Source organism: Dipodomys spectabilis, unplaced genomic scaffold (genome assembly GCF_019054845.1).
Source record: "Dipodomys spectabilis isolate Male_0828 unplaced genomic scaffold, ASM1905484v1 ptg000669l, whole genome shotgun sequence".
Classification (NCBI taxonomy): Eukaryota; Metazoa; Chordata; class Mammalia; order Rodentia; family Heteromyidae; genus Dipodomys; species Dipodomys spectabilis.
The window spans coordinates 3,305,613-3,449,791 of record NW_024871346.1 but is presented as its reverse complement, the minus strand read 5'-3'; the positions used below and the strand labels follow the sequence as shown (position 1 = coordinate 3,449,791).

The following is a 144,179-nucleotide window of genomic DNA, read 5'->3' as shown; positions in this document are numbered from 1 at the left end:
TGCCACCACTGCTGGCTTTTTTTCTGGTTAATTGGAGATGAGTCTCTTGGATTTGTCCACTGGGCTGGCTTCAAACCTTGTTCCTCAGAACTTAGCCTCTTGAGTAGCTAGGATCACAGGCATGAGGCACCTGCATCCAGAAAGTACCAGTTTTTCTAGGCACCAGGAAGAAGCAGAAAATGAGTTCAAGAAAAGGAGAAGAGAATTTGTGTCATAGATTTCCTGGTAAGGTAAGAGTGATACCATGAGACATAATTGAAACAGTAAAATAACCACCTTCAACTCCACCTGATGGGTAAGTTCCAATAAAAGAGACATGGGTGTGGACAGGAGTAATCATGAAGAACAGGAAGGCATAATAGTGTGTAAATACTGGTTGGAGTGCCTATCTTTTTTTTTTCTTTTTTGTCGGTCATGGGGCTTGAACTCTGGGCCTGGGCGCTGTCCCTCAGCTCTTCAGCTCAAAGGTAGGGCTCTACCACTTTAGCCACAGCGCCACTTCTGCTCCTAAATAGGCTGTATTTAAAACACAGGCTTCAAATCTCAGCTTTCTGAGGAGCTAGAATTACAGGTGTGAGCCACCAGTGCCTGGTTATTTTAATTCTATAATGCTTAAAAAAAGTTAGCATGCACTTTACATGTTGCTTTGAGTGAGCCATATTGCAAGCAACTTTTAGTCATAGTAGCTAGGTACCTACCCTCCACAGCACTGTGCTAACACAGCACAATTCTAGGCTCACCACTGTTATGATGCATGTCTGGTATTCTTGTTTGCTGGCCTTCTCCCTCCGGATGACAAGCCCATAAAAGACAGAGTCTATCTCTGCTCGTGTCTAGTCATGCCATCTAGCATAGAACCTAAGATATATATGCTTATGAACATTGAGACATTTGCTTTTGCGGTCTTATTCCCTTCAAAGGTATTTAGAAAATGAACCAGAATGCCCTTCTGTGAAGAAATATCCCCTGCCTCTTCTCTCATTAACATTAATAATCATTGCTATTCTCAGTCAGTTTTTTAAAAAATTCCCATTATGTTGTTTGATGACAAATTTATGTGAAATGGAATTTATTTTGTTCTCCCTCATTTAAAGTTGAAGAAATGAGACTCAGAGATACTAACTGACCAGTTCAACATCATACATTATGATGTTTGCTTATTTCTATTTATTTGTATTCATCGAACCATCCTTGCATCACTAGAATAAAATCAACTTATTATGTGTGATTTTTCCCCCAGTCAAACATACATATGCGGGGAGCTGGGGCGAACGCCATTACAAGATGGCGCCCACTTCCTTGCAGCTTTGAGGTAAACAACTCCATATTAGGCAGTGCTTGGCGGGACTGTGGGTCCCCGGCTTCGCGCATGCGCGAGCCACGTAGAGTCCCCAGCCAATCCCGTGGCACCTGGTGACGGTGAAAGGCAGACGACCTACCCGTGTTCCTATTCCCTATATAAGCGGCTGCATTTTCCTGTACGGGGTCTCTCGCTCAAGCTCTCCCATCAAAGCAAAGGCTCTCCAATAAAGTGTGATCTGAGAAGACTCCTGGTGTGGTGGTCGTTCTTCCTCGCTGGCCGAGAAGGCGTTCGCCGCATACATACTTTTTTTTTTATTTTACAAGTATTTTACTGAGAAGTTTTGCATCTATATTTATTAAGGAAGTTGGTGTATAATTTTTTCTTCTGTTGCTATTATGTCTTCATGTGGTTTTGGTATCAGGCTAAAACCAACTTCCTAGAATGGGTTTAGTAGTAATGCTTTCCTTCCTATTTTTAAAAATAAATTTCAATGTTTTTGTACTCACAGGTTTTTTTTATAAATTCATTAAGTAAAATTATTTAGTTTAAAAGCCTCAAGCCTGGGCTGGGAAGGTGGCTCAGTGGTAGAGTGCTTGCCTCGCATGCATGAGGCCCTGCGTTTGATTCCTCAGCACCATATAAGCAGAAAAGCCAAAAGTGGCACTGTGGCTCAAGTGGAAGAGCACTAGCCTTGAGCTGAAGAGCTGAGAGACAGTGCCCAGGCCCAGAGTTCAGGACCCATGATCTACAAAACAAACAAACAAACAAATAAAAGCCTCAAACTCTGCACTTTGTCAGAGCATATGGCAAGGCACTGACAATGGTCTTAAAAGTGAATACAATCAATCATTTTCCATGCTCCTTTTAATGCTTTTTCCTTTTATGTTTCACTCCCCTATCCGTAGACCTTTTTTCCTCCCCCACCTACTGTCAGGCACATCTCCCTCCAAATAGTCCTCCTTTTACAGTAGTGACCTTTGGAGTCTATTCTAATTTGTATTTGAAAACTGATCTTCTAGGTATGAGTATGGGTACTTCTGCTTGTTTTCAGGATCCATTTCAATCCATTCATTTTAAACCTCTATTTGCTCTTTACCAATGGAGGTAGTTTCCTGTAGGCAACAATGATTAGGTCTTACTTTTAATCCAGTGAAGAGTACTGTTTCTTTTTTTATTGGAGAATGGAGACCATCAACATTCTCATTTGCTTATCGACTCATGTATGGATAATCGTCTTCCTTATATTCTCATGCTTGTGCTTACCTTCCTCTTCTCCCTGTAGGATTTCTTTACATATATCCTGCTGTTCTGTATTCATGGTCTTGAACGCCTTTCATTTTTGTTTACAATAAATGTTTTTTTTTTCTTCAGTTATGAAGAGTAGCTTCACTGACAAAGTAATTGAGGTAGACAGACAGGTTTTTTTTTTTTCTTTTCAGGAATTGCTCTCCTTGCTTTTAGAGTTTCTGTTGAGAAAGTTGCTATTATTCAAATGAGTTTTATATGATTTCATGCTTTTTTATTGTAGCTTTCAATAGTTTCTCCTTTCTCTGTATAGTTACTGCCTTACTATAGTAAGATTTGGAGCTCTTTTCTAATCATATTTATTTAGATTCCCTAAAAGCATTCAATACCTGCATGACCATCTCTATGAAGATTTGGAAAACTTTCTGCTATTTCTTTGTTAAGTATTATCTCTATGCCCATGATTTGTAAGTTTGGTCTTTTAACAGTGTGTGAAAGGGAGGTTTTCAATGTTATTTCTGTGCCCATCATTTATAGGTCTAGTCTTTTATTGGTGTCCCAAGAGTCTTTAGATAGATAGATAGATAGATAGATAGATAGATAGATAGACAGACAGACAGATAGATAGATAGATAGACAGATAGATATAGATAGATATGTCTATATACACATATACATATATATATGTGTGTATATATATATATATATATATATATAAAAATGTTTTAACTCATCGGCTCTGTTTTCAAATTCTGATATTGTGACTTCAATTTAACCAAACCAATTGGTGAGGCTTTCATCTGTCATCTGTGTTTTTCTCTTTGATTTATTTAGCTTTTTATTTCCAGAATTTCAGTTTGATTTGTGTGTGTGTGTGCATGCGCATATGAGTGTGTGGTGTTTGTGTGTGTGCATGTGTGTACATGAGCACTCCTCAGTCCTAGGACTTGAATTCAGAGCCTCCATTTCTGCCTTTTTCCCCATGCTCAATTAGAAGAGCCTCAAGGACTTTTCTGCCCAGGCTGGCTTGGAACCAAGATCCTCAGATCCCAGCCTCCTGAGTTGTTAAGGAATATAGGTGTGAGCAATAGGCACCTGACAATCAGTTTGATTTTTCTATTTTAAAGAATTTCTGCAAACAAAGGAGGAGGCAACAATGTTTAATAAGAAATATACTCATTACCTTGCCCGTGTAATTGTAACCCCTCTGTATGGTATTTTCACAATAAAAAAATTTAAAAAAAAAATTTCTGCATCTTCATTGAATTCCTCTTTTATATCTTGCATTATCTGCCTTCTTTCAATCACCTGTTAATTTTTACTCTCATTGACTTATTTTTAAGCCCTTCAGATTTATTGGTTAGTCTTATATCATTCTTTTTTTCTCTTTTTTTTTATTGTGAAAATACGATACAGAGGGGTTACAATTACATAGGCAAGATGAGTACATTTCTTATCAAGCATTGTAGCCTCCTCCTTTGTTTCCCCTTCCCATCCCATCCCTCCCCCCATCACTAACACTCCTCCCCCCCACCACCAAAGTTGTAAAGTTCATTTTCAACATAACGACTTGTACGTCTCATTATTGCGATGGGTCCACCAGTCTTATATCATTCTTTTGAATTCTTTCTCTGGGATTTCATCCACCTCATGATCATCAGTGACCATTATTGTGGATTTGGTTTACCTTGCTTTTTTACGTAGTGGGTTTGTTTTTTTGCATTTCTTTGGCTTCTGCATTGTAATTTTCCCATCTAAAACCAAGTCATTGGTTCAAAGCTTCCATCATGTGCAATCTTTCAGTTGAAGTATTTTGAGTGTCCTGGCAGGACTGTGTAGAAGTAGTGCTGCGGTGTAATTTCTAGCCACTGAGCTAAGTATAGAGCTCAATTATAAAACATACATGTGCTCAGGACATCATACCTGATCCCCAGCACCATTCAAATAGAAGAAAACTATCTGCAGTCTCATATGCTTCCTACTGTTCAGGATGGTGTTATGTGTGTGTTGGGGTAGGGCTGATCAAGTCTCATATGCTTCCTACTGTTCAGGTTGGTGTTATGTGTGTGTTGGGTTGGGGCTGATCAAGGGTCAGGCTTTTCACTTCTAGCCTTCATCTACTCTTGAAACGTTTCTTCTGTGTGTACTAGGAATCCTTGCTGATAAGATGGAGTTCACATCCATGCGTACCTGTAAGTTACCACTTGCTCCATGAGGCCCCCACTTTGTACCCCCAGGGGCAAAGCCCAAACCTAGGAGTATCCCTCGAATGCATCCGGAAGTGGAGAAAGCAAACAGAACATGAGTTCTGCACAACTACAGGAAACCTGAGGGACATGGGCACTCTTCCTATCAATCTCAGTGCCTTCAGACTCTGCCCTGCAGTTTCTCAGTCTCCAGGTAAGGAAGAGCTGGCGAAACTGTATGATTCACACACAGCCAAGTGCTGTGCCATCTGCAAGTCTTGGGCTCACGGCTGTGCTTCCCAATGACCCTCAGGTGAGGGATCTCAGAACTGGCCAGGAAGGACAGGAACACCAACTGCCATGGCCTTAGCTGTCTGAGTTCCTCACTGCTTATAAACTTCCCACCCAGCAGATTCATGTCAAGCCCTCTTCTCTCCAGCACCACTCCTTGTGGTCCTCTCTCCCCCAGCCAGCATGTCAGGGTATCCCAAAGTTCTCTGAGCAGTGATTAGTTTCAAGTCCCCAGAATGGCTCTGTCTCAAGCAGCAGGCCCTCTCTCAAGATGGTGCTTTGTGATAGCTCTCTGAGGTAAGAGAATAACGAAATGTCCTTCCTCTTTGAAGCCAGCCCGCCATGCGTGAGCAGTCATCTCAGGAAGGCTACCCACTGGGTGTAAGAGTTATGGGAAGTGTGGGGTTACCCTCAGGACTGCACTGCATGGCTTCCCTTGTGTTTGTGTTTTTGTTCTTCCCACTTGAGGAGTCAGGAGCTGTGGACTGCTACTTTTTTTTTTTTTTTTTTGGGTCCGGTCGTAGGGCCTGAACTCTGGGCCTGGGTGCTGTCCCTCAGCTCTTCAGCTCAAGGCAAGCGCTCTACCACTTGAGCCACAGCACCACTTCTGGCTTTTTTTTCTGCTTATGTGGTGCTGAGGAAGCGAACCCAGGGCCTCAGGCATGCAAGGCAAGCACTCTACCACTGAGCCACCTTCCCAGCCCTGGACTGCTACTTTTATCTGTTATTTTTCAGGTTGTCTATACTTTTTGGGTTGTCATTCCATCTAAAAATACCTATTTATTTGTTTATTAATGATTTTCTTTTATGGAAAAAATGAAAAGTGATGACTTTCTCCTCTCTGTCTATAATAGCAGTGAATGAGCTTCATCCTTTTCCTCCCCTGTGTCAGAAACAATAACTCCTACCAGTTTTCAAGAGGTATAATGAGGCATGTAATTTGCATAGGTGTCTCAAATTCTTATAATCATCCTAAAAGGTTTGTATGATTATCCCCATTTAAATCAAGGAAACAGGGATGAAGCATTTAAGTGATTTACAAAAAGAGCCTCAGCTGATACTTAGTAAAACTGGGATGTGAACCTGAATCTACTTCGCCTCCAAGTACATTGTGTCTGTACCACGCCTTCCTGAACCAGACAGCTTGCTTAGACAGCAGCCTCTCTCGGTGCCTTTTCTCCAACCCTCCGTTCCACATTTCCTTGTTTGCTTGGACCATTGATGCCAATCTCAGTCTGATCATTGAGTGAGCAGCACCTGGCATGTGGGCAGATAGGTAATTAAGACCTTTCCACCCCCTGCCCTCTTTGGTTAGACAAACAGCAGCTAATGAAGCTATGCTGACGTCAGACCTACAGTCCTGTGGGAAGGTGTGGTGCTCACACACCCATTTTACAGATCAGCTGGGCAAACAGAGGACTAAAGACCAGACCTATTCAAAACAAATAAGAAGAAAGCCTAATACTTGGTCCTTCGGCCTCAATACAAATGCCTGTTCATCTGGATTGCCTCGGAGATAGTGTTAATATTCCACAGCTTTACATAGAGAGGTGCATTTCAGTATTTTTCCACAAAGACAAGTGATTTCAAGGGTGAAGAAGGTGCTTTCTCTCTCTGCAGACTTTTTGAGATGACTTGATCCAATTCAGCATTTCCCTTCATGACAAATAATGCATTCTTCACCACAAAAGAAGTTTAGAGGACTGGGAATGTAGCTTAGAGGTAGCACGCTTGCCTAGCATACATGAAGCCCTGGGTTCAATTCCTCAGCACCACATAAACAGAAAAAGCCAGAAGTGGTAATGTGGCTCAAGTGTTGGAGTGCTAGCCTTGAGCATGGAGAGGTTCAGGGACAGTGCCAAGGCCCTGAATTCAAATTCAAGCCCCAGGACTGGCAAAAAAAAAAAAAAAAGGAGTTTAGATATGTACTTTTTTTTTTTTTTTTTTTGAAAAAAAACAACCCTGCAGTGGCATTGAAGAACTTATAAAGATGGATACAGAAGGCTTAACTGAAGGTGGCTCAGTGGTAGAGCGCTTGCCTTGCATGTATGAGGCCCTGGGTTCAATTCCTCAGCACCACATAAGCAGAAAAGGCTGGGAGTGGTACTGTGGCTCAAGTGGTAGAGTGCTAGCCTTGAGCTGAAGAGCTGGGCGCTATGCCCAGGCCCAGAGTTCAGGCCACGAACGACCTCCCCCCCACTCCCCCATTTTTTTTTTAAAGCAGGCCTTCTTGACAAAAGAAACCACCACAACCTGTCATGGATCCCTGGGGACACACGGTAAAGTTTCAAAGCCAGCATGATAGACAAAGTATGGCGTAGAAGCAGGGTTTGGGCTGACCTCTGACTGCTGTGTGAAGGGCAGGCCTGAGCGTCTGTATCAATGAGGCCAAAGTCCTGTTTCCACCCATCTGTAGGGCCTAAACCATCGTTTTTACCACCTCCTGAAGAGTATGAGCTATGCGTGGATCATTTGTTTAGTGACTTGACAACTGTTTACTGAGCCTCTGCAAGGTACAATAAAACTCGCTCCAATGTGAGAAGTCACAGGCAGACAATCTCAGCCCTTCTGGAACCGGTAATCCAATGGTGAAAAAGGATATTATTCAAGGAACCACGAGAGCACTGAGCGTGCTGGAGATAACCGCACCCAAGCTCTGTGAGGAAGGGGAAGTTGAAGTCACTCCAAGCATGGAAAAACCAAGACTTTAACTTTTTTTGGAGGGCTGGGAAGGTGGCTCAGTGGTAGAGCGCTTGCCTTGCATGCATGAGGCCCTGGGTTCGATTCTTCAACACCACATAAGCAGAAAAAAAAAAGCGGGAAGTGGAGCTATGGCTCAAGTGGTAGGGCTTTAGCCTTGAGCTGAAGAGCTGAGGGACAGCGCCCAGGCCCAGAGTTCAGGCCCAACAAATGACCCAAAAATAATAAATAAAAAATAAATAAGATTTTTTTTTTTTGGAGCTACGAATGTAGAAAGTCTATTTGACTTGGACTTGACTCAGATCTACAGACCCCTGCATCCAGTGCTGTATCCAAACGTGGAAAAATCAGATTCCATTTGTATCATTGGTGGGCTAGACCAGGGGAATCCCTGCCGTGATAAATGCATAGCTATGCCATTCATTTCCCGGGGAATCCCACGGGCCTTCTCAAGAGTGGCAGAGCACAGACCTGAAGAGACTGAAACACACTACCTAGTCTGACTGCAGACTGCAGTCCTGTTTTTGTCCCTCTTGTTTCCGAATGGATGAGGTAATTAGCGGTGCCCATCTGCCACCATACAGGCATTCCAACTGGGATGGGGAAACTGAAAATGAGGGCCACAGCTCCACCCAGACCTGCTTCCTGTGGTTTCAACCAACGCCCTAAGTGAGCCTCCCAGCTAAGACACAGCCTGCTGAGCCAGGCACTTGATGGTGAAGGGGAATGTCCCAGATCATGGACCTCCATGGAACTAGAAAGCTCTCCTCAGTGCCCTTTCTCTCTAACACTGTCACAGGGTTTCAACCACTCCGAGAGCAATAGAAATGGAAAAGAAATGCACCTGTGTGAGAATGGTACGTGTACTCCTTCCTGGAGCGCCCCAAAGCTCCCCCCACCAGCTGCATTCCTTGTCATCAGTGATTCACTGGTGATAGGTCTTGAAACTCAACTGTTTGCTAGATAATCCATACTATTTTCTTTTTACTTCTAAATCTGGAAGTTACAGAGCTAAGGAAAGCAAGCTATCTGCTCTCACTGATTGAGCTTCCCTACTCACCAGAAATCATATTATGTTGTAGACAAGAAGTTAAAAAAAAAAAGATCTCTCTTACTATTCTTCCTCCTGAGTTTTCTGGTTGGGGTCTTGTAAATTGGAAATGGGGAAAACAGCCTGAAGTTGATCAGCCTGTGCACTGTGCTCACATGAAGAAGTACCTAGAGCTGAGTAACTGGAAGGATTGGCTTGAACTTGGGCCTGTGTAGCATCTTAGCAAAACAAGGATAAAATGGTCCATACACAGTGAGATCAAAGAAAAGAGAGCAACTTGATCAGGTCTGGGAGCAGTTCCAGCAGAAGGTGTGGGGCACAGTCTTCCATGCCATTTATCCTTACTGCAGATCAGACGGCAGGAAAACAGTGATGAGCCTCTGGAAGAAGAGAGTTCTGGAATGCAGAGGATGAAGGCAGTGCAGCGATCGGCATGTCAACCACCAGAACAGGGACGAGAACCGAGGGGAGTGGACAGGAGGTGCAGAGTTCTATGCCGTGGAATGTTTTAGGCTGTAGTAGGAGCCCTTCAAGAGTCCTGGAACACCAGGAGCTGTGTGCTTCAGGTTTATCATTCCCTTGCATTTCCCTTCCAGTGGTTTGGAGACTCAACCTAGGAGCAGATGAACAGAGGTTAGGAACCTGGAACCTTGCCTCCCATTAGAGGAGTTAATTACAAGGGCATTGCCAGAGCAGTTGATTGTGAAGTACCTGTTATTATCTTCTCCTCCTCCCCATTTTCTTATCTGCCAGAGGCAGATGCCACCTTCGGGAGCTTTACTTCTTCTCAGAACACACCCACTTCTCAGGAGGAAATCATATTAAGGTATGCCCTTATCATGGATGTATGATGTTCCTATGTGCAAGGAAAGAAAAGCTTCACAAAGGTTATTTACTGTACCAAGTGCCACTCAACAAGACTGGAAAAAGAGGCATTGCTACGCAGTACCCTGTGTCCCAGTGTAGGAGCTCTGGGCAACACTCCAAGACACGTGGCTTGGAGATACAAGGAGCCAAGTGTGCACCAAGGAAGCAGAGGCTGGCCGAGAGTATTTCTTCAGGAAACATTAGTAACACACTAGCTCCCACGACAAAACACACCGCAAGGATCTGAGAAAAGAACCTTATGTTTTTTTCCCCCTCCTTGTCTCTTTTCTCTGAGTTTTTACTTCCTCAAACCCGACCACCACATTATTAAATATATTTTATGATGTCCTTTCACTGTCCTGAAATCCGAAGATGGTACTACCTCGGCCTGCTTGTAAAACCGAGCAACATTCCAGGCTCAGATAACCGCACACAGGTTTGTAGCCTACATGAAAGCCTTCAGAGTCCCGCACACGTGGAGGACAGCTTTGAGAAGCTGTGCAGACAGTGGCACGTGAAGTGGGGCACTCCGCCAGCCAAGCTTGGCACTGTTGCATCACCCCAAAGCCCTAAGGTCCTTCGGGCGGACTCATCAGTAAGTGATAGAACTGGCATTACCCAAGCTAGCCCCTCGTGGCCGGCAGGATTTTGCTGGTCCATCTGTGCACATCGATTGACCACCAAGAAGGAAACAGAGACTCAGTAAGAGTCATTATGCAAGGTCATCATGGCAGACTGCTCTCCTTCATCTCAGGCCCCAATATGCAGGGACCCAGCATCTAGTATATGCAATGTATGAAGGGACAAATAAAAGATGGGGTACGCTGTGACTCTTAAAGGGAAATAAAAATCCCCAGACACCAAAAGGCAAGCTTTGTGCTATTTGAGTTAGATTTTGACATCTGAGGCTGGGAATGTGGCTTAGTGGTAAAGTGTTTGCTTAGCATGCATAAAGCCCTGGGTTCGATTCTCAGCACCACATCGACAGAAAAAGCCGTAAATGATGCTGAGGCTCAAGTGGTAGAGTGCTAGCCTTGAGCACAGAGAGATTCAAGGACAGTGTCCAGGGCCTGACTTCAAGCCCCAGGACTGGCAAAGAAAAAAAGAAAAGAAAAAGAAAGAAATTTGGAAATCTGAGGTTCCTAAAACCACGGCCATAAAGAAAACTGGAAAATCAATGATGATAATGATGATGATGGAGTAGTGTTTGGAGTAGGCCTTCCTCTGTGGGTCCCTGCAGGGGATTCCCTAGACTACCTTTCCCTAGAAAACATCAGCAGGAAGTGTTCAGTTACCAGCCTGGGTACCCACTGGCTCTCTCTTGGGATCTCTGCAGTTTCTGTTCTCATGGGTGTGATGGTGGGTGGAGAATGGCCACTCAGAAGGCTTCGTCCTCATTTAATCTAGAAAACATGTCTCCAAGTACATTATACAGGAGTATTAAATGTCAAAATGAAACCCATTCTATTGAACAACTAATATACACAAATCAAAATTTTAAGATAAAAATAAAACAAAGGCAAAAAATTTAAAAGATGAACACAATCACTGTGATTAAGATTAAATGAAACAAAGACAAAAAATGAACACAATCATTCACTGATTTCTGTAGACAGCAGCTTCCCACATGGCTATCCACCTAAGTTATTGTTGGGGTGTGCGTGTGCGTGCGTGTGTGTGTGTGTGTGTGTGTGTGTGTGTGTGTGTGTGTGTGTGTGTGGTTCCAGTACTGGAACTTGGGGTTTTGAGCTCTGGCTTTTTTACTCAAGGCTGATGCCCTACCACTTGAGCCACATCTCCACTTCCAGCTTTTTGCTGGTTAATTGGAGATAAGAGTCTAACAGACTTTCCTGCCCAAGCTGGCTTCAAACTGCAATCTTCAAACCTCAGCCTTCTGAGTAGAGAGGATTACAGGCGTGAGCTGTCAGCTCCCAGCCTCTGCCTAAATTTAACAAAAGTGAATTTCAGATGGGAGCATGGCTCAAGTGGCAAAGCACCGGCCTAGCAAGCTCAAGGCTCCAAGTTCAAAACCCTGAATAGAAAAGAAAAGGAGAAGAAAGATGAGTTCCAGAAAAACGGGGGGGAGAGTAAGATGTGTAGGAGTGAGAATGGAGTATTCCATCCATACTGGGTGTTTAGGTTGTTAATGAAATGCCAGAAAGGCTATTTCCTGTTCAGCTCTGTATGAAACTGAAGGTTCTTTCACATTAGGAAAACACTTAGGGTTTGGTTAAACTTCTGTAGCAACAGAAATCCTTTGCTGTGGATGTGGTTTGCTTGAATTCAGAACTTTGGCATATATAAAATGAATCTACAACTAACTATAAAAATAGGTAATTTCATTAACTGTACTAAGTCAAAGGACAGAAACAAATATTTCTTCTTTTCCTCACTCATTTTCATGACATTCTTACGATTCCAAATCACTTTACCTTCCTCTTTATTTCTCCTGTATGCCAAAGAAAAATTCCCAATCAGCTGAATACTCAGGGTCTTGTCTTTTTAGCACTCAGCAATATGGAGGGTTTTTAATTTTTTTTTTAAAAAAATGGTTGTTTCCTCTTTTCATTTCAGGGAGTAAAGATTATGTGAAAATACCGCTTTACTTTTTTTTTTTTTTTTTTGCTGTGAACAATCCCTGAATTTAGAGTTTCAAAAGAGCTAAGTGTGGAATTGGGAGTTGGGACGTGGCTCAAGCATCTGCCTAGCAAGAACAAGGTCCCCAGTTCAAACCCTAGGACCACCAAAAAAAGAATAGAGAAAGAGAAGTACCAGGCCCCGAGTTCAAGCTCTAGTACCACCAAAAAAGAAAACAGAAAAGAAAAGGCTATATGATTTATATTGGGTTAAATCATCACTTTGTATCAGAGAGTAAGTTTAGGGAGAAATATTTTTTTAAATGAGACATCAAAGAAAGGATTTAGCAAGTTGAATGCAAACCCACGCCTTGAGGTCTTTTAAGACCTGAGACTTAATATATTTTAGGTATAAAAACAGATCACCTCAAATGTGTCTGCCACAAATGAGAAGAGATGTATCTACCATAGACAAAAACATCAAATATTGTATTTGCTGAATTTTTTTCCAGTTCTAGGACTTGAACTCTGTGCCTGAGCCTCTTTGTGCTCAAAGCTACCACTTGAGCCACAGCACCACTTCTGGCTTTTTCTGAGTAGTTTATTAGAGATAAGGGACTCACGGACTTTCCTGCCCAGGCTGACTTCTAACCGAGAGCCTCAGTTCTCAGCCTCCTGAGTAGTAGCTAAAATTAAGGCATGAGCCCCTGATGTCTGGCTGAAACTGTTTTTAATTGTAGAAATTTTATGCGTGGAAAATATATTTTAAAGCCTAGTTTCTAGTGATCTCAAACCATACTACAGAAGAATGCTTCTCATGTTTTTTTTTTCCTTGTCTCTATTTATTCTTAAGTCCTAAGTCTTTCCAAGACAAAAACTGCAGGGAAATGTACTGGCTCCAAGAGCCCCATTTCTCCTGGAAACTCACTGATATGGAAAGTATGAATATTGAATGCAGGGAAAGAAGTTGGGCGAGGTGGATTCCCAGGAGACTTGAACAAATAAACAAACTTTGTGATGTTTGGGAAATGAAATAGGCAATATTAATAAATTATATATAAAACAGCAACTTGAAAAAATACAGAGATAGGCAAGTAGAAGAAACTACTTCTATCTACTGATTTTTTTTCAAATAATGGGAGAGAAGATGAGAAGATAAATAATAGATTGGATGTTCTTAAGAGCCTTTAGTAGCAATCAAAGTACATAGTGACAAATCTTATTTTCTTTCTTTTTCTTCCTTCCTTCCTTCCTTTCCCTCCCTCTCTCCCTCCCTCACCTTCCTTGCTTTCTTCCTTCCATTCTCTCTCTTCCTTCCTTCCTTCCTTCCATTCTCCTTCCTTCCTTCCATTCTCCTTCCTTCCTTCCTTCCTTCCTTCCATTCTCCTTCCTTCCTTCCTTCCTTCCTTCCTTCCTTCCTTCCTTCCTTCCTTCCTTCCTTCCTTTCTTTCTTCCTTTCTTTCTTCCTTTCTTTCTTCCTTTCTTTCTTTCTTTCTTTCTTTCTTTCTTTCTTTCTTTCTTTCTTTCTTTCTTTCTTTCTTTCTTCTCTCTTCTTTCTCTCTTTCTTTCTTTCTCTTTTGTGCTATCCTTAGGAGTAAAATTGAGACCTCACACTTGCTAAAAATGTTCTACCACTAGAGTCAAGCTCCTCCTCCTTTTAGTTTCTTTTTTTTTCCAGGTTGGGTTGCCTGCTAATTTTACCTGTGCTAGCCTCGGACCCCAATCCTCCTACTTCTCCCTTCTCAAGTAGCTGAGATAAGCTACCACCATGTCCATCCAGAGTTCTCAATCTTTACTACAAAGGAACATGTTTCTGTTGTCTTGACCAAGCTTCTTCAACCCAGTTGGCAGCCAGAAACTCCCATTATGAGCAATTCACGCTTATTTTTGCTTCTTCTTCTCCATATTTTAGAACCAGCATCCTCTGCACACATTTGTCCCTCTCTGAAAGCATGTCCAAACCCCTCTCTCTGGTGGAAGGATGTATGAGTGGACAGAACTCAGTGTCTTCCCTGGAGGGGGAGCAAGGTAGACTCTGGTAATGCTTATGACTCCACCGCAGCTTGATGGGAAATGGTCCCATCTAGCCAAATCACCCAACCACTGGAGGAATCTCTTGAGAGCTTTCATAACTTTCTTACCACCCCTCCCCGCCTTCCCCCCTGCCCCCCCCCATTCCTAAAACCCTTGAACCCAGTAATTGCTGGCTCATGAGCTAATAGTCCATTTTTCATGACTGTGGTCAATAGGGAGAACTTTCCTCCAGAATTCTCTGCAAGACTGGGGGCCTTTGTACCTCGCTGGTAGTGAGATTAAGCCCTGGGGAGCTGTGGAAGAAAGTAAGCCTGTCTCAAATGTCATGTTTCAGAATCTCAATTATGAAAATCCATGATTGGCTGCCCAGCCCCCTTAAGAACAGCAAGAAAGATGACTTGTCCACTCCAAGAGGGAGGTCGAGGAGGAAAACAAGCGAAGAACTGTTGCTGTTAGGGAAATGAGATTTTTTTTAAGTGATCTAAGGACAATGGATGACGGAGTTCAAGGAGTAAGTGTGCACACATGAGTGCCCAATCCTTGGCACATTGTCCTCAGGAGAAGATTTCTAAACCAACGCTGGGCTGCCCTGGCCTGGGCAGGGAGTTTGAAGGTAGCCTGCTGGGACACTCAGGTTTGGAGACACAGTTTTGAACAACTGACCTTATTTTTGAGCTGAGTGAATGCCAACGTTGAATTTGTGCTCCACTGGAACCAAATTCTTTCCTAGCTGTCTGGCTCACGAGTCGGCAGCACTTGGCTGAAATTCTGTGTCACTTATGCAGAATTAATTTGAGGTCATTGTGAAGTCTTTCTTCTCGGGCCTGGATGGGCGGTGCAGGGCAGGAAGCAGTGAGGAGTATTTGGGTCTCAGGTGACACCTTGTGGTGGGAAGCTTTTCAGCTTCCTTAGCTGGCCACGAGTAGTGGATTACCCAAACATACATGTATGTATGTATGTATGAATGTATGTATGTATGTATGTATGTATGTATGTATGCATGCATGCATGCATGCATGGTACTCTGGGCCTGGGACCTGACCCTTAGCTTTATCACTCAAGGCTAGCATTCAACAACACAAACCAGAGTTCTACTTTGAGCTCTCTGCTGGTTAATTGGAGATAAGGGTCTTGTGGATTTCCCTGCTGAGCTGGCTTTGAACCCCGATTCTCAGATCTCAGCCTCTTGAATTGCTAGGATTACAGCAAGAGCCACAAACATCTGGTCCATAAATATTTATTAAGTAATCACCACAGGTTGAATCTTCTATTGAATGCAGGGAGGAGAAGTATGGAGGGGGCAGGGGAAGAGAGAGGAAAAATGTCCAGGCCCTGTCATCTGCACTGGCCTTCAATCTGGGCCTCACAAGGGGTCAGCAATGAGAACAGTGTAAGAGCTGTCAGCCTTGGACTCCCAAACTGTAAAATTATGTTGGTGACCTCAAATCTGAAGCAAATATATTTGTAAACAGATTCAAATCGTCTCTATTTCATGAGTAGCATCAAATATAATGGTAAATGTCCTGAAACACAGCCCGGCAGAAGAAAACTCTCCACTCTACTCTAAAAGCTGGCAACTGACAAAGGGAAATATCTAAGTAAACAGTAGCACATGGCAAATCAACTCAGACAAATCACGTGGCCTGTCTGGGAAGCGGCAGAAGGAAAGAAGTCAAAACTTCAATACACATATTAAGGCAAAGCAGCTTTCAGACCAAAGAGAAAACACATGGCAATTTCCGCATTTTTTTTTCTTATCATCATCTATAGCCAAGATGAAGTGGTAAGCGTGTCTCATTTAAATTCTATTATATCTCAAATCATTAGAAACCCACGCATAAACTAAAAGCGGTTTGGATCTCTAAGATGAAGTACAGCTTTCAAGTTTTCTAGCTGAGGAAACAGTCTCTTTTGTCACTTGACTGAAAAAAGCAAAAGAGAAAGGTTTTCCCCGCACTCGTGGACCATGAAACTGGAAAGGTAGGGAAGCCAGACTCTGGCGTGCAGGCCTGAAATCTCGCTGCTCAGGAGCCTGAGGTACGGGGACTGCAAGTTCAGGGACAGCCTGGGTCACCTAGCAAAAGAGAAAAGGAGGCAGGGACCGATCGCCCACCTCTATACCCCCAGCCACTCAGGAGGCTGAGATCTGAGACTCAGTTCACAGCCTGCCTGGGCAGGAAAGTCTGAGAGACTCTTGCTTCCAATTAACCAGCAGATAAGTGCTGGACATAGAACGCTAGCCTCTAGCAGAAAAGCCAAGCACAAAGCACTGAGTTCAAGCCCAGTACTAACAGAAAAAAAAAAAAAGAAAGAAAAGCAGAGGGAGAGGCGGGGAGAGAGTCATGTTTGGCTGAGGAATACTCTGATTTATTAAGAAAAATACCATGTGCAGCCGGGCGCTGGTGGCTCACGCCTGTAATCCTAACCTACTCAGGAGGTTGAGATCTGAGGATCGTGGTTCAAAGCCAGCCCGGGCAGGAAAGACCGTGAGATTCCTATCTCCAATGACCCACTAGAAAACCGGAAGTGGCGCTGTGGCTCAAGTGGTAGAGCGCTAGCCTTGAGCTGAAGAGCTGAGGGACAGTGCCCAGGCCCAGAGTTCAAGCCCCATGATCGACAAAAAAAAAGAAAAATACCATGCGCTGTTATAATAATGTATGTATATATGTAATAATACATATTACATGTACATAGTATAATGGTATAATATAATAGTACATATATAATACATTGTACTATATTATAATATGTACTATAATATAATATATATTATACTATGATTATTTTATATATAATTATATAATATTTGAAATATAATAACATTATATACTATATGTAATATAATATATACTATAGTATAATAGAACATATTATATTATAGTAGTATAATAGAACATATTATATTGTACATAGAATTTGTACACACATGTAATAATAACATTATATCTATTGTAATAGATGTAATAGTAACATATATGTGTAGCAATGCATATATGTATCTAACATATATGCACATAAATGTGTGGACATGTTTCAATATGTATAATACATATGTATTATGCAATGTAGTCATAGAGCAATTGACATCAATGGCCAAGCTATCTAATCTTTACATGGCAACTTTTGGCACACAGGAGCTCTCTTAAGGTCTCCACCCTCTAAATACAAAAATAGCACAGGTGAAGCCACGCCTCTGGCTGTCCAGGGCTCCAGGAAACAGCTGGCATGTGAGTGAAATCCAGATATTTAAGGCACCAGCTGCTCTCCACAAAGGGAACATTTGGGGCCTCCTAACTTGAGAGGTGGATATTTCCAGAACTTTAATTCTAGGCTGCCTTGTTCTTGTGTGTGCAGCACACACCCTCCGTATGAGGAAGAACTGTCCCAGCCAGGAAAAGCAGTGGTGACCATCCACTCCCGCCTACCTTCACTGGGCTGGCTAGCTGGCCTGCCCTGAACTCACACCAGCACACTGAAATGCCAATCCGTGGTTCACTTTACTGTCACTCCTAAAATGTACACTAAAAAAGTTGAAGCTGGCTGTGCACCAGTGGCTCACGCCTGCCATCCTAGCTACTAAGGAGGCTGAGACCTGAGGATCGCGGTTCAAAGCCAGACCAGGCAGGAAAGGCCGTGAGACTCCTATCTCTAAATAACCACCAGAAAACCAGAAGTGACACTGTGGCTCAAGTGGTAGAGCGTTTGCCTTGAGCTGAAGAGCTAAAGGACAGCACCCAGCCCCAGAGTTCAAGCCCCACAACTGACTTAATTAATTAATTAATTAATTAATTTAAAAAATTGAAGCTGTGTAATGGTGGGGCTCACCTGTAATCCCAGCACTTGGGAAAGGGAAGCTGAGACAGAAAAATCACTACTGTGAGGTCAGCTTGAGGGAGGAAGGAGGGGAGGGGAGGGGAGGGGAGAGGAGAGGAGGGGAGGAGAAGAGAGGAAAGAAAAGAAGAAAGGAAGAAAGGAGAGAAAAGAAAAGCCAAGGAACCTAAAATAATCCCAATCCAATTTCAGCAGCTTCACCAGAAGTAATCTGTCTTTCAAAGGCAATTTGTGAGGCCAGACACTAGCGGTCCATGTCTAAAATGTGAGGACTGCCATTCGAAGCCAGTCCAGGCAGGAAAGAAAGTTCATGAGATTGGTATTTATGTTTGTTTGCTTTCCTGTTTATGCTTTTGTAATTGTTATTGTAAAGGTGATATACGGGGGGGGGGGGGGGGGGTTAATTATATAAGTCAGATAAAGAGTACGTGTCTTATCTCCAACTAACCACCAGAAAGCCACAAGTGATGCTGTGGCTCAAGTACTGGATGCCAGCCTTGAACAAAAAGCTCAGGGACAGCGCCCAGGCCCTGATTTCAAGTCACAGGACTGCCATACACACACACACACACACACACACACACACACACACACACACACACACACACACACACACACACACACACAGTTTCCAGCCAATGAGATGCTTAAGTCCTAAGACTGTACAATCATTCTTTCTACATCCTGCACACTTGACCTGGGGATTTAAATGAATGCTAGTTGTGATATTATTATTATTATTATTATTATTTTGACAGTCACGAAGCCTGAACTCTGGGCCTGGGCGCTGTCCCTGAGCGACTCAGGTCAAGGCTAGTGCTCCAGCACTTGAGCCACAGCGCTACTTCTGGCTTTTTCTGCTTATGTGGTGCTGAGGAATTGAACCCAGGGCCTCATGCATCTAAGGCAAGCACTCTACCACTGAGCCACCTTCCCAGCCCCGTGGTGACTCTTGCACGCAGGCAAGCTTTCTCTTTCTGAGAGCATTGACAATACCACAACTTCAAACAGAAATGGTCCCTGCTTGGTCAGCCACACGCTGTCTGGGGTCTCAGAGCTGATAGTGTGTTCTTTTTTTTCTGAGGAAGCAAATTAACTGAAGGCAGGGAGGGTGTGGGTGCATGCAGGAGAAAACACCCCTTCAATACAATTATTGAGTAATTCAGAAGGCAGTGTCGACTTCACCTAGATCAGAAGTGAATAAATGGGGGGATGGATGGAATTCTGGTTTTTTGTTCGTTTTTGCCAGTCCTGGGGACTGAACTCAGGGCCTGGGCACTGTCCCTGAGCTGCTTCTGCTCAGGGCTAGCTCTCTACCACTTGAGCCACAGCGCTACTTCCTGCGTTTTCTGTGTATGTGGTGCCGAGGAATCAAACCCAGGGCTTCATGCGTGCTAGGCAAGCACTCTACCACTAGGCTATCTTCCCAGCCCATGTGAGAATGCTTTTATACACAATCCTCAGAAGGTTAAGGTAGGAAGATGGTAAGTTCAAGGCCATCCTAGGCTACGTATCAAGACCCTTCCTTCATGTAAGGAACTCCAGCTTTCTAGATTGTCTTACCTCCCAACAGGAAGCACAAATTCACACACACACACATACACACACACACACACACACACACACACACACACACACACACACACAACTCATGTGCATAGAAGTGGTTGTGTTTGTCAGGAAGCTGTCATTTCTGTAGCCAGGGCGATTCTTTCCCTTCATTGTCTCAATCACTTCACATATCTGACTCAATCTAGGGTGAGGGACAGATGGAGAGATGACCGCCATGATGGTGTGGGCAAGAATGAGGGCATCAGGAAGCAGAGAGCCCGTGTGGATTCCTGGTAGCAAGCCCCAGGTAGGAGCTTCTGGCATATTCCGAGTCCCATGTGTACAGCAGGTCATACCGGCAGGTTCCAGAATTTCTGTAAATCTGTTAGGCAGAAATCCATAATGATACTAATAATGATTCTTTTTTAAAAAAACAATTTTATGAAACCCTGGGGACAGTTTAGTTACTATTTTAAATTTCCCTTTGTTTTGTTTCTCTTAAACTGAAGTAGCCTGGAGCTATTTAAGATCTGGTCTGTTGAGATTTTCCAAGCTTGTTGTCAACTCTCAAACAAATATTTTGATTTACTAAGGAGCTCAAATCAGATAAGGCTTTCTGGGGGATGGAGAATCATCTCAAAATTGTTATTTTAAGAGATTCAGCTCTTTTCTTAGGCATCTGCCACAAAGAACATGCCTTAAAAAGCTAGCTTTCTGCTAGTTTTACTTCTGAGGGTGTAGTAGCCCCGAGGTCTGACATCTGGATGAATTGCTGATAAGAAACTCCTCTAAATAGAATCATACAGCCTGCTTAAAAACTGCTCAAAGTTTTGAACTCTACGAACTTCAACAAACCTCTGCATATCACACACTGGTCTAAGATGGTTTTAGAAGTGATTTCTAACATAAATAAACATGGTTAACTTTGAATTAGAAGAGTGGCTGAAGTGGTAGAGCATCGGCTGTGGAAGAATAAAAACAGGACTTGGAGTTATCTTTGTGGTAAGTTATTCTACCTAAAATGAGATGCCGATTCTTTTCGTATTGCTTGTATTGTGCTTCAAGTATTTCCCACGTATCAACCCATGCAGCTAACCCGATGAAAAGAGAACTGCCTATTATTAGCCCCACTTTTCAGACGAGGGAACTGAGACAATTTGCCAAGGATTAAACAGATAGTGAATGTAGTATTTGGAGTCAATCTCCCAAGCTGTGCACTTGTCTCCTGCCATCTTGGTGTCAAAACAAATCACATCTGTGCCTTGGCCTCCTACATCAGAATCACTTAAGGAGTATGTCAGCCGGGTTTCCATTGCTGGGGTGAAATATCTGAGAGAACCATCTTGGCGAGGGAGAAGGGACTTGGCTGCAGAAGAGCTCTACGCATGGAGGCCAGGCCAGGAAGCAGCGAAAGACAGCAAGGCTGGGCCAGCCGTGAGGCCAGCGCCCTCGTGATCCAACCGCTTTCCACAAGTTCCACCTCTGAATGCATGCACATTCAACGGAAGCATCCACGCAGGACCTTTTGCCAAACCTTTATCTCACCCGTAACAGAGGGCTTATTGAAGACGTCCTACCTTCATATTGGCCACCAAGAGCCCACATCTGTAACCCGAGATAGTCAGGAGGCTGAGATCTGAGATCAGTTGGTTCGAAGTCAACCCTGGGTAGAAAAGTCTGTGAGACTCTTCTCTCCAATTAAGCAGCAAAAAGCCAGGAGTGGAGGTGTGGCTCAAGTGGTAGAGCCCTAGTCTTGAACAACATAGCCAAGCAAGAACTAGAGCCTCTTGAGTTCAAGCCCCAGTACCAGCATGCGCACGCGTGCGTGCGTGCGCGCACACACACACACACACACACACACACACACACACAGCTTCAGTTTCCTGAAAAACCATCCTTGTGGGCTGCTTCACAGGGTAAAGTCATCTTCCTTTCAACCTTTTTTGTTTAAAGATATCCTCGCTATGTAACTTGGACTGAACCTGAACTCATCACCTTCCTGCTTTGGCGTCCCAAATGCTGGTATTACAGACATGTACTGCCTCATCCAGCTCTTTTCATTTTCTGAAGCCTGAGATTATGAAATGTTGTTGAATTCCAGAAAAACTGTGAAAATAGGGTACAGGGTTTCTATATATCTCATACCGATTTCCTTCTATTAACATCTCACACTACTGACAATGGGTAAACCACCACGGAAGTCCGTGGCTCGCTTTGATTGTCTTAGGATTTACACAGGTCTGTCCTCTTGCATCCTGCTTTTCCATTCATGATACTATATTCAATTTAGAAGCATGCCTCCTTTAGCTATCAAACTGTTTCATAGTTGGTTTTTGAAGAGTTCGGTAGTTTTGAGAAGTATTGGTAAGGTATTTTGAAGAATGCTCCCCAAGTTAGATTTACCTGACGTTTCTCTCATGAGCAGACTGGGATTGTGAGTTTGGGCATGAAAAGCAGAGAGGTAAATGTCATCTTCTTGTGTCACGGAAGTGCACACGGCACCACTATTTCTGTTCACGCTGACCCCGTGGCTCAGATTGGTCAGGTTTCCCCACGGTAGTGCGACCCTTCCTCATGTTTCCACGCTGTTCGTAGCTTAATTGTAAACACATGCTACGGCATGTGTGGACTTGAAATGTGTCATGCGAAGAGAAAGAGGCCAAGTGTGAAAGATCTCACAGTGCCTGATTCCATTCATGAGGTGAGCGGAAAAGACCAACGGATGGAGGCAGGAAGTGAACACAGGGCTGTCTGGCGCTGATGTTGGAAACGGGGAGTTGACCGCGAAGGAAGGAGAGCCGGATTTCCTTTGGGTTGATGGAAAGGCCCTAAAATTAGACTGCAGAGGTGGTTGTATAATTTTGTAAGTCTGCTTTCTAAAAATTTCACTGAATTGTGTGCTTGACCTGTGTGGATTTTGTAATTCAGACACGTTGCTTTAAAAGAAAAACCCTATCTGCAGAGACGTCTGTCTCTTCCGCTGCTGCCCTCAACACGTCATCTTTACGAAATCAATTTTGTCAGCTGCTGTTCACCCAACTGGTTTTCCTTCATCAGACACATAAAATGTATCAAATGATGTTTGAATCACTCTGATCTTACTTTAAATGTTAGTGTGGGGAAGGAGGTTGAGAAACCTCCCTTGGAGATTTGTAGAAATTCTAAAGAAAGACAACCATGCCATGCCACAAAAGTTTTGATGTAGCCGGGCACAGCGGCTCACGCCTGTAATCCGATACTCAGGAGACTGAAATCTGAGGATGGCAGTTCAAAGCCAGCCTGGGCAGGAAAGTCTGTGAGACTCTCATCTCCAATTAACCATCAGAAAACCGGAAGTGGCCCTGTGGCTCAAGTGGTAGAGTGCCAGCCTTGAGCTAAAGAGCTCAAGGACAGCGCCCAAGACCCATCACTGACAAGGAAAAAAGCAGTTTTAATGTTTTATGCTGTTCATGGTGACACATGCCTATAATCCCAGAACCTAGGAGGTAAAGGCAAGAGAATCAATCCATAGTTCCAAGCTAGGCTACACTAAGGAGTGGTGCACCCATTACTAGACAGACAGATGATTAGATATATAGTAAAGAATAGTTATCATACTGATTTCACTGTGTTTAATTACATTTGAAAACATGAATTTCACTCATTTGAATGAGGGGCTCACAAACGGAGAAGAGAAAAAGTGAAAATGAAAATAAAAAGGCTTTGTAGGAAAACAATTTAGTAATGATGCAAAAGACAAAAGGTGAGTGAGTGTGTGTGTGTGTGCATGTGTGTGTGTGTGTGTGCGTGTGCGCGTGTGTTGGCATGTGTGGTGTCTGAGTGTGTTCAAATGCAGGATGGCTTTTGCTAGGCTGTGCAAAGGCACCAACAATTGTGCAGCTCCTAGAGGAAAAAGCCATTCTGTTGCCAGCCTCACATCTTGACCACAAGATGGCAGCATTGGTCTTAGCTGGTCCTGCTAAAACAGTAAAACAGGTGTTTGAACATCCATCACTGTGAACCTGGTCCTGTGCACTGTAAGCACCTGTGATGGACATGAGCCAGGCAGTAGACAGAGATGCAAAAGTTTCCCCAGGGTTGTTATCTCCCATCTATTCCTCCCCCACCCCCAGGTTTTTAAAACACGTACATTCCAGGAAACAAACACCCGAGCAAGCAGAGTACTGAAGTCTCCCCAGGCCACAGGCGGTCAGCGGACAGGGGCGGCATTCACTTCACCTTCCATCTGAGGGCTTTCCGGACACGAAGTTGACTCTCTTCAGTCATCCTTTCCTTGGCCGCGCTTCAAGCCTTGACTGGCACGCTCCCATGCTAGCTAGCATGTGACCATCTTCCTGGGAAGGTTTCCTTTCCTGTCAAAACTGCCTTCTTGTCTGCCACTCCACCGCCCCCTGCACCCCACCTCGGGAGTTGGGGTACAGAGTGAGGCGAGGAATGGCCAGGATGAAGGGGGTGCTGTGCCTCGCTCTTCTTCCCGTCTGGCCAGGGCGGGACCAGCAGCTCCCATTTTCAGTGGTGTTTCCGTGAGGAAGTTTGTCCTCTCCAGCACCCCATACACAAGAAAAGTTTTTCAACTCCATCACCATCTGAATTCAAACCACATTCCAAGGTTTTGTTTGGTTAGGTTTAACTTTACCAATATTAAAGACAACAGGAAACCAAACGCAAACTAAACTGTAAAAAAATAATCAAAGAGCAAGATACTGAGTGAGAGGAGGGTGACACTGTCTGAAAAGAAATGTGGCCAGAGCCCCTGCATTTCACCTTCATAATAATAATAAAAATTACCTGAGAAGAACAAGAGCAGGCATGGGTGGCTCACGCCTGCAATCCCAGCTACAGAGGAGGCTTAGGTCTGAGGAGAACGGTTCAAAGACAGCCCAGGCGGGAAACTCTGTGAGACTCTTATCTCCAATTAGCCACCAGAAAACTGGAAGTGGCGCTGTGGCTCAGCTGGTAGAACACCTGCCTTGAGCTGTAGAGCTGAGGGACAGTGCTCAGGCCCAGACTTCAAGCTCCATGCCTGATAAAAAAGAAACAGAGGGAAAGCAAAATGAAAAGGAAAAGGGAAAGGGAAAGGGCAGGGCAGGAAAGGAAAGGAAAGGAAAAGAAAGGAAAGGAAGCAAGATATAAAGCTTCAGAGTCCCTGGTGAGGGGCCTCATAAAAGGAGTGGTCCCTGGGGTGCACTGGACTGTGAAGGAATGCTTTGATCATTTTCCTTCATCTCCAGACATTCTACATCTTTCGACTTTTTTTGCCAGCCTTGGGGCTTGAACTCAGGGCCTGGGCACTGTCCCTGAGCTTCTTTTGTTCAGGGCTAGCACACTACCACTTGAGCCACAACACAGCAGCACCTTTGGCCTTTTCTGTGTATGTGGTATGAGGAATCCAACTCAGGGCTTCATGCATGCTACACCAGAACTCTAGCACTAAGCCACATTCCCAGCCCCCATAGCTTTCTTCTTGGGAGCTCTGCCAACCTTGGGATCTTCGGTCCTGGAGGTGATCACGTTGACTGGCCTCCCAGAGATTTCCCCACCACCCCAGCCTCTCTTCCTCCCTCTGCTGTCTTTCACTGCACTCACAGAAACCTGTTTCCCATGGGCTACGACAAACTACAGATGCAGGAGGAATGACATGAGCTTTGATTACCTTCAGAAGAAACAACAAGATTCCCTGCCTACTTTTCTTCTTCAGGAAGGGAGTTGTTTTTTAAAAAAATCCAAACTAGGGGCTGGGAAGGCGGCTCAGTGGTAGAGCACTTGCCTTGCATGCATGAGGCCCTGGGTTCGATCCCCCAGCACCACATAAGTAAAAAGAAAAAAAGCCGGAAGTGGCGCTGTGGCTCAAGTAGTAGAGCGCTAGCCTTGAGCTGAAGAGCTGAGGGACAGCGCCCAAGCCCAGAGTTCAGGCCCCACGACCGGACCCCCAAAAATATCCAAAGTAAACCTGTAATAAATAATAGAAGTTGGAGCCAGGTACCTGTGGCTCATGCCTGTCATCCTAGTGCTCAGGAGCTGAGATCTGAGGATCATAGCTCAAAGCCAGCATGGACACAAAAGTCCCTGTGAGACTCTTTTCTCCAATAAGTCACTCAAAAACTGGAAGGGGAGCTGTGGCTCAAGTGGTAGAGAGCTCGCCTTGAGCACTAAGAGGTTCAGAGATAGCGCCCAGGCCCCGACTTCAAGCCTCACAATGGACAAAACACAAAAATGAAACACAAGAAAAGTAATGGAAGTTGGAAATGATTTCTAGGGAAACAGCGCCCGAGTCCCACTCTGCAGGCCCTCGTCCCTCTGTCCTGCCAGCTCCCCCACTGAGCTGTCTGCGGAGTCCCATGCCAGCTTCTGGTTAAGCCCTCTCTTCCTAATTGGCTCTATACCTCCATCTACCTCCCGGTTCTCTAGCCAACAGTGCATTTGCTGGTGCTGTTTGGGTGGACTCCACATTTTGCCTGTTTGGATTTACAGTCACCACCACCGCCAATCTGCATGTGTTGCGAGTCATACGTGCCATGAGTGGGAGCCAAGATGGCGTGGGGCGTGAGTCCCCCCGCAAACCCCTGGGCTTTGCTACAGCAGCCCCAGTCTGAGGGTCTGTAGCTCAGGCTGGCCTGGAACTTGCTATGCAGCTCAGGCTTGTTTGGAACCCATGGTGGATTCTCCTGCTGGGATTGCAGGTGTGAACCCCACAACCAGCACACAAGTTTTCCAATGGAAGGAACAGCTGGTCACTCAAAATGAAAAGACCAAGGGTGGCTGTGCCATAGGCATGCGCTCAGTGCCTAATTAAGACCCATCAAGCATTACAGGACAGCCGGTCACCCGAGTGCCAGAGAAGACTGATGTGCAAGGCCTATGCAGTGTACAGGGCTGGGCCAGAGCCTCGATCCCGGACACACTGGACATCACTTGGATGTGACTGGAGCAGATTGCTCACCTAACAGACTGGTTTTCAGTCATCAGCCAGTTATATTACTTCTCTCAATGATGGTGCAGATTTGACCCCCTCCAGCGAGATTGGTGTTCTGATTAGTGTTCATCCAGACACCTCTCCCTGTGTCATGATTGTTCCTGATCTGCACTGTGACTTGATCCTGGAGCCATACTCCTGCCAGGATCGTGTGTCTGAATCCTCTGAGGTCACCACACAGACTGGGTGGCACATGTGCTGCTTGAAATGCATACAGAAGATGGATTTCCACTGCCTCAAATACCCATTGTCCATGTGTGGCCTAGGTGTGCAATGCGGAGGATATTCATACAGAGAGCCCTGGACCCGTGCTATCCCAGAGCAGCTGGAAGAGCAGGTAATGTGGAGGATGAACTTCAGAGGCTCCCTGATCAGCCAATGCTATCAAAACAATAGGACGAAATCTGCATGAGGGGAAGACAAGAAGACATGCATGTGGGCAGAGCTGTGTTTTTTGGCATCACTTCCTGAAGGGCCATTTGAAATGTGGGGGAAACTCTGGTGACCATAGTCGTGTGATGGAAGCCAGGAAAGGTGACTTGGAAAGGTTATGCACCTATCCAGCTAAAGCAGGTCCGACCCTCCCCCCAACCAAACCGGTCAGGGGGGCATGGGGGAGGGGCTACAGGAGCAGCTCTCGATGTGACTCCACCCATCCTGCCTGGATCACAATCGCCTGGCCACGCCCCCTAGCTTTCGTGTTTCTCTCTGACCAATGGGAGGTCAGAATGGAGGCCACGCCCACACTCCATGCAGCCCAGAAGCCCTGGCGTTCTCCTCTCTCGGCTCACACCGCTAGGAGCAGTCGAGAGAGGTGGAGGTGCTAGCGGTGCTTTGGCGAATCGAGGTGGTTTTGGCGACACATAGGAAGGAGACGGAGTTGGAGGTGATTGATTGGAGAGTAGAGGAGGTGATCGGAGAGTAGAGGGGATTGCAGACAGCCTGGGAATGTGGCCCCCACATCTTCCCCGTCCCAGCGCTGGCATGTCCGAACAAACCAGACGAGAAAAGGTAGCAGCAGGAAAGAAACTACTGCAGAAATACCAGCAGAGGAAGGGTCCGGCCGGACCTGGAGAATCCAAGAAAAGGAAGAAGACCAAAAAGGGAGGGAACCCCAAGACGAACACCACTGGGGACGGTCATCCAACCGAGGGTCCGACCAGAGACATCGCTGACCACCAGCCTCCCTGGCCTTTGGGCACGGGCGGAGCAGCCCTGGGTAAGAGTGGCACCGGCCCCAGTCACACCGGGGACATGGACGGAGGTGACCAACACCCGGAGCTGGCCCTGGACTCCGCCAAATTCCTGCGGCTCTGCAGTGAGATCCAACAACTAAAGCAGGAGAAGGAAGCCCTCCAGGATCGGCAGGGGAAGGAGCTGGAGACGCTGGCCTGTGCCCACGAGGCCCTGCGAGCAGAGCTGCAGCAGCACCAGCTGTCGGCACAGAGGTGGGTGGAGGAAAAGTTAGATCTGCAGGCCGCCCTGGCCCACCTGCAGCAGGGGGCCCAGGAAACGGCGCTGGAGCAGGAGGGGCTCACCAGCCGCCTGCAGGCCGCGCAGCAGCGCGTGGAAGAGCTGGAGACGAAGCTGTCTGCTGTCTCCACCACGCAGAGTGAGACGGAGCTCAACAACCTGGAGCTCACGAAAGCGCTGAACCGCGTGACGCTGCAGCTCCAGCAGAAGAGCAGAAGCAGTGAAGACCTGGAGGACGAGAACACCGAGCTGCGGGACAGGCTGGACGCGCTCCTGGCGCAGAAGGCCAACATGAAGATCCAAATCAACAAGTGCCAGCGGGCGCTGGTGGAGCGCGCAGAGTTGGAAAGACAACTCAAGAGCATGAGAGAGCTGGCCACCACCTTCAAGCTGGAGAGAGACTCTCTGGAGGAGGACCTGAGGGTGGAGAGCTCTATGGGGAAGGAGAAGGCCCAGCAGCTCTTGGAGGAGGTGGGCAGGCTGAGAGAGGAGAAAGAGCAAGGGGCCAGGCAGGTGTTGGCGCTGGAGGGCGAGCTGGTGGAGCTGAGAGTGCAGCTGGCAGAGCTGCAGCGCCCTGCGGGGCCATCTCAGGCTGAGCAGCAGCTGCAGGCTCAGGCCCTGCAGTTGCAGAAGGAGCTCGAGACCTTGGAGGAGCAACTTCACCTCCAGGTGGAGGAGAACCAGAGCCTTCGTGTTCAGAGCCTGGAGCAGCAGCAGCGGCTATGGCTATTGGAGAAGAAAGCAGAAGAATGGGATCAGCATGCCGAGGACCGGCGCAAGATCCTGGAGACCATGGAGAAGGAGCAGGAGACCAAGAGACGCACGCTGGAGTGCAACCGCGAGCTGAAGGAGCAGCTGGCCCAGCTGCAGGACGCCTGGCAGAGGCTGAGCACTGAGAGGGAGTCGCTCGCCGGACTCCTGCACGCCGAGCAGCAGGAGAAGAAACATCTGCAGGAGAAGCTGGAGCAGCAGGAGGAGACGTTCAAAGAATGGAAGGAGATGGCTGAGTTCAAGCGCCAAGAGGCCCAGGAGCTGCAGGACCGGTCCCTGGCCCAGCTGCAGGAGCTCAGAGCCACCCGTGAGCAGCACCTGGCCGCCCATCAGCAGCTGAGCATGGAGAAGGAGGCCCTGCAGCAGCACCTGTGGAGGCAGACCCAGCGGCTGGAGCAGCTGCAGCAGAGGCAGGTGCAGGGCACATTGGAGGACCGGACGGTGCCTCCAAAGTTCCAGGACACACTGACGTGCCTGGAAGCCACGAGGCAGGAGAATGCGCAGCTGCGGGCCCAGCTGAGTCTCCTGGCTCTCCCTAGAGAAGGCGAAGGAGTGAGCAGAGGGGACAAGGGGGAGGAGGCGGCTCCCCCTGCTGTGACCGTCCCAGAGGACGTGGACAACCCACATATCATGTGGGATTTTTACTGTGCAGCACTGTCCATCGCTGAATCTAAGAAGGCGCAGCTCAGCCGTGAGCTGCAGGAGCAGCAGGCCCGCTGCGAGGGCCTGGCCCACCTGGCAGCCCAGTGCCAGACAGAGCTGGCGCGCCAGGCCCTCTACCCCAAGAGCTGGCACCACGGCGCACCTGGGGAGGGAGAGCAGGACAGCCAGGGGCCCAGGAAGCGGCTGAAGATCTGCTTCACCTACGACCTATCTGGCCAGGTGGACCAGCAGAGTCCAGCGGACGACCTCTCCCGTCGCTGCAGCCTGCTGTCAGAACGCATCGGTGCCATGGAGGAGGAGATGGCATCCTGTGAACAGCAGATGGCCGTCCTGGATGAGCTGCAGCGCGAGAAGGAAGAGCGCATCCGCCGGCTGATGCAGGAGAAGAGGGAGAAGAAGAAGGAGCTGCAGGAGCTGCTGCTGCGCCTGGCAGGGCAGGGCACAGAGGCCGGGGACACGAGGCCGGCCGCCGCCCTCACCCCTGCTGCGGAGACACCTGCAGACCCGCCGGGCCCCGAGGAGAGGGTTGCGGAGGAGCAGCTAGGCTTTGAGGAGGAGCAGCCTGAAGACAACATGGAGGCTGAGCAAGGAGAAGCGGGGGCGTGTGGCCCCTCTGTGGTGGACAACCCCACCCTAGAGCAGAGGGTGCCACCGCCGCCCGACCTGCAGCAGCCCCCAGAGCCTGCAGCCCCGGGCAGCAAGCGCCCCCTCCCCTTCTTCTATAGACTCACTCAAATGATGAGTTTGACATAGTTGCCGTCGGCAGACCTGGCGGGGTCGCCTGCAGCAGCAGGCCGCTGCCCACCGACGTGAGCTTGGGGACAGGGGACACAGCAGCGGGGGGCTGAGTAGAGGCAGACAGGGCAGAGGCTGCGGGGAGCCGCTCCGTCCTCTAGGCCCAGCTCAGCGTTCGTTCACCGGTTTCCAGGGGAGGGGGGCATGGGGTGGTTACTGCAAACAATAAATCCTTCACAAAGATGATGAGAGTGGCGGCGTGGCTTTCTATTAGCACAGTGTGGTAGTGATGATATTTTACAAATGACCTCCATAGTAGCATACTCATTATTTTTCTGGTATATTTTTTTAGCAATTTTTGATTGTGATTAAGTGATCACAAATTTCATTCTGTATGGCGAGATAGTGATACATAAAGTCACACACACATTCTCACCTTCATGGGGCAAATTGTCTTTATCGTGGTCTATGAAGTTTGAGTTCTATATTTTGTCATATCATTGCTAATTGCCTCCATGTTCTTGATCGTACATATGGTATATACAAGCATGCAATGGAGGGAAGCCAGGAGGACGACACAGAGTAAGTGGGAAAGGGAAGAACATACAACCAAGAGGCCCATCAGCTGCACTGGACCTAGAAGAAACAGAACTAAGCAACCCAAAGACAAGAGATGTGAAGGGAAGAATGAGGGAAAGAGGGAACAGCTTACACTAAGCAAAAGGAAAGAAACGTGAACATCACCTGATGTGGAAGAAATAATTTGTAGAATAGAAACTTCTTTGTACAGCTACTTAAAGATAATAAATTTAAAAAACTAAAAAAATTGAAACCTTGAATTAAAACCTTGGTAAGGGAAATAAATGTAACTTAGATAACCCCCCAAAGAAGTTTATGAGCTTTGACAATACAGTTATTGCTTCCACATTTCTTTCCTTTTGCTTGGTGTCAGCTGTGTGCGCTTTCCCGCTCATTCCCTCCTCCCATGCTGCCCTTGAGTTGCTTAGGTCAATTTGATCAACGTCCAGTGCAGCCGCTGGGTCCCCCTGTTGTATGTTTTCCCACTTCCCTCTACTTCGTGTCCTCCTCCTAGTTTCCCTCATGTATACCATATATGTGGTCAGCAGCATGGGGTCATTTAGTAATCATTTGACCAGATGACTGGGGGTCTTTTCTTCCTCGAGTCTTGTTTACTTTGTTGTATCTCCTTATGTTTTGGATTTAACATTCAAATATCAAATGATGTTTGAATCACTTTGATTTTTCTTTAAATGTTAATGTAGGGAAGGCAGATGGAGTTGGGAGGTTGAGAAACCTCCCTTGGAGATCTGTAAATATTCTCAAGAAATACAACCATGCCATACCACAAACATTTTGATGTCACCAGGAGCCACGGCTTTCGCCTGTAATCCAAGATACTCAAGAGACTGAGATCTGAGGATGGCAGTTCAAAGCCAGTCTGGGCAGGAAATTCTGTGAGAATCTCATCTCCAGTTAACCACCAGAAACCTAGAAGTGGCACTGTGGCTCAAGTGGTAGAGTGCCAGCCTTGAGCTGAAGAGCTCAGGGACAGCGCCCAGGCCCCACAAGTAACAAAATAAAAAGTTTCGATGTTTTATGGTGGTCATGGTGACACATGGCTGTAATCCTAGAACCCAGGAGGTAGAGGTGGGAGAATCCATAGTGCCAAGTTGGCTATGCTACAGATTGGGATTCCTGTTAATAGACAGACAGACCGATGATTAGATACATAGGAAACAATAGCTATATTAGTTTCTTTCTCTGTGTTTAATTACATTTGAAAACGAATTTCACTCATTTGAATGAGGGGCTCACAAGCGGAGAAGAGAAAAAGTGAAAAATGAAAAATATGGTTTGTAGGAAATCAAAACTAATAAAGCCAAAGAGGAAAGGTGTGTGAGTGTGTGCGTGCGTGCGTGTGTGTGCGTGTGTGTGTGCGTGCGCGTGTGTGCGTGTGTGTGAGTGCGTGTGTGTGTGAGTGCACATGTGTTGGCACGTGTGGTGTCTGAGTGTGTTCAAATGTAGGATGGCTTTTGCTAAGTTGTGCAAAGGCACCAACAATTCTGCAGTTCGGTGAGGACCAAGCCATTCTCTTCCCCGTTTCACATCTTGACCACAAGATGGCAGCATAGGTCTTAGCCCATCCTGCTCTTGCACACCGTAAAACAGCTGTTTGAACATCAATCACCGTAAACCAAGCACTCTTACCCTGGTCCTGTGCACTTTAACCACCTACGATTGGACACAAGCCAGGCAGTAAACAGAGATGCAAAAGTTCCCCAGGGTTGTTATCACCTATCTATTTCCCCCCAGGTTTTTAAAACAACTAATTTTTTTCAGGTTAACACATACATTCCAGTAAACAAACACCCAAGCAAGCAAAGAGTACTAAAGTCTTCCCTGGCCACAGGCGGTCAGCTGGGCAGTGGGAGCATTCACTTCATTCTTAAATCTGAGGGCTTTCCTGACCTAAACAAGATGGGAGAGATGGGGTTGTTTTCTTGAGTTCCCTCTCTGCTTTTACACTGTTGGTGTATAGAAAGGTAACTGGTTTTTGTGGGTTGATTTTCGTTTTGTTTTTTGTTTTTGGGTCCAGTCATGGGGCCTGAACTCTGGGCCTGGGTGCTGTCCCTCAGCTCTTCAGCTCAAGGCTAGCGCTCTACCACTTGAGCCACAGTGCCACTTCCGGCTTTTTTCTTTTTGCTTATGTGGTGCTGAGGAATTGAACCCAGGGCCTCAGGCATGCAAGGCAAGTGCTCTACCACTGAGCCACCTTCCCAGCCCTGTGGGTTGATTTTCTATCCTTTGCCGAAGCGGTTTCTAAGTTCTAAGAGTTTGGAGGTGGAGTTTTTGGGATTATGGAGATATAGTTTTGTGACATCTGCAAAAAGGGATAGTTTAACTTCTTCCTTCCCTATGTGGATCCCTTTCATGTCTTTTTCTTGCATTAATGCCTTGGCTAAGGGTTCCAGAACTATATTGAAGAGGAGTGGAGACGGGGCATCTTTGCCTTGTTCCTGATTTTAGGAGAATTGGTTGTAGTTTTTCTCCAGTAAGTATAATATTAGATGTTAGTCTGTCATATATGGCTTTTATTGTTTAAGGAATGTTCCTTCTATTCCTATTTTTTCCAGAGCTTTTAGCATGAATGAATGTTGTATCTTATCAAAGGCCTTTTCTTCATCAATAGAGATAATCATGTGATTCTTGCCCTTGGATCTGTTGATGTGATGGATTATATTTATTGATTTACATATGTTTAAACCATCCCTGCATCTCTGGGATGAAGCCTACTTGGTGGTAATGTATGATTTTCTTTATGTGTTTCTGGGTTCTGTTGGCTAGAATATTGTTAAGGATCTTTGCATCTGTGTTCATCAAGGAGATTGGTCTGTAGTTCTCTTTTTTGGAATCCATCTGGGCCTGGGCTTTTCCTTGTTGGAAGACTTCTGATTGCTTCCTCTTTCTCCTTGTAAGATATTGGCTTATTTAATTGATTCATATCTTCTTGGTTCAGTTGGGGTCTTTGTATTTCTCTAAAAGTTCGTCCATTTCGGCTAGGTTTTCTTTCCTTAGTGAGTATAGATTCTGGAAATAATTTTTTAAAATTGTTTGGATGTCTTGGGTATTTGTTGTAATTTTTCCTGTGGCATCCCTGATCATATTGATTTGGGCTTCCTCTCTTCTTTTTTAGTTAATCTTGCCAAGGTCCATCAATTTTATTGATTTTGTTTAAAAAACAGCTTTTTGTTTTATTAATTTTGTTAGTTTCTATCTTGTTCATTTCAGCTCTTATTCTGATTATCTCACTTTGTCTAGTAACTTTAGGTTCAATTTTTTCATGCTTTTCTAGCAGTTTGAGTTGCAACATGAAATTATTTACTTGGTCTGCCCCTATTTTCTTGATGTGGACACTGATGGCAATAAATTTGCCCTTCTGGACTGCTTTTTCTGTGTCCCACGGGTTTCTTTGTGATGTATCTTCATTTTCATTGAATTGTAGGAACTTTTTAATTTCTTCTATTACCCAGGTGTTGCTCAGAAGTGTGCTGTTTAATTTCCAAGTATTTGAGTAATTTCTGAGGTATGCTTTGTTATTGAGAACTTGCTTGATTCCACTGTGGTCAGATAGGATACTGGGCATTATGTCAATCTCCTTGTATTTGCTTAAGTTCCTTGCATGAACTATGATATGGTCTATTTTGGAGAAAGTTCCATGAGCTGCTGAGAAGAATGTGTACTGGGTCATTTTAGGGTGGAAAACTCGGTAGATGTCAATTAGTTCTGTTTGAAGTATGGCCTCACTTAATTCGGTAGCTTCTTTGCCAATCCTCTGGTTGGTAGACCTGTCCTTTGGTGAGAGTGGAGTGTTAAAGTCTCCTAGTATTATAGTATTAGGATCTATTTTATTCTGTAAGTTTGAGAGTATTTGCTTCACATATTTGGGTGCTCCAATGTTTGGAGAGTATAAGTTGATAATAGTCATATCCTCTTCTTGGATTATTCCCCGTATTAATATTTAGTGTCCTCCTTTGTCTTTTTGTGTTGATTTTAATGAAAAGTTTATTTTGTCAGACATCAGAATGGCAATCCTGCTTTCTTGCTGGGAGCATTTGCATGGTAGATCTTCCTCCATCCCTTCACTCAGAGTTTTTTGTTTGGTTGTGAGATGGGTCTCCTGAAGGCAACAGATGGATGGGTCATGTTTTCTGATCCAATCTGCAGTTCTTTTTCTTTTGATTGGTGAGTTGGGCCCATTAATAATTATGGTTATTATAGGGAGATGCATTATGTTTCCTGTCACTTCCTGTTTTCTTAAGTTTTTCTTCTTTCCTTTCCTCCTCTGCTTACTAAGTTGGACATCTAGTAATACCTGTCTGACGAGAATCTCTGTTCCTGATTGCTTTCTTAAAGTTTTGTTCCCCTTCTTAATATTCTTTGTAATGCTGGCTTATTATTTATAAATTCATTTAGTTTTTCTTTACTATTAAAATTTTTAGTTTCTCCATTGAATGTAAATGCTAGCTTTGCTGGGTATATCAGTGTGGGCTGGCAGTTATTGGTTCTCAGGCCTTGGATCATACTTTACCAGGCTTTCCTTGCATTCAATGTCTATGTGGAGAGCTCTGCAGTAATTCTGATTTTTTTCCCATTATAGCTCCTTCTTTGTTTTTGCTGCATGCAAGATTGTTTATTATTCAGATCTATCATTTTTACTATAATATGCCTAGAAGTCTTTCTCCTGGGATCCTGCTTGTTAGGTGTTCTATATCTTCTGTTATGGAGGTAAGATGTTTTCTTTAAGATGGGGGAACTTTTCATTGATAATCTTATGGCATAGGTGTTGCATTCCCTTACTTTGATATTCCTCACCTTCATCCACTCCAATTATACAAAGTTTCTTGGCACTGTCTGCTTGCTCTTGGATTTCTCTTTGGCATAATTTAAGTGATTTTTTTTTCCATATCCATGACTTTTTTTTCCAGTTGCTGCATTTTGTCTTCCATATCTGATTTTTTTTTTTTTTTTTTTTTTGGTCGGTCATGGGGCCTGAGCACTGTCCCTCAGCTCTTCAGCTCAAGGCTAGCGCTCTACCGCTTGAGCACCACTTCCGGTTTTCTGGTGATTTATTGGAGATAAGAGTTTCACGGACTTTCCTGCCAGGGCTGGCTTTGAACTGTGATCTTCAGATCTCAGCCTCCTGAGTAGCTAGGATTACAGGCATGAGCCACAGGCGCCCAGCACCATATCTGATATTCTAATTTCCCTTTTATTCACTCTGTTAACTATGGCCTCCACTATGGTTTGCATGGAGGAAATTGATCCATGTATGGATTCTATGTTGGTTCTCAGGGTACTTATCTCAGCTCTTGGTGAGGTGTGTGCTGCCTCTATTTTTGCATGCATCTCCTGCTTGAAATCCTGCATTGCTTCTGATGTTTCATTTCTCTGTTCTTTAAATTTCTGATCTACTCTTCACTTTAATTCTTGAGTCATTGCCTCCAGCATCTCTTGGATGTAGCATTTGTCTTCCATTCCTGCTTTGCCCCCACTGGGGTTCTCCCCCTGGGTGGCTGCTAGCTTTTGGGGGTATCTTGCTATCCTAGGTCTTATAATTTTTCTCTGTGATTTTCACATGGGGATTCAGGGATTATTAGAGCCTAATCGGAAACTGACTGTTTTGGTCAATAGGTGGCTGTCTTTGCTTGGTTCTCAGTTGGTTCCTGGATCAATTGATGACGCTTGGCCCTGGGTTGGCTGAGAGTCTGTACCTGGTCTCAGTTCTGTTGGGGGAGAGGCTGACCTCCAGCTGCTAGTCTGACCCATGTAGGGCTCTCAGCTGTCTGCTGGAGTTCCCGCCTCTAGCCTAGGACTGAGCAGCCTACACTGCTCCTGCTACTCCTCTGGGTGCTCCTGGCGAGACTGGGTCAGCTGGATGTACTCTCCCAGTTGCTGGAGTGCACTGTGAGTTCCTGACTATAATCAGGTGCTGGTGGCCTGGGCTGTCCAATCCCTGGCCTGGGATACACAGGTCAGGCTCTGGTGGGGTTTGGGCTTCTGGTTCTCCTGCCCTGCTGTCACCCATGCGATTCCCGGGGGGTGTGGTTCCCCACTTTCTCCCCCTCTGCTGAGGCCTGTGCTCAGCTTCTGACTTCAATCGGGAGGAGCTGGTTGTGTTGCTCAGGCGCCTGATCCCCAGGCCTGGCCCTGGCTTCTGGTTCCCTATCTGGGGCATGCCGCCTGGGGTGCACAGCCTGGGGTACACAGTTCAGGTTCCTTCCACTGCTGGCTGCTGTGGCCCCTGGGTGCTGTTCTCGGGTTGGGCGTTTAAGCTCCCTTCCAGGGGTGCTCTTGATCTAGCCTGGCGGGATGGAGGTGTTCCACGGCCTGGTGGAACGCTCCAACAGTTCCCAGTTTTAGTGAGACCTGTAGTCCAGGTGTTGGAGCGGGGGTCTCGGTCAAGACCTGGGGGTTCCCGCCAGCTCTGGTCTCCCTTGGGGGGGTACAGTGTCCCCTGTGGGGTACTCACCCTGGAGCTAGTTGGGACCTCTCCGGCGGTGCTGTGGCAGGTCGCTGTGCAACGCAGGTCACTGGCTGCCCCTGCGCTCTGCATTGGGTTGAGATGCTTGTGGGCTGGGCGGGAGGTGGCCGCTTGGTCCTCTGTTGAAGCTGTTGGGGTTGTGGGTGGTTTTTGCGCCGGCCGCCAGCCGAGGAGCTGGGAAGTGGTCTTCACGCAGGTTCTGAGCTCTGGGCTTTCTGTCTCTACGCTCTCCAGGTCAGCACCGGCCCTGTGGGGGTCTTCTGCACTGGTGCTAGTCTGTTTTGTTTTGTTTTTTTTTTTTTGAAAAATAGTTAGCACTCACCTTCACAGATATAAGGGTATATCTCATTTTGGTTGGTTTTCTTTTGCATTTTCTGAACTGTTAGGATTCGGTATCTTTCTGTGTATTTCTTTGTACTTCGTCAAGTCCTTGGTCAATTTTTTAAATTAGATTATGTGGGTTCTGGCAATTGTCAGAGTTCTTAAGATAGCCTGTACATTAACCCCTTGTTCTATATGTGCTTGGCACATGCACTTTTCCCTCTGTGGGATGGCTTTCCACTGCCTTGATCCTGCCTTTAATCCACAGAAATTTTAATTCTGATGGGACCCAATCGATCTCTTTGCTTTTGCCGTCTTGTTTTGATGTCAAATTCAAACTAACAAAGTTTCTCCATACAATTTTCTCTGGAGACTTTCATAGTTTGTTTTCTGTTTAATATTATTATTATTTTTACTTAGGCATTGGGTTCATTATTTTGAGTCCATTTCTAAAACTCTGAGGTGGTGAAGTGTCCAGCTTGGATTTTCTTTCATATGGGAAATAAATGAACCTTAAAATCAAGACATCTCTGGTTACTATATTATGATAACCTAGTCGATGGCTTATTGTTTGTAATATTCCTCTCAAACTCTCATTTGCATTGTGATTTCTGGTCACTTAGCTATGACATCATGAAAACGCTCATACGTGCAGGTCACTAATGGCTGTGACCTCAGTAGGATAAAGGAGGACCCAAGACCACATGAGCAGCTCCACCGTTAGTGTGACTTCTACTGTCTCTTCATTTCTTTCTTTCTCTCTCTCTCTTTTATTTTTCTGGTACTGGGTTTTCTTTTTTCTTTTTTTTGGCGGGGGGGGGGGGGGGGGGGGGGCGGGGGGAGGTCCGGTCGTGGGGCCTGAACTCTGGGCCTGGGCGCTGTCCCTCAGCTCTTCAGCTCAAGGCTAGCGCTCTACCACTTGAGCCACAGAGCCACTTCCGGCTTTTTTCTTTTTGCTTATGTGGTGCTGAGGAATCGAACCCAGGGCCTCAGGCATGCAAGGCAAGCACTCTACCACTGAGCCATCTTCCCAGCCCCTGGTACTGGGGTTTTCAACCCAGGGCCTTGAGCTTTGAGATACTCACTCTTCCACTGGATCAATGATGCACACAGCCCTTGTTGGTGTAATTTCTTTTTTATAGAAGACCTCAGGTTTTCCTCATGCCTAGCCTTACAGTGTGATCCTCCTTTATTGCCGGGATTATGGGCATGGCCCATTCTACCCAATCACCTTCCTGGCTTTTGAGGAGCAAACTGACTCAAGTATTTACACTGTAGTGATATATTCTCTAAGAAATACAAGTAATCATCAATTAGATCAGATGAGTTCCCAGGTTAAACTGACAATAGCAGCTTGAGATTAAACACAGTCATGCATTGATATAACCTATCGTATTACACTACATTCAAATGGGTCTACTTTTATCCTAAATTCAACTTCTACAGCTATCAACAAAACTATTTTCATTATCTGTGTTATGCCAAAAAATCCCAGTATTTGGAAACATAAGCAATGTAGGAAAGGGAAAGTTTCACAGTAACTAGTTGTCACTAAACTTTAAACTATTTATAACTTTGAGTCATTGTGTCATTATGAGAAATCTAAGGGAACAAATGTAACTTTTTAGAACTATGGGGAAAGGGGCTTTGAAAATGAGTTTAACTTTTTTAATCTATAAAGAACACAAACAGAGCACAGAAAAAAAAATCGGCCTTTCTGCAGATTTAACTCTGTAATGCATTATGGAGTTAAACATTCAACTCTGTATGTTATCCTAGGACATGTTAATAGTACAATGTGTCATTAGGAGAGGGTAACAACTTTTTCAAATAAAAAATCAGTAGTAAACATGCATTTCAGAACTGCCATTTTCGGTTTTGACCAGAGTTCACTTGACATTTAAAAACAATATGGTTAGGGGCTGGGAAGGTGGCTTAGTGGTAGAGTGCTTGCCTAGCATGCATGAAGCCCTGGGTTTGATTCCTCAGCACCACATACACAGAAAACGCAGGAAGTGGTGCTGTGGTTCAAGTGGTAGAATGCTAGCCTTGAGCAAAAGAAGCTCAGGGACAGTGTCCAGGCCCTGAGTTCAATCCCCAGGACTGGCCAAAAAACAAAAACAAAAAAAAACCAATATGGTGTGGTAAGGCACAGCTATAGTCAGAACTGGGAAGGCTGGCTTTGAAGGGTGAGAGTTCAAAGCCAAAGTTCATAGCCAAACTGAGTCGCCCCACAAAAGGAAGGAAAAAAACCCCACCTTCCAATGGGGGCAAGTAGTGGAGCAATCCACTTTCCAAGGGACTCTCCTGCCTCAGGTGTACCGAGGCCTTCCATCCCACTGTTGAGGAGCAGCAATTCCAGTCCCTCACTGGTGGTCTGGGATTTGGCTATAATCATTTCCTGTCTACAAATGCTTTGGGTCTGAGGAGATGGACACACCCTCTTTCCCCTCACATAACCAGTTTATCAAATCTCACTCATTTGCAATTAGAGTCAACATGTTGACTCTCCTTTCTTACATCTTACACTAACAGGAAAAAAAATTTAAAAAACAAGTTGAAAGTTCGCTTGGTTGTTTAGAATTGGACAACTTTGTCTCTCATTTTGCAGCCCAGCTGATCCCATCATTCAACTATTATGTTCTTTTTTTTTTTTTAATAAGGAGTTTCCTTTAGAAAACTTCTCCCACAAAGGAATCACAAGTTGTTGAAAGGCAGGAAAGCAAAACAAAAGGCACACACACACACACACACACACACACACACACACACACACACACACACACACACACTTGGATTTATTACATAGTCCATGCTTAGGAATCTTGCCAAACTGTGGTATTTTGTTAGCTGCATTAGGCTTCGTGCTTGCTCTGCAGGGCTGAACTTCAACATCTGCTTTGATCCTGGCAGATACGTTGGCTGCAAATCTCTGCTCTGTGGATGTCCTCCTCAGGCCTACAAAACTTCCAGCAGACACAACCCACGCTCCGTGCGTGCCTCTCCCCGGCTCTGGAGCTGGTGCTGGGGCCTTGAGGATCCAGTAGAGTTCTGAACTAATCAACAAGTCTTAGCAGCAGACTTGCAATATTTAGATGCCTGGAAAATAGCTGCAGGTTACTAAAGCACCCACCTTTGGAATTCTGAGTCATCTTCCTGGAATGCAAAGTGGGGTAAATAGGTTTCCACCCAGCCTTCTATCTCCACCTCCTGGAAAAGATCTTGAACGAAGTACACATTTCACAGTATTGGCCCTCAGGCTGCGCTTCCTGGAAGTAACTCTCCCAGCCTTTGGGGAGAAATACACTTCCTTACTAAGAATCATGGGAAGCCTGGAAGCTAGGCCTTGGCCAGGCCTTGCTGCCCCATGGCTGCGGCCGCAGCTGACCTCCCACTGAGGGCCTTCATCAGCCCATCCAGCCGTGTGGCATCCTGGAGGCCTATTTCTTAGTGAGGAGTGCAGGCCCTGATCAGGTACACTCTATTTCTGCCTGTAACCCACACCAAACTTCCCATGTTGCTCTTCTGATGCCATCGCTCTGCCATCTTGTTTGTAGACTCTCTTCCCATAGCATAACACGTGCTCAAGGAATAAGATGCATTATGATATTAATAAGGGTGAGCAAGGTAACTGAGCAGTGAGAGTCCTATGGAAAGCAATGTATTTCCATTTTTGTTATCATGCTAACATTGCCTCTGATTTTGCTGGTCAGTTAACACACATGCACACACACACATACACACACACACACACACAGAGCTTCATTTTTATTAGTTATTATCTTTAGCGTAATGGTCTCAGTCCTAAGAAATATTAGGAAAGAAAATGAAAAGAATGCCCCCATGCAATGATACATAACTGTAATCCTGGTCCTTTATTTAGGAGGCAGAAGCAGAAAAATTGGGAGTTCAAGGCCAGGCTAGGCAATATAGCTAGATTCCATCTAAAAAAAGACAAAGGAAAAGGAACTAGTCATTTTCACAGACAATTATGGGCACAACAATGACAAGGGGACATTCTCGTGCCTCAGTTTACTTCCTAACACGAGCCAATCTGGGGAACTCATTACCCAAAGTAAAACAACACCAGACACCCCCATTCCTTCAAGCAGCATTTTTCTGTTCCTCACTGGTGGTATTTCTTTTCCAGAATGCAATATTACCTTTTTTTTTTTTCCAGCAGAATCATTTCTTTGCCTTTGGTAAGTGGATCTAACCTGCTTCTCACATAGAGAAGTTTCTACTTGAGTCTATACAACATCACTGTAGAGAAAAATCCTTGTCTGCATTCATATTCAAACCACACTAAAACTGCTTCTCCAGAGCAGGTTCCATTGGGTACAAGGCCGAGGTAATGTTTGTTGGAAGAGCTCAGTTCCACCCATGAAGTTTTCTCTAGCACAAGTCCCAAAAGTCAACATGAAAAGAAGAGGCCCTGGAAATACCTACCCTATTGTCAGAACTGGAAATTAAATCTCACTTTCTTCTGACCACATTGTGGTCCAAGTTAAAGCGGCCTTGTACATCTCCTAGGGAAGCCGGGCGTTTCCACCACTGGCACCTTGTGAAATGTTTTAAGATTTTTGCCATCACAGACATAACATGTCTAACAAATTCATTTTACAGTTTTGTTTTTAATGAGATTTCTCCCCCATAAGAAGAGCTTCCTGTTTTCCATATCCCAACCTTATTATCCAACAGGGCTCCAAGATGGTTCTATATTAAGTATATTCCATAGAACAGTTCATTTCTCTTCAAATGAAAGCATGAGCCCAGACCCAGCAGTTCACATACCATTCCCCAAGTCTCTGAAAAAGTTGGGGTACAGTCCAAAGTAGCCAGCAAGTTCCAGACCCAATATTAAATTTCCTGGTCTTCTTTGGAACCAGCTCTCCCACACAACCATTTTTCCCCTTCTTTATTTAGTGACTAAGAAAAACTCTCCTGGGCTGGTCATTTACATTTCTAGTCAGATAAAAAGCACAGGAATTATGTCAGAATGAGTTGGACTGTGTTTGCTGACAGAAAAATAGTTTCAAAGTAGGAGTGTGAGGAAATAGCAAAGAAACAAAAGCTACCCAAGCTTTCTGGGCAGCTTTCAATCTCATAGGAGGAACAGAGATAAAACACTCTTTTCTTTATCTAAACGTCCACAGTAGCACAGTCGCCAATAACATTGCACAAATTAACACCGTCTGGTTGAATGAGATTATTAGAGAAAATAAAGCTTTGTTGGGGTGAGAACAGGGAAAAGAAATCTTTGAATAGAGTGAGGTTATTGTTGTCATTTTACTTACTCATTTATTTATTTTATTATCTTTAAGCCTTTGTCCTATAATAAAAACAGACAGAAATACTGGTGAGGAAGAGGGGAAGGAAGAATCTTGTTTACAGCCTGGGTGGGATGTTAATTAATCCAGCCACTCACTGTGGAGTTTCCTCAATAAATCAAAACTAACAACTACCATATGACTGAACCACCTTGCAGTAGAAAGTCGTAGATGTCTGTGTTTACTGCCATGCTGTTCATAGTTGGTGAGTCATGGAATCGGCCTACGCGCCCATGAGTTGGTGAATTGGAAAAAGATGTGTGGGATATATACAGTGAAGTATTTTGCAGCCACAAAAAAAGGAATGAAATCCTGTCCTTCCTATGAAAATGGATGAGATGGGAAATCATCATGTTAGTGAAATAAACCAGACTCTGAGGATCAGTATCAATTGGGTATACTACTTAAGTCACATCTCCACTTTCTTTTTATTTTTTTTGTCAGTCATGGGGCTTGAACTCAGGGCTTGGGCGCTGTCCTTGAGCTCTTCAGCTCAAGGCAAGCGCTCTACCGCTTGAACTACAGCGCCACTTCCAGTTTTCTAGTGCTTTATTGGAGATGAGAGTCTCACGGAGTTTCCTGCTCGGGCTGGCTTTGAACCGTGATCCTCAGATCTCAGCTTCCTGAGTAGCTAGGATTACAGGTGTGAGCCACCGGCGCCCGGCCTTCACATATCCACTTTCACAAATGGTTTTTGACATCTGTGAATACAAGGAGAAAAAAAATATCAGCTGCTAAGGAGGCAGGGATAGGGAGGATGGAGGTTTAAGGCTAGCCTAGGCACAAAGTTACTATCACCCAATTTCAATGACAAAGCAAAGCATGGTGGTCTCTACCTGTAATCTCAGCTGTGCGAGGCAGAGACAGAAAGATTGCAGTCCAGTGTCTATTGTGGGGGCAAAAAAACACCAAAGTAGTTACTGAAAAAGTAACTGAAACAATAAAGGGCTAGAGGTGTGGTTCAAGTGGTAGAGCACCAGCCTAGTAGGCACTGAGTTCAAACATCAGTATCACCAAAAAAATAAAAGTCAGAGTGATAGGAGGTCATTATAATCCAAGGACATACTGCATACAGAAATCTGTGCCCGTGAAACCTAGTATTTTTACAATTATTACATATTGTACAAAATATCTTAAAAGCCAGGCACTTAGGGCTCACACTTGTCAACCTAGCTACGGAGAAGGCTGAGATCTGAGGATCAAGGGTCAGAGCCAGCTTGGCAGAAAAGCCCATGAGATCCTTGTTTCCGATGAGCTAGCAAAAAGCCAGAGGAAGAGTTGTGGCTCAAGTGGTAGAGCACTAGCCTTCTTCTGAGAACATAAATTAAAGACCCAGTACTGGTGCGCACGTGTACACACAAACACACACTCACTCACTTTTAAAAATATTTTATAAACAGAAAAGTTCTGCTTTCTTCTGTGGACTCCCCGGCATGTGCCATCGGTGATTCTGAAGCCATATCTACTACAGGACTGACTAGGAGGACTAGTAAGTGCGCTTAGTCCCAACAAGGAGGTCTGAAAGAGGTAAGAACAACCTGGGAGTGGTCTGTCTCCAGGGACAGAGCCTCTGGAAGGTGCCCATTCCATCTCTGCTGCTAACGTCTTGCTCTTCCGTGTGCCAAAAGCCTGTTTCGTTCCAGCCCAAAGCTACAGTTTAGAAAAAGCATTTTTGCTCCCTTAGGCCTTTATGAAAAGGAGGGAGACTCATGGGTTGGGGGCGGAACCAGCCTTCCCTTTCCCCTTGGACACACAACCACTCAATAAATAGAACAGGTGCCCCTCTTAATCCCTTCCCTTAGTCTGGCTCTCGGTCAGTAGTTCTTGGTCCCCATCAGTTTTCCTATTTTATTATTGGCACTATTCAATCACTACCCTCCACAGCTCAGGTGCACTGCAGTACCTGCTCCACATGGTTCCCTAGAGACAACAGGCCGGACCATAAATCGCCACCTACCCAAGATGGCCTGGAACTCATGAGCCTACTACCTCCATCTCTGGAATTCTGGGATTGCAGGCAGATGCCACCACACCACACTTGCCTGTTTTCTTTTCATATCTCTTTTATCTGTTCTGTTCCCTTTGGAACCAGCCTAGGTCAGATTCTCACTGACTTCTTGCCTCTGTTTCTCTCTCTCTTTAAACACTTTTTATTGTTATTATAAAGGTGATCTGTAGAGAGGGGTGACAGTTACGTAAGTCAGGCCAAGAGTACATTTCTTTTTGGACAATGTCATCCCATCCCTCATTCTCTCCCAGTTTTTCCTTTCTTGTTTTTGTTGTTGTTGTTGTTGTTTGTTGGTCGTGGGGCTTGAACTCTGGGCCTGAGCATTGTCCCTGAGCTCTTCAGCTCAAGGCTAGCACTCTACTACTTGAACCACAGTGCCACTTCTGATTTTCTGGTGGTTCATTGCAGATAATAGTCACAGCCTTTTCTGCCCGGGCTGTCCTTGAACTGTGATCCTCAGATCTCAGCCTCCTGAGTAGCTAGGATGACAGGCGTGAGCCACCGGCTCCTGGCTTCCAGTTTCTCCTCTGTAACCCCGTCTCTCCTTTCTAATTCATTACATTTGGATCATTTGCTAAACCATTATAGCAAGCAAACACTGTCCATGCAGAGGAGACCGTCCAGCCCTCCAAAAGAAAAAGAAAACAGTTGGGATAGAATTATTTTTAAAATGCACATAATATATAACAAAGAAGAGACAGAGAAAAAGAAAGAGAGAGAAAAAAAACATGCAGAAGGATACAACCTTAGCCTGCCCGAGTTCCTGAGTTTGAGTCCCACCATCAATAAGTAAATACCTTTTAAATGCACATATACCTTAGATACTTCATTTAACTATTTGCTAGACTTTTCACGGAGGTGGAAGAAGACTTGGAGGCTGCTGCCACTAAAGGCATTGGCTCTTCCCTTGAGCTTACAGCTCTCCCTTGGGGCACTCAAGGCCGGATCCTTTGGTTCCATATCTTTGCCTTCAAATTGCATCTTTCTCTTAAACTTTGGGTCAGATTCCTGCTCAACTCTGCACGTAGATACGCTAATCACTGAAGGAGGCTTTGTCTGAAACTTAAGACAACGTCATAATCCACAGAGGAGCAAGCACAAGCTTTGACAACTTGCAGTCATAACCCACCAGAAGAGCCTGGACTCTATGCCATCTCCCAAACCTGAAGGAAGTCTGAGTGTCCTTCCTAACTAACTCTGTCCAGCCTTTCCGACTTGTCCTTCATCTCAAGCATTCCCCGCAGCAGCTAAGTCAGATTCCAGGAACAAGAGATCCGACTGACAAGCCTCAGCAGCAGCTAAGTCAGAGTCCAGGAACAAGAGATCCGACTGACAAGCCTCGGGAGACAAGAGTTCAAACTAGCCCACAGGCAACAGGAACTTCTTTTTCCTTTGTTCCTTTTTATTTTTGTGGAGAGCGTGGGAGAGGTGAGGCTAGGCCTCCACCTAAAGCCCAGGCTAGCCTCAAACCTGTAGGCCTCGGCCCTCAGCCTCCTGATGTTGGATTTAGGGACACGCTTGACAGTTAGCAAGACTGGCTTCTTATTCTAGCAAGGCTCTGTATGTCCAGTCCTGAGAGATAATGATCAAGCAGAGCTCAGCCCTAATCAACATCACCAGTTCTGGAATTCTCTGGCCCTTGCTATTTTGCCTCCTCCTTATAATTCCAAACTAATTGTTAGCCCCACCAGGACTGGGACCAGGGTGGTGTTGCTCTGATTTCTTCTCATCCTGAGGATAAGTTCCCTTTCTGCATCTACCACCACTGACCTCTGACTTGCTCAGCTGAGGCAAGGAGCCAAGTCTAGTCTATTGAAACACTCAAAATCAGGTCCCTGCCTAGGACTCTGATAACACAGGTCCAAGACGATTCTACTTGGCTGAATGGATATAGTCCTAAAAATAAGTTTAAGGAAAGAATGGTTGGCCTGTCATCAAAACAAAAATACATCAATTGCCAAAAGCCTATGTAAAGATACTGAATGAATACCTTTAGCCACTAGTGAACTAAAAATTAAACCTCGATGGCCCAGCACTGGTGGTTCGTGCCTATAATCCGAAATACTCAGGAGACGGGGATCTGAGGATCACAATTCAATGCCAGCGCAGGCAGGCAAGTCCTTGAGACTCTTTTCTCCAGTTAGCACCAATAAGCCTGAAATGGAGCTGTGGCTCAAGTGAAGTGGCCAAGTGTCAGCCTTGAGCACAAGAGCTCAGGGGCAGAACCTAAGCCCTGAGTTCAAGCCCTAGGACTACCACAAAATAAGACAGAACAACAACAACAACAAATAATGTGATGGAATGCTACCTTAGTCTTTAAAAAATACTGACAATTCCAAGTGTAACAAGAATGTGGTACAACTGGAAATCTCTTCCAGTGCCTCTGGGAGCGCAAAATGGGACCGCTTCTCTGGAAATCAGAACTGCAATTACTTAGCAAGTTAAGCACACGCTGACCATATGACCCTATAATCCATTTCTGGGGTCTTCATCCTAGACTAATAGAAACATATTCATTCCAAAATCCATGTCAGACTGCTACAGAAGTTCTATTTGTAACAGCCATAAACTAGAACCCAACCATTCTTTCGCAGGTGAATAGATGAACAAACTGTTATACATCCGTACAATAAAATACACAATGGAACAAAAGAATATACCTCCTACTTGTTTGGGTGAATCACAAAAGCTTCATGCTAAATGAGAAGAAACTCGTCTGACGAGATCATATCATGCATTATATCTTCATTTGCAAGGTTCTTGGGAGGCCAAAACTGTAGGGTTAAGGAACAGCTCAGAGCTTGCCTGGGCTGAGATAAAGGGAGTGAATGACTACAAAAAGATAACTGGGTGTTAATGGCTGACCTTGCAATCCTACAGGAGGCTGAGATCTGGACAGTCAAGATTCAACGCCAGGCTGGGCAGAAAAGACGACGAGGTTCCATCTTCCAATGGCCAGCAAAAAAAGAAGGCTGGAGGCATGGCTCAAGTAGCAGATGGCCAGTCATGAAGTCCAGTGACAGATTGAGATCTCTGAGTTTGAGCCCCAGAACTGGCACGCACATACACGCAAGCACGCACGCATGCACACACACACACACACACACACACACACACAAAGCATATAGTGTTCAAATCTTTCTTCTAATCCTCATGCTTTGCCTGAAGTCTTGCTAAGCATTGCTCTAGCTTTCACATAAGCCAGCAGGTGAACTGCAGGAGCTCAACGCCCTGACGGCCAATAACTGTGGGTGGGTGTGAAATGGAGAAACATAGCCTAAGACTTCTGCCACTTCATGGTCTCCCACACTGTGTCTCCTACCCCAGCAATAATGTGAGGTTCCCTTCAGTCAGGCTGAGGACAGCTGAAGATCAGTGAGAGTGCACCTTTCTCAAGGTCTCTTTCTATGTCCTCAGCCCAAGATGTTGTTCCTGTAGCTTCCTCTCGTCACATTGAACTCACAAACGATACAAAGTTGAGCAAATATCTTTAGCTGACCCCATCTACCTATCCCAGAATTTCTCTAGCCATTGTGAGGTAGCTTAATGTTCATGCAAATAAATACAGAGGGTTACATGGTTTAGGAGCATAGGAAAATGTACTCCACCGAACAAGAGATTTTAGGAGTGGGTAATTTTCACTGCAAAGAAGTTGTGGAATTCGAAATACATAGGATTATTACAGCTTTAAAAGGGTTCACCTTCCTTCCTTCCTTCCTCTTTCTCTCTTTCTCTTTCCCTCCCTCCTTCCCTCCCTCCCTACCTTCCTTCTTTCCTTTCAGAAGGCAAAGATGGTAGACTCTGGACACTCTCAGGTGGAGCTTTAGATAACTGTGGGCCTAAGCTGTCTCAAAAGGAATGTTCTCCAAGTATGGCCTGAAGGAAACCTGCATTCAAAGTGATGCTTTGCATACATGTGAATATTCATGGGAGACTAGGGAGCCACCTCCACACTGGCCTGTGTCAATCCTTTGGGGGAAGGGAGGGAGAAGCAGTCTGGGCAGCCAGGCGTGTTAGTGGCCTTGCTCATCAGAATACCATTTGAGCTGCTGACCACAGGAAGGTGGCTGAGGTCACCACCTCTAATGAGGGTGCTGAGGAGGAACCAAAAACAGTGGACTGGGAAAGAATCTGAAACTGCCCGTGTGGGAGGAGCGTCTGGGAACTCCCGTGTGCTGAGGAAGTGCTGCAGACTGCCCGTAATCCTCAACTGGAAAAGGCTGAGCAAGAGCAAGAGGCCCCGAGTTCAAGCCCCAGGATCAGCACAAGAGAAATATGGACATTTATATGGAGATGTTTAAATCTAGAGGGTTTTTTTAAGGAAGTGTGTGTGTTTTAAAAGAAGAGGAGGGGTGGAATTATGGAAGCACAACTGTGCTCCCCCAGAACTCTGTGTAATGGTGGGGGACCCAGTCCGTGCCAGGCCCAAGAAAGGATTCTGACAGGTGCCCGGGCAGTGCTCTCCTGAAAAGTGCTCCCGCCTGCTCAGTCCTGCCTGCTTGCCTCTACTTCCATCACATGATGTTCATAATAAGCGCACTTGTGATTACAATGCTACCTTTTCTCTTTGCATTCCTCCAAAATGATTACGAATCGACATTACTTTTCTACTGCACAATTTTACGAATGTCCATACACATACAGATTAATGGGAGCACAGTGTCCAGCAAGGTACAGAAAACTCCTGTTAAACCCAAAGTCCTCCATGCTAGCTATCCGTCTGTCTGTCTCTATTTGTTTGCCTATCTAGCTACTCATCTACCATTCATCTATGTCTGTCATCTATCTATAGATCTTCTATTATTTACCTACCAACCATCTATCTACTGTCGTCTATTTATCAATATCTTTTATTATCTATCTACCTGCCTACATACCTATCTTCTGTTATCTATTGTGCCTACATCATTTATTTATGTATTTATTATACCAGTATATATTTTTAAAAACTTAATGTAAAGGTGATCTATAGAGGGGCCCAGCAACGTCACCTCTTCTCTTTTTTCCTCCCAATGTTGTACCAGTATATATTCTCTAGGGAGTATTTTCCCCACCACAGCTTCACTCATTTTCTGCTTGTCTGTCTGTTTTCCTGTATGGACACTGCATCCTAGACCCCACTTGCTAGGCAGGCATGCCCCCATCCCTAAAGTCCACCCCCTGAAGGGTGCTGCATGGTGTCTTTTGCTTGTGCTATTGCCATCTGAAATCTGGCTACGCTTTGAGATTTTCATGCCATAGATACAGTTTACCTGTTTATGCATTGTGTTCATCTGTGCTTCACACGGAGAAAGGATAGTTTCTCTCTCTGTTTCTCTCTCTCTCTCTCTCTCTCTCACAAACACACACACACACACACACACACACACAAACACACACACACACCCAAGAACGAACTTTCACACAGATTGAAGCAGTAGTACAACTCATACTCTAAGGGAAAAAAGTCAATAAGAGAAATAACTGTGACAAATAAAGTGATACAGGGGACTAAGAACAAATAAACATCCTCTTCCTTTTCGTTTTATTTATTTTTTTTTTGGGTCCGGTCGTGGGGCCTGAACTCCGGGCCTGGGTGCTGTCCCTCAGCTCTTCAGTTCAAGGCTAGCGCTCTACCACTTGAGCCACAGTGCTACTTCTGGCTTTTTTGTTTTTGCTTATGTGGTGTTGAGGAATTGAACCCAGGGCCTCTGGCATGCAAGGCAAGTGCTCTACCACTGAGCCACCTTCCCAGCCCTTTTTTTTTTTTTTTCTATTGTGGGGCTTGAACTCTGCCTAGACACTGTCCTTGAGCTCTTCAGCTCAAGGCTAGCACTCTACCACTTAGAGCCACAATGCCATTTCCTGTTTTTCTGGTGGTTAACTGGAGATGAGTCTCATGGACTTTCCTGCAGGGGATGGCTTTGAACGAGATCCTCAGATCTCAGCCTCCAGACTAGCTAGGATTACAGGCGTGAGCCACAGGCACCAGGCTGTAGCCTCTTCTTATCTCGACTTCTCCACACTAGTGGGTTCCTTTATCTGGCAGGCTCAAAGGTGAGCTTTGGGGAAGACTACCCATAACCCCCCTGGGGCCTCTTTCCCTTGGATTTCAGTCACTTTGTTCTTACATCTGAAACTTGAAAGGAAAAGAAAGTAAAAATGTAATCTGTGCGTTGCAAATCATCCCCCACCTTTCTTCCTGTTTTTCCTACAAACTCACATTAACCCATGCTCCTCCCTTTAAACAAGCTCCACACCTCAAACAGCAGAGCTGCCAAGATCTGGGCCTTAGAGGAATATGGTTCACTTGGTCATTTATTGCTGAACAGTTCTGAATGAGTCATTGTCCCGCAGTAAGGGGTGGTGAAGTTATCAAAGATAAATTTAACTTGCCTGGTTGAGAAGGAACAAAGTGTTCATAGCTGCACTGGCTCTTTCCAAGTAGTTGTGTTCTGACAGAATAGTGAAGGCAGCATAAAGAAACGCTGAAATGCACTGGTGCATGCTTTTAGTGCTAAGGTTAAGAGGATGAACTTCAGAGCCCTGCCTGCTGTTTGGAAGTGTGTAGCTTACTCAAACACTCTGACTCAGCTTGTTCAAATGTAAAATAAGAATCGTGGTTCTGTCCTGTTGGGTTGTTACAAGAATGATGAAAAAGATAGATTGATAGATAAGATTGAAGGTGATTAGAGAGAAACTGAGAGAGAGAGAGAGAGAGAGAGAGAGATACTGATGGGTGGATTAAGAGATGCGTAGGTGGATGGATTGATGGTTGGATGGATTGAGGGTAGAATGATACTACAGTATGGTAAATGCTAAATGGTTTCAGGATAATTTTTTCTTTGAGTCACTCATGTTTGTTTTGTAAATAGTTATTTTTTAGAGTGACTGCATTAAAGTTTAGTTGATATCAAAGCTGGAACCCTAGTACTTAGTCATCAGTGACATTTTGCTAATATGCATATTTATTACACTATCCTTTCAATTGAATTTGTTGATTTTTTTCCAAAACAATTGGCTCATTTTATTCCTATTTACTGATACATCATATTTCATTTTTGGCAGTAGTAGTGTTTGAACTTAGGACCTCGTATTTGTTAGGCAGGTACTCTAGCTTAGCTTTCTTCTTCCCTTAACAGAATCTTCTTGGTGGGGGCAGGGACAGCTTGGACATCAATCCTCTTATTTATTCATCTCCCATAGCTGAGATAACAGGCCCCATGACTGGGCTTAGCTTTTCATTAGTTGAGATGTGGGCCTGGTAAACTTTTGATGCCTGGTCTGACCTTGAACCTCCATGCCTTCCCAATAGTTGGGAAGTATCACTGCAGTGTGTTTCTTTGGAAAATGTTATGAAGGGCTTTTTCTGGGCTGTGGAGGGAGTCTGTGTACGAGTGAATCCTTCCAGATTGAGATTAGCCGCTTCGTGGTGTCTCCATCGCTGCTTCATTTTAGGCTTCATCAGTTGAGTCATCACCTTAGGTAAGAGTCAGGAGCCTTGCGATGGACCACAAAGGTTTCCACAGGGGCAGCACCAGCCCCTCTGGAGCACCTGTGTTGGCTGTGCTAGCACTGAAGTCTCCAGAGCCAGGGGCAGCATGCCTCACACTATCATGTGACCTCTCACTATCACGTGACCCAGGTCCTGGCTGCAGATCCCCTGAAATCCCAATCATTCTTATTATGTTCACATTATGTTTCCACCTACATGAGATTGAGTGCAGCCCTGAGTCCTGTCTGAGAAACGAGGGAGTGGATGTGACAGGCTCCCTGGAGGAAATCATCATCGAAGGATAGAAAAGTAAATGAAAGCAGAGTGTGTGGGAGAACATGTAGTGTGCACTGTCCAAACTGTGAGGATGAAGGGCAGCTCTGTGGACCCAGTCCAAGCAGACACCTAAGAGGAATGAGAGGAAATGAAAGCCGGAGAGACAGAAAAAAGCCAGAGAAAGACCAAGACTGCATTTGACACGCTTCATGCCTCTCATCCTAGCTCCTCAGGAATCCGAGATCTGGGAACCATGGTTCAGAGCTAGCCACCGAAGACAAATCCAAGAAACTCTTGTCTCCAACTAACCAGCAAAAAAAAGATGGATATGGAGGCATGGCCCAAGTGGTAGAGCATTAGCCTTGAGGAAAAAGGCTGAGCAAGAGCATGAGGCCTTGTGTTAAAGGCCTAGTCCCAACTGCCTCACAACCTCCCCTCAACCAAAAAAGAAAAAAAAGAAAAGAAAAAAAAAAAGACTGCATTTGTGCACTTGATAGGCCAGATTTTAGGCGCAGTGTTGGAGAGCTGAACAGCTTTAAAGATAAGCTAAGGAGGGCTAGGCCATGCTCCCACGCCTTCTAGCCTTGTCCCGCCATGTCTGCTGCCTGGTCTAATGCTCTTTGCACGAAGGCTCATTTGGAGATTTTCCCATCGCCCCACTTAAATCACCTGGGGCTCCCCACGGCCCCCAGGACACTGCAGAACTCATTAGCCTGGCATTGCTGACTGTCTCTCATGCAGACGCCGTCTCTTCAGCGTTTTCCTCCTTCATCTGCTGTCATGTACACTCTGCCTAGGATGATCTCCGTGTCCCTCTCAGCACATCCAAATCACTAGTTGCCAAGCCAAACCCAGTTCCAATGCCACCCCTTCCCGGAGGACAGCATTTCCCATCCTGAAACACAGTGACTTCTCTTCCTCCTCCTCCTTTACCTTCTTCTCCATCATCTATATTGCATTATAAATGTTCAGGCATAGATTTTAATTTTCTATAAGAAGGGAGAAGTGCCAGGTGCCAGTGGCTCACACTGTAATCCTAGCTACGCAGGAGGCTGAGATCTGAGGATGGAGGTTCTAAGCCAGTCCAGGCAGGAAAGTCTGTGAGACTCTTATCTCCAATTAACTACCAGAAAACTGGAAGTGGCACTGTGGTTCAAGTGGTAGAGCACTAGCCTTGAGCTGAAGAGCTGAGGGACAGCGCCCAGGCCCAGAGTTCAAGCCCCAGGACCAAAATAAATAAATAAATAAATAAAAGAATGCTGCAGAAGTTCACTTTGGGCAGAATATTTGGCATAGTGCCTTGTATATTATAGGAGTCCAGAATGGTACTAAATAAATACAGAGTGGAATAAAACAACTATAAACACAAGTTTCTGCAGGCCTAGAGCAGGTGAAGGTAGGAGGGTGTGGCAGGAAATGTGCAGGTATCAGATTAGATAAGTAGGATCTGGAATTGCCTTGTCCCTCACTGAGAACTTTGAACCCCTTGCCACATGGAACCACGTGTCCTGCAGACCTAATAATACTTGCAGCACAGGGATCTGGGGAGAATTCAGCAAGGTTCTCAAAAGCATCTGGTAGGATTCCTGACCCAGAGGATGCCACTTGAATGATACCAACTTCTTCACACTTAGCATCTCTAAATCCATGTATTCCTTCCTCAAACAAAAGTATTATGTGATTTCACCTATTGCAGAATATGGTTTTCTTTTTCTTTTTCTTTTTTTTTTTTTGGTGGGTCATGGGGCTTGAACTCTGGTCTTGGGCACTGTCCCTGTGCTCTTCAGCTCAAGGCAAGGGCTCTACTGCTTGAGCCACAGCGCCATTTCCAGTTTTCTAGTGGTTTATTGGAGATAAGTCTCATGGACTTTCCTGCCCTGGCTGGCTTTGAACCGCAATCCTCAGATCTCAGTCTCCTGAGTAGCTAGGATTACAGATGTGAGCCACTGGCACCCACTAGAATATAGTTTTCTATGAGCAAGATATAGTCTGCTCATAGATATCATTTTGCCAACATTGCTCCTAACATTTTAAATATTAAGATATCTCAACTGTGACCCAACCAGCTCACAAAATATTATTTGGCATGATCTTGATACAATACTCTTTTTCTCTTTTTTTTGGTGAGTTGTGGGACTTGAACTCAGGGACTGGGCCCTGTCCTTGAGCTTTTTTGCTCAAAGCTAGTGCTTTACCACTTTGAGCCACAGCCCTACTTTTGGTTTTCTGGGCTAATTGGAGCTAAGAGTCTTATGGACTTTCCTGCCTGGGCTGGCTTTGAACCCTGATCCTTAGAACTCAGCCTCTTGAGTAGCTAGGATGACACATTTGAGCCCAGCCAATACAATACTTTTACTTTGCAATATGTTATTTTATACTTTGACTTATCTTCATTCTGTGGTTAATTAAAACTTTGGGGGCTTTTTTAAAAATAGCAGTGTCCCTCCAAGTCACCTGTTCATTTTATACCTCCCTCCCAACTACAAATATTTCCACTTATCTACCATAAGTTTCCACTCATTTATTGAAATGCACCATTTCACTTGGTCAATTATCTCTTTTAGCTTTGATTTGAAGACTCCTCTTGAAGCAGGGAGTGGAGGATAAAGGGGGAGAGGGAAGTAATAACTTGAGACATTCTCCTTATCCTTCCTTAATTGCAAAATAAACATCTCCCACAGTGATCTGACTTCAGGGCAGCATCTGTGTCTAGGAAGGGGAAAAGGACAGGGGCTGCACTTTGCCTCTGCCAGACAAAGCACATGAGTAATTAAACTTCAACACACTTAGTAACTGAGTAATAGAATTATATTGTACCGAGATCAACCTAAGGGAAAAGGAAAAGGGGGAACATAGCAACCTTTCACATCCTCAAAATGAAATGCGCTCTTGTGATTTAATTCAATATTGCATTCTCCCACAAGCAGCATTGCTGAAAAACAAAACTAGCAATAAATACTTGTGCTCTATTGCAAAACTTCTCTTAATAAATGTAGGTTTCTCAGATTCTATGCAGATAGAGTTACATCTGTTTTTTTAAGAGGAGAGAGAAACCTATAATATAATCAATGCAATATAAATTTAAAATCTCTTGCTAAGGATTATGAACAACTTCTTCCTAAAGAAGGAACACTGGGACATCATACGTCATCTAGAAATGATGGAGAGGAAGTATTCTCAAAGCCTCCTGTTTTCCTTTATGAAATGGATTAAATATACACAATATGTTTCTCTGTGCCAAAAAAATGTATGTGTTGAAAAATCCACAGCAATCAATGTGTATACAATTAGAAGATTAGTAGGCTAGTAGAGGTGGGGATTGGGAGATAAATCATTTTTCTATTTACGTAAGACTCAGAAAATCCTATTTTCCCTTCTGTAGTGGGAGATTCAGTTATTTAGTTCACAGAGGATAGCTAAAAATAAATCATTTTAACATCTTAATTTTTATTGGGGGTCTGGGAAGGTGGCTCAGTGGTAGAGCGCTTGCCTTGCATGCCTGAGGCCCTGGGTTCGATTCCTCAGGACTACATAAGCAAAAAGAAAAAAGCCAGAAGTGGTGCTGTGGCTCAAGTGGTAGAGCGCTAGCCTTGAGCTGAAGAGCTGAGGGACAGTTCCCAGGCCCAGAGTTCAGGCCCTACGACCGGACCCAAAACAAACAAAAAAAAGTCATTTAAATTTTATTGGGTGTTGGAATATTTTTAGATTCACTGTACATTTCTCACAGGAGGGGGAAAATGGGGAAGAACAAAATAGGGATGATACTGACCAGGAAGCATTGTACTCGCAACCTGAACTACAGAATTGTAACCCCCTTTACAACTATATAATAATAATAATAGGAATAGGAAGAAGAAGAAGAGGAGGAGGAAGGAGAAGAGGAAGACGAGGAAGAGGAGGAAGAGGAAGAAGAGGAAGAAGAAAGGAAAAGAACTATGTAGCTGGTTGGGCATGCTGGTACCTGCCTATAATCCCAGCACTTAGCAGGCTGATGTTGGGAAATTATTAGTTCAAGGCCAGCATGGGATGTATGTATGTATATCTATCTATCTATCTATCTATCTATCTATCTATCTATCTATCTATCTATCTATCTATCTATCTATCTATCTATATCTAAAGAGAGAGAGAGCAAGAGAGAGAGAGAGAGAGAGAGAGAGAGAGAGAGAGAGCGCACGCAAGATCATGTCTCAAAAAAACAAGTGTGAGGACTGAAGATGCAGGTCAGTGATATCACATATCACTGACACGTATCACAGAGCACTCCAAGTTCCTGGTTTGATCCCCAGCGCCACAAAAGAAAAAAAAAGATGAAGGAAGGAAGGAAGGAGGGAGGGAGGGAAGGAAGGAAGGAAAGAGACTATGCAATATATTATGAAGCTTTTCTATCGGTCAAGATGTCATTGCCATAGTTATTGAATTAAAAAAGAAATGTGTGTAAGAGCCAGTAGACTCAAAGTCAATTTTATTTCTGAGATACCTTCTTTTGAAAAATAATTTTTCAGTTACGTCTAGGTAATGGGACACCGGGGTTTCGGTTCGCCGTGTTGGTGTGTGATACAATGTGTCTTGACAATGTCAGCCCATGGTTCCCCACCACCTCTCCTAACTCAGGGTATCCAACTACCGCTTTTGGACAGGGGTTTAAGCTGAAACTGACCCCCAAATAACGTGTCCTTTGTGCAAAGTGTAACTAGCAAGGGTCAAAAGCTGAGCCACTTAGTGGCTGACCAGCTGTATATATATATTTTCTTCGGCTCAGTGCTCATATACCAAAATAAATTTAATCTCATGGCTAAGGTTTGTGAACTACCTGGGGGAGGAGGTGGAGGCAGCTCTTTTCGATCTCTGTGTTCTAAGAACTATGGTCACGGAACCATTTCTGTATTAATTCTACTGGGAGCAAGGTAGCTTAGGTTTTAAACCACCGAGGAGACTTGGATAAACTACCGCTGTGATTGTTCCCTTGAGGTAATGATTTTTCTGACCAAACCATTTCTGTCACTTTGAAGTGGTGAAATCAAGCAAGGTAAATGAGACCCTGACCATGTAAGTGGCATTTGGGGCATCAGAAATATTTGAAAGTGAATCTAAAGTTTCTCATGAGTCCTGAGACTTAAATTCCCTTTCAATATATTGTGTGTATGTGAGTATGTGTGTGTGTGTCCAAGAATATCACACATACACACACACACACACACACACACACACGTTAGGGCTACGGCCAAGGTTTAAGTGGTCAAGTGCCTTCCTCACTAGCCCAACATACTGAATTTCAATTCCACTTTCATCAAGAAAAAAAATGTTTAAAATCCTACCAGGCACCATTGGCTCACACCTGTTATCCTGGCTACTCAAAAGGCTGAGATCTAAGAATCACAGTTCAAAGTCAGCCAAGGCAGAAAACTACATGAGGCCCTATTTCCAACTAACCAGCAAAAAGTCAGAAGTGGAAGTGTAACTCAAGTAGTAGAATACCAGTCTGAGCAAAACAAAGGACAAGTGAACATGTGTGTCCCTTTACAGGAAGTCTTCCCCGGTGGCTGTAGATTTGGGCTTGAGTTACCACGCCGGCAGTGGCTGGCCAGGTCTTGTAACTCACTCACTAAACACTTGATGTCTTCTGGGAGCCCAGATGGGTGGACGCAAACCTGCCCTGCCTGCTGACTGTGTTCTGGAGTTCCAAATGTACCTGCCACCCACTCATTGGTAAGAAACGATCTCATTGCAGCTTCTAAGCAAATGCTTGTTATTGATGCGAGGCTACTTTGACAAAGGCAAGGAAGGGACAAACCTCCACATGTAGTCAGAATATTTTCCCTCACCCATGAACCCCCGGGGCGCTACTCATGGGGCCGGTGCTGGGGCTCAGTCCTCTCTGGAGACCAGATAATCCACCTAACAGTGTCGTTTCTAAAACATCAACAGAATAACTTTTTTATTATTTCCTATACTGCTTAGATATCTGTACATTTTACTATGCATTTTAGGTACACATTACTATTAAAATATTTTTTTTCTTTTTGTATAAATTATTTTGAAAAGCATCTCTCTCTTTCTTTACTGACTTTATCATCCTTCTAATCGTTAGAATTCATTTAAGTACTCAAAATAGTTGTCTGATGTCAGAATGTCAGAACAGAAAAAAGACCTATGGTTTTACGTGTCTTGAAATGGTGTTATAAACACCTAGGATTTTTAAAAAATGAATTTGAAGTCATGGCTCTGCCACTGTATAAATGGAGGCACATTTATAATTCCCGAGCCTCCAATTCATCAATTGTGACATGGGGGCTTGCTTTAACAATGCACTTTTCTTTTCTTTTCTTTTGAGGTGCCAAGCACTGAACCCTGGGCTCTCCCACATGCTAAGCAAGTGCTCTACCTCTGAGATCCAGCCCCTTGCCAGGCACAGACTTACATCTTGAGAAGTTCAATGCTAGGATTGATGTCCTTTCCATATAGCAAATGTGCAAGGATGATTTTCAGTCATGGTGGGCTCTCAACCCAACTCCCAGGCCTAAACTAGGTCACCGGCTGGGTGCTAGTGGCATATGCCTGTAATCCTAGCCACCGGGGAGGAAGGACTGAGGTTCAAGACAGGCTTGGGCAGAAAAGTACAAAAGACCTCCTTGTCAGGGGAGAGCTGGGTGTGTGTACATACACCTGTTATTCTAGCTCGGATGACAAGGCTAGTTGATGGATACCCAGGCAAGCACCTGGGCAGGAAGTGAGACCCCATTTTAAATATGACCAGCTGAAAATGGCTGAAAGTATGGCCCAGAAGCCCTTAATTTCAAACTCCAGTACTACATGCCACCCCCCCCCCAAGGAGGTCATATAAATAATGTTGAATCAATTTATTCAGCCTTGCCCTGAAGACATGTGGTTCTTTCATTTACTAATATGCGAAACTTCCTGCAGAGAGCATAGCAGCCCGAACTCAAAGTCAAATTGGAGCTATACACAATTCTTTCTCAACAGGAAGTGTCCTCTGGTACTTTTCTGCTAGCTTTTTCTTGTCACCTGACATTTCTACACCCATTAAAAAAAATTCACCTCTGTTTATCGACAACCACAGCTTTCAGACCTTCACGAAACTCAAATAATGTTTCATTGGGCTGTGTGTTTTGAGGTAGGAGACAGGTGGGTTTAGAGTAATACTGAGTTGTTGATTGTGACAGATCATATTTTCCAGGTGCTTCTGCAGTCCAGAGTCTAACATGAAACAGAAAAATAGGAATTGTCTATCGAGATGATATGGGGCATGAGTTTGGTGCCTTCTCATTTTCCCATGTACTTTGCCCATTCATATAAGAAGATATAGCTGCCAGCTTTGGAAAGGGTCTTGCAGTTCTTTGTGAGTGCACACCAAATCGTCTGGGAAACTTGTTCCAACAATATCCCCAGGTGGTTTGAGTGCACTGTACAGTCTAACCAGCAAGCAAAGTAAAAACTTTCCTGTTTTATTTTTTCAGTGATGGAGATCAAACCTTTGACCTTGAATATGCTAGGGAAGCACGTTCTAGGTGCTTCGTCCTCAGCTCTTGTTCCTTCCTTCCTTTCTTTCTTTCTTTTTCTTTCTTTCTTTCTTTCTTTCTCTCTCTCTCTCTTTCTTTCTTTCTTTCTTTCTTTCTTTCTTTCTTTCTTTCTTTCTTTCTTTCTTTCTTTATCAGTCATGGGGCTTGAACTCAGGGCCTGGGAGCTGTCTCTCAGCTCTTCAGCTCAAGGCTATCACTCTACCAGTTGAGCCACAGCACCACTTCCGCCTTTTTTGGCTTATGTGGTGTTGAGGAATCGAACCCAGGGCCTCATGCATGCAAGGCAAGCACTCTACCACTGAGCCACCTTCCCAGCCCACCAGCTGTTTTTTTTGTTTTATTTTTTAATTATTATTATAAAGGTAATGCACAGAGGGGTTACAGTTACATAAGTCAGTTAATGAGTACATTTCTTTTTGGACAATGTCACCCCTTCTTTTGTTCTTTTCCAATTTTTTTTTCCCTCCTGGGTTTTTGGAATAGAGTCTCATATAGCTTAGAACACACAATCCTCCCACCTTAGCTCCTCTTGTGTGCTGGGATTACAGGTGTACACCACAATGGCCAGCAGGAGTTTATCTTCACATTTTCAGAGCAGTCGGTGAAGAAGGACTAGATTTTTGCTGTCACACTGGAAAAGGACAAAGTACAAGCCTGAGGAACACTCACATCCTGAGCTGTCTGTAGATAGGATTCTTGGCCTCCAGAAGTAGCTAACTGCCAACTAAAGGTAGAGTTGAGGCATAGACCGAACTTGGCAAAAGATGGCTTCAAGTAGAAAATGTGCTTTGGCTAAGTGTCTGTGGCCTGTCTCAGCAGCAAAATCCTGTAATTCCACACTTTTTGCTACAGAATCACTGTGAAGGGGTAGTAAGAGGCTTCCCTCAGCATGTGTCTCTAAGTCTTAGGTAAATTCCTCAAGTTCTTTCATAGTATTCTGAAGGTTTCTTTTTTTAATCCGTTCTGTTGTTTTTCTGCTTCGAGTTTCTGAATGAAATATGTGCTTCAACTTGACAAGTAGCCACATGGTCATTTCTTGCACTCAGTTTTTTGTTGTTGTTGTTGTTGGCATACTGTTGCATTGACATGGGAGAAAAGGCTTTGCTTTCCTATGTGAAAAAAATTTCATTTGGGAAAATAGGATAATAATAATTGCATATTGTAATATGCAAGGTCCAGTGAACTTGCTTCCTGTTTTTTTTTTTTCCCATCCTCCTTCATCTAACACATACTATCCTCTCCATAAGGAAGCAGCTGGAGACAATGGGCTTCAGGATTTGAACTCAAGAACTCATTGGCACTCAACCACTAGAGCCACACCCCCAGCCTGTGGGAAAGTAATGTAGAGCAGAGGCCTTGAGCCTTTCATCAGAGTGAAACCCTCCTACCACAGTGGCTATATCAAGATCTTTCTGCTTGATACTTGGTGCCAACAGCCTGCTTTCCTGTCATGCCAACTGCAAACAGGCTTTCCTGACAGAGCACAATTTTATACCAACCATTACAGGAACAGGAAAATCCCCACCAGCGTTTTCTTCCAGTCACTATTAGAAAAGGGTAAGTCACAGAGAGTGTAGACTTTCTTTCTCAGGCTGGTGGCCCTCTTCTGCTTCCCCGTTTGCTTGTTTTGCCTGGTTAAAAAGTGGCGATTGCATCTGACACAGGATCTGCAACTCCGTTCATTGTTGGAGTCAGGTTTCTGGTCACTGCTCAGATCTCAGCTGGCAGTGGTTTCTTCCTCCACACCCAGTGAGATCATCAGGGGAAACTCGGGCAGATTTCTACCTGTTCCTGGTTCTAGTCAGTGATTAACTTTTGCAGATCACTTTTCTACTCTGTGTGTGTGTGTGTGTGTGTGTGTGTGTGTGTGAGAGAGACAGAGAGACAGAGAGACAGAGAGAGAGAGACAGAGAGAGAGTACTTAATTCAACTGATGGAACTCTGAATCAGTCGTAAAGAGTAAGTTTCTCAGCCAGTTGTCACTGGCTCAGGCCTGTAATCCAAAAAGCTACTCAGGAGGCTGAGATCTGAGGATTATGGTTTGAAGCCAGTCTATGTATAAAAGTAAGACACTTACCTCCAATTAAACATCAAAAAAAGCAAAAAGTAGAGCTGTACCTCAAGTGGTAGAGTGCTAGCCTTGAGCGAAAAACATTCCAGGCCTTGAGTGTAAGCTCCTGGACCTGTACATGCAGGCAGGCATTCAGGAAGGCAGGCGCGCGCGCGCGTACACACACACACACACACACACACACACACACACACACACACACACACACACACACACACACACACACACACACACACACAGAGGCAGAGGCAGAGGCAGAGGAAAAGGAAGAGAAAGAGGAAGAGGAAGAGGCAGGAGAAGAAGAAAGAAGAGGAAGAAGAACAACAAGAAGATGATGATTCTCTTCTCTCCATAATCTATCAATTAACAGAAAAGGGAAAGGGAGAGATTTTTCTTGAGACACTTTGCTGTGGTCCCCCAAGGCGGAGCAAACTGTTTTCCATGCTCTCCCTTAGCTTGAGGCCAATTCACTGGCCATCTTATTAGGATCAGCCATCAGTCTCACTTAGAGCTGTATTTTCAGCATACTTTCCAGAGAAAGAGCCTCAGGTAACATCCCTACCATTTCCTCTTGAGAAGTTTACTTTATTTTCTTATTTGTATTTTCATTTGGCCAGTCCTGGGACTTGACCTCAGGGCCTGAGCACTGTCTCCAAGCTTCTTTTGCTCAAGGCTAGCACTCTACCACTTGAGCCACAGCACCACTTCAGGCTTTTTCTGTGTATGTGGTGCTGAGGAATCAAACCCAGGGATTCATGCATGCTAGACAAGCACTCTATCACTAAGCCACCTTCCCAGCCCCCTTATTTTTAAATTTTTTTGGTTGTGGGGCTTGAACTCAGGGCCTGGGTGCTGAGCTCTTTTGCTCTAGGCTAGCACTCTACCACTTTGAGCCACAGCTCTACTTCTGGTTTTCGTGGGGTCAATTGGAGGGATGAGTCTCATGGACTTTTCTGCCTGGGCTGGCTTTGAACTGTGATCCTTAGATCTCAGGCTCCTGAGTAGCTATGGTAGGCAGATATAGTCTGAGTGCACACATGGGCTTGTGAGACAGCAGGTATAGTGCAAATTTGCATGACACAGATTTCACAAAAGTGTTTGATGATCATGCACAGCAGTATTTCCCTCATTCTCTCTTGAAATTTTCAGTTCCTTGTTTCAACTGACTCCATAGACTTTAAAAGGGCATCTCCAACTCTCAACCCACGTTGCAAAAACTGTTCTCCCTGGTCAAAACAGGGCTTCCTCTGAGTTTCTCTCTTTCTTTAAGTAAAGCATTTTCCTTGGCTCTGTGGCTCAGAATTATATTTGTTATTACTGAAAAGCTTGCCAGAGTTTAGTAGGTTTAATTTCTGAACCAGAAGGATTGTATTTCTGGCTTATGGGAATTCCATCCAAGTGAGTACTTAGATCTCTTATTCAAGTAAGAAATGATTGAAAGTAAGAATTTATTACACAAGTCAGTCTTCTTTGCATATATTAGTGAACTACTACTACTACTACTACTACTACTACTACTAAAATATGGGGGAAAGATAAAGCAAAATGTAAGGTCACAAAAATAACAGAAAATTTCAAACTTTAAATGACAGTATTAAAGCTGAATTCTAATTGTTATTTATTACCTCTTTACCTATACTATTCCTTAAATGGACCAGACAGACAACACATTTATGTAAACAGATATTGGTGATTTTAGTACCCTGGTCAGTTATATCAGAAACCTAATTTTTTATTACTATCTTAGCATACATAGATTTGTTGTATCCTGTACTATTCTAAAAATCCTGTAGTTCTGAATAGCTAGTCTGTATACAAAATATCAATTTCAAGTTACAAAATGAAAATAAAATGTCCCTCTCACCCTTCCTCCTCTATTTGATTCCTCTGTCCAGCTGTATGGTGGTCTGTACTAGTTTCTTAGATTTCCTTCCAGAAACACAGCTGTGTGTATCATGTATACATACCATGTGTGTTTCTAGCAAGTGCCTTGCTTATTTTGTTCAACATCCATCTCGCTCCCCTGAAAGAATATCAAGCTAACAGGCAAATCCAAGTGTCTATTATAACCAGAGTTCCTGACGCAATTTCATTTCCTCTATTCAGCTGGATGGAACCATAGAGCGTCATGTCCCACAGGACAAGCCAAGATCAGAAAGATGAATTTCCCATGTTTTTTCTTTATCTTTTCTTTTCTTTTTTTTTGGGGGGGGGGGGCCATGGGGCCTGAACTCTGGGCCTGGGCGCTGTCCCTCAGCTCTTCAGCTCAAGGCTGGCGCTCTACCACTTGAGCCACAGCGCCACTTCCAGCTTTTTTCTTTTTGCTTATGTGGTGCTGAGGAATCGAACCCAGGGCCTCAGGCATGCAAGGCAAGCACTCTACCACTGAGCCACCTTCCCAGCCCCCCATGTTTTTTCTCATGTGTGAAACCTATACATTGTCATTGTCATCATCATCATCATCATCATCATCATCATCATCATCATCATCATCGTGTAAAATTATACTGTTGGGAAGGAGTCTGCTGGAAGGGGCATGAAGAAAGAAGATGACAGAGGTTAATATTATCTAACTGAATTATATATATGTATGAAGGAAACATACTGAAACCCATAAAAACTTTTTAAAAAGCAGAAGAGAGGAGGAAAGTGTGTTAGAATGAGTAATACAGAAGGGATGGATTTGATCAAAGTACATTTTATACATGACTGTAAGTCTTACAAGGAAACTCCTTTGTAATTTCTACTATCTGAATTCCCACTTTTCAGACGCATTGTATTGTATGGCACTCAATTTTTTAAAATAATTTTTTGAAAGTAATTACATACATTTCACAATTCCACAGCACTGTGGGAGAATGATACTTAAAGTCACAAACACATTTTAACCTTCACAAGGCAAACTGTCATTATCATGGTCTGTAATGAGCTTTGACAATACAACTGTTTCTTTGACATCAGGTAATATGCACATTTCTTTCTTTTTGCTTAGTGTTAGATGCTCCCTCTTTCTCTCTTATTCCCTCCCTCCCATTGCTGCCCTTGAGCTGCTTGGTTTGTTTTATCAATGTCCAGTGGCACTTGAGTTTCGAAACAGAGCTAAATGAGGAGAGAGATTGGGCAGCCAACATCCATTGTGCTGGCGTGGACACAACACAGGCACAAGGCCAGCAGGAGCACTGCAGTGTTACATTCCCTTTGTCAGAGATGGCCTTTATTGGCTTTTTTGTTTTTGAAACAGGTTTTCTCTATTTTATTTACTTATTTATTTTTTGTCCACAATGACCTCAAACTTAATGATCCTTCTGCCTTGACTTTCTTACTACCCGGGAATACAGGTACATGTCACCTTGCATAAACTAAATTGTGGCCATAGTGGAGATGATACCCCTTCTGCAGGTATCAGCTGCACTGGAATGACCAGATTCCACAGGTGGCAGCAGGAGGGGCTCCTCCCTGGCTCCTTACCTCTGTGCACATTCTTCCCAGGTGACTTGCGGAGACATAGCTGAACCTAGTTAATTATTCAGTTCACAGTGCTGAGGCTGCTCAACCTGGAATAGATATAATCTCTGTCATTGACTCTTGATAAGATGTACAAATAAGCAGAAACAAAGCCTCTCCCCCTAAAAATGTCCCTCTCCTAAATCTGTGGAAGCTATGAATATGCTATATTACATGACCAAAGACAGCTAGGATAGATTCATGTTGCTAATGTATTCATTTTAAAATGGGGAGGATTTCCTAGATTGCTCAGGTAGGCCTGATGTCACTGAAAGTAGAAGGAGGTGGAGGCACAACATGGGCATATGCATCTGTAATTGAGAGGCTGAGGTAGGAGCATTACCACTTCCAGGACAGCCTAGGCTATATACCAGGACCTTGTCCAAAACATAACAACAAGAAGATTGGATGGAAGAAAACAGAATAATATTCAGCAGAAGCTTGACCAGCAACATGTAAAATTGTTGGCTTTGAGGACAGAAAAGGGGAAACAAGAATCAAGGGGTGTGAGTGGCTTCCAGAAGATAGAGAATAAAATGAATTCTATTTAGAGCAAGAAGAAATGCTAAGAAAGAGTTTGGGAGGGGGCTGGGAAGGTGGCTCAGTGGTAGAGCGCTTGCCTTGCATGCCTGAGGCCCTGAGTTCGATTCCTCAGCACCACATAAGCAAAAAGAAAAAAAAAGCCAGAAGTGGCACTGTGGCTCAAGTGGTAGAGTGCTAGCCTTGAGCTGAAGAGCTAAGGGACAGTGACCAGGCCCAGGGTTCAGGCCCACGACCGGACCTAAAAAAAAAAAAAAAGAAAGAGTTTGGGAGTCACACTATATCCTTTCCATACCAATGAATGTCCGTAAGATTCTTATTTTTAAAATTTGTTACTATCATTTTTTTTCAGTGGATGCTGGGGATGGAATCCAGGGCTTAGAAAGTTGAGCCATGTATGGTGACACACACCTGTAACCCCAGGACTCTAGAGGAAGCTGATTCAAAAGGATTACGAGTTCCAGAATACATAACAAGCTTCAACTTGTCTCAACAAAACAAAATACAACAACACAACACTGAAGACCGCTCTATATGCTTTTGAGTAGATAAGCTATTACTTCTGGCAGATTTACCTCTGGAGAAAGGAATATTGGTAAGCAATTTTATATTCAAGCAAAGACATTCTGAATACTGTACTCAGTGCCTAGACACAAGAGAAATAGAGTGAGAAAAGGGGCTGAAAAATTGTGCCTGCTCAAAATTCCTTTTAATTGAACCTCTAAAGTTTTAAGAAATTTAGAATCATAATTTTTAAAATTATTATTCTTGCATGCTAAAATTTTAATCTTTGATGGGGATATCCAGTTATGATCAGGACTTCTGATGAAAACTGAACTTAATACCTGATTTGGAATTGAGTCAAAGTATGCATTTGGTGTACTTTTGATGCTCAGCCATGCTTAGGAACCATTTATTTATTGGATCTTTACATATGAAAGAACCTGGATAATCTGTCAATAGAAAGATAAACATCTGTACAGTGTAACACAAGACCATTTAGCAACTTGATGCCTGGCTAGAGCCCTTGTTATGTTCTGACTCACTCAGGGGCAGAGCCCTTTTATAATTCTAAACATATAAAGCAGTTTACATCCTGATGATGAATAATTCAGAGGATTAACATGACTATGTATTAAAGGATCATCACCCAGTGAAAAGCCAGAGTAGGAAGAGTTTGTCAGAGTTTTGGGATGCTATGCAGAGTTAAGCTTATGAGGACATTTAAAATCAGTAGAATGTGGGCAGCTTCTTTTTCTCAAACATTATGAGACAAAAACAGACAAACAAACTTAAATTGCAGTCTTACACCAAGCACCCTCAAATCAAATCCGGTTATATCACAACTTTACATATAAAAGATGGAGCTGCGCAGTGCAGTTAAGTAGTAGTTTACTCAGCATGTGGGTAGGCTGTGAATCAGTCCACAGTATTGACCCTCCCCCCCCAAATTCCATGAAAACACACACACACACACACACACACACACACACACAAGTCATCAATAACAGGTTGAGACACTTACACTAGCTTTCTTGGATACACGTTCCTGCTTCACTGTTTCTAGTTACTTTCTTACATTTCTGATTTCAGAAGTCCCTAAGCTAACCAATACAGGCTGTATTACAGACAATGACTCTTCTCACTATGGTAACAGTTGCTCAAGTTGCTTTTCATGGTAATCCTAAAATTAGTTGATTTATGAACATTTTTCCAATTTAGCCAAACTTTCTTTTGCCTTGAACGATGATTTGCTCACAGGTTCCAGTGATTGGCAAGTCTGTATCTTTGGGGAGAGCCATTATTCTGCCTTCCACTTCTCCCATCTTCTACTAAGCTCTTCCACTGCCTAAACTCAGTTGCAAAGCAACTGTCTAGGCAATCAGTTTGCCAGGGCCATTGACATCTCATCCCTCCTCCCTCCTTTGCTTACCTAGGGAAAAGAGGAAAGTATCAAAGAGCAAATAAGCACTTAGAAAACAACTACTTGCATACCTAGAATACAGCATTCTTAAAAACGAGGGGGAAAATGATGTTTGTTATGAAAATTAGCCAAGTATAAAGATTGACAGAGCTGATGATTTGTAGACAATAAATAATAATATATAAATAAATATAGATGCAAATATTCTAAATCTCCTAAGACAAATGGAAACAATGAGCTATAATTTCTCTCCTATCCTGTGGACAAAGGTCAAAACATTGCTAACATTCAATTTTGAAGACAGGACAGACTACTGAAGAACAGTAATTAGCATAATTGTTTTGGAAGGCAACTTGGCAACATTTAATCCAACTGCAACTGTGTGGATTTTGCTTTAGTGGCTCCATTTTTAGAGACTAATTCTCACAATCACCAGTGTATTACATCTATGCAAAGATGTTCAGCCAGGTGGTGTTTATGATGTCCCTTCCCTCCTGCCCACCCAAATCCTACCAACTTGGAAATATTCACATCCTTATTATTATAGAATTTTTGAAGGTAAACCAGTGGAGGGCACCATTTGAAGGAACACCCTAGCATGGATCTATATTTAGTGTTAGGCAGAAAAAGTAAATTGCAGAGCAGTGTGCATAGCATAATTAGGAACTATTTGCATGCTAGGAAATGAAAGTTTAGTAGATGTAAATCGAACTATTAATAGTGGTTGTTCTGCACAAGATTCCTGGGACGTTGGTCCTTTGTTTTACCTATTTCTGTAGTGTTTGAATTTTGTTAGACAAGCATTTAAAATTTTTCAGAAATATAAAATTATGGGTTGTTAAAAAATGTAGGACTAGGGCTGTAGCTCAATGATAGAGTATTTGCCTAGCACCCATGAGGCCTTGGGTTTGAGCTTTTGCACTGCAAAAAAAATCCCCTCTTAATTGAATGAGAGAATGAATATAAAATGACTTTCAGGCTTTTAGTTGATTGACATTTCTCTCACACTAATTTGTTTAAATTCAAGTTCCTCCTTCTGGAGTTTCTTGCCCCCAAAATGATCTGTCCCCTTGTATTTTCAATTCCTGTCTCCTCTAAGAGTCTGCTCTGTGTTCCTTTCCCTTTCATGTTGGTTCTCAAAAATAGCCACCACGACCCATCAATTAACACTTCCATTTGAGGAAGAGAAATGGAAGGTGAACTGAAGAGACGGAAGTCTGCTAAATGCTTTCATTTCCTTGGACCTTGGAAACTGCTGATCTTTTAACAGAACTCTAATGTTGGTGATGACAATGTATTTTCATTCTGCAGATGTTTTCCATAATCGGTGAATTAGGTTCAGACACTTTTTGTGTATCATGAATCTAAGTGCTTGCTTTTGTTCCTGATGTTAGGTTCAACCTCACATTGGTAGTGACTACTCTCCTTAGCAGGATGCCAGGTACAACCTTGTGCTGTAATAACCTGGATGTCCTCATTTTTTGCATACTTTTTGGGGTGAGAGGCAAGGTTTGAAGGATAGGGTGGTGGTTTTATGGTAGAAAGAGGACACACATGTGAATATAAACACAAATGCATCCTGGTGAGGCTGAGGAAGCCACAGTTACTTGCTCAGGGTAGGCTACTGGGCAGATCTGGCCTGTCCAACATTTTCTTACACCAGCATTTCTTTCTTAGGAAAGCTTACAACCTTGTTAATACATAGGATATATCTATCTTACATATACTTCTCTGACTTTTCTGAAATGGTATTTTTAATAGAAATCAAATAAATAAAAGTTAACTTAAAAATATTACTTGCTTACAGGGATTATTATTTTCACTAAAAATGAGAATGAAACACTCAGGCAAAAATTTTAGGTAATCCCATCTTGGCCAGTTAGTTCCAGGAAAGATTTTCCCCAGAGTATTGTATCGTTTATTTATAATTATAGTTCACAGTTGGGTATGGCGGGGTGTGCATATAATTCCAGAGTATTGTACCGCTTATTTATAATTATAGCTCACAGTTGGGTATGGCGGGGTGTGCATATAATCCCAGCACTTGGGAACCTTGAGGCAGGAGGATTGAGAATTTGAAGGAAGCCTCGGCTGTACAGCAAAATCTGGTCTCAACAAGGAAAAAAAATGCTCACTTCACTGAAGTAACAATTCCTTAATTTGACTCTTGGAGATAAAAATAATTTGGGTTCTTTCAAATTTAGTTTTGTTAACTTATTTTTGTAGTGCTAGAGATGGAGGAGCCCAGGGCCTGTGCATGCCAAGTAAATGCTCTGCCACTGACCTACCTCCAGCCCATAGAATATAATTACTGATAATTAACCTTCTGTGAGCCAATAGCTGGAATGAATGTCAAGAGGAGTGGGGCAGTCCCAGACCTCAAGGACTTCACCCACAGAACAGGAAATGAAAGTCATATGAAAATAGCTATCTTTGCAAAAGAAAACACACCAAATATCCTAGCAAAGGAATACAGAAGGGCAAGTTTCATGAAGACAAGAGAATATACTCCAGAATCGTGTAGGAGGGCATATAAAAAGAAACAGGGCTGGAATGTGGCTTAGTGGTAGAGTGCTTGCCCAGCATGCATGAAGCCCTGGGTTTGATTCCTCAGTACCACATACACAGAAAATGCTGTAAAGTGCTAACCTTGAGCAAAAGAAGCTCAGGGACAGTGCCCAGGTTCTGAGTTCAAGCCCCAGGACTTGCTAAAAAAGCAAGCAAGCAAGCAAGCAACTAACAAATGATGTACATATATGTGTTTAAAATCCTTGAGCTCCATCAAGGGTAGGAATGGTGTCTCCTTTATCTTTTTCCCCATATAAGCCCAGTACCTGACAGACAGCAGGTCTTCAATGAATGATAAAGGGGAAATAAATTGGCCTTAAGCATTTAGTTGGTTCTGGTCATTTCCTGGCTGGTACTTACAACTACTGAAGGATGATTCTGGTTTTTTTTTTTTTTTTTTCTTCTCTTCCTTCTCTTTCAACAAAGGAAGAAATCCCAGCTCAAGAAGGAAACTGATGTAAGATAGGCTGGAATAGCAGCTATGGAATTGGCCTTGAATTTAAGCACTGGCTCTGCCATTTCATAGTTTGGTGATCTCAGGCAAGTTAAATAACTTGGTTTCTTCATCTTTAAAATGGACACAACAGTATTACTAATCATGTTGACCTGGCAGCCATGTCTGATGAGGTATATACAGGGTTTAGTCTGAGACTAAATATGGTATTAACTGTCATTAAGTTTCTTGCCACTAATAGTGAATGATACTACCTATCTCACTGCTTTCAAAGAGATTTCACACTGTTAATATAGAAAGCTTTGTTATAATGGTCCCATTATTCTGTGAAAATGTATTTGGTGGTAAGGGAGGGTTAGAAGATCAAAGAGGATACCCAGGAAGGCTTATTAAACCAGACAAACTGGATTGGCAGTATGAAGACAGGGTTTAAGTGGAGAGACGTGGTATAAGATACAGAAAGGGGGAGGGAGGAAGGGAAGAGAGAAAAGGATGAGAATATGTTAGAAAGGGAATGTTAGCACAAGAATAAAATTATCAGGTTAATTCAGATGTTATTTAATGGGGAGAAAGAGGATGAGGCCCATGTCAAAAAAAAGCAAAAGGCGATGGGGTGACAGAAGCCATCTGTGTAGGATGACTCAGTTTCCCTGATTATAAAATGAAGGTACTGGTAGGAGCCTCAGGGTGGGGAGGCTGAGGCCACTTCAAGTGGCCCTTCCACAGATAAGCAGATCTGAAAAAAGGCAGTTGCTGGCTGAGGAGGTGAGGGCTGAAGTGTGGTAGGGAGGTACCTATAAAATGTGGTGTGTTTGTGGGAGTGGTAGGACATGGCCCGGAATCTGGCAGAATGGAATATGAATGCTCAGGTGTAACCAGAGAGAAATGTTTTGGTTTAAAAGCTTCTTGTGTCTTGGCAGGCATTTAATTCTGGGCATCGAAATAATGTCACTGTATACCCAGGAACGTTCCCCCACCTCACAAACATGAGAACAAGGTATTTTAAAAGCTTCATTGTCAGATGGGATGTAACTCTTATTGTCATCAGTGCACTTAAAGAAGTGGAGATCTGATCTGAAATCATGTCCATTTCTTGTTTCAAAAGCAAGAATAGGTAGACAGATGTGTTATGTAATAATTAGATGAGGTTCTTTGTGTGTGTGTGTCCTATTAGGATAGCTGCAGAAATGCCCTGATGTCCAAGAGACAATAATTATGGACAGAATCCTCTCTCATGAGTTCCTTTGTGTTTTTATTCAAAAACAATTAGAAAATATCTTAGCTGACTTAGCTGGAAATCACATTCCATGAAGGCAGAGTATGTAGCTGCTGAGATACGGATCTCACAGATCCTAGCATAGGAAGTTATTTCCTATGTTACGTTTAAAATTGCTTATGTGATTTTTGTATTAGTAAAAAAAATTACTACTGTGCTTGAGAATAACGGTGCTGAATCAATGTATTTTTTATTTACCCTTAAAAAAAAAACATTACTGAGGCTTGAATTTAAAACCTTGCATTTGGTACGCTCGAGCTGGTATGAACAGAGGGTTTTGCAAGCTTTAATCACATCACAGTGATTGAGCTGATAATTTCCTGCAATGGATTTCTAAATAAAGACTTAACATTGAAGCTATACAAGTTTAAATGTACTGTAAGTTAGCCAAGCCACAACAAGATAACAATAAAACTGCCCAGGAAACCTAATACTTTGGAACTAAGAAAACAACAGCAACAACAAAAAGAATTAGTTGCTTGCAATATTTGAGTGAAACAAATACTTTATAAATGATATTTGTCTTCAATATAATCTTCCTGGTGAAACACTTTTGTTGTTGTTGTTGTTGGTCATGGGGCTTGAACTCTGGGCGTGGGCGCTGTCCCTGTGCCTGTCTTCAGCTCAAGGGGAGCTCTCTACCGTTTGAGCCACAGTGCCACTTTCAGTTTTCTAGTGGTTTATTGGAGATCAGTCTCACAGACTTTCCTGCCCAGGCTGGCTTTGAACTGTGATCCTCAGATCTCAGCCTCCTGAGTAGCTAGGATTACAGGCGTGAGCCACCGGTGCCCGGCTTTGGTGAAACACTTTTTAACCATATATTAAGAATATGATGAGTTTTAATATATACTCTGCTTAATTTCTAAGAACACTTTAGAAAGGTGTGATGTTTGGTTACCATCCTGTGGTCCTAAATTGGGTCATTAACATAGAAATTGTAGCACTTCTTTGAAGCCAGGTCAACAGCACTCAGTAGTTAACAGAGGGAGGAAATGATCAGAATGCTGGCAATTCATTTGTCCTGGAATACAAAAAGTACAAGGACAAATGGATGGCAACAACCCTAATTCAATATAAAGATAACAATGAAAGAAATGAAGCAAAAGTAAAAGATGAGGTAGGTGTAGTAGTGTACACCTCTAATCCCAGTTCAAGAGAGGCTGAGGAAGAAGTATTGAGAGTCTGAGCTCATTCTAGGTTACACAGTGAATCTTTCAGAAAAAGGAAGAAGAGAAAATCAAAGATAATGTTTTTAGCTGAAAGAATTTTGAAGCTATATTTAATGTAGCTTTTTCCCCCTCTCCTGTGACTAATAATTGCTACAGAAGAAAGCTATGTTTTGAGCTGAGGTTACTGTTAGCCAAATGAAAATGTATAAAATACAGACCTATGTATTCTTTGAAGGCTTTTGAAAGGTTGGAAACAAGAGTTTTAAGAAGAGCACCGTGGAGCAATTGCTGGTATTTTATGTACTTATGCACAACTGCGTGGTTATGTATTATTTTTGTACGTTTAGAAGTGAGTACAAAGGAGTTCCATTGACCATCTTTGGAAGACAGTACCTTTGGGAATGTGATTCTTTTCCCAACCTCTGTATGGGTCCTATTTCTGATCTTTGCAATTTTTTTTTTTTTTTTTTTACAGTCATGGAGTTTGAGCTCACGGACTTGAGCTTACTAGGCAGGTGCTCTAACACCATATCCTCATGTCTTTCTGTTGTATGAGCCAACACTGGATGCTTACCTCAACGGAATAAGGGTTTCTAATTTGCTAATTTTAATTTTTAAAATTCTCAAACACAGGGGCTGGGAAGGTGGCTCAGTGGTAGAGCGCTTGCCTTGCATGCATGAGGCTCTGGGTTCAATTCCTCAGCACCACATAAGCACACAAAGCTGGAAGTGGCGCTGTGGCTCAAGTGGTAGAGCGCTAGCCTTGAGCTGAAGAGCTGAGGGACAGCACCCAAGCCCAGAGTTCAGGCTCCACGACCGGACCCCCCGCCCCCCCCCCCCAAAAAATAATTCTCAAACACATATAGCTCATTATGGAGATAAAGCAGATTTTGGAATTTCTAGGACAGAACTAATAGCAAATATTTCTTTAATCACATTGTCAGATCATGCAACTTACATCTGATTAATATGTTCAGCTTACCTATTTGACCTCTGCCTTCAGTTGTTAAAAACTTTAATATGAATTATATATAAAATCTGAGTAACCAAATTATTTTATATATTATATAACTACTTTCAAATGTGATTTTATTATCAAAAGCACAATTCCCATTTTTGTTTTCCTTAACTTTTCTTCAATTCTTTTTTTTGTCAGTTATTGGCCTGAATTCTGGGCCTGGGCGCTATCCCTCAGCTCTTCAGCTCAAGGCTAGCGCTCTACCACTTGAGCCACAGCGCCACTTCTGGCTTTTTCTGTTTATGTGGTGCTGAGGAATTGAACCCAGGGCCTCATGCATGCAAGGCAAGCGCTCTACCACTGAGCCACCTTCCCAGCCCCCCTTTCTTCAATTCTTATTGTCCTTCCTTTAGAAATTTAGGGTTCTAGGAATCTAGGAAGTTTGTCTTTTCCAACAGATGTTTATTTTCCCTTGTTTCCTGAAACATGTCGTTTTATGCTTTCCAGCTTTCTCACTTTCCCAATCTTAGTCTACCTTTTTTCGTTTTCTTTTTTTTTTTCCTCCTTCTCTCTAATAAGATAGGATTTTATTGCATTGCCCAGTTTGGCCCGAATTGTCCAGCTTAAAGGATCTTCCTGCCCCAGCCTCCCAAAAAGCAACTGGAACTACAGTTATGTGCCATTTCTCAGGCTGTCTACTCTTCTATAGGATGCTTGAGTTACACAGATTTCTTAAAGGCTTAGGGATATTTGAGTGCATATGCATCTCTGCTTAGTTCTAGAGGAATGCTTTCAGACTGTTTCCAAGACTTAATCAATTCAGTTTCTTGCCCAAAGCTATGTATTTTCCTTTAATTCTCATGGATTTGACTTTCTCTGCTTGATACTTGACTTTTTATTAAATTTCTGTTCATGTTGCATCTTCTAGTTAGCCTGCAGTCATTAAGGAGATGCAGCTATTTTTTTCTCCTTTTTAATTTACTCCTAAGGGGACAACAATGAACTCAACACTTGCAAATGTTGGGTAGAAAGGAACTGTTGCTGCAATTTCAATGCTAAGCAACTAGCCTGTGGTGGTGGTACAAGCCAGCAACAGCTAGGTAAGAGGAAGAGGGTGATCAACAGTTCAATACTACACAAACAGCGTTCGTGTTTAGTTGTGCATAATCTATATGTTCCTTTTTTCCTTCTGGCTTTTGGATCTCATAAGCCTCATTCAAAAAAACATTATGTTAACTTATTGTGTGCGTGTGCCAGTTTGAGAGCTTGAGCTCCGTCCCTGAAGCTCTTGCTTGACTTTTCTCCACTGAAGGCTGGCCAGTTGAGCCATCCCTCCACTTCTGGCTTTTTTTCTTTTCTTTTTTTTGGCTGGTTCATTGGAGCTAAGAATTTTTGAACGCTTATTCTCAGATCTCGGCATCATGAGCAGCTAGGATTACAGGCCTGAGCCACTAGTGTCTGGCTATATTAAAAATAAGTAATAAAGGGTGACACTGATGTATTCATAAACTTGTTAAATGGAAACTTCTTTTTAGAACTACTGAGTAAAAAAAAAAATCAAGGCGGAATTGGAATATGGCAAAAGCAGGTTTACAGGAAAGGGGGAACTGACAGATACGCTCACAAGATTATCGCTCTGTACGGTGCAGACTCGAGCCAGGTGAACCTATCCAAATCCCCCCAGCCCCAGGTCATGGTTCGAAAGGGGGCGGGCAGTTCTGGCGATGGACGAGGGAGAACTCAGGGATAAGCACTCTCCAACACCCCAGACACAACAGCACTGGCCAAGGAACTGATCGGCACGAGAAGGGAGGACACACACTGGTTGCACTGCTATCTGTTCGGAACGAGAGGAATCGATCATCCCAGGCCCTCGGCTCCACCGCTATAAACGCAGAAGGGCCTCGGGTCGGTCTCCCGCTACCCAGCGCCCCGGGCCCGCCGCCGGCTTCGAGGTGGACATGGCGGCCCGGCGCGCCCGTCCTCTCGGCCGCCCCTTCACCGCCCGGTTTCCCGCGGCCGCTAGGGACAAACCCAGGCTCAAGTGTGACCCTTTTGTAGCCGAGTCCGGGCCCCAGCCCCGCGGTCCGGCACCTGGGCGGGAAGAAGGAAGGAGAGCGCCGCCGCCGCCGCGCACAGCCGCCGCCTCCGCCCGCGCGCCGCACCTGGGCGCCCGGCCGTGACGTCACGACACCTGGCGCCAGCCGAGGGGGCGGGGTCGGGAGGACGAGGGAGTTCTCGCGAGAGCTTCCTCCGTTCCCCGCGCCCGGGCCCAGCTCTCCGCACCGTCGGGGCTGGAGCCGCGTCGGACCTGGGCGTCGCGTTCCGTGGGAGCGGCGAGGGCCGAGCTCCGGGGTGGGCGCGGACGGCCGGAGCGCAGCCGCGGGGCTCGAGGCCCCCCCGCAAGCGACTCCGCCGGCGGCGGCGTGCGGGCGTGCGGGCGGGGCGTCCCGCCGCCGTGGCTCCGGCGGAGGCCGAGCGCGGGGAGCCGCGGCCGCGTCGTCGGCCGGGCCCGGCCGGGGGGCGTCGCGGGCGGATGGAGGCCCCTCCTCGCCCCGCCTGATCGGGAGGGGCGGGCGCAGCGCAGCGCGGGGCCCGCCTCCCGCCCAGGAGCCTCGGGAGGAGCGGCGGGCGCCGGGCAGGTCCCCGCCGGAGCCCCAGCATGGGTAAGACTCTCGGGGTGCGGCGCGGGCCGGGGGTCCGGGTCCCGCCGGGAGGCCGAGGCCTCCGTGAGGGTGGGCCGAGGGCCCGCGGGGTCACGGCCTCCGTGGGGGTCGGGGATCGCCGCCCTGCCTTCCACCTGGCTCTTCGGGCGGAGCGAGGGCTCGGGGCGCCTCGTCCCGCCGTGTCCGGCCGGGCTCTCGGGGAACGTCGGAGGGGGGCGCCCGGGCGCCAGTCCTCCCCCCCCCCCCCGTCCCCCCAGCTCCGCGCCCCACGGCCGGGCTGGAAGTCCGTCCCGAGCCGCCCTCCCGGGCCACCGCGCAGCTTACCCCCGAAGCACGGGTCCGCGGGGCAGCGGGGGGCGTCGCGGAGCTGGAGCTTTCCCGGGCGTGGGATCGCGTTTGCAGCTGTGCACACGCGCGCGAGGCGGGGAGCGACTGCGCCCCCCTCCCCCGACCTCCCCGCAATCGCCGGGGATGTTGGGCCGGACGGCGAAGTCCGGGTATTCGCGGGCCCCGCTTTCGCCGGGGCCGTACGCGGGCCCGGGGCGTTTCGACCTTCCCCGGGAGGAGGTTGGCGCCTGGGAGGACTCAGCGTGGCACGCTCGGGGGAGCAGCTTCCTGTTTGGAGTTAGACTTCCTCGCTGAGAAAAAGTACCAGGCCCTTTGATCACATTGTTTTCTGGGAGCTTTGCGAAGTCCGGGGTCGGGGAGAGCGGCCTCGCCCCCTCGCAGCTCGGTCTGAAAAGGAGTCTTGTTCAGTGAGTTGCGCCCGGGCAGCGACTCCCTCCATAGGGAAACGCAACTTGGAAGAAAGGACAGATTTCTTTTTTTTTTTTTTAAATCCCCTTCCCTCAATCAGATTCGTGCCACCTTGTAAGGCAGCAGATGTTGGCTAGGAGCAGCACCAAGGCTGGTTTTGTGGAGCAGATCAGGGAAGACGCTATCACCTCTTCCAGTGGAAAGTTGGCACCGCTTCCTGTCAACAGACCATTACTAAAATTAATAATTCATGAAACGGACAAAAATAATTGAGTGTCGCCACACATGCGGAGTACTGCTGATGTGGCACCGCTGCCCACACTGCCGCGGGGGGGGGGATGCTGTGAGCATAGTATTTAGACACACTCGCCCAGCTATTCTGTTTTCTTAGACCTTCTAATTTTATGTTCTCCGTTCCTCCTACTTTCAGGTACTTTTTATATGCACAGTGCTTTTGAACTCGGAGTAGATAAAGTATCTGCCCTCTGGAACATTAAAATGTATTTTTCCCCCCCAGTTGATTGAGCTTATAGGGTAATCGTGGGTCTGTTCCTTTACGCATCAAATTTTAAAGTGTCTTTAACTAGTTTATGTGAAAATGTTTCCAAAAGTAAACACACATTTTGTCTCTCAAATACAGCACAGAATGTAATTAAACTCTTGGTGACCTCGAGTCATAATTTATAACATGCCATAGCCTTGGTGCCTTGGGCATCGGTTGGATTGTGTCTAGGACTGTTATTCCTATTGCAGAATAACATTTCTTGGCATTCTGAAGTTACCTTTAACTACAAGCTGGTATCTCCCCCCTGCCCCACTTTCCTATTGGATGTGCTTATAACTGTAATTATTGTCTACCATCACCACCTATTTTGAAATGTGGAAATCATATTTACATTTGTGATTCTGTGTAGAGGAAAAACCAGTAAACAATTAGATGAATGCCAACTCTCGGTCTTTGTAATCTCCTTTTCGTTGGCAAGAGGCTTTTTCTTAGTGAGTTGTTTTGCTCTGTTTAGGTAAGTTGCCAGATAGTTTTTGTTGGCATACTGTCAACTTGACTGTCTAAAAATGTAATTTTGAAGGTTTGTTTCATGGTGTGTTTGTGAAACATTTCCAATAGATACATACTTTAAATTTACTTTAAATTAAAATTTATTTTAAATTATTTTAAAATTCTCAAGTTTCATTTTTTTGGTTTTGTTGTTAGCTACTTTCTGTACATTTTGAGTCTGATAAAAATGTTTAATTTACTGATGTTGTGTAAAGAAATGTTAGGTGTCAGGGAATGAATACTGGCAGACAAAGAGGTGAGATGACTTGATTTTGGTGAATAGGGCTGGGTTGCAGGTCTGTTCCCTAGGTTAACTGGAGACACTCCAGTGAGTTTCTAGTGGTTGTATTCAGAAAAGAATGATGCAAATACAACTTTACAATGGGTAATCCTTACTGTGGTTCTTTGACTTTCTTGACAGTAGAAAACAAAACCTACTACAGATTGAGCACACAGTTTAGGGACCAAGTAACATCAGTAGTTAGGCAGTGTTTCTAGATAAGACAAAGAGAAGGCTAGTCCGGCAAATCTGGGTGGAGGTTCATACCTGCCCCACCTCTAGTCAACGTTAGGCAGTATGTGTAGCAAAATGTAGTGTGTAGATACAAGTGGAGCATGTCAGTGGTGTGGGAGTGAGATTGTGGTGAGGAGGTCCAGACTAGCATCCTGGGGCGAAAAGAGAGGGAATGGCATCTGGCAATTGGCCTCAAAGACCTAACCAGGGAAACAACCCCAGACAGGGTCTAGGACTTTTATGAGGGATATAGAGTAGGGTTCTCTCCCGCCCCTCCCTTCCCCCAGGGATCATGAGATCCTGAGTTTGGTTATTGAAAGTATTGAGGATGAGCCAAGCAGTAATGCTAACAGGATTCTGAGCCCCTCATCCATGGACCTCATTGGTCAACATGTGGTGAACTAGTCAACATTAGTAGCTGAATATATAAGTGATCCTGAATAACTTTGGGTTTTAATGGGGGTAGTCTGTCTCTCAAATAATCGAGAACATTTCTTTTAACCTCTCTTTTGTTTGGTCCTAGGATTTAATACGCTTGCTTTTCTTTTGCTGCCATCTTTTTCAGATTGCTTCCTTTTCTTTCAGGCTGGAAGTATGAGACAGTGGAAGCCTAATCTAGTATCTACAGTGCTTTACCAGTGCCACTTAGCGCAGGGTGTGTAGCATCTAATTACTAGGGCTTTCCAGTAGAGAGATAGTTTTGAGTATAGTTATAGTAACAGTTAACCACCAATATTAAAAGGTTTTGGGGCCAGGGTTGTAGCTCTGTTGTATGTAGCTTCGTGGTGTAGAGCCCTTTAGCATTCATGAGACTCCAGCAGGAAGGTGTATCAAGAAGGGAAGGAGTTGCTGATTAGAGATTAATGAACTTTTTTTTTAATGAAAATTTCTCAGAATCCTTGATTCTGATAAAAATACTTCTCTTTCTTTTGTTACTGTTGGATGTCACAAATCTGTTGGGATGGCTTATTCATGTGATAGGAATAAGATAACGTAAAACTTAGCATGTGACTGTTACAAATCCACATGTGAGAGGGAATGTAATATCTAAGTTCATGTGAATATTAGAAAGGTTGGAGTATAGCAGAAGCATAAAGAAGATCAGAATATAAATTCTTGCATTGGAAGGAAATAAATTTACTTTTCTCAGCAGTTTGACTGTGATGATATGGGAGGTAATTGGTAGTTGTAATTGTCAGCTTTCTGTTGCTGTGGCAAAAATACCTGAGATCATAACTTGAAGAGAGGAGAGATTTGTTTGGGGTCATGGTTTCACAGACTTCATGGTCTCTTGGCCCTTGCTTCTGGTGTAAGGGCATGACATGGTGACCTAAGTTCTTTAATTAGGTCACCTGCCTGTAGAGACACAGGCTGGGGATGTAGACCTTTTGGGGGCAGTCGGGATTCAAACTCTAGCAACAATAGCCATGGTACTTTTCCTTTCCTGGCAAAGAGTTGTTGGACTGAAGCAGCCCTTCCCTTGAGACTAAGATGCTTTCTGCAGAGACATCATAACCGTCTTACTACTGCTTTCAGCATCCCAACAGTGCTTCAGTATAGAGGATGTCAGAACTTTACCTAACATTTAAACTGATTTTAACTATGAGAGTGTACCAAAATGTTTTGGATATCAAGTATAGAAGTTAATGTTTGTAAAATCGAAGTCACATAGTCCTGGCTAACATAAAGAATGTCTTGCATTCGGATCATTTTTTTTTTTTTTTTTGGTCAGTTGTGGGGTGTTCAGCCTGAGCACTGTCCCTCAGATCTTCAGCTCAAGGCGAGCACTCTACCGCTTGAGCCACAGTACCATTTCCAGTTTTCTGGTGGTTAATTGGAGATAAGAGTATCATGGACTTTCCTGGCTGGCTTTGAACCTCGATCCTCAGATCTCAGCTTCATGAGTAGCTAGGATTACAGGTGTGAGCCACTAGTGCATGGCTTCGTTCTTTTTTAATCTGCCATTATTTTACACTTTCCACATAATAACTACAGTTCTGTTGGTAATATTTGGACTTAACTTCAGCAAATGTTTCTTGACATCTTTGTCTATATTAACACACATTCAAAATAGTGGAGAGAATGAGTCATGTGTAACAGGTGTTGTTGGTCTGCTTTGGTGTGCCCTACTTTTTTTTTGTCCATTTTCTCCTCCAGTCTGTAACTTACTTTAATTTACTTATTGTGTTTATAGTATATTTCAATATTTCCTTCTTTCTCTCTCTATTTTGCTATCTGACCCAGAGCCTCCTGCATGCTAGGCAAACTTTTTACCACCGAGGTATATCCTCAGCCTCCTTAATATTTACTTATGACTCACTCTGGTTAGAGTATAAATTCCAAGAGTACAGAAAACTTTGATTTTTCATAGCTGCATTTCCCAGTGTACTTAGAATAGTAAGTGTATTCTAGGAGCAATTACTTACATATTTGCTGAGCATGTTGATGTTTGTTTTTTATATTGGAAAACTAAATGGAAATTAAAGTTGACAATCTTAAAATATGAATTAAAAATGTATGCAATAATATCTTTTAGTTCAGTGCTAGAAAAAGCTGTTGATTTTGTGCTGTATATCAGGCATTGTGCTAGAGCTTAGGAATATAATTATGAAGTATGATTTCAGCTCAATAGTTGGGCAGTATTTTGTTTTTCAAATATATATACGTATATATACATACATCTATCCTTTTTTCTGGCCCTGGCCTTGAACTCTGAGCTGGGCCCTAGTCCTCAGTTCTTGTGCCCAAGGCTAGCACGCTACCACTGGAGTCACTGCTATCCTTCATTTTTTTGTTGTTGTTTGTGTGTTTTTTGTTTTTTGTTTTTGGGTCCGGTCATGGACCTGAACTCTGGGCCTGGGTGCTGTCCCTCAGCTCTTCAGCTCAAGGCTAGCGCTCTACCACTTGAGCCACAGCGCCACTTCGGGTTTTTTCTTTTTGCTTATGTGGTGCTGAGGAATCGAACCCAGGGCCTCAGGCATGCAAGGCAAGCGCTCTACCACCTTCCCAGCCCACAGTTTTTTGATTATAAGAATACACATACTTTTTGGAGAAGAAATATATTTTTCATGACTGTTTAGAAACATGGAAAAATTCAGATGACTATTTGAAATTTTTTTTTTTTTTGGCGATTCTTGACATCTGTAGTTTTTTCCATTTTGCAATCGTCTGTTAAAATGTTATTTTTAAAAGTCTACTGAAAAATGGAGTGGACTTTTATAGCAACTTCCTACTTTTTGGTAAGTTTGAAATTTCCTTGCAGTTGATATTTTGCTTAGCTGGTGTTTTGCTGATGATTAGCATTTAGAGAATGCTTACTATGCTAGGCATTGCATTGAGCATTTAATTCCCACGAGTGTTATGACATAAAATATTATTGTTTCCATTCTTTAGAAACAGGAATTGAAGTTACAGAGAGATTGTTGCTCACAAGATGACTGGGTATAGAGACAGGATTAGACTCATATTGGTCTGCTAAAACATTTTGAGTTAAGCAGAGCAAGTAACAAGAATTAAAAGAACTATTTCAGTGTGTAAAACAAAGAAATTTAACTGGGGCTGTCACAAACCTGCCTGCAACCCCACTAGTCAGGGATGGGGGGGGGAGGGGAGGGGAGGGGAACAGGCTACCCAGTGAGGCAGCCAACCTAAAGGAATGACAGCAAGGCACTTGAAACATTTACCACCTAGAAAATGTAGCTCGTAATTTTACATTGTTGGTAGGTTTGAGCAACTATTTCTCCTAAAGGTACTTTCAGAGATGTGATTTCTGTCTCAAGTGGTAGATTGCCTACACTGATTCAAATCCCCAAACCACCAAAAATGAAAACAAAAAAAGTGCTTTCACCAAAGGTTAATTGTGTTATACATTGTGCTTATGTGTATATAGTCAGTAATTCTTCATAGGATTCTTTTGTGTGTGTATGAGCTCTGTACAACTTTGTGATGATTATTCACGCGGTACTTATTTGGTCAGACTTGAAACATGCCTTACACAAGTTTCTTTTTCTTTTTTTTTTTTGTCGGTTATGGGGCCTGAACTTGGCCTCGGTGCTGACCCTCAGCTCTTCAGCTCGAAGCTAGGGCTCTACCACTTGAGCCATAGCGCCGCTTCTGGCTTTTTCTGCTTATGTGATGCTGAGGAATCGCACCCAGTGGCTCATGCCTGCAAGGCAAAGCACTCTACCACTGAGCCACCTTCCCAGCCCACAAGTTTCTATGCTTCCTTGAAATTAATATTGGAAATAAAAATGAGAGGAACATGGAATATTGGAAGAGCATATTAGAATATTGAAACATTCCAATTTGTGTGCCTTTTAGATGGATTTTGGATGCTTTTAGGATTTTGGTAAAAGGTACTAGGTACATGGAAATGGTGATTTTTCTTTTTCTTATTTTTTCTAAATCTGAAATGGTAAGCTATCAGTTGTGCCATTAATTTTTTTTTTTAATTTTGAGGCTATATTTTTTGTCACCTTTGATCTAATTCTGTAACATTTTCTTTTCCTTTATCTCTCCCACCCCCACTCTTTTTTTGTTTTTAAACAAAGTCTGTCTGTGTAGCATGGGCAGGCTTCAACTTACCATCTTCCTGCTTCCAAGTGTTGGGATTACAGGCATTTGCCACTATGCTTGCTGTGATTTTGTTATTAATTGAGTATATATTAGAGCAGAGCAGTAGAAGTTTGATGTTAGCAATAGTATTCTTGGGTACAGTAATTCTAAAAAGTTCTAGATTCTAAGGTTTCCCATCTCCCCTTGTGTCTGTATTGCCGTGTTGCCCAGGTTTGTCTTGACTTTGTGGGCTCAAGGGATCCTTCTGAGTGGCTAGGGCTCCAGGTGCATGTCATTGTGCTTTTCCCCTTTGAAATATGTTCTCAGTGTGGAAGCCAGGCTGGCTTGGAACCTGTGATAGGCCTGTGTCCTGTGACTGGGATGAAAAGTATGAACTGCTTTACTAGGTCTACAGTTTTTAGATTCTTATTAAAAGCATGATTTTATTTTTATTTTTTTAATTTTATTTTTATCTTTAGCTGTACAAAGGAGTTGCCATTCAGTAAATAGTATATGGATACAATAACTCTTGATCAGTGTCACTTCCTTTATTATTCCTCCCCAGCCCCTCCTTCCCAGCCCCATTAAGCTTGAGTTTTAAACAGTACTGGTTTTTCAACAATACGTCATAAAGCCTTACTTTGAGTCCTTGACACCCTCACCCTTGACATAAAAGGTACCCACACACTTCAATTAACAGAAAAGTAAAATCTCACCGTAACCTCTACCAGAACCTTATTAAGGAGAAACCCTCCTTCCTCCCTCCCCTCTCCTTCTTCTCTTCTACCTTTCTTTCTCTCTCTTTCCCTTTCTCTTCCTTCCCTCCCTCTTCTTTCCATTATTTTGGTACGTCGTCTTAGTTTGTTGGGCCTGCTATGACAAAATATCATAGGACTGGTTAATTTACAGGCAGATACTTATTACTTATAGTTATGTACGCTGCTAGGAAATCCCGGATCAAGGTGTAAAGCAGAATTGGTGTCTACTTCAGAGATGGACACTCATCCACTCATGAAAAGTAGAGCCTTGTGATCAAATCACCTCCTCTTTGTCCCACCTCTTAATACTTAAAGTTGGGCATCATGCATTTTGGTAGAACACATTCTGACCATAGCAACTTTCCGTTCTTCTCTTCGTGTGTGTGTGTGTGTGTGTGTGTGTGTGTGTGTGTGTGTACTTTTTCCTTCTACTAGAATTTATAGGATATGTGAGGTAAAAGTCGCTATGTAGCATGCTCCTCTCATTATATATGGTTTCAAGTTTGATGTTTTAGGCCAGTTAATTCATGGGGCTGGGAAATTGTAGCCTTTTTTGTTTGTTTTGTTTTGTGGCTTGAACTCACTGTCCCTGAGCTCTTTTGCTCAAGGCTCTAGCACTCTACCACTTTGAGCCACAGCTCCACTTTCAGTTTTCTGGTGGTTGATTGGAGATAAGAGTCTCATGGACTTTTCCTGTCCTGGCTGACTTTGGTAGCAGTCCTCCTAACTCAGCCTCCTGAGTGGCTAGGATTACAGCCACCAGCGCCCAGCTTCCGATTTGAGGTACTCAAGGGATATTTTTAGTGCTAGGCATAAGGTGCCATCATGTACCTCAGCTAGATAAAGGCTGTTATCTGATAATCTGTGCTTGGTCTTTGTTACTTATTATCTAGTTATACATTTGAATTCTCCTTTTTGTTTAGAACTCAAAATGGTACAATTTATTTTGAGGAATGTTTTTCTTAGCCCTGCTTTGACGAATTTGTGGTATTTTTCCTGGATTATTGATCTAATGATATATAAATTTAGATTTGTAGCTTTATAATATATCAGAGAATCAGCCTGGAGCATTTCTTTTTAGAATGTTGAATTGGCAAACCTCTTTGTGTATTTTGTAATCTCTTGTGGCTCTTTTTGTTTTTCATTGCTCATCCTGATAGGTTCCTTTAAAGTAGTCAATTGTTTGCCATACTTTGGAAGTGGGTTACTGAATAAGCTAACCACACAAATGCTATGGATGTTTGTAGATAGCTTAAAAGAATTTATGACGTAGGCAACCATAAATTTTACTATTTGGTTAGCCGTCATTTACAGGCTATACATACTCTAGATTTGAGAGTTACATGGGAATGTGAATACAGGAGTGGAAGATGAGGAGTATTGGGGTTCTACTTTATAGTATTAAAAGTCTGCCAGCGCTGGTAAAAGTCTGCCAGGCACCAGTGGCTCACGCCTGTAATCCTAGCTACTCAGGAGGCTGAGATCTGAGGATCATGGTTCAAAGCCAGCCCAGGCAGGAAAGTCCCTGAGACTCTTAACTCCAATAAACTGCTAGAAAGCCGGAAGTGGCCTGTGGCGCCTGTGGCTCAAGCAGTAGAGCGCTCACCTTGAGCTGAAGAGTGCAGGGAACAGCGCCCAAGCCCAGAGTTCAAGCCCCATGACTGACAAAATAAATAAGTAAATAAAAATAAAAGCCTGTGCTTTCTACCTAAAAGACCTATGTAATACCTAAACAAGATGATCAATATCTGAAGTAGCCAAATAATTATAATTATGGTTAAAATTTAAAATCATTGAGATAAGCTTCTGTGTCTTTCTATTATTAATTCTTGTTGGTAACCAGATTCTTCAGTTTTATTGATACGGTTTATGGTATTTTGTACATTAGATTTGTTGGGGGGGGGCTGTGTACGCACGCACACTTGTGTGTACATGCATGTGCTGGTCCTACAGTTTGAACTTGGGGCTTAAGCCCTGTCTGTGAGCTTTTCTAGCTCAAGGCTAGCATTCTACCTCTTGAGCCGCTCCTCCACTTTGGCTTTCTGGTGGCTTATTGGAGTAAGAGTCTCATGGACTTCCTTGCTCAGGATTGGTTCCAGCTGCCATTCTCATATCTTAGCCTTCTGAGTAGCTGGGATTCAAGCATGAATCACCAGCGCCTGACTTGTATGTTAAATTGTAGACATTTTTTCTCTTTCCTTAGTTGACTATATTGTGGAGTATGACTATGATGCCATACATGATGATGAATTAACTATTCGGGTTGGGGAGATCATCAGGAATGTGAAAAAGCTCCAGGAGGAAGGATGGCTGGAAGGAGAACTAAATGGGAGAAGAGGAATGTTCCCTGATAATTTTGTGAAGGTTAGTATTTTCAGTTTGATTTCTACCTCTTGCTTTACAGGATTTATTTTTTAAGTAGTAAGAAATAAATACAGCTATGGGCAATTTTATTGCTTTGTGTCCTGCTTGACAATAACTTGTGTGCACATCTTTGTGCTGGTATGTGTATATATGGACATATCTGTCTACTTTCCTTTTCTCTTTTGTGGTACTGGTGATTGAACTTAGGTCTTCTAGCTTGCTACTCAACCACTCTACCACTTGAGCCATATTCCCAGTTAAAAGTATGTAATTGGGTTGGGAAGGTGGCTCAGTGGTAGAGCGCTTGACTTGCATGCATGAGGCCCTGGGTTCGATTCCTCAGCACCACATAAGCTAAAAGAAAAAAGCCGGAAGTGGCGTTGTGGCTCAAGTGGTAGAGTGCTAGCCTTGAGCTGAAGAGCTGAGGAACAGTGCCCAGGTCCAGAGTTCAGGCCCCACGACTGGACCCCCCCCCCCCAAAAAAAAAAGGTATGTAATTGTATGGCACTTCTTTTTTAAAAAAATTATTTATTTTATTGTGAGAATGCCATACAGAGGAGTTAGAATTACATGGGCAAAGTATGGCACTTCTTAACTAATAAAATGATAATCTGAAGTCCAAGATGCTTCATGGTTTCTCATTGTATTTTGTTGCTTTTCTAGCTTGCTCAGAGGTATTGGATCATGCTTTTTGACTTGTACTGTTGCAATAGTTATCTGCCAAAGTAACTATTATTCTTTATTACTAAATTTTCTTTTTTAGTTTAGGAAACAATCTTCAGCTTGTTGAATTTATTACAAATGAATAATCAGAAGTTTAGAAAATAAGGAGGAGGAGAGTTAGTGATGTCTTTACAGATTGCTTACAGTGGTCTTGTTTGCTGTATATTTGTTTTTTTATATCTAGCCTCATCGGATTATGATTATGAATGTTTAGAAGGCTCAGAGTGTGTCTCTCATTTGTTTTTCCAACTTGCATAGTAGTAGTTAGTTGAATATTTGCACAGCAAGCATGCTAGTTAATGTTTGTTTTCTAAATTATTTGTTTTTTTGTAGCTGTGGTTTTACCACCAAGTGTGGTAATAGCTGATTTCAGGGAAGGTGAAGTAACTGCACTTTCAACAAATAGAAACAATTTTCATATCAAATTGTGTGAAGTAGGACTCTGATTGTACTCCCTGTCCCTTCCATGTGGAACATGGTTTTCCAGGTTTTAAGATGCCATATTTTCTTACCTTTTTTTTTTTTTTTTTTAAGAGGCTTACAGTCTAGAAATGCTAGCTAAAGATTTTATAGATGGTTAGGGTCTGAGCACTGTCCCTGAGCTTTTTTGCTCAAGGCTAGTGCCACTTTGAACCACAGTGCTACTTCCCATTTTCTGGTGGTTAATTGGAGATCAACATTTTGTGGACTTACCTGCCTGTGCTGTCTTTGAACCGTGATCCTCAGATCTCAGCTTCCTGAGTGCTTGGATTACAGGCAGGAGCCACTGGCATCTGGCTTGAACATTAAGATTTTAGCATTCTCAAAAATAAAGTTTTACTGAAACATATCTGTGTTCAAACACATTCATAGTACACTTGACAGAATAGATTTAGAATGTAGTTGCCTTATTGGTTGTCCATCTGAAGATTTGTTTTGTGTGTTGAAGTAAAGGCTGGGCAGATTTTCAGACAGACTTTCCTTTCTCAATCTCTAGTTCCAATAAGACCAACTCAGTGGTGATTGTCCGAGTGAGCTGTATTCTTCAAATATGTTTGAACAGAGCTAAAGGTTGGAAATCAGTGCAGCAAGATTTATAGAATAATGACTTTAGCTAGCTGTATTTTGGCACTTTACATTTGAGAATTTTGACTTAAATAAAATTCAACTTATACTTATTTCTCCCTTTATAGGAAATTAAACGAGAAACTGAACCCAAGGATGACAATTTGCCCATCAAACGGGAAAGGCATGGAAATGTAGCAAGTCTTGTACAGCGGATGAGCACTTACGGACTTCCAGCAGGGGGAATTCAGCCACATCCACAAACCAAAAGCATTAAGAAGAGTATGCAAATAATTCTTTCTCTGCTTAATTATATCAAAATAGATTTTTTTTTTCTTGGTGCTGGTTCTGGGGTGTGAACTTAGGGCCTGGGCACTGCCCCTGAGCTCTTTGGCTCGAGCCTAGTGGTCTACCACTTGAGCCACAGCTCCACTTCTGGCTTTTTTTGGTAATTTATTAGAGATAAGTCTCACAGACTTTCCTGACCAGGGCTGGTTTCGAACTGCAATCCTCAGATCTCATACGTGAGCCATTTTTTATAATAGGAAGCTTATTTATAGTTTTATTTTTTTCCCCACGTACTGGGCTTTGAACCCACAGTCTCACACTTCCCTGGTATTCTACCACTTGATCCACAGGCCCCCTGGGACTATGATTCTCCTCACCTTTTCTTCCTGAATCTCCTCATCTCTACCTCATGGTCACCTGGGATCACAAGCATGAGCCACCATGCCTGACTTTTTCTTCCCCCCTTTTTTTTAAATGACAGAGCTGGCCTTGAACTCGTCCTATTTAGTTCTGCAACTGCAAGGCATGTACCACCACACAGGACCCAGGCTTTGTCTTCAGTTGTTTCGTGTCTGAACAGAGTTTGTGGAACAGGTGTAGCAGTTGTCTTAACATAAGAAGTCTGAGGTGCCCTTCTGTCGTACTCCACTGTTACTGCTGCTGTCTGTCAGTTTGGGGAAATGTTACTGTTTTGTTTCTTCCTAGTTCACTTAGTCTAATTTCAGTCATAAGAAAAGAAACGATTGGTTTGCTTGTTCTTTGTTTTTTAGTTATGTTTGTTAAACTAAAAATTCTGTTAACTTCCCTTGTCCTGCTTTTCTTTTTCTTTGTCAAATTTGACTAGAACTATACTGTGGGTTACAAAAATCTTTTTTTTCTGCCGTTGTTTATCTGTATTTTAGCTTTAATATGTGAAGAACATTTAAGTCTTGAAAACCTTATATGTGGGCTGGGGATGTGGCTTAGTGGTAGAGTGCTTTCGTAGCATGCATGAAGCCCTGGGTTCGATTCCTCAGTACCACATAAACAGAAAAAGCTGGAAGTAGTAATGTAGCTTAAGTGGTAGTACTGCTTACCTTGAGTAAATGAAGCTCAGGGACAGTGCTCAAGTTCTAGCTTGAACAGGGTTCAAGCTCTAGGACTGGCAAAAATAAATAAATACATACATAAATACATAAATAAATAAATGGGAAAAACCTTATAAGAAAAATAACAATTCTCTTTTGTTGCTGCTCTTGGCTTATCTAACATGTTCTCTACTTGTACCCTCTTTTGTGCTGTTTTTGTTTTGTGTATGTTTTGAGGGAGAATCTCACTGATCCCGGCTGATCTTGTCTTTATGATCTTCCTGCTTTGACCTCAAGTATTGGGATTATTTTTAATGTTTTGTTTTTGGCAGTGTTGTGGTTTGAACTTAGGACTTCAAGCTTATGGCAGGTATTCTATCGCTTGTACCAATCCTTACTGTGTTATTTTCCAGAGTCTAACTCTTTTCACTTGGCCCAGGCTAGACTTTGATTCTTCTGTTTATATTTCTTATGTAACTGGGCTGGACATGTACTACCATACCCATCTTATTGATTGAGATGTGGTCTCACTAACTTTTTGTCCAGGTTGGCACTGGACAGTATTTCTTCCTGATTTCATTCTCTCACATTGCTGGGATTATAGACAGGCATGAGCCACTGTGCCTTGTCCTTTTTTTTTGTAATCTTAAGATTAGTAGTATATATTTTGCTTTTGAGTGAAATGTTTAAATAGATTCACTTGCTGGAAGCCTTGTCATTTTTTGTAGTTAATTTTAGGAATGTGCATGCTACAGTGTGGGTCAGGGCAAGCTCTTATTCTCTTATTAATGTGAGTCATATGACTGTGATAAAGGAACCTTCACATCTTTCTCAACCTAAATTTTTATTATTTCCTTTAGAATTGAAGAAACGTCAGTGTAAAGTTCTTTTTGACTACATTCCACAGAATGAGGATGAACTGGAGCTGAAAGTAGGAGATATTATTGATATTAATGATGAGGTAAGGATAACACGTGTTAGCTATAATGTTGCATTTAGGACAAGGTCTAAGTCTTACAAAAGTGCTTGTAAGAATATTACTTTTAGCTGGGTGCCAGTGGCTCATACCTGTAATCCTAGCTGCCTAGGAGGCTGAGATCTGAGGATTGTAGTTCAAAGCCAGCCTGGGCAGGAGCAGCAATGAGACTCTTAGCTCCAATAAACCACCAGAAAACCAGAAGTGGTGCTGTGGCTCAAGTGGTAGAGCACTCACCTTGAGCTGAAGAGTGCAGGGACAGCACCCAGGCCCAGAGTTTAAGCCCCATGACCAACAACAGCAAAAAATTGTCAGAATTTATAGAAATTTGTTTGGCTGTTCTTTACTACTATGTCACTCTACTTCCCAGGATTTCCTTAGGTAAATACCCTAACTATTTAAAAGCTAGATAATAGGCTAATAGTTGGGGTTCCACATACTGGGGTCTAACATATTGATAATACACTGTTGGGATTCCACATATTGATAATAGTCTGTTGATGTTTGTGACCCAGTTTGGTTTTTTACCCCATTACATGTAGTTTGAATCATTGAATCTTTAATATCTTCTAACAGTTTGTATTCTAGCCACTTTATAATCCAACCCTGCTTTCTATGAGTAAATCATTTACTTTTATGTATATTCATTATGTGTATTCATACTTTGTGTATGAATTTTTTTTGGGGGGGGGGCAGTCGTGGGGCCTGAACTCTGGGCCTGGGCGCTGTCCTTCAGCTCTTCAGCTCAAGGCTAGCGCTCTACCACTTGAGCCACAGCGCCACTTCCAGCTTTTTTCTTTTTGCTTATGTGGTGCCAAAGAATTGAACTCAGAGCCTCATGCATGCAAGGCAAGCACACTACCACTGAGCCACCTTCCTAGCCCTGAATTTTTTTTTACCTAGTGTTTAATACTGTCTTCTGTGTAGCATGGTGTTCATAATGCAGTAACACTTTTTTACATCTGTATTGTAATGTCCTGTTCATTGTTTTTTTCATTAGATTGCTTAGATACAGGGATTTCTCTATTCAAGCTAGAATCTTTCCTTAGCCTTCAACAATATGATTTGTACATAGCGCCTTTTACTAAGTTTACTTTGCAATTATGACACGGTAGAAAGCACTAAAAACTGTTGTAAGCAAAATGATATTTCTAGCTATGATTTTGCACATACTCCTACCAAAAGAGTAATTTACTCCTAAAACTTGACTTCATGCTCAGAGCCAGTGGTTTGTGCCTACAACATTAGCTACTCAGAAGGCAGATCGTAGTTTAAACCAGCCTGGGCAGAAAAGTCTGAGAGACTCTTAAATCTCCAATTAACCAGCAAAATGCCAGTCTTGAGGCATGGCTTAAGTTACCAGAGTGGCAGCCGTGATTAAGCAAGCCAAGTGAGAGGTCTGGGTCCTGAATTTATTTTTATTTTTATTTTTGTTTTGGGTCTGGTTGTGGGGCCTGAACTCTGGGCCTGGGCGCTGTCCCTCAACTCAGCACTCTACCACTTGAGCCACAGCGCCACTTCCATTGTTTTTCTTTTTGCTTATGTGGTGCTGAGGAATTGAACCCAGGGCCTTATGCATGCAAGGCAAGCGCCCTACCACTGAGCCACCTTCCCAGCCCCTGGGTCCTGAATTTAAATCCTGGTACTGGCAACAAATGCTTTCATTCAAAACTCCTTAACAGGCACTATACCTTTTAGACAATAATTGCTTTATGAATTAACCTAAAGGAGATTGATTAATCTGATTATAGTGAGTATAAGTAATTTTTGGAAGTTTGATTCATGCTACTACTGTTAGGAAGGAATCATTTTGAGTGTCATTTATATGTATTTTTAAAAACCAGTAAGTTTGTTTTTGTATTTAGTTAAGAATCATTGTTCAAGTAAAAAGTTTTGACATCTAGGAAATTGTATTCATAAGTCAAACCAAAAGTTTTTTTTTTTCATATTTTGCATCTGTGTCTTAATTACTGACAAGTGCCTAGTAGTGGCTACAAGACTGAAATGTAACCTATATACTTTTTGTTGCTTATACATTATTTGATTATGTGGTTAAAAATTATTTTATATCATATGATTGGTTGCAAGTTCTCATTGTAACATGTAAAGTGTTATTAATATGATTAACCTTATGTGTGACCCATTAAATTCATTGAGATCCACTGTAATATACTTCTCCACATGGTGTTTTTTTTTTGAACAATCCTGGGGCTTGAGGGATGGACCTGGGCTCTGTCCTTGACCCTCTTTGTGCTCAAGGCTAGCAGTCTACTACTTGAGCTACAGTCCCACTTCCAGCCTTTTCTGATTAGTTGATTGGAGATAAGAGTCTCAGACTCTCCTGCCCAGACTAGCTTCAAATCCCAATTCTCAACATCTCGACATGACAGGCGTGAGCCAAGAGCACCTGGCTTCTCATTGTTCTCATTGCATTGTTCATTTTATAACTTTTTTTCCCCATAGGGCAAAGATTTTCCCTTAAAAGAAGTGTTTATTATTTTTGAGTTGTGAACTCTTTCAGGTAGAAGAAGGCTGGTGGAGTGGAACCCTGAACAACAAGTTGGGTCTGTTTCCCTCTAACTTTGTGAGAGAGTTGGAAGTCACAGACGAGGGGGAAGCTCATGAAGTCCAGGAGGACCCAGGTACAAGGGACAGTTTTCCTATACAAGTAAAAAGCTTTAGCAGAGGACCTAGTTTTTAGGTTTTAGTTTTTGAAATGGCATTATCTACTTTTGAGCATTCAGTGAAGCTTAAATGATGGTAAAAGTAAACTAAACGGTAGGGTCATAGGACATTTTTCTTTTTCAGATCTCAAGCCTCAGGAAACAATTATTGTAAAAATATTGCTTATGGTAACTGATATATCCATACCTATATTTAAGTGCTCTTTTGAACTACTGAGCTCACAAAGATGGTCTGATACTTAAAGAGATTCAAATTATTTTAGATATTAAATATGTCTATTTTCCATGTTCATATAATAGACTTATTTTTTTTCTGTGCAGTCGAATGCCAACAGGTTTTGATGGAATGTCATTTTCTACCACAATCCCCAAATCTGAAATTTTTTTGTTGTTGTTGGATGAATTTTCTGGAATAATTTTCTTTCTTAGATTATAAGCACCTTTATAATAGTCTTAGCTTATTTTATTTTTCGTCAAAAGATGCAAATTTGATATATTCTAGTCTATTTTGTGTTGCTATAATAAAAATGGTGATATTGAGTATCTTACAAAGGAAGGAGACGAATTAAATGTACATAAAATTGTTACCACTTTCTATGACAGCAAAGACGAGTGCAAGGTGCCCCTTACTCTTACGTACTTTACATATAATCACTTTGATAGCTTTTATTACTTTTATCCTGCCATTAAAAAATAGATATAGTATCATAGAGAGCTTATGGAAAGGTATGTGAATTAGATTTTGTGGTTCTGTGTGGTGTCATTCTTGAAACCCAAATGATTGTTTCAGACTTGGCTTTGCCTGGGTCTGCCTCCCCGTCAGCCGCGTCGGGAAGTGGGAGCGACACTGCGTCGGCACCGGTTACACAGCCCAAAAAAATTCGAGGTATTGGATTTGGTGATATTTTTAAAGAAGGCTCAGTGAAACTTAGAACAAGAACATCCACCGGTGAACCTGAAGAGAGAAAAACAGAAAAGACGGTAATGATGCACTTAATTTAGATGAACTTCCATCCGTTCTCTGATTTAGTTATTATTTTTTTAAGTACTAGGGTTTGAGTGAGGGCCTCGGGTTTGCTGGGCAGGGGCTCTGGCTCTTGAGTCATGCTCCAAGTCTTTTCTACGTTAGTTGTTTTTGGAATAGAATTTTGTTTTTGGTGAGGGGTGGCTTGGTTCAGGATTGGTCTTGAATTGTAAGACCGCAGTCTGTACATGCTAAAGAGCTCAGATTACAGCAGTAAGCCACTGTGTGCTGCTTGGATTCTTTCTTTTTTTAATTGGTTTTTCCCCTGTAGTCCAGTGTGGCCTGGAACGCTAGATCTCTGCCAGTATCCAACTGCTGGAGCTACAGGTGTGCTCCACCTTGCCCAGATCATGAAGCATTTTTTAAAGTATAAATGTCAGGTACTCAGTTAAATTTCTGTTTTTGAATTCAATAATAATTGGTTTATGAAGGAGAAAAAGCTTGTGGGGAAGTTTTCTCTCTAAATTTACAATGATTACTTGAGTGTTTGTGTTTGAATCTTATAAAATTGGGATACTTATTTCTGTTAACTTTAACACGAACTTTCTTTAGGAAAGCTTCAGGTTTTTTAGTTTAGTTATAACAGTATAAAGATGAAGTTATTTTTCTTTTCTTTTTTTTCCCCCTTTTTAAACTAAGATTTGCTTCTCTTTTGAAGTATACCTAAAAGAGGACTTTAAATGATTTCCCAACACAATATTAATGACGGTTAGCTCCCTTCCTCTGGGTTGTTAACAATGACTAAATTTCCTAATCTCTCCTCTGAATGTATGGGCTTCTATTTTAAAGTAAAATGAAGTTTTACTTTTCATTAGCATTTTACTGGCATTTTACATGGATCTAATAAATGAGGCTTTAGTATAAACCCCTGAGGGTTTTTTTGTTTTTTTTTTGGTTCGATCATAGGGCCTGAACTCTGGGCATGGGCGGTGTCCCTGAGCCACCTTCCCAGCCCCATCCTTGAATTTTTGAAACTAAAAGTTTGAAAATAAAAACCTCTTTTTTTTTCCCCCACCAGGGAAAAATTGCTGCCCTTTCCATTTTTGTAAAAGTTTTTTTTTTTGTTGTTGTTGTTCTAGTGTCAGTTGTTCAGAGATTGTATTCACTGTAGGCATTTGCTCTGACTTTAGGGGAATATTTCCCTATATTTGTCATTTGTAGGTCTTGATCTCTTTTGGGGTGGTGGGGTTAAATTTTGGTTCTTGAGCTTACTTGGCAAGCACTCCTATCACTGAGCCACACCAACAGCCCTCACTTTTCTCTGGCTATTTTTAACAGAAGTTCTTTTGCCATGGCTTGTGCCTGGGCATGATCCATCTGTTCTGTTTCTCTACCGTTTAGGTAGGATAACTAGTGTATGCACCATGTCCAGCTCTCCTTCAGGAGTCTTGACTTCCTGCCTAGGTTAGCCTCAAAACTCGATCCTTTTAGTCTCAGACTCCCTAGTAGCTAGGATTATAGATATCAAACACTGGTGTCCAGCTTTAACTTACAAAAGTTCAAAATATTTTAATACTTAGTAACTTTATGTCTTAGATAGTGATCAAATATAAGAAGTTTTTAATGTCTCCCTATCTCATTTTTACGGTTTATTGCTATTAAGTGTTCACTTTCTAGGTCAGACTTCATAGGTTTAGACCTGGGCTCTAAGACTAAATTGCTGCTGTTGTGAACAAATTATATTAACTGCTAATCTGTACAGAGAGAATACGTACTTCGTGTAGGTATTTATGAGTCACTTATTAGATACATGAAATGCTTATGTTTTTAGAAATTCCCAAATTAAACTGCAGTTGTATTATGAACATCAGAATGTTTATTTTTCTCAATGAGTTTTAAAAGTTCATAGCCATAAGTTATCACTTAAGGTCATTTGAACTTTTTATCTCTTTCATTGCTGACTTCAATTCTGTTTCTAACCTGATTGTAAGTATGCTTGGGGCAAACTGTAATGGGAAACTGTATTGCTATTAACTAGGGTCATTTTCTCTCAACTATTAATAGCATCCTTTTCTGTTGTAGCCTTTAATCATACAGCCACAAGGACCCAAAACTCAAAGTGTGGAAATAACAAAAACAGACACCGAAGGTAAAATTAAAGGTAAGGCTGAGTGAAATACACTCCAAATGCATTATTATACGTGTTACATTGTACTGCATATCAGAATATGAAATGCATGCATCGGGCAGGAAAAGATCTTGCCATTCTTTGTTCATTGATGTAACCCTTTCAGATGGAATTGTGCCTTATACATACATTAGACAAATACTTGAATGATTAATTAAATTATTTAACATTGGCTATATGTTTTGAATATTAAAATATAAAGTTATTCATCAAGTTTATATATTGCTTTACACAAAATAGAAGCTTAATAAGTATTTGCTGAGTCAATTTTTATAATCCACTTTACTGTTTTTATTTTAGCTAAAGAATATTGTAGAACATTATTTGCCTATGAAGGTACTAATGAAGATGAACTTACTTTTAAAGAGGGCGAAATAATCCATTTGATCAGTAAGGTAAGGTAACTTTCAGTGACTCATTTAACTTATGAGAGACTTTTCAAAGTTCACACATTATCTCCAGAATGTCATCTCTAGAGGAACTGGGATTTGGTGGTCTTTGATTTGGGTTCTCAGAACCTTACACAGGGCTCCTCACTTCCATATTTGGATTTGAACTCAGGGCCTTGTGCTTTCTATGCAGATGCTGTGTCACTTGCGCTGCTCTGCATGCTTGTTTTGCTTGGCTGTTTTTGAGATAGGATCTTGCTTCATGGTTAGGCTGGCCTGGATATCGGTCTTCCTATTTGTTAATTTCTAAAGCTGATTAGTAAGTAATTTTTATTAGAAAGCATTGAGGAAAAAGATAACTGGAAATTCATATTTTTCTATCCTTTTTCTAACTTTCGTTTTTGGTGGGTTTTTTTTTTTTTTGTTGTTGTTGTTATTTTAGTTTTTTGTGCTGGTCCTGGAGCTTGAACTCAGGCTGGGCACTGTCCCTGAACTTTTAAAAGCTCAAGGTTAGTGCTCTACCACTTGAGCCACAGTTCCACTACCAGTCAGTACTTTTGGTGCTTGGTTGTAGAAAAGAGTCTCAAGGGCTGTCCTGCCTGGGCTGGCTTTAAACCCTTGATCTCAGCCTCCTGAATTGCTGGAATACAGAACAGTGCCCAGCTCCTTTTTCTAATTTTTATCTTTATTTTTTCCTGAGAACTTTTTAGCCTTGTGGATGAAAGTTTAAAATTGATTCAGTAAAAAAAAAGTTGAACTCTTTTTTTTGGGGGGGGTCCGGTTGTGGGGCCTGAATTCTGGGCCTGGGCGCTGTTCCTCAGCTATTCAGCTCAAGGCTAGCACTCTACCGCTTAGCCACAGCGCCACTTCCGGCTTTTTTCTTTTTGCTTATGTGGTGCTGAGGAATTGAATCCAGGGCCTCATGCATGTAAGGCAAGCATTCTACCACTGAGCCACCTTCCCAGCCCTGAACTCATTTTTGTATAACAATTGCTAAAAGTACTATGTGGAGAATATTGTTCTTTATGAGAATCTTATGATCTGTTGATTTTTTTTTTCTTTCATGGGGAGTGAAGCCATTTTATGAGCTCAGGTAGGAGCATTTGGAAAATCAGCAAAGTCAGAAGATGCCAGCCAGCTCTAGTGTCCTGCCCCCAACCTATAGTCTCAAAAACTTTATTATAAAGGCATTTGAATTCTCTTTTTTTTTTTTTGGGGTCCGGTCGTGGGGCCTGAACTCTGGGCCTGGGCGCTATCCCTCAGCTCTTCAGCTCAAGGCTAACACTCTACCACTTGAGCCACAGCGCCACTTCTGGCTTTTTTCTTTATGTGGTGCTGAGGAATCGAACCCAAAGCCTCAGGCATGCAAGGCAAGCGCTCTACCACTGAGCCACCTTCCCAGCCCCTGAATTCGTTATTTTATTGTAAACTTCTGTCCTTAAAAATTAACTGTTATTGCCGGGCACCGATGGCTCATGCCTATATTCCTAGCTACTCAGGAGGCTTGAGGATTATGGTTCAAAGCCAGCCCGAGCAGGAAAGTCCATGAGACTTTTATCTCTAATGAACCACTAGAAAACTGTAAGTGGCACCCAGGCCCAGAGTTCAAGCCCCAGGACCAACAAAAAAAAAGTGAAATAAAATAACTGTTACTGTTTTAATTATTGTTTTTAGGAGACTGGAGAACCTGGCTGGTGGAAGGGAGAACTCAATGGTAAAGAAGGAGTATTCCCAGACAATTTCGCTGTTCAAATAACTGAGCTGGATAAAGACTTTCCAGTAAGCTTTTGTTTCCAGTAGTAACAATGCTTTTTATGTGTTGACATTTTGTTTTGAAGGATAGTTTTTTACATTGCAATTGAGTAGTTTTTACAAAGGAGTTTCTTAAAATTATGTATTTAGGTAAAAGGTATTTGAATTGCAATAAAAGAATATAATAGATAAATGTAGAATGGGAGAGCTGAGTTTATAAAATAGAGGAGAACACAGACAGCAGTGGAAAGTAAGACAGCCATATTTGATTTCCACCAGTGCAGAAGGTCCTAACTGAAGGCTTATAAGAGGAAAACGAAGCTTTTGCTTTCACCTTTTGGAGGTTCTTAAGAAAAGTGAAAGCCAAGTATAGCATTGTTGCTCTTACTGTTGTGTTTTTCAATAACAAGGTGTCTTCTACTTGTTTTGTCACATATACCATCATCTGTCCTCCAGCTGTGCAGTGGGGCAAATTGGTGGTTAGGAATACTGAACCAGGGAGGGAGGCCAGGAGTGAGGATGAACATTTTTCTCATTAAGATACCAGTTGTTAGTTTTTGAGGTATTTGACTAACTTTTGATCAAGGAGGCTGTTTGGAGGTGGGGCTGTAGCTCAAGTGCTAGAGTATTTGTCTAGCAAACACTCTGCAAGGCCTGGGTTCAATCCCAATCATTGTAACAAACAAGCAGTTCTAATGGGATAAAAAAAATTTTAATGATTTTCTGTTGAATTGTTACTATCTTAGCAGTTGGTCATTTTGGCAATAATTAGATGGGGAGAGATACTCATTTAATTTAGGCTACAATCAGAATTGTTTTTTTGTTTTTTTTTGGTCTGGTCGTGGGGCCTGAACTCTGGGCCTGGGTGCTGTCCCTCAGCTCTTCAGCTCAAGGCTAGTGCTCTACCACTTGAGCCACAATGCCACTTCCAGCTTTTTCTGCTTATGTGGTGCTGAGGAATCGAACCCAGGGCCTCAGGCATGCAAGGCAAGCGCTCTACCACTGAGCCACCTTCCCAGCCCCAGAATTGTTTAAAGCAGTCACTTAGTATATAACTTGTCAACGTTTTTGCTGTTTTTCTAAAACAGAAACCAAAGAAACCACCACCTCCTACTAAGGGTCCAGGTATGTAAGAAACACATTATCTACTTTGCTATTTTTCTTAGTTTTAGGTTCTAAACCAGTAAGATTGGGTTTAATGTAAACTATTAAGTTTTTATCAGCAAAAATAATAATGTATATACAAGTTTTTAGAACTATGGCAAAATCATGTTAACATGCATTGCAGTAGTCCATTGTTATTATTTTTAAAAGCATAAATGGTATAAAACAGAATCCTAGCTGAATGTAATAGTGTATGCCTGTATTCCCAGCTCTCAGAAGGCTAAGGCAAGATAGTGAGTTTTAAGGCTAGAATGGGTACATAGCATATTAAAATTAAAATATAAACATTAAAATTGGGATTTTGACAATAGCCAACATCTTAGTTATGTGAAACATTGAATTAATAAAACTGATCAAGCTTAACTTGTTTTAGAAAACTTAATAGATTGACCGATGAGTCTTTCTGCCCACACTACCTTCTTTCTGTTGGGATAGAGCCCTGTGAAGGTTTGAGCCTGTCCTATTGTTGGAGTAATGAGCATATGCTCCCTTGCCCAGCTGTTTTTGGTGAAGGGTCTTGAATTTTTTGCCCCACTGGCCTCAAACCATGAACCCTCCTCAGCTTCCTAAGTAGCTAGGATTACAAATTGTGAGCTGGTGTCCAGCTTATTATTTACGTTTTATAAGGTAATGTCTCTAAGCTTACAGTTTTATTACCTTAGAGTTTTCTTAAAATTACTCTCCCCAGCTCCAAAGCCTGACCTGATGTTTGCTGCAGAGAAGAAGTTTTCTCCCCTAAAGCTTGAAGAAAAAGGTGAGACCGATGTTCTCCCCCATCTTCTCCCAAGCAATTCTTCTTTCCTTGTCATAAAAGGATGTCTGCAGTTAATCATTTGTACCAACTTCTCACAAGTGCCTGTGCTTTTTGAAATGTATAGTTTCCTGGGAGGGAATATTTGGTCAAAATGGAATAGGAAGGAATTAAGCTTTTACTTCAAACTGATAGCAGTTTACATTGTTCAAAAATGTAACCTTTTTTTCCCCAGTAGATTGTATTAGTCATAGTTATTTCAACTAAAGTATAGGAAAACAAGCAGTAAATAACTGATTTATTATATATATATAGTGTCCATTAAAATTTAACTGTTTAAATTTAAATTGGAAGTTTTCCAGCTTGACAGTAACTTTTTAAAAAGGAAAAACCTATGTAGTTTATATTGTTGATAACTTGTTAAATGTTTTTTAATCATCAGATGAAAAATCACTTCTGGATCAGAAACCTATTAAACCAACTGCTCCACAGGTCCCACCCAAAAAGCCAACTCCACCTACCAAAGCCAATAATTTATTGAAATCTCCTGCAGCAGTGTACCCAAAGCGGCCCGAAAAACCGGTTCCTCCACCACCTCCCACAGCCAAGTGAGTTTTACCTAATTCTGAGCTAGGCTGTTGACTTCCTACCTTTGTTCTAGGTAGATGTGTTACCTTTGTAAGTCTATAAGTAATTTTGTTTTTTTGTTTTGCTATAGACTGTAGTCTGTTAAATTTAATCTTGTATTCACAGTAAGCTGCATGCTCTGGAAACTTTTTAGACATTTCTGATGCTATTGTGGTCAGTCTTCTGACTGATAATTATGGAAATCATTTTACAGAACAGGTAGTAGTTAGTGTTACTTTATAAATTTTTTAAATGCCCATAAGTTATAATTTTAAAAAGTTGAATTATATACTCAAATGATTTTTGTATATGTTGTGTGTATTTCAGAATTAACGGAGAAGTTTCTATTTCATCAAAATTTGAAACTGAGCCAGTATCAAAACCAAAGCTGGATTCTGAACAGTTGCCACTTAGACCCAAATCAGTAGACTTTGATTCATTAATAGCACGGAGCTCTAGAGAAACAGGTAAGTCAGGCTGGACAATGGTATTGCATTGAAAGAACTGGTCAGTATAGTGTTTACTGTTTTAAGAGATTTGTAAATATTAATTGTAAAAAGAAATACTGAGATTTTTTTTTCTTTTTTAACTCAGTAACCAAAGTAGAAAAATATAACTTACAGGGCCGAATCTTTATTAGTTAACTGATCAGAGGTTTCTTACTGATCAGAAGACAGAAATGAGTAAGTTTCTATACTGGTCAGGAAACCTATCTTCCAGTGTTTTTGCAATGGGATGACCATACTTCCTAAATCAGACAGATATGAATACATTTTAGTTTTTAAAAGTTTGAAACTAAAGTGAGGTGCTAGCGCTCATGCCTGTCTTCTACCTATTCAGAAGTTGAGGTCCAGTGCATCACAATTCAAAGGCAGCCTGAGCAGAAATGTCTGTGAGATTCCAATTCCAAAATAACCAGCAAAAGCTGAGCTGGAGGCATGGTTTAAGAAGTAAAGTATCAGCCAAGCAAGCTTGACACCCTGAGTTCATATCCCTGTACCAGCGTCAATGCCAGCATTAGTTTATATTTGATAAAATTTTCTGAATTACTTTTCTTTTTCTGAAGATGTTCCCAACACAAGAGATTATATTTTTAATGATTATATATCAACAGGCTAATTTTGCTAATTGTTTTTATTAAGGTTTAGGGATGACCTTTTCTTTTTAGCCTGATCTTGTCTGTACTTGGTTTTTGTTGTGTTCTCTGGGTCATAAAAGTGAACATTTGCAGCAGTGGCCTTCTGAGAAAGCCCTCCTAGTTAGAGGAGCATTACTTTGTGATAGTGATTTTACAGTACTTTGCATTTGCTTAACTTTTTACATTTTTTAAGAGTACTTTTTCATATATGTTCTCATTTTATTTTTATAGTAAATCAAGTAAACATGTTGTTTCCCCTTTTTAAAATCTAAACAGTAAGAAATAGATACATCACATATTCCTAATTGTATAAATCAAGAGTGCTTTAAATAACTTTTTTAGCTTTAGTGCTAACACTTTATATTTCCACTTTAACTTTTTTCCATCTTTTGTCAATGCAAAGAATCTAAAGTATGGTAGTTTTTTAGTCTTTTGATTTAACCTTTTATAAATCCTTTTGTTAGGTCTCTTGTAATGGGTAATATCAGATTCACACTGATTTCTGGGAAGTAAAATGTTGGCAATTCAGAGAAATTCACCAAAATTAGTGTTATTTGGTAGAACTCTATGATTTCAAAAATAATTCTATATTCTTTTGTTAAAGAGATTAGTAAAAAAACAAGGTTTCTTTTTAAATTTAAAATTAGCTAGGAATGTGTTTTTCAGTTTAGTTTGAGCCAAAATTTGCACAATTTTATCTATAGAAAAATTAAAGCTTAAAAGTTTTCATACCTTGAGTCTAGCACAAAAAGTGTTTGTGAGGACCATACCAGCCAGCTCATTCTGGCATGTATATGAATACATGTAGTGTGTGAAGTTTGCAAAAGCTGGGTACTATTGGCTCTTTCTGATGGAGTCCTTTGGGGAATTGAAGAAACAGTATTTAAATTTAGAGTATGTATTTGTAGGTCATTTTGTATCATTCTCGAATAATCGCTTTATGTAGTTTGCTTCAGAGTAAGGAACATTTGAAAGAACTTTATGTAAAATGCACCTCACTTTTTTCCTGTACCATTTCTGCACTCACCAACAAGCTGCCCCTTGCAGTCAACATTGCAGTGGTGGAATCCGTTCCTGGTGGTTGGAAAGTTTTACTTTTTTGGAGAGTCTTGTTTTTCTCCTGTATACACAGTGGCTGTATATGTTTCATATAAATAAAGAGACTTGGTTGACAGAGTTTGAAAACTCACTGTTGGTTTTTCCTTAAATAAGTACAGAATAAGAGATTCTAAGACGTGTACAAGCCAGAAAATTCACAGCTAACTTCCAGATAACTATGTCTTATTTCTTGCACTTACTTTGGCTAACTGGTAAACCACACTTACATACTGTAAAGCTCAGAATATTTTGAAGATGGAGTTAAGTAAATATTTGGTGAGCATGGTGAGCAGCTGCTGTGTCCACAGTAGTATTTTAGACCTAGGTACTATGTTTTATCTCAATTAAAGGAATAGTTGCCAGGAGCAAAATGTATATGTCCCAAACATGATTCAGAGGCATTCCTGTGTCCTTTTTTTCAGTAAATGATTAGCTTATACCTTGTACCAAATGATTATTCTGTATCAGTAGTACCTTTCACTAGTATTTCAGCGTTTGGCAAAAGGGATAGGTAGATGGGTGGTATTGGAGTTTGAACTCAAGGCCTTGAGCTTGTTAGGCGAGTGCTCTACAGCTTGAGCCATGCCTCTCTCCTGTTTGTTTTGGCATGTATGTACGTATGGATGTCTTTATTTTTTTCTCATACGGTATGACTAGCCTCAGGCTGAGACACTCATCTCTCCTCTTCCTGCATAGTTGGGACTTATATACATGCCATGTTCTTTGAAATAGGGTCTTGATAACCTTTGCCCAGGCCAGCCTTGGTGGTCATCTATACGCCTGCCCTCCAGAGGCCTGTGATTAGAGGTGTGAGCCAGAGCAGCCAGCCCAAATTTCAGACTTTCCCCAGTATTGGCATTAATTCAGTGAGCTGTGTTTGAGATAGGATCCAAGATTAAGGATGAGATTTGTTCATGTCATATACTCTACACCCACAGCTTCAAGAGAATTTCATGTAGTACTTTTCATCTGTCCTTATTTTGACTGCCTTAACCCCATTACCTGAGGTCAAGACTCAAGTGTGGAATCAGGCTAGCACTCAAACTATTGGATCATTTTTTTATTTCATATGTGCAGACTAAGAATGTTGTACCTGGGCTGGGAAGGTGGCTCAGTGGTAGAGCGCTTGCCTTGCATGCATGAGGCCCTGGGTTTGATTCCTCAGCACCACATAAGAAAAAAGCCGGAAGTAGCACTGTGGCTCTAGTGGTAGAGTGCTAACCTTGAGCTGAAGAGCTGAGGGACAGCGCCCAGGCCCAGAGTTCAGGCCCCACGACCGGACCCCTCCCTCCTTCCCCCCCAAAAAAGAATGTTCTACCTGTACTTGTAAAGATATTAATTATTCCTTGTTCATGAGCTATATTTGTCACTAAAAAGTACTTTATGTGTGTCAGGTTTAGACACAGTTTATCAGTCGCTAAAAAGCGTGGTATGTGCCTCAGGTTCAGGCATAGTTGATATTTCTGGCTTACTTGAAGTTGCACATTTGTGAAATTAGCCTTTACATTTTAGAAAATAAAAAGTGTATGGAAGTCTTTATTCAGTTCCATTATTAGGTGAAGTAATATTGAGCTGATTTACAGTAAAAAGTACACTGACTGCTGTTAAAAATGGAGGTTTAACAAATAGGTTAGTTTCTTCTCCAGCTCTCTCTTCTGATAATTTGGTTTATCCTACCTACTAGAAAATGGGGCATTGAAGTTCTGATGAGTGTTGTCTCTCTTCCACCCCTCCCTCAAGTTAGATCCATCTCATTCTATTAAATATCTATGAAAGATAGGAATTTGACTTGATGGCTCACGTTTTCTTTTTATCAGCTGCATATACATATTCATATATAAGTGTGAGATAATTATATGTATACACACACAAATTCTGGCTTTTGTACATATGAGCCATCCCTAGAAAATGGTTTCCTGTTTCCGTACAGAAGGCAGGACATAACTAAGTCCCCTATACATAGTCCCATATGGCCTGTAACACAGTGGTGTACTGAAGAGCTACTAAGAACCATGTTTTAATTTTTTTCTCCTTTTCAAACACTTAATCAAAAATGGCCTTTAGGGAAAATGTCACTGGCATTACAGTTACTTATGAAGTTCACATGACCCAATTATTTCTAAGTAGTGAAGTTCCTGAGAAATAAAATTATTTTTGAAATTAATTTGAAAACACTAAACAGAAAATTTAGGATAAACATAGCTATTATATTGAGTAAGCTCAACCAGTTAAGGTACTGCTAGAGAGTAGTATGTTAGTTCCTTTGATTTGATTGGTATTTTTCTTTTATAAATTCTTCTAAGATTCAAAGCAAACTTTAGGGGGGAAAATGGATTATTTGATCCTAAAACAGTCATACTGAACAAGGAAATTCCAATTTTATTTTAAGGTTGGCCTATTTTTGTTCGAATAGCTTTCTCAGTATTTACTCTGGAATTTATGATGATATTTTCCTGATGTTTCCTTTTGAGTAATAGACTTTATTTACTCACTGACTTTGGGCTGGAGCTGGGGCTTGAACTCAGGGACTAGGGACTGTCCCTGAGCCTTTTCACGTTAGGCTAATGCTTTCTGACTTGAGTCACAGGTCTACTTCTAGCTATTTTAGTCTCACAGACTTTCCTCCCCAGGCTGGCTTTGAAGCACAATCCACAGATTTCAGCTCTCCTGAATAGCTAAGATTCCAGGCTTGAGCCACTGGTGCCTGGCTTTGAGTCACATTATAAAAAGTGATCTTGTGTCTGAACCAGGATTCAAAAGTTTTCATAGTAGTTTTCTTAATCGAATTATAGAGTATCATCACATAAGGCATTAATGAATAAACATGCACGAAAGATTTTAAAGATGATATTGAGTTAATTTTTTGTAGTGAGATATATTAAAGTACTATTTGGCAATGTATTTTGTTTTATGATACGTGAGGTAAAAAGTGCTTCTTAATTGTAATTACTGTAGTGTACCAAAGACAAATAGTTGGCTAAAAGGGGATTTAATTTTAGTAACAGCTATAAGATAATAAAATACTGCTGTAAAAGCCGGAAGTGGCGCTGTGGCTCAAGTGGTAGAGTGCTAGCCTTGAGCTGAAGAGCTGAGGGACAGCGCCCAGGCCCAGAGTTCAGGCCCCACGACCGGATCCCCCTCCCCCCAAAAAAGAAAAAAAGAAATAAAATACTGCTGTATAACTTTGGCCTCTTAATGTGCTAAGCTATCCTTTCAGAAATTGTCTTGTTCATTTAGAAATTAATAAAAAGGCTTATTACGTTAGCTTAATCTGTATTGAAATACTAATTTTAAAACTTTTTCTCTTGAAAGACAAAGGAGAAAGTCTGAAATCAAATACATACCTTATATATGTTCGGATAACCTGCAATGACTGTCATATGCTATGCTAAACATTGAAATGCTTCTGTTCATTCTACAACTGTTCCTTTTTCCTGCTTTGTAAAATAATTTTTTTGGTTTAGTCTTTTTTCTAGACATTCCTATCCTTGACTTTTCTTTCCAGATTTTGTTTCCTAGCCTGTTTGCCATGTTTCCCTTCTTACGTGTCAGGAAATTATCCTACCCTTCTCCATTTTGGTAAGATAACAATTTATAAAAGAAATCAAAATAGTATATTTAGTAGATAGGTGGTGCACATTTATTTTTTTTTCTTTGTAATTTTACTCAAAGTGTACATGTTTGTTTGTCAATTCTAATCCTTTTGGTTTTCCATTTTAAAATAAAATTAAAGTAATTTTGGAAAAATGGTCTTGATTTTTAATTTAAAATATTCCTTTAAAAAAGAACTTTAAAGAACATTGACAACTTAAAAAAAAAAAAATCATCTTATTTTCTTCCCAAATTGGCTGTTTCATATGGCTGTTAGAAACTTCCACATCTTTCCAGCAACATGCAGCAGTGTAAGTGGCTGGAAGCGTGACACTGCCAGAGTTGAGGGTTAGACCATTGGCGTCACAGTGAATCCAGAGTGCACACTGTGCGTCTGACTCACGTGATAGTTTTAAGTGGAGAGCCTGAGAGAGTCTGAGAATGGTTCAATTGTCTTTTTGTTGTAGACCAAAATAGGACGTATGGAAGGTATTTCACATGAACATGGATCATTTACCCTTTCAGTTTCATTTCTCTTCATTTCTCTCATGTTTTTTGGTTTGTTTCTTTTTCTTCCTGCATGTTGCTTAAATATGCATTTGAAAATAATCTCTGTAGGCCAAATTGATTGTATTTTACTGTTGGAAGTTTTTCTGGTATGTTGTCAATAAGAATCTATTACTATAAAAGGGTATTTTTTTTACCCTTTAAGCTTAATGTGTTCTTTAACCTGCCTTTTAAGAATATCAATTATTTTCTTGCTAGCTAATTGAATTTTGTTTTAAAAATAAAATATTTTAAATATCAAACCTTTTCAGTTATATAATGCATTTTTTTTTACCGTATAACGATTTCTAACTATAGTTTGTTATTATTGACATTTATAAGACAAAAAATATTGAAACAAGCTTATTAGAGTATTCTGATATATTAGTTTGGTGACTTTGTCCCAGATGGAACATAGAAAGTAGCGTGTGGAAACAGATAGCAATAGTCAACCAGTACTTGCAGTTGTAAACTGCTTATTTCCAAGTAGTAATGCCCCTTTTCTGCCTTACTTGTGTTTTTATCTCTTAGAATTCCATAAAGTCTATAAATTACTTTGAGCATGAAATTTGATGAATAAACTTTGAATGTGATAATGACAACTGTCGTTTTAAAGAAACAAATATCTGAGTGCCTAGGAAACTGATGATGTCCAAAATGAGTACAGTGCTAGCCGATTAGATAAGAATACGTGTTACTGCATAGAACATTGTGGCTGGCTGTGGTTATTTCTAGTTTGGAATCTGGGCTACAGGAAGGTTCTTGTGATCATAGAAAGAAAGATTGCCAAGAGGATTTTTCTATCATACATGAGTACTGGGGCTTCAGAGTTACAGAAACTTCTTAAGTGAGGTTTTCTTGACTCTCTAGAAAAACTCAAGGTAATTACGTAGCACTTGTTTCAAAGTGTGAGTTAACTTAGATTTGTCTAGAATCTAAATTACTGGGCCAAATGTCAGTTAGTCCTTGCTGGTGAGGAATCCAGTTCATGAGCTATGCAGTATTTTTCCTGGTGTCTCTTCAATCAGAGACACAGAGAACTCTAAAGACAAGTTTGAGTCCCAACAGTAACACTGGAAGGACGTATATATGAAGGTACATCATGCCTTTGCTTTGTATAGCTAGTAGAGATGGAAATAGTGCGGTGCTGGATACAGATGGATCTTGAAAATTTGATTGCTAGTCCACTAGTTGACATTTGAAACACATTTTATATGTAAAATTTGTGATGTACTGTGATTAATCAGCATTTAAATAGACTGTATTAATAAGTAAGACCTTTAAGATAATAGCTTTTTATGCTCCAATTTATGATACAGATTTATCTTTCCCTAAGAGCTTTCTGTTGAGGTCTAAATCTGTATTAGAAACAACCATTGTTGTTAATAAAAATATTACACTGTAAAATATACCAGCTAGAGAGCATGCTTGTGGTTTAAAGGGTAAGTGTTTTCAAATGCAATATGCAAAAGCATAGTTCAACTTGGGAGCTTTCAAATTAGTCATGCTCTTTTTAATTTATAGTTTAATAACAAAAAAACACTGCTTTCTAAGAGGTTATCAATAGATAATGTTAATTTGTATTCTCTAGATGTTGTAAATTTTGATGACATACCTTCCTCAGAAAACTTGCTGCATCTCACTGCAAACAGACCGAAGATGCCAGGGAGAAGGCTGCCTGGCCGCTTCAATGGCGGTCATTCGGTGAGTCGTACGTCGTACTTATTACAGGAAAATACAGATGCTTTAGGTGACCCAGAGTCCATTTGTAGATGAGAATGAGGAGGGCTTATCACTGCACCAGAGTTTACAAGTCAGGAAGATAACTGTAGGCCAGGAGACATTCTGGCATTTAAGAAAATACAGAAAAAGAGCTAAGTTTAATTGTGGAATCAAAAGTAAGGATGAGACATAAATAGAGAAATGTAAGACCCATAATCACAGAGCACAGGGCCAACAGGGAATATGGGACTTGTTTAATCTATCTGCGGTTAGAATTACTTACTAGTTGCTCATTTTAAGAAAGACTTTTTCTTTGGCCAGTCCTGGGGCTTGAACTCAGGGCTTGGGCACCGTCCTTAAACCTCTTTTACTCAAGGCCTAGCACCCTGCCACTTGAGCCACTACACCACTCCTGGCCTTTTCTGTGTATGTGGTACTGAGGACAAACCCAGGGCTTATGCATGGTAGGCAAGCACTCTACCACTAAGCCAGCCCTTAAGATTTTTTTCTTAGTGGGATATTTGTTGTTTTTGTACTTGTCCTGGTATCTAAGTAGCTCCTTTAAAAAAAAAGAAAAGTTATTTGCTGCCTGGAATATAGGCCATACTTTAAGTTGATATATTTACTTAAGCACTGTTGTGTCTTTAAATAGCCTGGGTAAATGGTTTTTTAATAATTACTGTAAGGTAGTCTGCTTTTGCACTCAAGATACGTGTAACTATGTAGCATCCAGATAACATCAGTGGCAGAAGTGTATCCAGTGTGAAACTGTATAGCACCCAGCTAACATCAGTGGGATATCAGAAATAGAAATGGCAGAAGTATAAAGTTTATTTTATTACTTAGTTACTACTGTTTTCTTCTTTAATCTGTTCTGTGTCTTGATTCCCCCCCCCCCCCCCCCAAAAAAAATCAGCCAACTCAAAGCCCAGAAAAAACCTTGAAGTTGCCAAAAGAAGAAGATAGTGCCAACTTTAAACCATCTGAGTTTAAAAAGGACACAAGCTATTCCACAAAGGTGAGATGCATTGGGGTCTAAGATTTACATTTTTCATAGAATTCTTTGTGAACATCAGCATTACAGAATTTAAGGTATTCCCTTAAGAAGAATTATTCTCAGAAATAAAGTAATTTCTGCTGTAAACGGATTTGTTAACTGGTCGCATGACTCTTCAAGTGTTTTTAATAGAGCCTGCTATTTTAAATGAGTATTCAGTATTTCATATTTTAAGGCATAAATCTATTAATTTCTCTTTAACTGTTCTTGCTAAGCATATACTCTGCAATTAGGTCACATAAAATAATTTTCACCTAACCACTTATGAGGGATAAGAGGTCAGGAGGTAATTACTTGTTTTGCATTTTATGTAGCTTGGCTCTTACCTTACTTAGAACTAAGTATGTATTGGAATGAGCCAGAATACATGGATCTCTCTGTTATATGGTTTTAATGTCTTTGTTAAACTCGTATCTTTTTTTTATTTTTATATAACTAGCACATCTACTCATGTATATGTGTCTTAATTATTCTTAGTTCCATAGCTTGGTTTATTTGACTACTACAATATATCAAAGATATTTAATCTGATTCTGTAAACTGTCAGCAGACTACTGAAATTTACTAACATGACAGTCAAATTTTAGAAGAATTAGGATATGGACTTAGGATCAATGAGCTTACAAATATTTTTATAATTACTTACATGTGAAGCTCTTTGGACATTCTAAGCCATGTTTTTATTAATAGGAAATCAAGAAAACACCTTAATATTGCTAAGACATTCTTGCTTGTAGATGTTACACTATGAAATCTGTCCATACGTAAATCTGATGGGTTTAAAAAAAAATAAAACTATTAGTGTTTTCCATAATAACCACCAGTGATTGCGAGTTTAGTTGTTTGGTGGTTTTGTCAGGGATGAACTTCAAAATGTCCTTTGAATTTCCATATTTGCCACTTATCTTCCAGATTTGGGTTGACTTTCCATTATTCAAATACTTAGAGTAGAAAGTGTTTGATATTTCATGGTTTTGTTTGTTAATGTTGGGACATTTATCTGTATGAGTTGAAGCATCTTGTGAATGAGACTTGAGAAAGCATGAAATTTGTTTCATGTTTACATGAAACAAATGTAGTATGTTTACATGAAACAAAATGTAGTATGCCTACATTTTGACTACAAACCCATACTTGTGGTCCAGTGTAAAATTTTCAGATTAGGAATGGTTAGTCTGTTTAGATTGTTTTATGTCCTTGTTACAAAATTTTTTTGAACTTAAGTATAAAAAAATATAAATAAAACTAGGAAAAACAATCCTTTTATTATGCTTCCAGCCATCTCCAGCACTTTCAAGTGCATCTAAGGCAACTACAACTGCCTTAGAAATCAAAGCAAAACTAGAAGCAGATGATGGGAATCAGAATTCCTTGGATGAACTTAGAGCCCAGATTATTGAATTGCTGTGTCTTGTGGAGACACTGAAAAGGGATCATGGGTAAGTAGTGCCTGTTTTCTCCTGGGAGTACTGCTTTACACAGACTTCTCAACCTTGGTCCACAAAAGATCTAGTAGTGTGACAAGTCTGTAGGGTCATCAGGGTCTCATTGGAATTGTCAACTGTAGCTCTTTGGGTTTAAAAAGCAACTTGAATAGAAAAACTTACTCTAGTAGCTCAATTTTTTAGAAGAGACACCTTATCTATGTTTATGCTTAGGCCAGAAATACGCATGTGCGCGCACGCGCGCACACACAAACACACACATACGTGTTTAGGCTAAAAATCTGGTCAGACGCAGTGTTTTAATTATGCTTGAAAAGAACAAGTAAACCATATTGTGTTTTAGATATAGCATGTATCTAAAATGTATCAGAGGACTTCAATCCTTGTTTCTGCTGCCAGTAAGTTAATATTTACAAAATGGATGCAATATCCTTCTCAGCTCTGAGTCTATCACTTACCTATGCTGAGTACCAAACCCAGAGCTTTGTTCATGCTAGACAAGTGCTGAACCACTGAGCTACACTCCCAACTTTGAAAATATTTGAAATTTTTGATTTATATATATTTTTCTAGTCCCAGGGTGTTAGTTTGGTCTCATGTTAGCTTAATTTGCTTGTTCATGGCTTGGTTCTCTCCTGTTTGAGCTATGTCTCCAGTTCTACTTTTTACTAGTTAGTTGGATGAGTCTCCAAGAATGAAATTTTTCCAGATTGGCTTTGAATTGCAATTTTCTTGTTTTGGTCGGTCGTGGGACTTGAACTCTGGGCCTGGGCACTGTCCCTGCGCTCTTGAGCTCAAGGCGAGAGCTCTACCTCTTGAGCCACAGCGCCACTTCCATGAATTGCAGTTTTCTTATAGCTGGAATTATAGGCATGAACCACTGTCACTTGGCATTCCACGCCCCCCCCCCCCTCCTTTTTTTTTTTTTTTTTGCCTGCCCTGGGGCTTTAACTCAGCCTGGATACTATCCCTGAACCTCTTTATGTTCAATGCTAGTACTGTTCTATTTGAGCCACAGTGCCACCTCTGGCCTTTTCTAAGTAGTTTATTAGAGATAAGAGTATCATGGACTTTGCTGCTGGCTTCAAACAGCCATCCTCAGATCTCAATCTCCTGAGTAGCTAGGATTATAGGCATGAGCCACCAATGCCCATCCTAGAGCTTGAACTTGTCTCTAAGTCTCTTTGTGCTCAAGGTTAGTGCTCTACCCCTTAAGCGATAATGCTATTTCTGGCTTTTTTTGAGTAGTTCCTTGGAAAGAAGAGTCTCACAGACTTTCCTGCCTTGTCTGGCTTCAAACCATGATCCTCAGATCTCAGCCTCCCGAGTTGCTAGGATTATAGCTGTGAGCCACCAGTGCCTGGCTTTCCTTTGTTTTTTAAATGAAGAAATGTGTTCAGAAAGATAGAAGCTGTTTGCTTTATGATTACACAGTATTTGAATTTCAAACCTGGTTACATTGTAAGCTTAATCCTGAAAAAGCAGGCGAAACATCCGAGAGAAGCTAAGTGGCAGAAGCTGAGAGTGCTCACCCCGTCAGTCAGCTCCCATCGAAGACGGCTGCTTGGAACACAGTACAGAGTTCACTTCCAGGGCCATGTTACCTTGAGCCAGTAATGACCATTTTTCTCTCAATTTTCAGTTGGCCTAGGACTCCTTATGAATAACAATATTGAGATTAGCAATGTAAGGTACCAGTAGTTTGTAGAACAATTTTCAGTATCTCTTAGATGGAGAAAATAACTTATATAGCTTAAAAATACACTTTATAATGTTCATACAATACAGAATTTCTTGGATAGTTTGTTTGGAATTTTAGTTGTTGTGAATTTTAACTCACATTAGAGCTGTGAGTTATTCCTACATAAATACTGAGTACAACATACCAATTCTGATTTTTGGATTTTGTTATTTTTATCCTTTTGATACCAAGTGTACTAGTTTTAATGAAGCACTAATTAAACCCACAGATTTGCTTATAGGTGCTCTTAAATTAGCGATGGAGTGAAAACAATTTTTCTGATTTTATATATTCTTTGAAGTGTATGTTACGCATTTCAGAAGTCTTTATTTTCAGCACTTCAGAGTTCCTCTGGAAAAACTGGAGGGAATTTTTTTTTTAATCCATTAGATAAGAGGATCAGCAGGAAAGTGGGGAGGACCATACTGGCATATTCGTAGAGTGATGTGTGCAGTAAAAGTACATGCTTTGTGGTGGGTATCTGCAGCCGTGGGAATTAATCTAAAAATGAGGGGTGAGAGCAAATTACACATACATAGGTGCATTCGTGCATACATGTGTATACATGCAGTATTTTACTCAGTGAAGTTAAAAGTGAGTAGTAATAAGTGCTATCGAGCATTTCCAGTGAGAGAGAGGAGCAGATGGCCTTGAGAAAATCACTTTGGCAGTCCACAGCGTGTGTGCTGACTGGGAATTCTCCTTTAATTTAAGGATTTAATAGTAATGCTTTGTTTCCAGGAAAGAACTGGAAAAACTACGAAAAGAGTTAGAAGAAGAGAAGACAATGAGGAGTAATCTGGAGGTAATTTACCTCTCCCATTATTGAGATTTTTTTATTTATTTATTTATTTATTTATTTTGGGTCCGGTCCTGGGGCCTGAACTCTGGGCCGGCTTTTTTCTTTTTGCTTATGTGGTGCTGAGGAATCAAACCCAGGGCCTTAGGCATGTAAGGCAAGCGCTCTACCACTGAACCATCTTCCCAGCCCTATTGAGATTTTATTGTTTGGTTTTTTTGTTTTTTGTTTTTTTGTTGTTTTTTTTTTGGGGTCCGGTCGTGGGGCCTGAACTCTGGGCCTGGGCGCTGTCCCTCAGCTCTTCAGCTCAAGGCTAGCGCTCTACCCCTGAGCTCCTTCCCAGCCCCCCATTGAGATTGTAGACAGCATAAACTGCTCATACTCTTTTTCCTGTGCGATTGATTCTACTACAAACTCTGCTGTCCTTTGTCAGATGCTCTCTGTAACATGTGGCAGCTTTATGTCTCCTGTTGACTGCTGCACTCTGTTTATTCATGCATTGTCTCTGCTCACTAAAATTGGGATACACCTTTGGACTAAAGGTAATTGTAATACATCAGGTGGATGATTTAAAGGTATTTTCTTTTGATCCAGGCTAAAGACTGAGGCTTGATCCAAACCAATGCTGCTGTAATAGTTAACTAGTAATAATATAATTTACTTATATAATAAGTATAGTTATGTATAAAGTAATATTGTCTGGAAAGAACCTGAAATGAATAAGCCATTCTTGGATGGTTAGAATTCTTTAGGTGATTGAGCATATGACAATTACAGTGGCACAGTCCTCATCATTTAATAGTGAGCTATCGTTAGGCAACGAAAGCATATGTATCCTTTGTGTAGAAGGAGAAGAAGAAGAGGGAGAGTTGCCCGTCCTGCCGCGAGCCTGGCAGGTCTGCACACACTGCTCCTGCCCTGGCTGCGCGGGGGAAGCCTGCTGTCCAGGCTGAACTCGGAGCCACACAGTGCCCTGGTCTACAGACTTCTCCCCAGCCCACTAGACGCGCTGCACGGGGTCCCTCAGACCCCCTGCCCATATGAAGCTCAGAGGCTGCTGCGCGGGCTCTCCAGCCTTCCTCGACTTCCTCTGTAATAAAAGCACTCTAACAGTCAAAAAAAAAAGGCTTTCAGTATTTCCACATGAAGTGAGGGGCCCAAGATGCTCAGGAATTCAGCTGTGGGCTTTACAGCCTCTGACCTTGTCTTAATTCCCATGTCCCTTCCTACAAAGGAAACATGGACTCGAAGTTTTCTACAGGTACTGTGAAAATTTCTTTCAGAAGTTCTGTAAGGAGTTCACATCTTCTCCTACTTTTCCACACATTGAATCTTCATAGAAAATTAATTTCGCAATACTGTTTACAGATGAGAAACTGAAATCAAATAATTTACTTACATCACATAGTAAAAAATGTAAAACAGTTCTTCAGTCTTACTGTTTACCCAGATCTCTTATTTGATTACACATATGTATATTTCAAATACATTTGTATTCAAAAGGTCCTTTTACTTTTTGGAGGCCTGATTTTCTTGCAGTTCTCATTTCAGAAGCTCACATTAACATTACTGTGGTTGAAAGAATGACATTTAGGAACATCTTCTCCATGACCTTTATTTACCACTTTTTTATGCACCATGGAAGATTACATTTTAATGTTTAAATCCAAGTACAGAGGCTTGAGAGTATGACCATGTTAATGACACACAAATACACCAAGAAGCTTCACAAAAGAAAGGGTATTTTATGTCACCCGCTTTATGTTTACATTTTAGGTGGAAATAGAAAAGCTGAAAAAGGCTGTCCTGTCTTCGTGAGGCAGCAGGGACCCAGAGTTCTTCGTGCTCCAGGAGCCAGAAACAGCCCAGAGCATCTCTCCTGACCTCTTAGTTGTGGTGAAGAAACACAAGTGTATGAACTATAGTATCTCTTGAAAAATTAGGGAGACGGTGAAAGGTTTTCTTTTTATATATATATATATATATTTTGTTTTGCCAATATATAAAAAAAAAAGAGGCCTTATTTCTTACTGCGCTGGGATTGCAAACATTTTGTTGTCGTTTGCCTGAAAATACTACTGAATCTGTATAAAAAGGAAAGTTAACAATAGTTTTTTAAATTGAAATTGTAGTATTATTTTTAAAGAGATCTATACTATAAATATGGTGGTATCTTTACAAGTAACCTGTAAGATAAACGATTTGAGAGGGACAAGTTAGCTTTGTAGTTTCCACAGTCACTACTTCCCCGAGTGTAAAAGACAAATAAGCTTTGTGTATGTACATATATACATATATATAAATATATAAATATATTTTTACTTTTAGCTTCTTACCCAGGATTACACTGTTGTGCCTGTTTGTCTGCAGTGCTGTTTATATTTTGGGTGATGAAATAAGAGTTTCCTAGATAGAAACCAGATTGCTCACCCATGCATTTAGTAATAAATAATAAAAATCATTCAACTTTTAGAGTGGTTATATTGCTTGCACTATAGGACTCATAAGAGGAATTTAATTAAAATGGATTATTAAGCATTTGGGGAAATAGGAGCTTTATTTTAAACTCGTGAGGCCTAAGGAAACTAAAATGTCAGTTCTCAGTTTGTGCCTAGAAACTACAGCACATAGGAAGTACACCAACACCAGCCCTATTGCTGTACCTTTTGGTTTGTTTCACAGACTGAAATACTGCTTATTTTATTATATTGTGATTTTATTCTCCATGCTCCTCCTTCTAATTTTTATGATAATAAATATTAGGAAAAGAAAACCCAAATCTTGTCACAAATTCAAAGTGAGGATTCCTATTCAGACAAGTTACTATAGTGTAAATACTCAGGTTTTCAGTGAATCATGTAATTAACCAGATGGACTCATGGAGATGCTTTGGACTGTTGTTTTGATAAATGAATTTAGAAAAAGTGTTACTATCGCATAAAAATAAAATATTGCAGCTTATTTAAACCAAATCCAGTTGGCCATATTATAGTACATGTTCATAGAATGGATGTTAGCAGTTTTGTCAGTCACATGAACAGTTGAACATTTTAAGTTAGAGATGATTTGTCTGAAAGCACAGATGGGTTTATTTGAAGTTAAAGAAATGAATTTTGTTTGTAAAATTAGGTTTTAAGCTTTACTGTAGCAAATGAGTATAAGATACCGAGTACTGGCTATTAGTTCGTTTATTTGTTTTAAGCAACTAGACCAATATTTTTCCTTTTACATTTTTTAAATCATAAAATAAATATTGACGACACATCTGGGGCTCCTGCCTGTTGTCCTAGCTACTCAGGAAGCTGAGATCTGAGGATCGCGGTTCAAAGCCAGCCTGGGCAGGAACCTCGTGAGACTCTTACCTCCAATTAACCACCAGAAAACCTGGAAATGCAGATCAAGTGGTAGAGATAGCTTTGAGCAAAGCAGCTCAGGGACAGTGCCCAGGCTCTTGACTGAATTTAAGCCTTAGAACCAGCACACAAAACCCAACAACCACAAATTTTGTGAAAATTAAATTTTGTCATGTGTTTTCAGTTAAAGGAGAACTGGAGTAGAGATGCCAGTACAAGGATATAAATGTTTAATTCATAACTTTGGGTGTGTACCTGGTGGCCATTTGAGGTCTTTGGGCTCTTACAATGAGGTCACTACTGAACAGAATTGCTGCCTCCTGTTTCCTCTTTAAATGGATAGTCAAATTATTTCCTCATTAAATAAATTAGATCTTTTAATGATAGTCTTTGGGTAAAGCTGTAAACAGTCTGTCTAGAAATCATCCTCCAGTTTTTCCCAAGGATGGGGGTGGAAAGGTTCCAACAGATTCCAGGCTATTCTCAAAAGTTCTTCGGAGCTGTGTGTGGCTGTGGTAGCTGCGGTCCTGACTCCAGCACTGGAGAGGTTGGAGAGTGGGGCGTGAGTAGCAGTCAGCCTGGGCTCCACGGTGAGGTGACGGGTCCTCAGCACCAGGATCATTGTGAGTACTGAAAGAACAGAAAAGTCAGTGGGGTTCTGTGTGTCCATTCTTCTGACCAACCAAGTAATCTTGAATGTAAAGGGAAAAGAATAATTCCTTTATTTTTTTTTATTTTTATTTTTTTGGGGTCTGGTCGTGGGGCCTGAACTCTGGGCCTGGGCGCTGTCCCTCAGCTCTTCAGCTGAAGGCTAGTGCTCTACCACTTGAGCCACAGCGCCACTTCCGGCTTTTTTCTTTTTGCTTATGTGGTGCTGAGGAATCGAACCCATGGCCTCAGGCATGCAAGGCAAGCGCTCTACCACTGAGCACCTTCCCAGCCCCGAATAATTCCTTTAATATGGTAATTTGCCTGTATTTATTCTTGCTCTTGATCTTCTGCTAATTACTGTTCCTGAAGTTCATATCAGAAAACAATATAATTATGGCTTTTACTTAAGGGTTAACAATTTTTTTTCCTCCATGTGAATACGAGTAACAAGACAAAAGGGGATCAGGATGGAATGAATCTGCCTTGCCAAAATATTGCTGAGTGTGTAATTCAGGTTTGCTTTCCTTTGAACCACGTAATACTACCAATTTCCTCAGTGTATTTCTATTCTTTTCCTCTGTGTGCGTATGTATGTGTGTGCGCATGTGGCGTACACGTGTGACCACTGAGCTGTCATTATCACGTTGTTCCCTAAACTTTACAGAAGTCTGACATGCAAAGAGAGTGGGCCTTGTCTAATAGAAGGCTCGCCTTTATGCTTCTTACTGTGATCCCAGAAGAAGAAAAATCCCAGCGCTGTGCTGTTTCTTGACATTTTATGCTTGCATTTAAACTTGAAATGTCTGAGAATGAGACAATCAGTAAAAATCAGAAATGAGAAGTGTTATAATTTAATGGCCTTGTTTTGCTGTAGCAATAAAATGACCAAGTGCAATGACTTAATAAAATCATCTTTTAAAAGTTGCTGCTATGAATATTTTTAGCTGTAAAATTTTCCTCTTTTGTCCTGACTTGCCTTCAATGAGTATTCTGTAATGCAGGTGATGCAGGTGATGTTCTGATAATCTAACATTCCAGAAAAACCACAACATGTATGAGGAATCTCAGAATAATATGCTCATTTTTTACAGGTGCTCTTAAAAAAATGCTTCTCCCTCAAAAGGAAACATTTATAATAAAAAAAGAATTGTTGCCAGTGTGTCAGTCTTTCTTGGCATTCTTCACTAACTTCAGCATGTTTATTTTGACCATGATGAAAATCATATCACTTTGAATTTTCCAAAGAAATAATGACTTGAAAAGCATTAAAAACCTCAAACCAGCACGACATATATTGCACCTTTTGAGTGTGTTTCTTCACCAGAAACTATTGTGTCTAAGGATTATAGGGACAGTTTAGAAAAATTAGGTAGAAGTGCTTGTAGAGTATATTATCACGAAGTCTGCTTAAAAAGGGAAGTTGGTATTCTACTTTTCAGAAGTGTTTCGTGGTATTGGATGTGATGAACTATTAGATGACCGAGATAAAGAGAAAGGAGGTCTGGTACTCTCCCTCTGTTAGTGACCGCAAATCCCTGTGCGAGAGGCAGACACTCCGTTTCTGTACTGTTGACGTTTAGCCATGACCAGCTTCTCGGTTCTGCCTTCCTAGCCGTCCTGCCTGTTTCCTTTCTGGGAAATCAAACTGGGTAAATCAGAAATGGAGATTTAAAAAATTGGAGACATACCTAATGCCTGCATGAGAACTTACTTTCTGTTACTTGGGAAAAACCTGATTTGAGAGAGCAGCAGATTAGAACGTAAGACGACAGAACCCAGGCCTGGAGAGACTTTGAAGCTGTCTAGTCATCCTGGAGCCTCGCCTTCCTGACTGGGTTCCGGGAGCACAAACTTGCTCCTTTGCTTGTTGGATTTCCGAACTCGGCTCCAAAAGTCCGTACAGAAAAGATAGAATTGGCGATGGCAGGGATTGGGCACTCGGCCCTGGGAACTATTCCCAGCATACATACTGGGGCGAGAAGGCCCCCACGCACTCGTGTAAAGCAGTGTCCCAGGGACAAAGTAAGACTGCCAGAAAGCAGTGGCAAAGCAAGTCATTTAAGTTTCTGTAAAATGTTCATTGTGTGAACTCTGGAACAGAAGCCATGCAGGCTCATATTAATGTGTTTTGAACAGTATAATTTTGATTTTGAGGGGGTGGGCAGTCCTGGGGCTTGGACTCGGCCTGCGTGCTGGCCCTGAGCTCTGCTGACAGCTAGCACTCTTACCACTTGAGCCACGGCTCCCCTTCCTGACTTTTTGGTGACTAATTGGAGATAAAAGAGTGATGGACTTTCTAAGAGTGATGGACTTTCTTGCTGGGGTTGGCTTCCAGTCCAGTCCTTGGATCTCTCTCTTGAGTAGCTAGGATTATAGGTTTTTTGTGCGCTCCTGGCATCTGGCTGTAATTGCAATGTTTATTTAAAGGAACATTGAAGATTGTCTGATGCAGCCTTGTGTAGATGGTTTTGTCTGAAGATGTAATTTTCAGATTCAGTCCTGTTCTCAGAAATAAGCAGGTAGCGATTCTGATCTAATGGGCTCTGACACTTTCCAATTAACATTCAAGAGAGACTAGGACTGTGTGTTGATTCTTTTCTGACTCTTAGCCATGAGGAGTTTTATCATTAGCACCCTTACTGTGAGTGCTGCGTACAAGCAAGAAAAGGATGTTTAGAAATAGATATCAATGTTTTCTGTATAGAGCCAGTAATTTTTTGTGGGGGGGGGTTGATTGTGGGGCTTGAACTCAGGTCCTGGGCACTCCCCTGAACTTAAGTCAAAATTATCACTACTACTTTGAGCCACAGCACCACTTCTGGTTTTCCACTCAATTGGGGAAAAAGAGTCTCACACTTTGCCTACCTGGGCTGGCTTCAAACCTCGATTTTCAGATCCCAGCCTTCTGAGTAGCTCGGATTCCAGGCATGAGCCACCAGGCTTGGCTCAGGAATTTATTTTAAATATAGAAGGTAATAGGGCTCTCATTTTGAAACTGTAAAGTACACACAGAGGAATGATTCTTTAGCAAAGGAAATAATTTGTTAACATATGGTAGAGTATGCTTTTAGAAATATTCCTAAATATTTGAACATTGAAAATCACTTTGACAGAACAGTAATGATTTGTTGTTGCTTGTTTTGTTTTGATGCTGGTCCTGTGGCTTGAACTTAAGGCCTGGGTGCTGTTCCTGGCCATTCTTGATCAAGTCTAGCACTCTGTCACTTGTTGAAGCCACTAAGTGGAAGGACTGTTTTGGTTCTTAACTGCCTGGACTGGCTTCAAACTATGGTCCTCAGAGCTCGGCTTCCTGAGTGGCTAGGATTACAGGTGTGAACCACCACCATCTGGCAATGATGATATTTTAATTGTCAGCCTTTTCCTTGAAACATACTGTAATAGACCAATAAATAGAGTAAAATTTCAAACAGCTGTGATAAAACATTTCCTCAAATGAAATAAGGAAACTAAAATTTAAATTACCCTTCCCCCTCCCCCCAACCCACCAATACTAGTGATTTAGAACAAAACAAGGGAGCGGCCTGAGTCTCCCAGAAGTGCCCAGGCCTTTGCAGCACTTGCAGAATTCTTTGAAAGTTCCCTCTCATCAACTTTGGCCTAAATCATAGAGGCCAGCAGAGAAATGTGGAGCCGGAAGAAACTACATGAATTTCAAGCTCTAGTTGAAGGCTGACAACCTGGAAGGGAGATAATGCTCTTTGAAGACAGTGCTTAAAGAAGAGGGTTTTAGATAAAGGTGAATTTGCAATGGGCTCCTCTTGCTCATTAGGGCCATTCAGTGGTGAGTAATCAGATACAAAGATCTTTGTGATGGGCTGGGAAGGTGGCTCAGTGGTAGAGCGCTTGCCTTGCATTCATGAGCCCCTGGGTTCGATTCCTTAGCACCACATAAGCAAAAAGAAAAGCCGGAAGTGGTGCTGTGGCTCAAGTGGTAGAGCGCTAGCCTTGAGCTGAAGAGCTGAGGGACAGCGCCTAGGCCCAGAGTTCAGGCCCCATGACCGGACCCCCACCTCCAAAAAAAAAAAAAAGATCTTTATGGGTGCATATTACATTCAAATGTATAACCAAAAACCTTGACAAAAGGCCTGATTTTAAAATCCCATGTGTCAGGTGGAAGAATACTAAGAAATGAATTGTTAAAGAATACATACTGATGCTTCTGAAAATGGAAAGATTTAAATCACTAGGAATAAATAGGAAATGGGTTTCATTCAGTCCACCACTGAAAAAGGCAGCAAGGCCAGGTGCAATCATAGCTGTTTTAACTGACCTTTGGATTGTATAACACTAGGAAAACAAGGAAAACTTCCAGATTGCTTATATGAGTCCATCATAACTTGAGTGTCTAAATTCCGTCTCCATAAACCAGTCTCACAAACATGTCAGGAGATGTGGCCATCGTACGTGTTGAGTCGTGAGAGTTCAGTCGTGGTAGCAGTGGGGCATCGGCTTTGGTCTGTAAGGAGACTGCAGCGATTCTGTTTATCAATGCAGCAAAAATTCACATCACAGAAAGTCAAGGAGTCAATTCCTGGATCACACTTTTGAGAACTGCTTGCTTAACCTACTATGTCATCGAGTAGATAACAATAAAGACATGGTAAGTTAGTCAATACGTGAACGACAAAGGAGACTGATTGCCTTTACCCATCTCTTGACTTCATCTTTTCAAATATGTAAGCCATCTAGCTGAGATTCACGAGGCTAACATGATCACACCAGTTGCTACAGAATAGTCAAGCCTCTGAGGAGAAATGATGCTTTATGTATTTCATAAATTGCCTTAAGGTCTATATAATTTTAAAAATGAAATTTAGCTCGTGTTTTTTTGTGCTTGCCAAGTGTCAGGCACAGTTTTAAGTAATTGCCATCTTCATTATCAATCAGCAACCTTAGATGCTGTTCAGATCATCCTTCACTGGTGAAGAAACAGGCTTAGCAAGACTAGCAGTTCTCATGTGCTGCTAATGAGGGATGAAGCTAATCTCTGAGCTCAGGTATTTTGGCTTTGAAACGTGCTCTTCATAATACGCTTTATTACTGCCTATCTTGCTGGAATAGGGAATCTGGATTTCTACTTTTCAGTCTTTCTATCCTTACATTGGCAGGGATACCAGGATGTGTTTAGATTTCTCTGAGTGACCTGGTCCTGCTTAGGATTTAGAGAATATTATTTCTCTCGCACGTCTTTGCAAACAACCATTTTCAGCCAAGACTTGGAAAGTGCAAGGACTAGTCACCCTAAGAAATGACCACTAGGTGGCAGTCAAAGCCTTTTGAATGTGGCTTCTTCCGCTGCAGTACCTGCAGGCAGAACCCTGGAGGCACGGCATCGTTAAATCCCCCATCCCAGGGACAGCCTGCTCCCTCCTCTGGTCAGAACACCTCCACACAGTGCCACCCGGCACAGGAAAGAGGCTGGAGCCTTGAGTTGGCCCAAACAGGCTCTGAAAATGGGCTCAGAATTGGTTCTGTGCACTTTGCAGGTCATTTCAAATTTTCTTCTTATAAGGACGAGATGATGAAAACGACGACAATGCTTGGTGCAGTTTAAATGTGTTGCCTGTTGTCATGTATTTGGGGAGGGGAGGTTGTTTAGTCAGTCTGTGCCATGAGATCAGCCTCGGGATCATCTTGCTCCTGTCCTGTTGGGTGCTGGAGACTCTTCTGAGTCCAGGCTGCCTCCCTGAGGCTCTGAACATCCCCTCCCCTCGATTCCTGGTGAGTGATTTCTGTCTCTATTTTGTCCCGTAATACGTCCCTATTTCAGCCAAGTCCCAGAGGAGACAAATTCCCTCTCAGAACGTACCAAGCAAACACAGGAGCGCTGATGCGGGCTTCTTAAAGGGTTTCTGGTAGGGCACCTCTTCTTTTTGCACATCTATCTTCTTTCCAGGGGCCTCACACGATTCACACCGAGTATAACAGACTGGAGCAGGTGGGCCGTGGAGAGGTCCTAGTGCCTTTGATCATGCTGGGGGGAAGAGGGTGGAGAATCTGTTTTCAGCTTCAACTCTAAGTAGGAAGTGACGGTTCTCTCCAAGGGAGGGTTTAAACTGTCCAGCTGTGGTGGCAACACACACACGTCAGAGAAACACAGACCAGTTCTACCCCAGAAAGGATGCAATGGTCCGCAAGGCTTCAGGGATGAGGGCTCACAGCTCTGTCCCTGGGCCAAAGAGAGAAGATAAGTCGTCCTCAGTAAAGCAGAATCCTCTACGATTATCAGTGAGCCGGTCTCGCTGGGGGCGGCGTGGCGGGGCTGCCTGAGCCTTGAGGATGTCTTGGTTTTCAGGTCCCCACAGTAGATGGGTAGATGGGGACACCCGTGGCCAGCTGACCACCAGCTTGGTGCTCTGCTCTCTGTCTCCCACTGGTGGAACCCATGGGCACTGCAGTTTCCAGAGAGGGTGGGACCACTCCCTGAAGCCTGGCCCTTCCCCAGCACATCTCCCCCTCTCTGCACAAGGGCTGCTCAGGGCCGTTTCTCTCCGCCACTCCGGTGGGGGGCGGGGTGGTCCCAGGGCTCCCTGAGCCGCGACTTTTCCTGATTTCTGTCCTCAGAGTAGGGAGCTCTCAATCCCTGTCTGAAAGTACTCCTCCCCTGGCCGGCACCTGGGCAAGGCACACTCAAGATGATCCACCACCATCAGCACGAGGCGCGTGTAATGGAAAATAAGTGGAATGTGAACCGAGAGTGATCTTTTATAGGATCAGTTAAGGTATTTTGGCTACAAATATAGAAAATCTTAACCGTGAGACAGTCTTGGAGCAGTTATTATTCATTTACAAGGCCCAGGACCCAATGATCCCAAGGTGAATGCAGTAATTCAGTGGTGTTACCAAGGACCAAGGTTTCCATCTTTCCAGCCCCCACCCTCAACATATTGTGGTTCCTCTCTGGCATGTTTACCTCATGGTTGCAAGATGGTGGCCCTCGCTGCTGATACTACTTCCTTTGACATTTCTAAAGCCAGGAGGGGAAGAAGGAGATGGAGCAAGATGATTTTCTTTTTTCTAATATACTTGTCTCATTTTCAGTTAAATGGCCTTCCTAGAACTTCCCGTCATCCATGCTCTCCAGTTCTGTGACCAGCAACGAGGATCTCAAAGACCTGGCACCATGGGTGGAAAATCATCCCGAGTGAGTCATCAAGATGTTTGGGGTATGTAAGTGACGGCAGCCACGCCAGGGATTGCTTCTCTGGGCAGATGACATTTGAGCTGCTACCTCCCCGGGAAGGTGGTACCAGCCTTGTGTGGTACATTCCAGAGAGCTGCAAAGGGAGAATGTGGAGGCCAGCTTGGGGGGGCGGGTCATGGAATGTCTGACAGAGGTTGTGGGCAGTAGGTGGCGGTGGGTGGAGGCCAACGAAAGGAAGGGGGTGCGAATTGTTTTGCATGGCTGGAGCAAGGTGAAGGGGACAGGGGAGGCTGCTGCCTCGCTGGAGGTGACTTCAGAGGGGGAGAGAGTGGATCCCAGCGTTGCAAAATCAACCAGAAGGGACCTGAACGCCAAAGGTACACCTGGGCTTCCAGTGAGGTTTTTTCCCAGCAAGTGCTCGGTTTCAACCTGATGGAGCGTACAGACTCAGTGGAGGGCAGAGGCAGAAGCCTTCCCAGGCCTAGGACCCAGCATGCACAAAGGCTTGGAGGCTTGATTCCACACACAGAAACCGTCATTAAAGCACTGACAAAAGATCTCATGTGACTCAGAGAGTAACTGGTGATGTGGCTGGAGCCTTGGTTAGAAGTTGTGCTGATCCTGGGCCTTGAACTCAGGATCTGGGTGCTGACCCTGAGCCTTGTGCTCAAGACTAGTGCCCTGACACTTGAGCCTCACTCTACTTCCAGCTTTTTGGTGGCTTATTGGAGATAAGAGTCTCAGAGACATTCCTACCCAGGCTGACTTTGAACCATGAGCCTCCGCGTTCAGTCTCCAGAGTAGCTAGGATTATAGGCGTGAGCCACTGACACTTGGGTTTTATTTATTTATTTTTTTAACGTTGACTATCACCTGCCTTTTAAAATGCCGGAAGTTCCAGATCAACCAGTAATTACTGAGCTAGTTTTCTCATTTGAGTGCCGTGGCTGGGCTTGGATGAGCTCTGAGAACCTTTGTGGTTTTATATTCCCCATCTCTAAGAGATGCTTGGTGAGGGTTTACTGAACCAAGGAACTATGAGCAAGTCTTTGTCTCTGCTCCTTGTACGTCACTCCTCAGGTAGATTAGATGTGTCCTTCTAGGTACTAGCTGGCCCTGCGAGTGGCACCATCTCCACCAGCACAGCCTCCAGGAACCCCTGCGGTTTAGGAATGATCACCCCATCTCTCCACAAAGAAGACCTGACATGTTTTCCACACGTAGGTGTCTCGTTCCAAAGAGACGGTGAGGGCCGCAGTCAGCTTCATATATGTAGGGGGGACGCTTGGGGGCTCCTCAGAGCTACAGTTAGTGAAAAATAAAAAGGAAGCATAGAACATGTGGACATCTTCCCCACCCTGCTCACTTGCTATAATGTCTAGAACGTTCCCAGGCCACCGAGTGAAGGAAAATGCTGGCATTAAAGTGAGGGGCATCTATCAGTATGTTATGAGAACCTCTTAGGGGTGTCTTTTTTTTTAATGCCATACTCTAGATAAACACAACTGTTGTTTTTTCAAATGTTTGAATGAGGGAAGCTGGAAAGCCCATGAAATGTAAAACAAAAGTGAAGAGGATCTTTTGACTCTTTGATTAGAAAAAAAGATTTGGCACCGGCTCTGTGAGTGTTTGTCTTTGCATCCGTCACTATGGGCTGGGTTGCACGGAGCTAAAACACAGCCTCCAACTGTCAGTGACTCAGGACGGTCACCTGAAGCCTCTCCTCGAGCTCAGGGTGTGCAGCAGGGCCTTCTGGTCTGTGGATCACAGTTGTCCAAGATCCCAGGAGGGCTTCCTAAGGTGCCATGGTAAATCTATGTGTGTGCCCCAGGCAGCCACAAGGAATGACGAGGCTCCTCTTGCCTGGAAGTGGAACTGTACGAGTCTAATCTGAGAGCTGGAAAAGTAGGCAGGCCCCAAGAGAGCCCAAGCAGGCGCACCAATGACTTCTTGATTGACACCCTCAGACTGAGGTGGGGCCAAGGATTCCGGATCCTGAGCCCGCCTTGCAGCTCAGAGTCCCTGGTGGGAGATGGAGCCTCGGCTCGTGGTGGTGACCCTCTGCGTGTGAGCGGGCTGGTGACTCATCCCCTCTCGGGTTGGGGCCCCACCCTGGGCAGGTGCTGCGCCCAGGTAGGACTTGTCTGTCAGGCTGCGGGGCAGCTGCCTGTGGGTGGGCAGAGCCCAGCTTGGGCTCCTGAGCCTCTGGAACTGCCATTTGGGGCTGAGTGGACAGCTCAGCTGTCCTGGGGCCCGGCCTGCCGGTGGAAGCCAGATAGGACACAGGAAAACCCATGAGGCCTTGTCTGCAGCTGCCAGGAGCATCCCCGTGGTCTGGTCTCTGGCCAGGCGCGGTGAGTAGCCCAGGCCCTCCTCCTCCTCCATTTCACAGAGGACCTGCCAGTCCCGAGTGTGTAGTTCTCTGGCAATCGGGGGGAGGGGGTGTTCAATGAAGCCATCCCATACAGGGAGCAAGTATTAAGGGGGAATTTGGTAACCTGGACATCTCTTTATGTAATTCATTACCAGCCCTAGCCTGGCATGAAAATATTTTGGGTTTCCTCTGTGGTCTTCATTTGGAAATAGGAACCCATAAAACCACCATTTTTCCCCCTCCCTGAGACTCTCCCAGTGACTAGTGCAAGTATATAGGTTAATACTATTCTTGTCATTTTCCCTCCTCAGACTTTATGTTCTCTGCAATATCAGCTTGCCATGATGCGTTCACCAAGCTCAAACATTTTTGAAACCAGAGGGATATATCTATATCTATATGTCTGTATCAATGTATAGAGATAACTATGTATAAGATAGCTATGGATAGAGATAGCCATGAATAGATAGACATGTACAGATATGTATATATGTGTGTGTATATATATATATATATATATATATATATATATATATAATTTTTTCTCACAACCCCTTGAAAATGTCCTTAACCTATGACACTGAACTAACTTGGTCCTGGTATTATTTTCTTGGCTCACTTGAACTTTGGGATTCTAATTTAGAAGCTTGTCTTCATTTTGTCACTCTTTGCTGTGATGGTGGCTGTATCCATGTCCACATTTGGATTGCCCCTCATACTATTCCTTCAAATACTGTTGTAACTGAGCTCAAATTTTCCCTGTTTTTTTCCTAAAGGACTTTTGCAAGTGTTTGGTGAGTGTAAGTTTTGAAAATTGAATGTTGCCTCGCCACTTTTACCTTCTGAATTTGGAGCATGTGTGGTTTTTTTTCCTCAAAGGACTTTCGCTGCGTGAAAAAGGAAGCATACATTTTACTCATATGTTTGGTTTTCTCTTTCAAAGTGCAGTCATATACTTATCATTTGGGGAAACAAATAAACTTACTAGTAGGTGAGATAAACAATTTGAAATTCATTTGCCAGCAAATTGTTAGCCCTAATATAGCTGCAACTCTCTATTCGATAACTGCATCATGTAGGAATGAGTCTCTGTTCCAGGATATTTGTGTACTATAGACTTACAGCATTATTGTCTTTTTGCAGAATAAGTGGAAATTAGTAAACAAATACTTTTATTTGAAGATGATGAAGTCAGGGTGGAGAGCTCAAACCTAGTAGAGAAAATTAATCTAGACAAAACCCTAACTACATCAGAGTAGTTCATATAAGTTGCTATGCATAAAATCAGGTACAATAACAAATGCCATGCTATATTATGCAGGTATAAATTTTCACATTAGCACACCTGGTTGTTAAGATATTACATTTCCTCAAAGGTTCTCCAGATCATTCAGCAAGCTCTCTACTCTTCCCTCTTACGCTCCAGCAGTTTTGCAAGGTATTCCACTCTGTGTCTAGAAAAGCCCCCTCTTTGCTGAAAACCCAAGGAAATTGAGAGTGAGTAGGGGTGGAATGTGATTGGAGTGCTTTGTATATGTGTAGAAAAAAATGGAATAATGAAACCTGTTAAATTGTTTCAAAAAATAGCAAGGCAAGCCCTCCACCACCGAGCCACCTTCCCAGCCCTGTTAGTCATTCTTAAGCAGTCTCAAATTGCCATTGACGGTGGATGAGAGTGGCATTTTCACTTTTCTGCACATTTGGGCACAGAGAACATTTTCTTTTCTTTTTGTTTTGTTTTATTTCTGTGCAGGTCCTGGGTCTTCAACTCAGGACCTGGGGACCTTTATGATGGCTTCTAATACTTCACTGTCAGAGTTTAGTTTCCACCACACCCTGATCCACGCATGGAGGCCCTGTCAGCTCTAGAGGTTCCTTTTTTTTTTGGGGGGGGGGGGGTCCATCATGGGGCTTGAACTCTGGGCCTGAGCGCTGTCCCTCAGCTCTTCAGCTCAAGGCTAGCACTCTACCACTTGAGCCACAGCGCCACTTCAGCTTTTTTTTTCTGCTTATGTGGTGCTGAGGAATCGAACCCAGGGCCTCATGCATGCAAGGCAAGCACTCTACCACTGAGCCACCTTCCCGGCCCCATCTCTAGAGGTTCTAAGTAGTGATCAAGGAGTTCATAGAACCTGCCTTCCACTATGTCAGAAGGAAACCTTTGAATCCTTTCCTCTTATTCAAAATTATTTCCCTCTGCTCTTAACCCTGAGACAGGTATTTCTATAAAAAAAACAGCCTGGGGCTGGAGGCATGGCTCAGGTGGTAGAGCTTTAGCAAGCATCGTACTGAGTTCAAGTCCCCGCCTCAAATCAAAAACCTGGCTTGGAATTCTGATCTGGATGCCTGTCAATTTCTTTTTGGGTTGTATCACACAAAGCCCTCCATCACCCATTGAATTAGGGAGGTAAGAACTTGGAAATAAAGTTCTGAGATGGTCCTTCTTGAGTCTGTTCTGTCACGCCATGACGCAGACAGCAAATACCCACAGAGTCTCCAGACTGCCCTGATACAGGTTCCTGGCTTGATGGCTATGAGTGGCGGCCATCAGCACGCTGGTGTGCTTTCATGGAATGTTAATGATGAGAGCATGTGTGTGTATAAAATACCAATGCCAAATGGCAACAGAATCAGAACTGGGCTTATTAATAACAGGAATTGGACTGCAGAAGGAGACAGAAAGGCTCTGCAATGCCCGAAGAAACACACCAGGAAAAGCAGAAGGAGAATGTATGATGAGGGAAGAACATGTTCCCACGTCCCTGAGAAGTGACACTGGCTAGGCCTGAACCACAAAAGTCTTTGGCCATTGAGAAAACAGAATCAGTGTGATCATTGTACATAAGAGCCTGGGACCAGCTGCTGACGTGTGGGCTAAGCAGGCCTGACCACTGATAGCCAAAGACCAGCAAAGAGCACTGTCTCTCAGTGGAGCTTCATCCTTGGATATTCGTTTTCCCAGTGCCACGCATCATCAGGGGAAGAAGTCACAGGTAAGGAAGGAAGAAGTGCTGAACTAATGAAAAGAGACTTAATACTAATGGAGCCAATGACTTTGCCTTGCTAGTTCCCCATCACTGAATCACATAAAGGTTCCAGTGTTAATTAAATTCAGTGATGGTGCAAAACACTGATTTCGTTGGTGACCCGCTAGTTCCATGACTGCCACACTTATTGTGTGTATAAAAACCATAGTCATGGACTCTATGAAATTACACATAGACATTGAATACTGATTCTTCTTCTTCCACTGAAGAGTCTTCCTACTATCTCTTTTTTTTCCATTGCTTTATAGTGTCTATTATAGAGATCTTTAACATCTTTGGTTAAAATCATCATTAAGTAGTCTTTTTTTTTTTTTTTTTGTAAAGCTCTTGTGAATAGTATTGCTTTCCTTACTTCTTTTTCAGTGAATTCATAGTAGTATATACAAAAGCTACTGTTGTTTGGCATGTTAATTATTAGGCAGGTGTACTGCTTAAGACATTTTCACATTCCCAGATAATAACTTCTGTTAGTTTGTGGATTGTGTCTCACATTTTTTTTTTTTTTACTTCTTGAGGGCCAGCCTCAAACCAAGAACCTTCTAGTGTCCATCTGTGAACAGTTGAGTTAGCATGGTGTGTCACCATGCCAAGTTGATATGTTGTCTTCATTTTAGAATTTTAGAAAGTGTAAATTTTAGAATTTTCCCTTGTCTTTCTCTTATGACCCACTGATCTTCAAAAGTGAAATTTTCAGTCTCTGTGTATTTTTCTATTGTTTTGCTTGTTCTTGATTTCTAGTTTTATCATCCTATTGTGGCCTTATAAAAATAAAATTTACTTTAAGCTTCTTGAATTTGTTAAAACTCACTTTATATCATACAATACATCCTCATTTGAAGAAAGCTCCACCAGCTCCGGGGAAGAAGGGTATTCTTCAGCTCTTGGTGACGTGTGTGTCTGTTAACTCTATTTGCTCTGCAGAATCATTTAATTGTTGGGATTCTTTGTTTTCTTTTGTCTAGATTACCTCTATTGGATGAGAATTGTATATTGAAGAACATACTATTACTGTGTTGGATTCTATCTGAGATTTTATCCAGTCGTGTTTGTTTGATGGAATTGGTGTCAGTCTTTGGTGCATGTATGTTTGTTCTTGATGGATGCTTCCTTTTAGAAATATGAAGTGAACTTCTTTGTTCTTTCTGACAAGTTATGGTTTGAAATTGCTTTGTTAGATATGCATATTGATATTCCTGCTTCCTGTGGGGTTTGATTGCTTGGAATACCTTTTCTAGCCCGTCACTTTTAGTTTGTTTTTCTTTTTGCCAGTAAAGTGCATTTCTTCTAAGAAATGCATAGTTGCATCTCATTTTTTTCATCCAGTTCACCAGTCTGTGCCTTTTGATGAAGAATTAAAACTATTAGCATTAAGATTTATTATTGAAAAATATCTAGTAATTCCTGTCATTTTGTTATTTTTGTAATCTTGGTTCTTTCCTAATCTTCAATTGTTGGCTAAATTGGTCACGAATTCTGTTTTCTGTTTATCATGGGAGGTTTTCATTTCCCTTTCAGTTAGGACACATAATGTTGCTGGAAGTCATTTTCTTTCAGCAATTAAAATTCATAATTTCATGCCCTTTTGGTTCTCAGAGTTTCTGTTGATAAATCTGCTGTTAATCTGAGTTTGCCTTTACATGTGACTCTGAACCCTTTTCTTTGGCTTTCAATATTTTTTCCTTGTTTATTTAATTTTTGGGGGGGGGGATCTGGTCGTGGGGCCTGAACTCTGGGCCTGGGCGCTGTCCCTTAGCTCTTCAGCTCAAGGCTAATGCTCTACCACTTGAGCCACAGCGCCACTTCCGGCTATTTTCTTTTTGCTTATGTGGTGCTGAGGAATCGAACCCATGGCCTCAGGCATGCAAGGCAAGCGCTCTACCACTGAGCCATCTTCCCAGCCTTTATTTAATGTTTTAACTGCAATATGATGTCTTCTCAGTTTTGTCTATTTTGATGTTCTAAAAGTCTCCTCTGTATAGTGATATTTTGCTTCACAAGACTAGGGAAATTTTTAAATACATTTTCTGTGACTTTAGCTTGTACCTCCTCCTTCTTTGCCTATGGTTTGTTTGTTTGGTCTTTTATTGATGTTCAAAGTTATTATATATTGTTTGAGCTTTCATACTTTTTCCCTTACTATCTGGATGTTCTAGTTCATCTACCTTTTATTTAAGCTCTGGTAGTTTATTTTTAAAAGGTATATTGGTAAGTCAGAAGATGTTTTTTGTTTTTCACCAGAGGCTGATTTGACCTCGGGTCTTCATGCTTGTTTAGCTTACTTTTTCACTTAGTTGGTGCTCGGCCACTTGAGCTATGCCTCCAGCCTGGTTTCTCACTGATTGAATCCAATGTGGGAATTTGGCATGATGATAGCTCTTCCTGCCTGGCAATCTAAATTTGGAGAGGAAAAAAAAGACATTTTGTCAGACCTCATATATCAGAAAAATATTAAAAGGAAAATAATCTCATATTTCCAGTGCTGAGAAAATGTTCTTCTACTGTATTCTATTCCATTTCAGAATTTTAAAAGTTTTACCCTCTGCCATTTTGAGTTGTTCCATTGACATATTTTCCCCTTTGCTCATTTTGTTGAAGTGAGATGGTTGTATGTTTTTAGTGTTTTGTTAGGTGTTGGTGACTCAGATGTGGTGGGTAGGAAATCTCGCTGGCCTTGTTCCCTGTATGTGCAAGACAAGTCTGGTTGACTGCTTTTTCCTATTAATACTAAAATCTTATATAATACCACTTTCTGAGACTGATGTTTTTTTATCACTACTCCTCCTAAGCATTACGTTTGATATGTGTGCCAGTGTTTCTTTAGAGAGATTTGGCATAATTTGGTATGTGCTTATCATTGTTTGGCATCTTTATTCCTTTTTTTTTTTGCTACTATACCTACAATTTCTGTAAGAAAAGTTGCTGTTTCCTGCAGCTCTTTCTATATGACAGTCTGAGAAAAGCTGCACGTGCTCCCATAGGTTGTGTTTACCTAGTTAAAATTCCTATACAATTAAAAAAATTAGTACCGGAGTTCAAACTCAGGGCTCTGTACTTGCTGGAGAGATACTGTACTGCAGAGCTACACTTCCAGACTCTTTTAGTGCTGGATGATCTTAGGATAGGGTCTCTCTTCCTTTCTAGACCAGAGCCCAGGCTTCAGACCACAGGATGCTACTACTTGAGGTGTCCCCCGGTAGCTGGTATGACACACGCATGCACTGCTTCTACCCAGCTTCTTCCGTGGAGATGGAGTTGCACAGCCTTTGCTGGCCTGGGATCCTGATCTTAAACCTCTCAGCCTCCCCCATAGCTGGGGATGACAGGCAGGTGCCAGGTGCCTGCTGGGGGAGGAGAAGGAGTCTCAGGAACTTTTGTTTCCCAGCTGGCCTCAAACCCTGATCTTCCATTCTCAGTGTCTCCAGGAGCTAGGGTTACAGGTGTGAGTCACTAGCATCTGGCCACATTTGTTTTCATAGTGTCTTCCCTGGCAACGCCTGCCTGCCAGGTGACATCATCTTTCAGCTTGTGGTGACTCAAAGGTAGACGGTTCTCAGGGCACACCTTGCTGGACCAATCGCCCGGCAGAGTGGCCATCTGCGTGGCTCACGCTGTTCCCTGTTGATGTTTCCCGTCGAGGTGCCGTCCATTCTTCAGCACGTCTTAAAACCCGCATCCAATTCAAAACAGGATTAGAGAAGCCATCCACCACCAAGCCGATGACATTGGTTTAATGTTTTCCATACTGGGAGGAAAGTGAGGACTCAGCCAAGCGCATGAAGAGGTAGCACTTTGGTATAATATTTGGCCTACTGATCTGAGATAGTGCCTCTATGATTATTCTAATGTTTGAATTTTTTTTCCTGGGGTAGGTTTTTGCTATACAGCCTAGGCCGGCTATATAACATAATCATCCTGAGTGATGACCTTGAGTGCTGGGATTACAAGCAAGTACCACCAGGCCTGACTCTATATTAGTTATCATAAGCCATCTAGAGATCAGTTCTGGTATAATGGATGATGTGTGATGGTCATATACAAATACAATGCCATTTTATTAAGTGTGAGGGAATTGAGAATCCCTGAGTTTTGGTATCCAGGGGGAGCCTGGCACAATCCACTGTGAATATCGAAGGGTGACTTCTGACAAGAGTATAATACCATGAACCACAAGAGGTTTGGGTCATCCAGTAAGTTCAAGCGTGGCCCTGAGAAAGCCACTCACTAACTGAACCACCGTCTCCTCTATGGTAGAAGAGAGCAAAAGCAAAAGAAACAGCTTCCCTCCCTGCCTCATGAGATTAGTACAACATCATGATTAAAGTTGTAATTGTTGGGATTTGTGATTCAAGTGGAAGTATGCCTGCCTACCAGACATAAAGCCCGGATTTCAAATCTCAATACTGTCAACAACAACCAAGAACCCATAAAAGCTATTTGTGAAAGCACTCTGAAAGAATTAAATCTGTACAAAGGTCATCCCTTTCTTATTTTAGGAAGGTACGTGGTATTCTGGAAGCAGGAGTGAACGTAGGAACACTCCCTAACACAGGGTAGCCATGCAGTAACTTGACTTTCTTCTCCTCCTCTCCCTCCCATGAGGACTGCCTTCAGGTAGGCAAATGCACTGGTCATAGACAGAGTGAAACAGATGGGTGCTGGGGAATCTTCCACCTCTGAGATCGTCTGCGCTGTGTACCCAGTCTGTCTGGGCATGGACTTCTGCAGTGCTTTTTGGAATCCCATGTGAAACCACAACAAACCCTAATTGTGCAAGTAGGAGTCCCAGGCTGTCAGCCGGCAAAGCTGGGGATTAGAGTACTCCTGGTCTGGCTGGCAACGTTTTGTCTGGGGCTCTGTTTACCTTTGTTTGCTGTGATTTGTGACTCCTGTTCAAGTTCTTACTTTTGGTGTTTAGATATGAGAGTTCAAGTTATAAAGGACTTTTTTTCCCCTTCAAAATTATGCTCGTGTGTGTGTGTGTGTGTGTGTGTGTGTGTGTGTGTGTGTGTGTGTGTGTGTGTGTGTGTGTGTGTGTGTGTGTGTTTCAGTTAGGCAAATGCTTGTTTCTGAGGGGGACAATGCATCCCAGCATAACACACACATGCACTCTTGCTCTGTCTTTAAAATTAAATTGTCAACAAAGGTGAGAGTTGTTTGGTGGGACCTGGAACTTTGGAATACTCCTTGTAAAGCTGAATATGCCAGAGTTGCCTGTTCTTCTCTAGGGAGCAAGCACTATCCAAGTTCTCAGCCCTTAGGCTGAGCAAGCAAGCAAGCAGTGACCCTCTAACGGTTGTGTGATTTCTAGCTGCTAGTGCACAGAGTGGTAATGAAAGGCTCCAGTTTTGTTTGTTATATGCACTTATGCATTAGTTAGTATCTTAGTACCTTCTGCTGGTCTGAAAATCAGATAAGAGAGAACAGGAATGTTTAATCCAGGTTTGGTGACTGGACACTTTATCTCTTTGTGAATCTTGACATTGTGCCATTATGTTTTTCTTTTTCATAAATAAGGGAGTGGGAAAAGGTATTCCTTTGTGTGTGTGTATGTGTGTGTGTGTGTGTGTGTGTGTGTGTGAGTCCTGGGGTTTGAAGTCAGAGTATGGGCTTTTTGTCCCTCAGCTTTTATGCTTACAGCCAGCATTCTACCACTTGAGCCATAACTCCACTTCTGGTTCTTTGGTTAATGAAAGTCTCATGGACTTTGCTGTCTGGGTTGGCTACGAACCACCATCCACAGATCTCAGCCTCTTGAGTAGCTAGGATTATAGGCGTGAGTTATCAGAGCCTGGCTGTTCCTTAGTATTTTAGTAAAAAAAAAAAAAAAGATGTAGCATGTTCTCCTTGGCATATTTCAACTTGTGGAATTTCAGCGCTGGTATAAGGATTTCTTTGGATGTCAGTCACACCAAATGACTTTCAATTTTATAATTTGTTTAAGGTTGTGTATTCTTTAGAGATAAGCCTTTTCTGACATGGAACAGATGCTTGCGAAGTTTTTGGCTTAGGCTCCATGAAGCTACCTTTCAAACATTTGCTTAGGAAGCGAGAGTTATATTCCAGCCAGCCCTTGCTACCATGCTCACTGGACGCAGGGGAGTCAGAAGAAGGTGGTGGGGGTTTGTAGTCAAAACAGAGCCACATGCTTCCCATGGCACAAGTTTTCTTCTTCTAACCTTTCTGCCTTCAGAGAACAGGAACCAGTGCTAGTAGCTGTCCAATGTCAAAAAAAAAATCCCTTTTCCTATCTCCTCTTCCTCCTTTCCTCTTTCTTTATTGAGCGTATTTTGTGGGAATGTTTTAAGACGTGGTTTAGTTTTTTTTTTTTTTTTTTTTGGGTCCGTTCGTGGGGCCTGGACTCTGGGCCTGGGCGCTGTCCCTCAGCTCTTCAGCTCAAGGAGAGCACTCTACCACTTGAGCCACAGCGCCACTTCCGGCTTTTTTCTTTTTTTGCTTATGTGGTTTTTTTGTGCTGAGGAATCGAACCCAGGGCCTCAGGCATGCAAGGCAAGCACTCTACTACTGAGCCACCTTCCCAGCCCCTGTGGTTTAGTTTTGGAACAGCGGATCAGCTCTGAAGTTATTCCCTACCTATGCAAATCCAGCCCCAGCCAGAAGGCCGAGAGAAGGAAAACAGGACATTCCCGGTGCTTCCATTCCTTCCAAAGAAACCTGTTACCCATGGGAGCCGCAGCGCATGTGCTACAGCCACCTACACGATTCTCAGCCTTACCTAAAACCCGCGGCCGCCATGCCTGCTTCCTGGGCTCAGGCTGTTATTGTGACAGCCTGGTAGGCAAGGTGAATCTGCCAAGCAGCAGGTTCAGTTGGAGGAAGTCCCACACTAGGAGTGACGGACATTCAAGCCAGGAGCAGAGGGGGAGGCATGGCCTGGACCCGGGGCCTCCAGTGTGGGCCAGCAGTGTACCCCGGGGAGCTCCTGGTAAAGTGGATGGCAAATTGAGGGACACTGCCTTTGGAGCAGATGGCTCCGAATGAAGGTAGACTCCCAGGCGGGCTGGGTCTGCCGTGGCCTGATGCCGTCCCTATCCAAGCTTCAGATTGCAAGCATTTTCCTTTCGTTGATTGTCTTTTAGAGACGCGAGCACCTCCGTGGTGAGGACGACGATGAGCCCCGCCATTCTGCTGTCCTGCTTGCTGTGTCTTCTGCCCATCGAGTCCTGCAGGACATTATGCCAGGTGAGAGGAGGGGCCGAGGAGAGGGGGTGGGCAGAGCAGGGATAGCAGGATCCGTCACTTAACCAGCGGTGTTGCCTGGAAGCCCAAGGGAAGGAGAATGTGGTGGTTGCATGGCCAGATTGGCCAGGAGAGTGAACAACAACAGCAAACAAACAGACAAACACAAACAATTTCAGGAAAAAGCTCTCAATTACTTTCCCATCATCCCCTCCCCCTTATCCAGTTGTACATCATTAAGTTCGGAGGCCCGACTGGCGCTGAACTGATTTAAGGCAATTGCCTCCCGTGTCCTCAGGTAGTGGAGCTTCTCGTTGCTCATAACAGGGATAATGTTACTTACTTCAAATGTAGATGTGGCCAAGGTGCCGGTGGCTCACACCTGTAATCCTGGCTACTCAGGAGGCTGAGATCTGAGGCTCATAGTTTGAAGCCAGCCTAGGCAGGAAAGTCCGTGAGTCTCTTGTCTCCAACAAACGACTCAGAAAAAGCTGGAAGTGATGTTGTGGCTCAAGTAGTAGAGTGCTCGCCTTGAGCAAAAAGAAGCTCAGGAGCAGTACCCAGGCCTCGAGTTCAAGTCCACGACCAGCACACACACACATACACACGTAGAGGTAGTGAGGGTAACCATGGAGACTGGGGTATGTTAAAGGCATTTCGTGGGCAGTACTGAAAATGGTGTGGCACAATGAAGCTGTCTCCCGCCCCAAATGCAAACGTTCATTGAGGATCCTGTTTGTGAACACTTGGAATGGACTAGAAGGAGTAATGGGGGACTTGGAGATGATCTATGGTTAAGCAAAGTTGAATTGGGGTGGAGTTGGTTGCATGTGGCAATGAGCCTCATGGCTCTTTCTAGAATATCCTTTCTCACACTGTAAGTCTTTTTTAGCTTCTCTCTTAAGTCATGTATGTAAAATAGATTGTGGGGGAATAGTGGCAGAGAGAGAGAGAGAGAGAGAGAGCAAGAGAGAGAGCAAGAGAGAGAGAGAGAGAGAGAGGATATAGAAGTATTTTGAACCAGGTGTCTGTGGCTCACACCTATAATCCTAACTGCTCAGGGTGCCGAAATCTGAGGATTGCTGTTAAAAGTGTCAAGGCAGGAAAATCCATGAGACTCTATCCCGAATTAACTACCCAACAAAGAAGAAGCAGAACTGTAACTCAAGTGGTAGAGCACTAGCCTCGACCAAAATAAACTCAGGTTCAGCACCCAGGCTTTGAGTTCCAGCCCCAGGACTGGAACCGAAAAGCATTTTGGGCATCTTTAGAAGGGAGTATTAGTATCGGACCACAAGATTGAGGAGGGAGCTTTGTGGCTAACTGGTGAAGCTCTGCTCCCTACTTTGTGATAGAGAGACTGGGCTGGTGTTCACAGGACACACCTGATTGCTGAGTTACAGGCCAGTGCGAGAGCCCGCCTGTCTCTAGATTCTCAGCTTCTTGCTTTTCTCATTTTGCTATTTTCCTTCCTTCCTTCTTTCCTTCCTTCCTTCCTTCCTTCCTTCCTTCCTTCCTTCCTTCCTTCCTTCCTTCCTTCCTTCCTTCCTTCCTTCCTTCCTTCCTTCCTTCCTCTCTCTCTCTCTCTCTCTCTCTCTCTCTTTCTTTTTTTTTTGTCAGTCATGGGGCATGGGCACTGTCCCTGAGATCTTCAGCTCAAAGCTAGTGTTCTACCACTTGAGCCACTGTGCCACTTCCGGTTTTCTGGTGATTAATTGGAGATAAGGGTCTCATGGACTTTCCTGCCCAGGCTGGCTTTGAACTTCGATCCTCAGATCTCAGCCTCCTGAGTAGCTAGGATGACAGGTGTGAGGCACCGGCGCCTGGCTGGGAGTCCTTTTCTTAAGTTTTCCAAATAATGTTTTGTTTATCTACCAAGTAGTTTGCCTTTGGCCGGGAATATTCTCATAGCCCCCCTTCTCCACTCATGCAGAGATATCTGGTTTTGGGGGGAAGATAGAACCCTCAGGAGAGACATTGTGTCAGAGACATCCCAACCTCACATCACAGTTCGGTGCTATTGTTCCTTCCCATTCTATCTATTTTTTTTTGTCACCTACATTTTTTTCTACAAGAGAGATGTGGACTCAGACTGTGCCTGAGAAGGCTGGGTTTGTTTTTCTTGATTTCCGGGGAATCTCACCTTACCAGAAAGATTCCATCCTTCCTTTCCTTGGCACTTGGTGCAAGCTTGCTGAAGCCGCACTGCTGGGCACAGCCCTTCTCCTGACTCCCTACGCACCAGGCAACCCAGCAGGTTCAGCGGGTTACTGGTTTGTCATTCTCTTTATTCACAAAACAAGGCCGTTGGTGTCCGAAGCTAAAGGGGCCCGATCTGGATGCCACCCTAGAGATGTCCAGTGGAATCAAATATATGCTTTGGGAAATTAGCTGGGAAGAAGTGAATCAGGTTCTTCACTTACAGCAGTTTTCCCATAATTTATCAATAAGACACGTGGCCTCCTGCATGTGTGCCTAATTAATCTGTTGTTGGAGTTTGCTTAATGGGCCCAGAATAATGGAAAGTTGACTTTTAATCACATTTGTCATAGTGTATTAGTAAAAAGGCCATGACCCTATCAGGATGTGTTGGAGTATTTTGAGGAAGACTGTATTTCCTTCCACACTATAGACCGAGTTCTAAGCTTATAGAAGGTTCTGGCACGTCCTTCGCATTACTCATTTCTCAAGGTTAGTTTTCTTATCTGTAAAGTAAAGGAGTTGGACTTATAGAACTCTGTAAAAATATTATTTTAGCTTTCTTATGTTTAGTGGAAGAACTTTTAGCTCTTCAGTTTTATATCATAAGGTTTTCTTTTCTTGACTGTGAAATGAAAGATTATTGTACATCAGTCATTTCAAGGATATTCTGTTCCATGAATACTCAATAAAACCTTCTTGAACTTTGGTGAGACCAATGCTCTCTTCCGAGAGAGAGAGGGGGGGGAGGAAGGGAGGGGGGAGAGGGAGGTAGGAAGGGGGTAGGGGAGGGGGAGGGGGAGGGGGGAGGGGGAGAGGGAGAGGGAGAGGGAGAGGGAGGAGGGAGAGGGAGGGGGGAGGAAGAGTGTGTATGCACAGAGGAGGGCAGGTGAAGGGAACGTGGGATCATGGAATCATATTTCATATTTTGGCTTTTGGAAGCCAAGGTGGGACCACTGGTGAATTGTTGGTGACTAATTTGAACATGTTGATGATTGATTTCGATATGAATGTTGTTGTTCTCTCTCTAGGCCACCAGCAAAAGCAAAGAGAAGGTGCCTAACAGGCTACACGGTATGTTGGCAACCATTGATACCCGCACAGCCAGGTCTCACTGTCGTGGCTGTGAGGCCTGCTCATTCACATCCCGCTGACCCATGATGTAGCAGATACTCCCCCTTAAGGGCTTGCCTTTGCCCTGATTTGTTTTCCTTACACTGAATTGTGTCTTTGGCTCCGGCCTTGCCCCTCTCGGCTGCTAGCATCCTCTGCTCCATCCTGACCGGAGACTTCCTTGCCGTAACTCTTTTATGTTGAGTGAAATCACACCAGGGCAGTGGTTGGAATCAGTCTCTGAGAAAGTTTTGGAGCTGACGGCTCTCTAGAGACCATGAAGAACAATAGAGCCAGAGGTTCTAGAGCTGACCTAGAACACAGGCTGTGGGCCTGAGTGAGACACACTGAATCGAGCTGTGGAAATCTTTCCACGCCCTTTCACCAGGGTGGTCTGCTTTTCTCTGTGTCACACCCTGCAGCTCAGAATAAGATTGTGTTGGACGGAGGAGGATGCTGAAATGCCTGCTGTCTAGAGTTCAGACTTCCCCTTCTGACACGGATGACTTTTGTTTTCTCAGTTGCGTGTGATGGAATCTGTGTGGAGGAAAATGCCCACTGCAGTCAGCTTTGCCCTCCAGGGATTGAGGGAAATATGGGGTTTGTATGCAGGACAAAGACATGGCACAAAATCACAGATACCTGCCGGACCCTGAATGCCTTCAACATCTTTGAGGTAACACCCATTCCCTCACAACGTGGATTCTTATGGGGGCGCTGTGTGCAGAGCAGCCAATCAAATTGTCCTGAGTTAAGGAGAGGTGGAACATGAGGTTGAATACACAGATACCTAACATCCTCATGCTTCTAACTGTGGGCCTCTGAGAGTTCATACTTCTATTCCCCACACCCTTGCACGACATGGAGGAAGTTGATATTATATTTAGGTTATAGCTAGGAGAGATACTCAGAGTTGTCACAGTCAACTTCTTTATCTTCATTTTAGGCTCTTTAATACCCCCAAATTGATGTGTGTGTGTCTCTGAGTGTGAGTGCACATGCACACGCGTGTGTCAGTACTGGGGTTGGAACTCAGGGCCTAGGCACGGTCCCTTACCTTATTCATTCAAGGCTGGTACTTTATCACTTGAGCTACTGCTCCACTTCTGGTTTTTTTGCTTGTTAATTGGAGATAAGAATCTCAATAACTTTTGTGCTATGGGTTGGTTTCAAACTATGATCATCAGATCTCAGCCTCCTAAGTAGCTATGATTACAAGCGTGAGCCACTGATGCCTGGCTTTCATTCTCTGAATTGTTGATACTGAGAGTATATAATTTGGGTCCCATACCAGAACTAGCACATCAGAGTCTATATCCTATCAGGATTTCCTGTTGATTTCTGTTCTCACTAAAACAAGAAAGGCAAGCTGATCTAAAGGGTAGGATTAAATTGTCACAAATATGTTCCTCAAACTATAATATTTTTATACGTACTCAAGCAATTACATATGTATTGAATTAAATTATAATAAAACCAGGGCAATTGCTCTTTCATTCCCATTTGGCTTCTTTTTCTGCTTTTGGCATGGACTGACTTTTTCAGGTTTAGCTCTTGTTTTCCTTCGCAGGAGTCTGTTTGGCCTTTCTTTTGTTTTAACATTCTCATCCTGTTTTTGTTTTTGTTTTGTGTGTGTGTGTGTGTATGGCTCTGAGGGTATTTAATATTTTTATACCAGAAATCTATCACATAATTTCAAAATACTGACCAGCTCTAACACCCTGGGAATCTGGAAGCATGCACCTAGAGATTCACATGTAATGTGTCTTATTGCTTAAATGCTCTAAAGCTAGCTTTCAAAATGCTAAATAAAGTGTATTCTGTCTGCTGTCGACTCTAGATTTCATTCTGTTCTTCTGGTGTAGGGGATGGCCAAGACAAGTACGCATAACTTTGAGAAAAGTTCCCAGGGGCTACCTCAGAGGCCTAGGGC

At 42.7% G+C, this 144,179-nt stretch overlaps 3 protein-coding genes and 1 long non-coding RNA gene across 5 annotated transcripts in view; 3 read left to right on the top strand and 1 right to left on the bottom strand.

Annotated features, from left to right (window-relative positions):
- Positions 1-27,556: 27,556 nt before the first annotated feature.
- Positions 27,557-30,268, top strand: LOC122101536 (golgin subfamily A member 2-like). Its single transcript, XM_042671881.1, has one exon. It carries the CDS (start codon positions 27,557-27,559, stop codon positions 30,266-30,268), a length of 2,712 nt encoding a protein of 903 aa, XP_042527815.1.
- Positions 30,269-43,582: 13,314 nt separating this feature from the next.
- LOC122101517 lies at positions 43,583-77,802 on the bottom strand. Its single transcript, XR_006146390.1, has 3 exons — positions 77,718-77,802; positions 65,803-65,888; positions 43,583-43,665 (listed from the first exon to the last, which is right to left on the bottom strand). It is a non-coding gene; the product is annotated as an uncharacterized LOC122101517 (long non-coding RNA).
- On the top strand, positions 77,254-117,606 carry LOC122101516 (CD2 associated protein). 2 transcript variants are annotated; one of them, XM_042671860.1, is made up of 18 exons: positions 77,254-77,393; positions 87,233-87,393; positions 89,289-89,442; positions 91,376-91,476; positions 94,013-94,133; positions 94,966-95,153; positions 97,222-97,300; positions 97,628-97,722; positions 99,391-99,495; positions 100,557-100,593; positions 101,321-101,386; positions 101,826-101,991; positions 102,338-102,477; positions 109,975-110,087; positions 111,022-111,123; positions 112,441-112,601; positions 115,090-115,153; positions 116,924-117,606. In XM_042671860.1, exons 1-18 carry the CDS (start codon positions 77,390-77,392, stop codon positions 116,963-116,965), a joined length of 1,899 nt encoding a protein of 632 aa, XP_042527794.1. In that variant the 5' UTR covers positions 77,254-77,389; the 3' UTR covers positions 116,966-117,606. The 2 variants fall into 2 exon arrangements, with proteins under 2 accessions (XP_042527794.1, XP_042527793.1); XM_042671859.1 differs by having other exon boundaries at positions 94,966-95,156.
- Positions 117,607-138,865: 21,259 nt separating this feature from the next.
- The window catches only part of Adgrf2 (adhesion G protein-coupled receptor F2), a 15,749-nt gene continuing 10,435 nt past the window's right edge, over positions 138,866-144,179 (top strand). The window contains exons 1-3 of the mRNA XM_042672112.1: positions 138,866-138,937; positions 142,165-142,207; positions 142,768-142,922. Coding sequence (XP_042528046.1) covers positions 138,866-138,937; positions 142,165-142,207; positions 142,768-142,922 — 270 coding nt within the window. The remainder of the gene's footprint in view (positions 138,938-142,164; positions 142,208-142,767; positions 142,923-144,179) is intronic.

What these genes read in the sequence shown, in the direction of transcription:
- LOC122101536 (XM_042671881.1), top strand. Translation starts at nt 27,557, where the DNA reads ATGTGGCCCCCACATCTTCCCCGTCCCAGCGCTGGCATGTCCGAACAA.
- LOC122101516 (XM_042671859.1), top strand. An exon ending in TGAAGTCCAGGAGGACCCAG is followed by an intron (nt 94,134 to 94,965) that starts GTACAAGGGACA and finishes TGATTGTTTCAG; the next exon opens with ACTTGGCTTTGCCTGGGTCT. An exon ending in CACCGAAGGTAAAATTAAAG is followed by an intron (nt 97,301 to 97,627) that starts GTAAGGCTGAGT and finishes TTTTTATTTTAG; the next exon opens with CTAAAGAATATTGTAGAACA.